At 37.4% G+C, this 117,075-nt stretch overlaps 1 protein-coding gene and 2 long non-coding RNA genes across 3 annotated transcripts; 1 reads left to right on the plus strand and 2 right to left on the minus strand.

The window, feature by feature from the left end:
• Positions 1–6,759: 6,759 nt before the first annotated feature.
• Positions 6,760–71,950, plus strand: LOC140171936 (uncharacterized). The gene is made up of 3 exons (XR_011861661.1): positions 6,760–7,286; positions 67,066–67,223; positions 70,456–71,950. It is a non-coding gene; the product is annotated as an uncharacterized lncRNA (long non-coding RNA).
• Positions 45,742–57,196, minus strand: LOC140171935 (uncharacterized). Its single transcript, XR_011861660.1, has 3 exons — positions 56,979–57,196; positions 49,820–49,876; positions 45,742–46,776 (listed from the first exon to the last, which is right to left on the minus strand). It is a non-coding gene; the product is annotated as an uncharacterized lncRNA (long non-coding RNA).
• Positions 71,951–85,315: 13,365 nt separating the features above from the next.
• LOC140172021 (lactadherin-like) lies at positions 85,316–91,098 on the minus strand. The gene is made up of 5 exons (XM_072195369.1): positions 91,008–91,098; positions 90,558–90,841; positions 87,989–88,184; positions 86,829–87,082; positions 85,316–85,468 (listed from the first exon to the last, which is right to left on the minus strand). Exons 1-5 carry the CDS (start codon positions 91,096–91,098, stop codon positions 85,316–85,318), a joined length of 978 nt encoding a protein of 325 aa, XP_072051470.1.
• Between the last annotated feature and the right edge of the window lie 25,977 nt (positions 91,099–117,075).

Below are 117,075 nucleotides of genomic sequence, written 5' to 3' on the forward strand. Positions count from 1 at the left end.
AAGTAGCATCTGCGCCACTATTATGTGTTGCCTGGATTCGGCCGCATATATATATATAAACAAATATATCAAATAAAGAAGTAGAACTAACCCTGATAGCATCGAAGATGAAGTAGAACTACCTCTAATACCTCTGATACCACTGTGGATAAAGTAGAACCACCTCTGAAAGCACTGTGGATGAAGTAGAACTACCCCTGATAACATTGGATGAAGTAGACCTACTCCTGATAGTAGGCCTACTGTTGATGAAGTAGACCCCTGATATTACTATGGACGAAGTAGACCTACCTCTGATAGCATTGTGGATGAAGTGGATCTATCTCAGATAGCACTCTGGATTTTTCCGCATAATTATCGAACTTAACCCTGATAGCACTGTGGATGACGTAGAACTACCTCTGATAACACTGTGGATAAAGTAGAACTACCTCTGATAGCACTGTGGATGAAGTAGAACTACCTCTGATAGCACTGTGGATGAAGTAGAACTACCTCTGATAGCACTGTGGATGAAGTAGACCTACCCCTGATTGTATTGTGGATGAAGTAGAACTATATACCTCTGATAGCACTGTAGATGAGATAGAACTACCTCTGATAGCACTGTTGATGAAGTAGAACAACCTATGATAGTATCGTGGTGGTGGTGGAAGCTACCTCTGATTGCATTATGGATGACCATGATAGCACTGCTAATGAAGTAGTTATACCTCTGATAGCACTGTGGATGAAGTAGAGCAGAGCTATCTTAGATAGTACTGTAGATGAAGTACAACTACCTCTGTGGATGAAGTATACCTACCCCTGATAATATTGTGGTTGATGAAGTAGACCTACCTCTGATTGCATTGTGGATAGAAATTTGGATTTGTCTTCATAATGGAACTTAACCTCTAATAGTACTGTGGATGCCGTAAAACTACCTCTAATAGCACTGTGGATGAAATAGACCTACTTCTGATTGTATTATGGCTGATATAGAACAACCTATGGCGGAAATAGAACTACCGCTGATTGCACAATGGGTGAAGTAGAACTACCTCTGATAGCACTGTGGATGAAGTAAAACAACCTATGATAGCATTGTGGATGAAGTAGAACTACCTCTGATAGCACTGTAGCTAAAGTAGAACTACCTCTGATAGCACTGTGGATGAAGTAGACCTACCCCTGATTGTATTGTGGATGAAGTAAACTACCTAATAGCAGTGTAGAAGTAGAACTACCTCTGATAGCACTGTAGAAGTAGAACTACCTCTGATAGCAATGTGGATGAAGTAGAACTACCTCTGATAGCACTATGGATGAAATAGAACTACCTCTAACAGCACTGTGGATGAAATAGACCTACCCCTGATAACATGGTGGATGAAGTAGAACTACTCCTGATAGTACTGTGGATGAAGTAGAACTACTTCTGACAGCACTGTAGATGAAATAGAACTACCTCTAATAGCACTGTGGATGAAAAAGACCTACCCCTGATAGCATTGTGGATGAAGTAGAACTACTCCTGATAGTACTGTGGATGAAGTAGAACTACCTCTGACAGCACTGTAGATGAAGTAGAACTACCTCTAATAGCACTGTGGATGAAAAAGACCTACCCCTGATAGCATTGTGGATGAAGTAACACTACCTCTGACAGCACTGTAGATAAAGTAGAACTACCTCTGATAGCACTGTGGATGAAGTATATAGAACTACCACTGATAGCACTGTGGATGAAGTAGTTCTACCTCTGATAGCACTGTGGATGAAGTAGACCTACTCCTGATTGTATTGTGGATGAAATAAACTACCTTTGATAGCACTGTAGAGGAAGTAAAACTACCTCTGATAGCACTGTAGATGAAGTAGAACTACCTCTGATAGCACTGTGGATGAAGTATATAGAACTACCACTGATAGCACTGTGAATGAAGTAGAACTACCTCTGATAATACTGTGGATGAAGTAGAACAACCTATGATATAAACATTGTGGCGGAAATGGGACTACCTCTGATTGTACTATGGATCGATGAAGTAGAACTACATAACACTGTGGATGAGGTATAACTACCTCTAATAGCACTGTGGATGAAAAAGACCTACCCCTGATAGCATTGTGGATGAAGTAGAACTCCACCTGATAGCATTGTATATGAAGTAGAACTACCTCTGATAGCACTGTGGATGAAGTAGAACAACCTATGATAGTATTGTGGAAATAGAACTGTGGATGAAGTAGAACTACCTCTGATAGCATTGTATATGAAGTTGAACTACCTCTGATAGCACTGTGGATGAAGTACAACAACCTATGATAGTATTGTGGTGGAAATAGAACTGTGGATGAAGTAGACCTACCCCTGATTGTATTGTGGATGAAGTAGAACTACCTCTGATAGCACTGTAGATGAAGTAGAACTACCTCTGATAGCACTGTGGATGAAGTAGAACTACCTCTGATAGCACTTTCGATGAAGTAGAACAACCTCTGATAGCACCGTGGATGAAGTAGAACTACCTCTGATTGTACTATGGATGACGTAGAACTACCTCTGATATAGCACTATCAATGAAGTATACATATCTCTGATAGCATTGTTGAAGAAGTAGAATTACCTCAGAAGGCACTGTGGATAGAATTTTGGATTTGTCTTCATCATGGAACTTAACCATTAATAGCACTGTGGATGAAGTAGAACTACCCTGATGGCACTGTGGACGAAGAAGACCTACCCCTGATTGTATTGTGGATGAAGTAGAACTACCTCTGATAGCACTGTGGATGAAGTAGAACTACCACAGATAGAACTGCCTCTGTTAGATCTGTGGAAGAAGTAGACCTACCCCTGAAAGCACTGTGAATGAAGTAGAACTGCCTCTAATAGTACTGTGGATGAAGTAGAACTACCTCTGATAGCATTGTGCATGAAGTGGAACAACTTTAGTAGAACTACCTCTGATGGCACTATGGATGAAGTAGGACTACCCCTGATAGCACTGTGGATTAAGTATACCTACCCCTGATATAACTGTGGATGAAGTAGACCTACCTCTGATGGCATTGTGAATGGAGTAGAACTACCTCAGGTAGTAGATAGGATGAAGTAGAACTACACCTGAATGGGCCCTGGTAGTATTGTGGATTAAATAGAACTACCTCTGATAGCACTGTGGATGAAGTAGAACTATCTCTGATAGCATTGTGGATGAAGTAGAGAAACTACCTCTGACAGCACTGTGGATGAAGTAGAACAACCTTGGATATCACTGTAGATAGCATTGTAGTGATTTTTCCAAATTTGCCGTTTCACATAAAGGTTTAGATCTAGCTGTATCATAAATAGTTATTCCTTTTTAACTATTTAAGGTGCCGTTTAATACAGACTTGACATTACATTAAATATGGGATATTTATTCATGAAGTGCCAAGACTGAAAGATGTTTGCATAAACCGCACGGGTTAAATATTTATTGCGGTGTGTCGGGAGATGATGTCAAATGATTTGATAGAAAATGTGCTTTCCATTAGCCTAAAATGGCGGATTTAAGGAGACTGAATTTGAGTTTTGTGGGTAGTAAAATATCTGAATTTCTGAACATTGTTCTGATTTTATCAAATTTATTGCAGTTTGAGGTGATATGTACTGAACCACATATGATAGTAATGCAATTGTAATGTACCAATTTTGAATATGGGAGGAGCATTTGAAAAACAAATGGCTCTTAAAAGTGATACGTACTCAGAAAGTTTGAATGGCCCCCTGGGGCTAAAGTGTTATAAATTTAATATGCACAAATAACCAGAGTGAGTTCATTGGTCAACCAGTATTGAAAATCCGCACAGTTGTTTTTGTACATAAGTTTATAACATTTGACGCTAGTTGGGGCCATTCAAACTTTCTGAATACGTACCATTTTTAAGAGCAATATTTTAAGCTCCTCCCATTTGCAAAAAATGGTACATTGCAAGTGCATTTCAGCTCTGACGAATATCAATTGCTGACGAGGTTTAGGACATATCATATCAAATCCCAATAAATTTGATAATAACAGAACAATGTCCCGAAACTGTGCCTCCTTATAATTATGTGGTGGATGAAGTATACCAGCCCCGATAGTATAGTGGATGACGTAGAAATACCTCTGATAGCACTGTGGATAAAGTAGAATTATCCCTGATAGCACTGTGGATTAAGTAGACCTACCTCTTATAAGATAGCACTGTGAATGAAGTAGTACTACCTCTGATAGCACTATGGATGAAGTAGAACTACCCATGATAGCACTGTTAATGAAGTAGAACTATACATCTGATAGCACTGTGGATGAAGTAGAGCAGAGCTATCTTAGATAGCACTGTAGATGAAGTATAACTACAGGGTGAGTCAAAAAAAGTGCAATAGAGAAAAGAATCCCTTTTTACTTAAGAACCAAGTTGAACTTTTTAGGTTTGAAAACATTTTATATATGGTATATCCATCAGTGACCTTGTGTGAAAAAATTAAGGAATTAGCATTTACCGTTTTGTTTTTATGACACATTTTTACAGCGCTACCCAATGTTAATGTTTGTCCAAGAGACATCTAAAATTTGAATGTCAGCCCACTCTGTGTAAGGTAGTTTTGGAACAACTGCCATTTTCTTAACCTCATTGGCATTAAAATAAAATGGAGCATCCAGAGTGATATTGCCCGTGGTCTTGTTTAAGGAGAAAAAACATCATTTTACCTTTACTTTTAAAGATGTTTATTCTCTATCAAAAACATACCAATTTGCAGGCGGGTTTTTCAAATGTCAAAATGAAATGCGCGCAAATTGAAATGGAGTGAATTACAAAATATCCAGTAAGTTGTACATATTGGGATTAAAAAAACTGGAGTTGGAGTCGAGTGAGGTATGAAGGACTTAAAGTAATGTTAGAAAGTTTGTTTGAACAGAAAAAAGAAATTAAATTAACGCAAAAATCAACCTTATTTAAGTTAAAGTCAGTTTTAGATGGTGCCTTTACCGCGCACTGTGTGCTCTCATTCAAAATACATGGTACCTCGTGGACAAATAACGAAATTGGGTATCGCAACGAAAGGACTCATCAAAATTAAACGGTAGTTGCGATTCACTTCATATTTTCACAGAAGGTAGCCATTGAGTGTAGCATTTATAGAATATTTCAATATTGTGAAAGTTCGATTTGGTTCTTTCATAAATATCGATTCTTTGCTCTATTGCAGTTTTTTTGACTCACCCTGTACTTCTGTTAGCTCTGTGGAGTATACCTATCCCTGATAGTACTGTGTATGATGAAGTAGCCATACCTCTAATAGCATTGTGGATGATGTAGAACTACCTCTTATAGCACTGTGGATGAAGCAGAACTATCCCTGATAGCACTGTGGATGAAGTAGACCTACCTCTGATAACACTGTGGATGAAGTAGAACTACCCCTGACAGCACTGTGGGTGAAGTATAAAAAAAGGAAGGTTTTTATTTCAAACTCTAATGGTGACCCGCAGGTCAAATTGCTAGAATTGTACATTAAACACAACTAAACAGACACAATGCAATTTGCAGGCAGCAGCTTAATCAGCGCCAATATTGCAACATTGAAACAAACAACTATACAAACATCCAATCCAACCCAACCCCCAAGTAGGCAATGAGGATAAAGTGCCTTGCCCAAGGACACAACACGTTGGTTCGAGCGGGGCTCGAACTCACAACCTATGTATTATGAGTCGGGCGCCTTATCCACTCGGCCACACGTGCTCCCACAAGAAATGCCTCTAATAGCACTGTGGATGATGTAGAACGACCTCTGATAGCACTGTGGATGAAGCAGAACTATCCCTGATAGCACTGTAGATGAAGTAGACCTATCTCTGATAACACTGTGGATGAAGTAGAACTACCCCTGACAGCACTGTGGATGAAGTAGAAATGCCTCTAATAGCACTGTGGATGATGTAGAACGACCTCTGATAGCCCTGTGGATGAAGCAGAACTATCCCTGATAGCATTGTGGATGAAGTAGAACTATCCCTGATAACACTGTGGATGAAGTAGAACTACCCCTGACAGCACTGTGGATGAATTAGACCTACATTCTGTGGATGAAGTAGAAATGCCTCTAATAGTACTGTGGATGAAGTAGAACTACCTCTGATAGTAATGATGATAGCACTATTTACTACAGAGAAAACAATTTCTCGTCTAGAGAAAACATTAAAAAAATATTTGGATCTGCTATTTAAAGACAGCCCATTCCTATATTTTAAATAAGTAAAAAAGGAGAAACTAGAAAGGATTGATAACGTTAATATTATTAATTTTTGTCGATGACACTCATTGCTTTTATTATTTATAGTACAAATTTGGGAGAAAATATCACATCATCTTCTTTATTATTTCGGCTTTAGATGTCTTTCTGTAGTTAAAAAAGTTTTAAAAATTCCCTTCGATATTTTTGTTTATATTTTTGTTTATTTGACCAGTGATAAAGTATCACCAAATAAATTCAATAATGATAACAGTGGAAATGTAATAAAATATCTCATGTCTTTGTTTATGTAACTAAATTTATAATTAACGAAATTATTGATTGATCTCTGACCCTGCTGCTCATAATTATTAGTTACTGTTATATCGATAACTATTAATAATTGGTCGAGACTCAAGATCTGAGCTCTCTATGTATAGGGAGCTCGGTATTGCCTGCAGTTTTAATTAACAAGTTGTCAAGTATGATCGATAAGCTTAATGAATTTGCACTTTGCAGACACTCGTTTTATTTCACCGTGGTCGAGTTGCTTTATTCTCACATTCATCACCATAATAAAGGTCTATCGCATGTATTATAGAGTTAATACTGAACATGTTTGTTTGTATTGAAATTTTCACATACAATTCATTTGAAAAAATGTGACATTTCTATCTTAAAAAGTAGCAGAATTTGCGAATAATTATTTTGCACCTGTCGCAATCGGGGACATCCGCTGATAGGAATTCAACGGATATTTCGTCAGTGAACAACCGCTTGAAACATATATGACTCTTGAAACCACAATAACAGGCGAACGAATAAAGCTATTACATTATTCGAATGTGTAGGCCTATACACAGTCTAGACGAATGCCAGTCCAAGATTCACTGAACTATTGCTGAGGGATGTTTGTACTTGAGTAGCACTGTTTAACGCACAGATATGGATATTGCAGCTGTGTTATATCTACTAATGATGAACTACTTGGTAGTCTTGTTGACTTGTGTTTTAACATGTTACGCCAACATAAACGGTAAGTGAGATTGAGTTTCTATATCGAAATGCTGCTTCAAAAATCGTTGGTTAACTCATATTTCCCAACATTGGTAAAACGCCTACTAACGTTGGTCGATTTTAATTTCATTGGTTAAAATTTAACCAACAGTTGGTTAAAATTTATCCAACAGTTGATTAAATTTTATCCAACAGTTGGTTAAATTTGATCCAACAGCTGGTTATAATGTAACCAATCCCAGCAAACACAAAACGTCTTCGACATCATTCGATAAAGGTTATAAAAGGTTGTCAGAAAACGTTTAAATGTCGGGTTATATAAAGGGTATATTAAGAGTATAAAACGTTTTCATAACCTTAAAAACATTTTTTGATAATCTACTGCTCAGCAAACAAAAATATTTTACAGAAAACGTTTAAATGTCGGGTTATATAAATGGTATAAAAACGTTTCAATAACATTCCAAAAACATTCTTGAAAACTTGATACAAAACATTCTAAACAGAATGTTATTTTGGGGTTGAAAAAATATTTTGCGAAAAATGTTTGCCCAAAATATTTTCAATAACGTTTTAAAAACGTTTTCATGACCTTTTATAACCCGACATTTAAATGTTATTAAAAGGTTTTGAAAAAACATTTTAAGAACATTTCTGTGTTTGCTGGGTTCAAACATTTTAACATAATGTTATTTAAGTATTGACACAATATTTGGCAAAATGTTTGTAAAATAGTTTACAATAACATTTTTGAAAACATTAAAAAATATTGTTGTAGTGTGTTTTCATACAAAACATTTTAAAACGTTATCATGACCTTTATATAACCCGACATTTTAATGTTATTAAAACGTTTTTACCTAAACCAAAAGCCAAAATATAACTTATTTAAAACGTTATTAAAACGTTTTTGTGTTTGCTGGGATATTGGGTGAGATTATTTTAACAGACCACTCTGTTGTTCACCTGTTAACCAACAATTGGTTAGAAAAAGACCTTATTATGAACGAAGTTGAAATGTGCTCATATTGGTTACCAAGTAAACAACACAATGTTCTGTTAATATGGTTTGTAAATGTTTTCTCCCAAATTGGGTTATTCCATTTAAAATCCACACTACCCCTGTGGAAGATTTTTAAAATATCTTCCGCATGGGGAGTATGAATTATGAACACATTAGGCAGGTCTGTTTGAATCGCATACATCCTCTGAGAAAGATTCAACCTGAATAATCCACAGAGGGATGTATGAAATTCAACTGGAACTGCCTAATGTGCTCATTCCATTTGAAATTCATACTTCCCTGTGGAAGATATGAACAAAATCTTCCACAGGGGTAGTGTGGATTTAAATGGAATTGCCCAATGTTGGTTACATTTTAGCCAACTGTTGTTTAAATGTTACTCAACCAAAGTAAATTTAACTGACGTTGGATCAAAATCTTTTAACCAACGAATTTTTAACCAGCGTTTTGTCCGACTAATGCAGACTTACCAAACTCCGGAGTTACTCGCAAAAAGGGTCTCATTCCCTCTCTCTATTCCTCTTTTTCTCTGTCTGTCTCTCTCCTTGGTCTTAACATTGTACGTTGATAGAACTTTCTCCTTTTCTGAGTTATTATGTACATGCAATTGTATATTGAAGTACAAAAATTAAACTATTAATAATTAATTAATTAACTAATTTATGATCAACGTTTATTGCAATGCCTCAAAAACTAACGATCTTTGTACTTTTTTTAGTAGATTTTACATTGAGCAAATCAATAAGGTTGCTGTAGTTTATTAATGGAAATACTAGTATAGTTATTTACTATACTTTTTTTTAAAATTATTGTGAATATTGTGTAATGATGACGATATTACAATGTAAATGACATGTCTTTTACTTTGTTAAATGTCACCTCATTAAACTGAAGCTTTTAAACAGAGTGCATGCATGCACGCATATATTTTAGCGTTGTATTAAAGCCCTTTGCATTTTTTCACCTGTCTTGAGCAAACAATACTTGGGTTTCTAGTCCGATCCATCAATTTATTGTAGCCAGCCAATATGGCGGATACGCACCATGGCAACAGGACGCCTGCTGCATTATCATCATCACAATTGCTGTAACCTTGTCACTTCTGATACTCTTCAGTGATATGCTCATCAGGATCGTAAAAAAAAATCAAATTTTGGCATCTTTGTTAGTGCCATAGATGTGTTAACTTAGCCTGGTATAGTGGTTAAACCAATAGCTATGTATTTTAATATTGTTTAGTCACTTGTAAAGTATACTTGTTATTTTAATAGCTATGTATTTGGTCTTCAAAAAGACAAAAAATAAAATAAAATAAATAAAAATGAGACATTTTACATGAATCTGTAATTTCTCTACTTAAGGGGAGGCGATCCTTTGTGCGTAATTATAGAGGGCCAGGGGATTCACTCTATCATTATAAGAAAATATTTGAAGAAATCAAAGAGCCCCAGGAATAAAAATTGTGGTGTAATTCACGCCAGACACAATTTTCTTAATGACAAAAATGAATTTTTGTAATCGATTAAAAACCAAACGTTTTATACCGATTGTGACGTGTCATGTCAAAAGGAGACACTATTTTGGGCAGGTTATCAATTTTGAGGTTTTTACAAATGTTAAACATAGAGATATTTTGCTCCACAACACCGTTTTCCCCAATGAAATCGGACATTCCTAAGCGAAGATATTGAATTCGTAAGTTATGGTATTATAAAATTGTAAATTGAGATATCGGCCTTCGAAAATATTATTGACAATGTTGAGAGTAGGAATTACCTTGGAAAATGTCTCAAAAAATACCAGATGCCAGTTACATTCCGGTTTGATACTATCAGACAATATTTTAAACATTAATAACATCACAAATTCGCAACAAACCCAACTTGTGAAAAAACGACCAGATTTTTGGCTATTTCTCCATTAACGACCCTGCCCAAAAGTGTCTCCTTTTGACATGACACATCACAATTTTGAATTTAGCCTGAATCCGTAATCTGTTTTGACCATTATGCAGCGAACCATTGTTGAAGCTATTTCACATACATGTTCAAAATTTATGATCGCATTCCGAAATGAGTAACTTGTCGGTAAATCGTGTATCGTATCCTTAAAAGGGCATTTCGTGATCCACAGCCTCATCCCATTGAAATTTTTATATCACTGAAATACTCTGGCTACATAATGTTTATTTACAAAATATTTCTTGCAGATTAATTCGGTAACCAAAGATATCGCGAAATTTGAATTTCGTTCTGGTGCACCAGAACGAAATTACAACGTATTGTCTATGGAGCAGTGTAATACACATAATCATGCATAACTCGCAAACGCAAAATCGGAATCTACTGAAATTTTGGGAATATGCTTTTTTCGTGGATATGTACTGAAAAATGTCATAAAAAGAGGATCCTAGGATCACGAAATACTCCTTTAAGTAGAGAAATTAGCTACATATGTATTTGAACAGGACTTTGTCAATACTGCTGTTTAAATTCATCGGTTTTTTTGGGGGGCAAATTTTTTCATTTCAAAAATACCAAATGACAATTTTAATGACATATCCTTCTTTTAGGAAATTTATACACAATTCTATTTTAGTACACATTCGCTGGGATCACTGAATAGGCCTTTTTACGCCTTGTAAATGAAATCAGGAGATTGTGTTATTGTTTTACTGCGATATTTATGTGTCTGTTCAAATCTAAACAAAAAAGTGGAGTAATTATCTTGAATAAGAGAGACCTATAATCATGATAATACCAATTGACAAACAGTATACATGCAAGTGTTTTTTTGTGGTGCATGGTGCAAGGGGTGGTGCAAAAATTATGTGTTAAATTATAGAGAGGGGGGAGCAACGATATATTGGCAGGCCAATAAGGGGTGGGGACAAGCGTGACAAAGATATTAGGTGTATTAGAAAAACGTTAAAGTGTGTAAAATTTTCTCCTCGCTGCACTCGCATCACATGATTAGACAATTTCAGGTTTTTGATTTTGGCTCCCAAATCTGGCATGGTGTTTAAAGGGGTGGTGACAAAGATTTATTGGCATGCAAGGGGGTGGGGGAGAAGATTGTTTGGCAAGGCCATATTTCTAAACACATATTTTATATGATACACATCGACGACGCCTGGGAAATAATTATTTTGTACAGACAAGGAAACTAAATCAATACCCGGGATCAATACACGTGTAACACAGTGAAACGGTATTGGTAAATCAAGCCAAAACATAATATTATATTAGGGTAATTGTCTTTTCATTTTCCTATCCCCAAATCGCGTGTATCCCTTGAAATTGGATTTCTTGTACGGAGAAATGAACCCGTATGTATGGGCGCTCTGCGCATGTTCGGTTCAATTAGTTATCACCCGGCTGCGCATATTCGGTTCAATTAATGATCTCCGTCAGCCATTCAGCGCGGCGTACGTATTCAATCAATTATCTCCGTATCCAATCAGAGCGCGCGATGGCTGGGCTCTGCCAGTCTTCCTCGTGGTAATCTTTCTTTTACTCGTTGGACCCGTTTGTGAGGGTGCTAGCTGAGTAGTATGACCGAAGCCATTGTAGGAGTGGGATGCATTGTATAGGGGTGTGACTGAATCCTGTATGTTGTAGTCTGGAGTTACGTAAATAAAATATTGTTGAAGATAATGAAGACAAATACTACGTGATATTATTTAGATGCACTTCTGCTTGTAAAAGATATCAAAGGTGGGGTTCTGCCCCCACGACTTGCCCTAGTCTCATGCAAAACTTTTCGTGTTCCTATTAAGGGACTGGTGTCAACCCGGCCACCTGACTTTCATAATCAAATTACAGTCTGACCAGGTCTTATGTTTATATACACATCGAGACAGTTCAACTAGAACAAAGGTTCGTCTTGTTCCTTGGCAATCGGCCGTCCCGCCACAACAGTTTTACTGCTATATTCATACGATAAATCTTTGGATACCGGGTAGAAGATGATGAATATCTCCCGTAATTTTTTGTTTCTAAAGAAGCTTATTTTAAGGCTTGCACTTGAAGAAGGCAGAGTGTGTTATACGGAGTAGAGCGTTGGAAGGTAGAGCTGCCGAATTAGATAATGAAGCAGCTAAGGTCGAGAGGCGACGGGAGAAGTTTAAGGCAGAGAAAGGGGTTTGTGAACAGGTTTTCCGAGGGAGACAGACAGATTTAACGGAATGGGAGGCAGAGTTGAAGGAAAGGGAGAGGAGACTGAGTGAGTTAGAGGGCCAAATAGAGGAGAGAAGCAAGTCGATGCAGGAGCATGAGGTAACACTTGAGGGAATTAATGCTGCTCGTAGTGAGGTGGTATTGCAAGAACAGGGGAGATGTGGATGAGGAGTATGACAATAGGCCAGAGAAAAGTCCGTTAGAGTTTGATGGTGTCGGGTGGAAAGACTTTCATTTACATTTCACTGCATGCAAGGAGTATAACAGAATAAGGTGGATGAAAAGGGTGAAGAATAGACAGAGGAGGGAAAAGGGAAGGAATCAGTAGGACAAAGGAAGGAGATGGAGACTGCAGGAGAAGAAGGGATTGTTTGTCAACATAATGCCGGAGACTAAGAACAGAAATGACCCATAAATGATGATCTTTGGCTTGTATAATAATTATGTGCATAATCATACGAAAGTGGCATTTTATCATAGGCCTATGTAATTTGCATAGTTCGCATTATATTATATAGACCATTTTAGACGGTTTACAAATTGTGTGAACGCACATCGTCACACACCAATTTTGCAAGAAAAATGAGAGTATCTTCTATCATGCACGATAAGTTGACGAAAAAAGATACCCTGTTCTACGTCGGTCGGCCTTTTTTTTCTTCTTTTTTTTTTTTTTTTCCCAAAAATCACCAACATTTTTAAATAATTTGCAATTTGAGAAAATACAAATAAAAACTTTTGTTCCTGAAATTTCCGAAATTTGGGTCGGCATTCATTTGTACAGGTAAAATTGTTTTCCCAATTTGTTCAAACTCTGGGTCGGTCGGGCCCGTAGAACAGGGTTTTCTTTTTTCGTTGCCTAAAAACAAAAACAAAATTGCTCCTTTCAGACTCAAATCAAAATGGGTACCATTAGACTCTGAAAACCAAAAATGAAATTTGTCATCTAAGATTCACGTCACATGACCACAACCAAATCTTGCAACAAAAGAAAGAAATGCTCTTTACAATAAACTCTATAACATCCACGATATAGTCAGCAAAACCCCCCAAAAATGCATGATAAAGCTCAACATGTACATAGATATGTACAACTCCAAATATATCAAGGGAGATGGGGCCTTTCTTGACACATATAAAGGTGGGCGTACACGAGGCAATTTCCATTGCAAGGCCCATTACTTAGAGGGTGAGATTATGTGCTCACTGACCATGAAGCTAAGCAATTGAGCAAAATGCACGAAGCAATGTATGGCCTTGCAATTCCTTGAGCGTGCTCATAGATTTTGGGATATACTCAAAACATAGGCCTATAGTGGTTAATGATTTTCATAATCATATCAAAATGGCACCTGTGCTGTCTAGACAGCAAAAGATCGCCGTCCTGTGTATGTCTATACAACTTATCTTTTTGGGCCATATGTGTTGCTTTGGCCATGTTTTATTTGACTAGCAAGAATTTGACAGTAACAACCCAGGGGTAACAACAGCATAGGCCTACAATGTAGCATACCATGTGCACACATGCATTACAATGTTGGTGAATCAAGTTGGTCCCTACATTTCCCAAATGAATGCAGCGACCAGCTAGTGTTCATTCAGCTGATTGGCTGGAGGAGGTTAGATTGCATGCAAAAACCTTGAAAGTAGAGCATGTCTCTACCTTTTTGCCTGTTGCTCGGGGGATTAATTTGCCTGATGCTTGGGGGATTAATTCCTTGCAAATCCAAAATACACGGAGCAATCTTTTTCCAAGGTCTGTGCAACAGGCAATTGCTTGAAAAATTGCATCGTGTATGCCGGCCTTTACAAACTACACATGCCTTTTACCAGAAGTCCATAAACCACCTCCAGATAACTTACTCTTCCATGCACATCCTATTATATAGGCCTACTAATTATTAGTCCATATACCTGATTATTGTAGGCCTATCTGCAGGTATGGACCATTATGATAAGGATAATGAACTGAGTGCAATGCATTCGTCAAGATAATCGCACGCGCCGTGGAGTTATTGCATTTAGCTTGAGAGCCGATAGGCTCGAAAGCTAAATGCAATAACTCCATGGCACGTGCAATTATCTTGACGAATGCATTACTACGAGTACATTATCCGTCATACACTGAGTGTAGGCCTATTAAAACAATAGGCAATATTAATTGCTGCATTCATTATATTAGTTTTAATATTAGGAAAATATCTTACATTTTAAAAACACCGTCAGGACATTGACCAGCTACGTAGCATTTAACTGGTAAAGAAAATCAATCCCTGTAATCAATGGTATCGATTGCGCCATACGTCATACTTAGGTAACTTATTCACGCATGGTTTAATTGACTTGACTTTATGTTGTGATCATTTAATATTGTGGTTTCGAACACAGAGAGTACTGAACCAGTTGGAAACGATCGATTTAGATGTCAGACTAGTACTACGGTGAATATCAACTGGACTTTATAGCTCTATAATTTGAACTACTTATATTAAAACACACGACATTGGGATTTAACAATTTGTTCAGTATTATCATAGGCCTTCAAACACATGTGTTTGAAGGCCTATAATATATAAAGCATGATCATGATATTATGCGCTAGTGTGTGTTTCCCAGGCCCGGCTATGTTATTTTAGATATAGGCCTACATGTATTTCATTTGTAAAATGCTGAATATTTTGCAATGGTGTCATCTTGTATAATTATGATCCACCTGTTTTTGGCCCTTTTTAATTAATAGAAGCTCGATTATTCTCATTTGATGTTTGATTTATTTGAGGTCATTAATCATAATTTATGACAATGATATTTGCAAGGGTGCAACTCTACTAGTCTTATTACAAGACTGCCCTATCCCGACCCTAAACCCTAATCCTAAACTCCGTAAACAAGGACTGGACTCAAGTCTAGCGAGTTGCACCTTATTCGGTAATTGTACACTATTATAGAACACCGTTTGTAACTATACCATTTTAACACCACAGAATGTATATTTGTACTTTTTTGTTGGTATATATATCGAACAGACAATTATATAGTTATGTGATCTCTGTGTCTAAAGCGCCACCTAACTCTACTTTATGGTTATGTGAAAGTAGTATTTCTAGTATTTGAGCGTGCACGTATTATCTAGAATCTATTGTTTAGCGTGCAGGTTTTAGATAATGCATTGTTTAGCGTGCAGGTTTATATAATTTGGGCTGTGAAGGGTAGTTCGCGAAAATAATGCACGGGAGAAGAATACATAACGATGAATAGAAACGGGCACTAGAAGTGTATTATGAAATACATAAAGCCGTCAGTGGTGATCGAAGCAATGAGGGAGGGGGTACATTCCGAAAAGAAATCAACCGAAAAGAAACAACCAGAATTGCCGTGTACATCTTCTTTTTAACCCAATAAATGTGTTTTGCGCTAAAATAAAAATGCACAATTTTGCGAGCTTCGTACGCATTGGCCAGGTAATACCAATATTCCAAATTTTGGGGCGAATTTACACTGAGAGAATTAATGATTTCCTCACAGATACGATTCTTACTAATTTGGGGCAATTTTTAAATTTGCCGATGAACATGTTTTCCGACCATTTATTTTACCGATGGACATCCTAACGGTTTTAATAAAACGAATCATTAAATTGACTTCTAGCAAAAGGCGCTGGTTCCCGTACCTCGGAGTTAGCGACTTTGGTGGGCTATTTTGAAACAGTCATGGTTGCACATGCAGGTACCTCTTTTGAAAGTCCTAAACAAGGCATAGCAGTCGCTGATATGGTATGCAGCTTATCACACCACTCCACGCCATACATAAATTCTCCCAGTCACATTTCCCCAATATGGAATTTAAAAAAAGTTAAATTTTAATTTTACTTCTTTTAAAGTTTGGCAGAGGCGGGGTTCGAACTCACGGCGCACCACGCCGCTTTGGATATGCTCTATGAGCCTAGCGCCTTAGACCACTCGGCCACTTGTCTTGATGGAATCCATTTGAAACTTATTTGAAGATATAATCGCAACTTCAATATAGGCCTACCACGTGACAAGCAAAAGCAGAAAATGTACCATATTTTGGAATTGTATTTGCCTAAAACATTAATGTGTATTAATAATAATAGCGCTCAATTGTTGTTAATCCGACAATAAACATGATAAATGCGTGTCTATATGGACAATACATTATATCGATTTTGACATATGCTCGCACGGTGTCAGTACATTTCCATGGTCAGTAAAATACTATAGAGGAAGCTACCAATAATATAGCATTAAAAATTTTCTTATTCTAACAGCAAGCGTTTCTAGAATGCAGTATGGCGAAATGTGGTGTAGCAGCTTATAGAACATGGATAACATCTATTGTCCTTACTATGGCCAATTTCAGCATTAAAATTGCCAAATTTGTGCGCTCTCAGCTCATTTGTCCAGGTAAAGTCATTTTAGCAGCGGGACGAGTGGGAAATTTTGCACCTCTGGCTCGGTGCGCCCTGTCCAGCAAACACAAAACGTTTTCGACATCATTCGCAAAAGGTTATAAAAGGTTGTCAGAAAACGTTTAAATGTCGGGTTATATAAAGGGTATATTAAGAGTATAAAACGTTTTCATAACCTTAAAATACATTTTTTGATGATCTACTGCTCAGCAAACAAAAATGTTTTACAGAAAACGTTTAAATGTCGGGTTATATAAAGGGTATAAAAACGTTTTAATAACATTCCAAAAACATTCTTGAAAACTTGATACAAAACATTCTAAACAGAATGTTATTTTGGAGTTGAAAAAATATTTTGCGAAAAATGTTTGCCCAAAATATTCTCAATAACGTTTTAAAAACGTTTTCATGACCTTTATATAACCCGACATTTAAATGTTATTAAAAGGTTTTGAAAAAAACATTTTAAGAACATTTCTGTGTTTGCTGGGTTCAAATATGTTAACATAATGTTATTTAAGTATTGACACAATATTTGGCAAAAATGTTTGTAAAAATAGTTTACAATAACATTTTTTGAAAACATTTAAAAATATTGTTGTAGTGTGTTTTCATACAAAACGTTTTAAAACGTTATCATGACCTTTATAAAACCCGACATTTTAATGTTATTAAAACGTTTTTACCTAAACCAAAAGCCAAAATATAACTTATTTAAAACAAAGTAGGTAATGGTGAATCCAACGGACGAGGACACAAAACACATCAAGGATCAATAAATGATACAAGAGGATACCTTGAATATATGAACAACTGGAAAGAAAAAAAGCAAGGTACACCAACTTGACGTGGGGAACAAGTAAAATACAGACTAGGCAGTACGAAGTGGGGGAACAAAATAGGCATTAGAAGAAAAAGTGTACTAGAACAAGTGATGAAAATCATTGAGCACATAAGTAGACAAAAACCAAACAACCAATATAGGCCTAAAAACAGGCAAAGTTCGGTGCCGAGTGCCAAAGTTATATGGCCAAAAATCGCCAATTCCAGAACCCACGGAGGTGTCAGGAAAACAGTACAAAAGTACACTGGAGTGATGAAAATCACTGTGTACAAAGTAGACAAACAAAACCTAACAGACAAAAAAATCAACCGACGTTTCGAGCAGATAAACTGCTCTTCTTCAGGGACAGACGACAAAATATTAAATTAAACAACGAAAACTACATGGTGTAGTTTACAACCAAATACAAGACAGAAACTGAAGGCAAGTGAAAGGTAGCAAACAAGACAAGCCCAGCGCAACCAGCAAGTCCAGCAACTATAAGCTATGTCTTTACTGTAAGAGAGCATGTTCACTACTGAGCAGTGTTGCCAAAACTTTTCAGCGTCAAGGCGCGGCGCATTGACTCGCCAGGCCGCGGTAAACGATTCTCAAGTAGCCCAATTTTTAAGCTTCCAAAAAAGCGCCCAATACCGGATATTTGGGCGGATTTACCCGAACTTAGAACGCAAAACACCCAATTGGGCGGAAAAGCACTTGACTTTAAAACTTCCGGTAGGCTACTTACTGGGAAATTACTGACCGATCAATAAATGGTCACAAAACCCATTCAAATTGCAATTTGAAGCTTCAAAGACTCAAAGCCTTTATAAATCGGCTAAATTGAAAGGAAATTACATCAAATTATTGCCGCGGCTTGAGATTGGCAAAAGTAGCCCAATTTTAGGCAAGTAGCGGCATGCTTTTTTGAGTAGCGGCAAGTGATCGCCAAGTAGCCCAATTGTGCGCCTAAGGCGCGGCGTTGGCATCACTGCTACTGAGTGCTGTGAAGCAATATGCAAATTGACAACTCCAGAGGACAATAGGGTATTGTCCTTATTGACAGGATGTAAATGTCAAGAGGGGTCGCAATCAATAGAAGAGAAATAGATTGAAAAGAGGATCATTGGACTAAATAGGAAAAAAGTATCACTCAAACAATTAATAAGAAACCGCATCATCAGGTCCTATCCTGAGGCGCTTCAGAAGAGAAAAGATGACGCGGATTCAACATGGTTAAGACAAGACGGATTTGGGGATATAGACGAGAGACAAACAAGGGGGTCCTAGGTCCGGAACCATGACGGCTGCAGGGGATCACCAGCAAAATCAGACAAAGTAGGTAATGGTGAATCCAACGGACGAGGACACAAAACACATCAAGGATCAATAAATGATACCTTGAATATATGAACAACTGGAAAGAAAAAAAGCAAGGTACACCAACTTGACGTGGGGGAACAAGTAAAATACAGACTAGGCAGTACGAAGTGGGGGAACAAAATAGGCATTAGAAGAAAAAGTGTACTAGAACAAGTGATGAAAATCATTGAGCACATAAGTAGACAAAAACCAAACAACCAATATAGGCCGTTGTCTGATTTTGCTGGTGATCCCCTGCAGCCGTCATGGTTCCGGACCTAGGACCCCCCTTGTTTGTCTCTCGTCTATATCCCCAAATCCGTCCTGTCTTAACCATGTTGAATCCGCGTCATCTTTTCTCTTCTGAAGCGCCTCAGGATAGGACCTGATGATGCGGTTTCTTATTAATTGTTTGAGTGATACTTTTTTCCTATTTAGTCCAATGATCCTCTTTTCAATCTATTTCTCTTCTATTGATTGCGACCCCTCTTGACATTTACATCCTGTCAATAAGGACAATACTCTATTGTCCTCTGGAGTTGTCAATTTGCATATTGCTTCACAGCACTCAGTAGTGAACATGCTCTCTTACAGTAAAGACATAGCTTATAGTTGCTGGTTGCTCTGGGCTTGTCTTGTTTGCTACCTTTCACTTGCCTTCAGTTTCTGTCTTGTATTTGGTTGTAAACTACACCATGTAGTTTTAGGTTTTGTTTGTCTACTTTGTACACAGTGATTTTCATCACTCCAGTGTACTTTTGTACTGTTTTCCTGACACCTCCGTGGGTTCTGGAATTGGCAATTTTTGGCCATATAACTTTGGCACTCGGCACCGAACTTTGCCTGTTTTAGGCCTATATTGGTTGTTTGGTTTTGTCTACTTATGTGCTCAATGATTTTCATCACTTGTTCTAGTACACTTTTTCTTCTAATGCCTATTTTGTTCCCCCACTTCGTACTGCCTAGTCTGTATTTTACTTGTTCCCCCACGTCAAGTTGGTGTACCTTGCTTTTTTTCTTTCCAGTTATTTAAAACGTTTTTAAAACGTTTTTGTGTTTGCTGGGTGGGTACCATTCACGCAAACCAGAGTTCTACAAAAAATTCAATGGATATAAGACTGAATCTGAATTTCATATTGCTAAATATTCAAAGGAATGATTAATATGACATGTATACAGTAAAAATATCAGTACAAAAGTAACCAGTGTAAACCGGTGTAAATAGGGCCAAAAAGTGCATGGGAACAAAAGTATTTAAAGATTTTCGGGGCTGTGGAATATTCATAAGCCCTGGTGGAAGGTAAACTGGGGGGGTGGGTGGCCAGCCGAAAGTGGGGGTGCAAGCAAGTTTGGTGAGTATCATTTGTTCGGGGGGGTTAGTAGGCCGTGAATGGGGGGTAATTTTTGGCAGGCCGAAGCAGGAGGGGCAAGCATTTGTTGGCACGCATTTTGGAAATTTTGTCCTCCCCAGGGGCTCATAATTATTACACAGCCCCTTAATATCTGCTGAACCATCTTCCAAACACCGATGGTTTGTTTTTCCAACTTTCTGTTTATTAAGTTTTAAAAATTGACCTCCAAAATAATGCAAACTTTTGTCCGTATTCATTTGTCCTAGTTTCACAGTCATTGATTTTAAGAACAATAAGAAGAAATCTGTTCATTATATTGTTATAATAATCCAATATGGGGATTCAATGACCCATTGAGATCGCGTGTGAGATACTATAGTATATCTCACGCGATACATATGACCTTAACCTATTTAATTTTGTACAAATGACTATATTTGGTTATATTTTATAGGAATTTTTAACGTGTTCCGATATAATGACACTAAAAACTCAAAAAGGTAATAATTTAAAAACACAGGAAATTTGAACCCTACAGAAATCATCATGTCATGAATACATTGTATTCGTACATCGCCTCTAAAACTAGTATCAAACTAATAAATAAATGAAAAAAAAATGAAATTCATAGCTTTTGATTGTGGTCAAAATAGACAAAAATACCATTAAAGAACGAATGCGTAATATTCCCTGGCCTGTCAGCAGGATCTGCCCCACGGTTTGAACGATAGTAACAAGACGTACATCCAATCGCCAAATCGTAGATACGCGATTGATTGGGAAGGTTGTTTTGAGACCCCGTTTTTAGCCACATGGAAATCTAAAAAGCGGAGACCTAAAACGGGAATCTCAAAGCAGCCATCCCCTATAAATAAAGGCCTACTAGTACGTTTAACATTATAACATGTTGATTTTGATTTAAATTTTTGATCCAAACACAAGGAATTAATTCCTACCTCGGAATTTTCAGATGGTACTCCATCTTTCATCAGCGAGTGAGTGACTGTATCAGGTCGTGATATTTTGACCTTTGACCTGATAACAGACTCGTAGACTCCTGAGAGTTTGAACCGGTCCCGCCTTTGTTGAGAGATGGTTGGTTGGCTTTGATGTGAACTGCTTCCTTGACTCCACGTGTGAACCACCTACTGTCCCTGTCGAGTATGTGAACTTTATCTGAGTCTACGAAATGTCCAAGAGACTCGATGTGGATATGGGTTGAGACCTCTGATGCTGTACTACTGGGCCTCCTATGTTCCTGAAACCGTGTTTTCAAGGAGCGTTCAGTTTCACCAATAAGCTTCTTTGCACTGTCCGTCCGGTTACAGTTTTTGCCCTGGCAAGGGATGCGATATACCGCGCCGGACCTGTAATGTCCTTCTTTTCTGTCTTGTCCTTGGGTGACACAAGGATTTGTCTTAGTGTGCGGGTTGGTTTAAAGAACACACTAACACCATAATTGCTAAGGTCTTTTTAATGGCTTCAGAGGTACCTTTGATGGAGGGTAGCACTACGTGACCTTTATTTGGGAGTTCATCGTCCACTCGCTCGTTTTGTGAGTTTTTGGTCGATTAGCTTTATCCAGTGCCCATTTGGGATATCCACATTTCGCTATAGCGTTGTTCACATGAGATTTCTCGTCCTCGCGATCCTGGTGGTTGGTAACCCCGGGTTGGTGACTACGGTATCGGCCCTATGGTACAAAGTTCGGATGACTCCAAGTTTGTGATCAATAGGATGATTAGAGGCGAAATTTAGATATTGATCCGTGTGTGTGCTTTTGCGATGAATAGTGACTTTGGTGGGAGTATCTTCGGTGGTAAATTGAATGTCCTTATCAAGCGAATTGAGGTGGTCAGTAAACGCTTGAGAGTGACACTTCTTAAGTTTATAATGGGTGTCATCTACATAGCGAAACCACCGCAGAGGGGGCGGGGTGCTGTCTCAATAGCTCTCTGTTCAAGATCTTCCAAGTAAATGTCCCACAGTATCGGAGAAAGCGGAAGGCACATGGCCGCTTCGTGTAACTGTTCGTAGTACTCTCCATTGTAAACAAAATACTGTTTAAGACAAGCTTCACAGAGTCTAACTATCTGGTCAGGTGATCATTTAGTTCTTTCACCGACGGCGCCATCCTGTTCTAGCGAGAGCGTACAATCCGAAGTGCTTTGTCAACCGGGACGGATGTGAATAAAGCACTGACGTCATACGATCTTAACTCTTTATCCTCCTCCACTCTTTGATCTTTAATAAGTTCGACAAATTGCTGCGAATTGGAAATGTAGTGTTTGGTTTTTCCGACAAGAGGTGATAAAATGTCCGCAACTAATTTGGAACAATTATAGGTGATGGAGCCAATGCAGCTGACTATTGGGCGCAAAGGAGTGTTCGGTTTGTGCACCTTGGGTAGTCCATAAAACTTAGGGGAATTTTCAGAAGTTGAGTACAACTTCCGATACTCGACCCTGTTTATGGCACCTTCTTTTTCAATGTCCTGCAATACTGACACAAGAGTTTTCTGGTATCTGGAGGTAGGATCCCGTTTTCCTAACTTTTTGTATGTGTTGGTATCCCCAAGCAAAGCTTCACACTTTTGGTGATATTCAGTGGTGTACAAAATCACACAAAAACGGATTGACTGATCTTTCCTTAGGTCCTAAAGCGATTTCCTTTCGTCTTTACTAATGTTAGAATCAATTTTCTTGGGTTTACTTACGAGATTCACAACTTTGGAACGCAATTCATTCGCTTGAGTCTCGGGTAAATTCCGACATGCAGACTCTGTAGCTGTGATGAATTCCACTACCGAAACTTCCTCCTCAGTTCAAACCGCGAGCAAGAACATTGCGAACAGTTCAGAACCCATTTCGAGATGCAATCCGCGGCAATATTGTTATTAGATTTGCGTTTTTCCTGTTGTTCTTTCTTCTCCACGAGACGAACAAATTTACGTTGTTGACGTTGTTTACATGTATCGTGCTCTTTGACCTCTGATTTCGTAATATTGACTACTCTATTTGGTAATTTAGGATTAGTGTCTTTAAAGACACGTTTTGTTTGCAGTATAATCACTGACCTCTAGCGGGCGGTGACCGAAAAAGTGAAACCACTTGGCCGCCATATTGGTGAGGGCAAAAAAAATTTCACCTCACTGATGAGTAAAAAATAGTCTTCACCCAAGACACATTGGGCTATTCCAGATGTATTCCGCACCCCCTATGGAAGACATTAAAAAAAATACAATTCCAGCTGGAATTGAGATGTGTCTAGAATTCCAGCAGTCATTTTTAACACAGATTCCGGCTGGAGGGTATGGAAGACATTGAGACTAGGTGAAATTCCGGCTGCTAAAATTAACAAAAAACAAGAGTGGGGATTGTGAAAGGCCATGATGTGCCTATGGAAGACATTCATATTTCTTAATATTTCGGCTGGAAAATGGTCAAAAATGCTCCAATTCCGGTAGGATCTTCACTTATGGTCGCCATCTCGATTAACCTATGAATGACATTTACAATTTACTTGAATTCTGGCTGGAAACTGAAAAAATGTTCTAATTCCAGCTGGAACCCTATGGAAGACATTTACATTTACTTGAATTCCGGCTGGCCATATTACCACAATTCCGGCAGGGTCTTCCATGGGGTTTCCTGACATGTAATTCCGGCTGTCAATTTAGCCCCGAATTCCGGAAGTGTCTTCCAAGGGGGGGGGGTGCGGAATACATCTGGAATAGCCCATTTTGTGTGCAGTATAATCAATGATGTACAAAAGGCAATAACGCAAGAGTTGAGCGAAAAAGGACAATAAGACCAACATACATGTAGACCACCCTTTTCATTTAAACAAAATCCATTGAAAAATACAACTATTACAGATTATCACAAACCGTTTGCCCCTCTTGCACAGATTTCTGCCAACACAATTTGCAAACCGCCTGTTAAGTGGTCTAGATAATATTGATTTCCTTACATGCATTCTTTATTAGTCCTCGTCATTTTGTCACTTTCACAACTTTTCACATGCATACATATACGAGCCGTAATTACGGACAAGATCATCATTTATGGATCATTTCCATTCTCCATCATTATGTTAGCAAACAGTACCTTCTTCTTCAATCTCTGTCTCCTTACTTTGTCCTACTGCCTCTTTCACTTTTCCTTCCTGTCTTTTCTTCTCCCTCTTCACCAGCCTTATCCTCCCCCTTCTTTCTTCTTATCTCCTTTTTCCTTTCTGTTCTTCTAAATCGTGTCATCTTTTTATGTACACGTATGCCCTGGGACACGGACCTAGTGGGACATGGACCTGCTGGGACATGGCCCTAGTGGGCATGGACCTAGTGGGACACGGACCTAGTGGGACATGGACCTGCTGGGACATGGCCCTAGTGGGCATGGACCTAGTGGGACATGGCCCTAGTGGGACATGGAGCAACATACTGCAGTTACTCTCCGTTTTCCTATACACAATACACAGTGCTCTCACCATTGAGCTGTGACCTGTACAAATCGTGTCATGTTAGAAGAATAGGCATTTGTCTAGTTAACGTCAATGTGTGAAAAATAACCGGCCAATATTAAAAGTACTCTCAAAAACTTCTAGCAAATATATTCCTCTAACATGACCTAAAATTACAGCTAGGTTAGATGCTCAGAAATATTCGTACTTTGGTAAAATAGTGAGTGAGGGCAAGACATAGCTAGCCAACGTCCCGTGTTAATTGAATGGAGAATTGACCGAAAATTTTGGTAAACGGACCGCTCACTTCTGAAGAATGCCACACGAAAACGGTACAAGCTACATTTAAAGTACTCTCTGTTCGATCATCATGATGAGTTTCTTACATAGTATGCCGAAATTGGGTACTGTAGGTGGTTGACAAAGGGTCGTACTTCGCTGATGAGTAAGTGACAGTGAACAAGAAATTCAGCGCCCATAACCCAAGTTAGTAGCTAGTTAGTGGAGGCCGTCACGGGACTGATTATTGATTATTGAAGTGCCTTATTAATAGATACGCACGATTTAGGGCAAGAAAAAACCCGGGACACTTTTGGAGACATCATCATCATCATCATCATCATCATCATCATCATCATCATCACTTTCTACATTTTTTCTAAACAACATACTGTTTTAATAAGATTTTTTTCTTAAAATGCCTTTAACTATAATTATTGTTTAGAGCGTGGTGAAATAAAACATCACGATTTTCATCACAAAACAAATATAATGCATAAGAAATCGTTTGTTTTAGAGCGTGATGATGAAATAAAACATCACGGTTTTCATCACGAAACAAAGTAATACATAAGGCTGAGTTCACATAGAAGTATACGGTATACGGTATTCGCTATACGAAATACGCTCATTCGATCAGGCTGAGTTCATATAGGGTATACTATGTGAACTCAGCCTGATCGAATAAAACGTTTTCATATAGCGAATAGCGAGTATCAGTTACCCATTTTCTTCGTCTTATCAAATGCTTGTAACTTTACTTTTTGAGGTCACATTGCATTCAATGAGGTGTCATAATGTGCAGAATTAGATAGTGCATCTATTAAAAAAATGAATTTGCCCACAATATGGTTTAGGTTTTTAAATTTGGACGGTATACGCTGCACTAAAATCGAACACGCGCGATTCCCACTATACTATACTATACGCAGGTATACGGCCTTTTCGAATAGCTCTTATGTGACCCGGTACTATGAAATTACCTTGCTCGATTTAATCTATACGCGTGCACCTGTGAAACGTGCACCGTATACCCGAATAGTATACTTCTATGTGAACGCAGCCTAAGAAATCAATTTTTCGTGAGTGATGAAATAAAACATCATGATTTTCATCACGAAACAAAGTAATACATAAGAAATCGTTTGTTTTAGAGCGTGATGAAATAAAACATCACGATTTTCATCACAAAACAAAGTAATAGGCCTACAAAAGAAATACTTTTTTCGAGAATGATTAAATAAAACATCACGATTTTCATCACGGAACAAAGTAATACATAAGACATCGTTTGTTTGATTGCAATCAACCGCGACAGTTCGTCTCACACACATAACAATGCACTGCGATCAAATAGGTTCATGACAACATTTGATTGAATGGACTGCACTGCGACATGATTACGGTGCACCGGTTCAAATCCTTTGTTTGCAGCCAATCAATAATTTCACGTACAGCCTCTATGCAAATTAGAGTTTACACACGCTGCAGCTGGGGTAATCGACCGAAGCTGGTTGTCGTCAGTGATCGAATGCATGAGCTTATTTGCTTTACTGAATCGATTTACTGGATTAATATCCTGTTAACTGGGTTTAATGCCACAAAGGTCGAATCGGGCTTGCCATGGACCATAAGTGCATCATGAGTGGGACATGACCCTAGTGGGATTAGACCAAATGGGATTGGACCAAATGGGATTGGACCAAGTGGGAATCAAATAGTCACTATGATTGAAAACCGAATTAAAAAGATTAGTTTGCGGTAGGGCAAAGGCGTGACGTGATTGGTTGCTGACCTGCGCAGTACAGCATTTTTTGGTCTGGTTGACAGGACGTCATACGCAAACTAGTCTTTTTTTAAATCGGTCTTCAATTATAGCGACGCCAATTATGTCATAAACATCATAAATACGATGAATTAGAATCGGATATATTCATGTACAAATGATAATATCTTTGTAAAGCAATCCAATATTCGTAGCCCCAAATAAGTACTTCATAATTAATGCAAGGATAAGAGTACAGTATAAGCGTATGCAAAACGCCCTCAGGCATGACACATTTTGAGTTAAATTTGTCCGTTATATGGTTTTAGTTATTCCGCGTGATTTGTTCATAAGATTTTCATAGTTACTTTCAAGAATTTTGTCACAGTTATGTCAGTTTGTGTCATCGCAAAATAAAAACCTCATAAAAACCCCACGCAGCCGTTAACGTCTATAGCTTCAGAACTACTAATCGCATTCACAAATTTTTAACATAGAGCGACAGATGGTTTATGTACACACAATTTGATACCCAATTCGTCCAATTTCAGTCAATATTAACAACACAGCAGTATTTGTAGGGACAAAACCCCGAATTTAAAAGTTGCACTTACAGCAAGCATTATGGTATGTAAAACCTGCCATTATCTTCGCGCTGGATTCAAATCAATAGAGAGATTGCGATTTCCAAACGTAGGATCGAACGTACGTGGAATCTATTCAAAATCCCGTCACAGGAGAGTGATTTTGAATAGAATCCACGTACGTTCAATACGTACGTTTGGAAATCGTAATTTCTCTAATACAATGTATTGTATCTTTTAAATTCATGTTTTTTTTTCGTTTTTTCTTTAAAAATACTGCTGTGTTGTTAGGCATAATATTGAACGAAATTTTGCGAATGGGGTATCAATACGCATGTTAAAATAAACATCTAAAAAAAAAGTATCTATCCCCCTTAAATAATAGCCATTATTCAAAAAGGGGCTATTGTATTACAAATCCGTAAAATTCGTTGGAAGCAGAATTTATTTCTGCCCATTTTGACACCTCATTTGATACGATAGCCCAGAAAACAATAAAACACCGGTCAATTTAATGTAGCGAGGTCCAGATTTGAAAGTTGCACTTACATACAATACAAAAACACTCAGATATCATTACACAGATTTCCTTCCATTATACTGAATACAAAATCAATACAATTTACTGCAACTTTCAAATCGTGGGTTACATTGATTTAAATGTACGCTGTGACGCCAATATTTAGTCAATTTCTACAAATTCTGCTTCCAACGCATTTTACAGATTTGTAATACAATCGCCCGTTTTTGAATAATGGTCATTATCTCGTGGGAGATGAACTTCTCACCAGGGCAGCGAAAAATAATTTTCTTTCTGGGAACGTAAACTGTTGTTTGAAATATGTTCTGCGAGCGTGGAGCCGGAGCGCGAGTATGAACACAATTATTGAACAGGTGGGGTCCATGGGCGAAGCCGCAGCGCAGTCTTGGAATTAATTTGCGCGAAGCGCACAAAAAATGGCACTTTTTATTTTAAAATGACCAAATATGGGGTTAATTTTGGATAGAAACCCATATACAGGCGTCAATTTTGAGGGGATGGTTGTATGGACCATCCCCTAACAATATATTGGGGGGATTTATCCCCCACGCCGGATCTACCCCTATGTCATTAACTCATTAGCTAAATTACCAATTGGAGTTATTACTCATTGGAGTCGTAGTGTTACATCCAATGGCCAAATTGTAAAGTTCGCACATTTTGTTGATTTGTAGCTTGAGATTACAAAATTGAATACTTAACATTCGTGCGCGCGGAGCGTGCAAAATTTTTGGAATGCACATGCCTTCTTGTATTTTACCCTCGAATTTTTTTGATCCCCCCCCTCTATTAAGGACTGATTTTTTTATCCCCCCTTTTTAGGACCCAAAATCCTAGTTATTGAACATTAAATTAGTTCCAAGATATGAACAGTTGAAGTTTTTTCAAAACAATATGCAACAAAAGAAATGATTTCCCTTGGCAATTTAATGAAAAACCTGCTTTTCTGGGGGAACGAATCCTACTTTATATCCTGCTATATTCATTCCTGTCACTGGCGTTTAGTTTTATTTATCAGTTATCGTCGCAGAAAGTTCGCAGAAAATATTTCACGAGTGATCGTGTTCACAGAATATTTTCAGAGCTTCAGAAAAATGATATTAAAGATTATTTTTCCCGTCTTGATTTTTCTGCGACTCTGAATTTTTTTTCTGGGAACGCCGCGGCGTTACCACGATAGCGGGGATTTCGTAGCCCTGCTCCTCACCATCGTCGATCAAAATCCCTACTAAATCTTCCGCAAGATCTTTTGAGTTCATGACATGATGTTCAGATTGTCCTACAAGAGGACCTAGTATTTCAGCAAGTGCTTTTGAAGTCTCATACATAATTGACCCACAATAGTCTACGATTGGTCTTAAAGGAGTGCCGGCTTTGTGAATTTTTGGAGTACAATAGATTCTGGGTGTGTTTTCAACCGTTGGGTAAAGTTTCCAGTCCTGTTGAACTGTGATTTTGCCATCATTCTTTAACCTAGTAAGTAAGCTTATAAGTTTTCTCTTGTACCGAGCAGTTGGGTCATACTTAAGCTTCGCATAAGTTTTGTCATCATTTAACATGGTGTTTACTCGTTCTTCGTAATCATCTTTGTCTAACACTACCGTCGCTTTCCCTTTATCTGCCGGCAGAATCAGAATTGTGTCTTCCTTTTTCAGATCTTTTAGCGCATTTTTCTCCTCTTTTTCCTACCCCACATTTACGAACAATTACTCCACTCCAAAACGCCACCAACGTTGAGTTCCAGCAGGAAACAGACGAGAAGTGTGAGAATTGATCAGTCAATTTGAGAAAGTACTACGGTGTAGTACGAAACGTCATTGAGGTATGTTTAAGATCATTATACCGAAATACTTTTGGATTTGTACAAAAGAACATTTGCAAAATATGAATTATGAACAATCCTGATGAATTTATTTGCGGACAATAATTAATAGTTCCGAAGCTATAGACGTGTTTGTAACGGCTGTGTTACTTTTTGTGAAATCGTTATAACGAATGTGACCCGTTCTGACAAAACCAGGAACAAGTCGCATTTTTATCATTTCATTTGAATACAAATGTAAGCATGGGACAATAAGCTTTAAAATGATACCAAAATTATATACACAGCATAAATACTTTTCAAGTTATGGATAATTTTGTAACTGATAACTTGATATTTTTACTAAATTCCTATTTTGATTAACGGGCTAATTAGTTTCCTGCTTTACACAGGATTGAATAGGGATTATCATAGTTCAACTGTCAATTATTGATTAAATAAACCTCTTTTTGAAAAGTACTTTCAAGGATTTGAAAGTCCATTTAGTCCCAAGGTCAAATACCGTGAAATTAAGAATTCCAAAATTTGATGTTTGATGGGCTTATAACTCAAAAAAACATGCCTGGCGACTTGTTCCGGGTTTTGTTGGAGCTGGTCACAAATAGTATAATATTTCCGTATGCTTTACAATCATCCGAGTTTACTATCGAAGTCATTTTATATAGGGCCAGAATCATGTAATTTAAAATATTTACAGTTTGTTTGCTTTAATGTCACCACTTGCGTCAAACATTTTCGTATCATGAGCAAACAATACAAAGTCTATGGTGGAAGTATTTGTTATTATTATGTCATGTTCGATATATGTACCAGATATGTAAAGAGTAAAGACCATTGAGTCTACTACGAAAATTATAATTTTTAGACCGGACTTTTTATCATTGAAATTCACATATTGTTTTCTTAAAGATAAGCACTTGCACCAATCATAAACAACTATCCCTTTGAATCCGTATTGTTATATCTTATGAAGTATAGAACACATGATCAATTCAAACTGTGTCAAATGCTTTGGATAAGTCTAGATAGAGTCCTATAGTAGTTTCATTATTTTTCTATTGTTTTGAACGCAAATTAAAAGGATAAGTTAGGGTCAAATAACTGTTGATGAAGAACATCCAGTCCAAACATGAGCTTATTGAACCGTACCAATATAGGAGTCCGAAAATACTAGTTTTGAGAAACTCTGTTTTTAGATTTTGCAAATTGTTTTAAAACAACATTTTCAATGCTGAATTTAGAAACAACGTGATATTATAATCAATAAAAAAATATCCTTGAAAATCTGTCTGCTGTTATGTGATAAATTGAGAAATAGTTAAAATTCTTCGTCAGAAATATGCTGCGATGTTGCATAAATCCTAAGATAATTGACCTTGTGTCATGATCACCGTTTGCGTAAAATGTTCTTTTCTATAGAGTTATTAAGTACTACAGCAATCTATCGACTGCTTTAATTATGTTTATTCAAAAGTTATCCATCCCCAGGTAATAGTATACACCATAACCGCTGATGTACCTGAGATCGTCTGAGGTACATTGAAGTAGTATACACCATAACCGCTGATGTACCTGAGATCGTCTGAGGTACATTTCATTATTCCTCATTTTAGTATGTTTCGTTCTTCCTCATCCAATGCCTCTTTCATCTCTTCTTCCACACGGGATATCATTTCCAGTTCAGCCTTCGCGTCTCGTACTACAAATAATAATAATAATAATAATAATAATAATAATAATAATAATAATAATAATAATAATAATAATAATAATAATAATAATAATAATAATAATAATAATAATAATAATAATAATAATAATAATAATAAAAATAAAAATAATAATAACTAGTGGTCACCTGTGCTTCGCGGTCACAATCTTTCATGGTCACGGCCTTTCGGCGGTTCGTAAATAATTGTACTGATATGTAGGGTATGTAAATCCCAGAGGGGGCACTCGCATGTAAAGGTGCCCCCGAGGTGTAAATGTTCTATTTAATATGATTAGTTTCGTTAGTGAGATTATCATTTAGAAATACAATAGCAAGGTGGATTGTTTTAAAGTACACATCATGTAGCACTGTCAGTAGCAGAAAGTAGCAATCAAAATCTTCACAGGTGTAGATGACACTACTCATGAAAAGATGAAATTATGCATGAACAGTTTAAAGGGACGTCCTCAACAGCCCCAAGAATAATTCAGAAGTCAATATAATCATTGTCATCATGTAATTGATGGACATATAGATAATGACCACTGTGCGTTGCTGTGGAGCAAATCACACATTATGGCTCTAAATATTAAAAATAAAAAAATATCAATTTTGAATAAGTTGCCTTTCATTAAGGGGGGGGGGGAGGGGTAATTATTTGCTCTCTAAATGTAAAAGAGTGAAAAACCACTCTGAATTTCAGAGTGAATTTAAGTTAGCTGTAATAGAGTGGGTTTTAGCTCTAAAAGAGTGAAGACAGTACACATATTTCACTCGCGATTTCAAGTGAGCCTCACTCGCTCACAGAGTGGCTCAAAATCTCACTCTTTCTTGGAGTGAACTGTCAGCCAATCAGAAGCGCCGAAAATCGGCCGATATTTGTTGAACTTGTGTAAAAAGATGGCGAACAGTGTGTGAATGAATGGTGAAAAGAAAGCGGATTTGAGGAAGAAATAGACAGCATATGTTGCCGGTATACATGTACGCATATGTAGGTTACGCCGCTTCACGCTTCACGCTTCACCAGACTGTGGTCTGTAAACATGGTAAATGCCAAGTGTTATGTCCTACACCTTTGTACTCACCATTGAACAGTTTGAAAATAGCTTCACAAAATTCATAGTTTTCCATCATTCATCCCACACTGAATTCGACACATTGTGCATCATGTGCTTATAAGCTTTAGACCAGTTCAACATTCCTAGATCGGGCCCTACCCTAGCCTGGGGCCTAGCCTTACAACAATTTGAAGCACGTAGTAGCTGTTATGAACTGCTGTGATATTCTTGTATATAAAATAGGCCTAAATGAATAAATTAATAAATGTTCTTTTCTGATTCACTCTTTTCCGGAGTGAATTTTTTCACTGTTTTTTGAGAGCGAACTTCACTCTAAAAGATGGGTCTCCCTGGCGGCTCTTTTTTGGAGTGAGATTTCACTCTTTTAGAGTGGTTTTTCACTCTTTAACATTTAGAGAGTGATGTGTTCATATAATGCATGCATACCTTCTCTGCGAGCTGCATAACGTCTACGATCTCTTGACAGTTTTGAGTCAGCTCCGAAGATACCTGTACAAACATTGGGTATTAAGAACAAACAGTTGGTTCGTCTATATCTAAATACCTCACGAAAATAAAGTTACACTTTTAACACAAATAAAAATACATGTATCACGATTAACAATACGATACGCCGACAGAGGTTACATTTGTCATCTATTTGTTACCTCAAGGGCAAGGCCGTCAATCGGGAGGGGGCTGGGGGCTGGCTGGAGGATATATCCCCTCCACATTTTTGGATCGGGGCCGGGTGCACAATATCAAAATGTCAACATATGTTAAATCACTCTTAAATATACGGAGTATCTGCACAGACTAAATATAAATTGACCCCGTTTCATTACAAACAACCACTTTTGTAGTCAAATTTGACCCGCACGAGGCCAAAAAGAACCTCAAAAGGGTAATTTTTGACATTGCAAGCGACTGTCAATTATGCACCGACTAAAAGAGGGTCAAATTGACTCCATATTTTAAGTGTACTTTCCTGGTCTAAGTAGGCTTATTGTTAAAATACAGGCAATATTTAGGTCTTATAGGCCTACCTTTTTAGCTACATGTGACGCACCGTTCTGAAGTTGAAAGCAGAAAGGTCAAATGTCACATTTAGGACTCTACGCCCCACCTTCACAAATGGTCTAAATTGTTCGTCTTTTATAAGCCTTTATAAAGGGTAAATAACCATTGAATTCTAGAGACTTTGATATGCGATGTCACGCGTATAACGAAACATCCTGGATATGACAATTATGCAATAATATTTTGTTTGTTTGTTTGTTAATTAGTAGGGTACAGAATGGAAGTCCCGTTCTCGGGTTGAGTACAAGAAGTTTTGAAGGTGTTTCTTTGTAGATTTGAGGACGCTGAATAAAATGAGAGGGGTCTGCACCATCGAAAAGTGTGGAGAACTCTCGCTAGAGGGCGTTTTTCAAAATGGCCACCAAAATCCCTTAAAATCACCCTAACTTGGTCAGAGAAGCACCCAGCAGGACGATTCTATGTCTATACCCATGTTTTCAGGGTCAAGGAATCCAATAGAAACAACATTTATTTTCATTTTAGACTTTTTTATAGTCTATATTTTCTTCATTTCAGCTTAATTTAGCAGTTGTCATGGTTGTGTGCAAATTTCTATTACTATTAGATACGTTGTAATAAAACATGATTTTAAACATTTGTATATTACTTTTCTCTGAAGGCTTGCAGCAAAATTGATATTTTATTTTCCTTGGTATGGGTTTGTGGTTAGTAGTCCGGTAATGATGATGATATGATGATGATGACGACGACGACGATGATGATGATAATGATGACGATGACGACGATGATGATGATGATGATGATGATGATGATAATGATGATGATGAACAAATCAAATCAAATCAAATCAAAGATGATAATGATGACGATGACGATGATGATGATGATGATGATGATGATGATGATGATGATGATTAATACACAAACGAAAAAGAGGAACAAACATGCCTAGCATGTAATACTATTCTTAACATGGAAAAATTTGACCTCTTATCTACTCGCAAACTGAGATTATGCATATGTTATCTCTTCAATAAACATTGTAAAAGTCGATTTGGCCTTAAAAATATGTCACATGTTGTTCGGATTATAAAGACACAGTTTGTTGACCCTATAATGTTTGTGCACTCATAAATTGACCTCTGAGTGTATTTGGTATAAATGCATGATCTTCTATAACAACAGGTTAACTTTCTTGTTGAATGGAGGCCTCGAGGTCACTGAACTGTGTATTTGGAGATGATGTATTTTTTGGGTCATAGCACACGTGTTTTAACATGTTTTTTATACTGGGTACCAATTGCGTGACATGTGCATTTTTCAAGCAAATCACATGCTTTTACAGGTTTGGTGCTATAACTCAATAGGTGTACATGAGAACCCTATAAAAGTATATATATTCTGAGAGCATATACTCAAGCGATTTCAAAAATGATACAATGGGAGTCATTATACAGGGTGACTCATATAATATACAGGGTGTAACAAAAAAAATTAGGACAAAAATATTAATTCAGTTATGGGGGTCACCCCTGAACATACATTGATAATGTAAAGTTTTGACACATGTTTAATACATCTAACTCAATTGCCCACCCAGTCATATGGAACTTTTACCGTTCAAGTACTTTGATTGCGTATATACAGGGTGGTCAAAAATGTGTCGATAATTTACATGAAAAATCATGGTCAAATTAACAATTCTTTGATTTTGAATATTACTAAGTAAAGATTGGCAGAAAATCATTTGGATGAAGCTTTATGCATATTCAGATTCACAGCAACTGTATACTTTTCATATTAAACAAGAAATCTCACTTACAGGGTGGCCCAAACAACACATGTTGTATTGTTACCGTGTCTAAGGAATTAAGAGTTCTTATGGATCACTAGACATTGTACCTGTATTTTTGATTCACTAATCAAGCTAATTAGGTAATTTACATGTTTATAATATTCTTTCACCCCAGTGATACATAAACTTGTATATTTTTAAATGTATTATTTATTACTTTTGCTAATACACCAAAAATGTTTTTACATTTCTGTAGTATCTGTATGCTGCTGTGGTTTAATTTATTTATTTAATGATTCCATTAATTAATTTGATTTAATATATTATACTTCCAAAATATTATTTACTCATTGAACAATGTTTTAGTGTGCCACTTTAGGCTAATCATACCAATATATACTGTTCATTGTAAAATCAAACATCCAAACATCATCCTGCTCGTCTCTCCTGCTCCGCCACCTCCTGCTCCACCACCCCTGCCTAATTCCACTTAACGAGCTTTACTAATTAGTCAAAGTGAATTGTTTTAGTTTTTTCCTCTGATTCTTTTAGCCTGCTAAATTGCTTAAAAAATAAGACCAAAACCAGGTCTCTGTGATGTAGGACTATACTGTTCATTGTAAAATCAAACATCCAAACATCATCCTGCTCGACTCTCCTGCTCCGCCACCACCTGCTCCGCCACCACAACCACCCCTGCCTAATTCCACTTAAAGAGCTTTACTAATTAGTCAAAGTGAATTGTTTTAGTTTTTTCCTCTGATTCTTTTAGCCTGCTAAATTGCTTAAAAATAAGACCAAAACCAGGTCTCTGTGATGTAGGACTAGAAAAATATCAACATCTAAAGTGAGAAATTTTGTCTTGCATGTCACAAAACCACCATATTTGGGGTCCCAACATAAAAAACATGACCTTAAGCAAAAACATATATATGAGAAGTAAACAGGTTACATCTTCTCTGCTGTGACTGATACCATAGAAACGTACTCTTTGTTTAAACATTGCAAGTAACATGAGAGGCAAACATTAATGTTTCATATTGCTTGAAACCCCCCCCCCCCCCCCAAGCAATGTTGGAGCCAATACTAGACCAATTGTCCGTTCCTGTCTCAGTATCAAAACAACATTGACTGGTGGGTGCGGGAGGGGGTGAGAATTTCATACTAAATTAAATCCCTCATCACTGCCATCATCGTCACCATCACGACTCTAATAATCATCTGACATCAGTTGTATTATCCATCATCATCATCATCATCATCATCATCATCGTCATCATTATCATCATCATCGTCGTCGTCGTCGTCGTCGTCGTCGTCGTCGTCATCATCATATCATCATCATTACCTGACTACTAGCCACAAACCCATACCAAGGAAAATAAAATATCAATTTTGCTGCAAGCCCTCAGAGAAAAGTAATATACAAATGTTTAAAATCATGTTTTATTACAACGTATCTAATAGTAATAGGAATTTGCACACAACCATGACAACTGCTAAATTAAGCTGAAATGAAGAAAATATAGACTATAAAAAAGTCCAAAATGAAAATAAATGTTGTTTAGAGTCATTTACAACAGCCTAAGACCTATCATTCCAAGATGGCTGCCAAAATTTCAAAATGAATTTGGCTATATCTCGGGTGCAGAAAGTCCTAGAAGTATGATTCTGGTATACCCATGTTTACAGAGTCTAGAAATCCATTGGAATAATCTAGAACAGCACAGGACCATAAAATCCGAAGATGGCCGCCAAAATTTAAAAATAGCCCCCACTAAAATGCAGAGTTTTGCCTATATCTTATCTTATCAGTGGTTTAGACGGCCTTATCCGGGGTTTACGATCTTTACCTCGGGTTAAGATGCCTTAACATTAGCATAGCGCAGTCTAAACCCCAGATAAGGTATCTAAACCCCAGATAAGGGGTCGTAAACCCAGATTAAGGGACGTAGAACTTAGATAAAGCAGTCCAAACCCCAAATAAGGCGCCTTAACCCTAAATAAGGAACATAAACACCATATAAGGCATGCAAACCCTACGTAAGGTGCCTTAACTCTACATAAGGCAGCTAAACCCCAGATAAGGCGCCTTAACCCCAGATAAGAGACGTACACCCCAGATAAGAGACGTAAACCCCAGATAAGCAGTCTAAACCCCAGCGCCTTAACTTCAGAGGAGGGTTATAACATAGGATAATACAGTCTAAACCCCAGATAAGGCATTTAAAACCCATATAAGGCGCCTTAACCCCAAATAAGGGATGTTAAGCCTAGATAACGCAGGCTTAATTGCAGAACTCGAATCTGTTGTCTACCAACTAATATTTTGAGACCGTGACCTTCTAAAAGACCCCAAAGTGACCCCACAGGATCGGATATGGGGCAAAAATGATTTTTTATTCCAATAACACTTTCAAACATGTCAAATTATTCGTCTGGCCCCATAAATCACAGATATGTAATGTTTGCGCATGTACGATCTATCGTTAAGAAGTTATGGGGCACATAAGGTCACAGGTCGATTTCCTTTTATGTATGGGTCAAAAGTCAAAGTTGCTTTCGTAAAATTTGAGACAAATTGTTCTCCTAGCTAAGAGTTTTCAGAAAAAGAATAGTTTGCACTATCTGCGATGTCTAGTTAGCATGTTACACAGCAAAGAGTCAAAAGATATGTAGGATTACACAGGATGCAATGGAATTTGTATTTATATATCATCTTCCGAACTTGATATCGCTGATAGTAAAAACTATTCTTTTCCAGAATCCCTTGAACGTGAGGAGTAGTTTGCATCCATTTTTACGAAAATCGGAGCAACTTTAGTGTTTCACCCCTGTATAACATGCAAATTGACCTTGGACTTGTTCAGCCTCTTAATTTGGTAACTAGTATTATGTCCAACGCTTTGCATCCATTTTTACGAAAATCGGAGCAACTATATGTACAACTACATGTACAATAACCCTTCTGTTGGGCAGATTGTTGTCAAAATCAGTGTTTCATTACGGATCTCTTTCTTCTGTGCAAAAACTTGACCAAGAGTTCAGATACAAAATTCGACACGTCAAAGCTGCTTTGTTTAAAAAAAATTAATATTGATAATTTAATACGAAGAAATGTCAAAATAAAAGTATTTCGATAATTAAAGATGAATAGTGTATTCATTAAAATAGAATATTAAAAAAGTGATGAACACACAAGATTATGTGAACAAAAAGAAATTAATTGCAATATTTATTACAAAACTGGCAAAAGGCAGCACTGGGATATAATTCCTCCAACCAAATCCGAACTGTTTTGCTTGGTCATATTTAGGTACTTCAAGGTTGTGACGTCTGTTGTGCAGAGAACAATAGGCTATCGTAGAACACCGTTATGAACTGAATACCACTAGAAATGGCACAGCCAAACAACAAGACGAACTAGAGACTAAAACATTAAGTATGGAATATTTTTTTATCCCAAAATATGGTGTTTTGAAGCCAAAAAGGAAAATAAAGGCTGAATTGAAAAATGTGTGCTAAATAGGTTTACATTTAATTCATACTTGTAACAAAAGGCTCAATAGAAATCACATTCTCCGAGTTATACAAAAATATAACAATCTACATTCGCTTATTAGACATTTTTCTGTGAAAAATATGTGACTGGTTGAAAAATCAGTGAAAAATCTGTGTTGGATCTTAGATCTCATGGATTTTTCAACCGATTACAGATTTTTGTCTCCTAGTGATTCAGACAACCTTAAGAATGTTTGCTGCTCAAGGGGTTTCATATCAACCAAGTTTCATGAAAATCCAACTATCTATTATCAGTAACTGCTAACATTGATATGACCTTGATGGTTTTGATGCTTAGGGCCTAATTGTGATTACATGCACCACGTTTTATGACAATCCGACTATCAATGCGCAGTTGACATCAAATGCGCTTGACACCACTTCGAACATTCTGACAATCCAACAATAATATTTAGTCGACCTCAAATGACCTTTAATAATTTTGGCGCAGAATTGTGATCCACAATCTATACTCAATTCACCTCGGATGACCTTGACCTGACCGTCAACATTTCCCGCTTACACCCATCATGTGCATAACAATCTAACTCCTTCAAATTCCTCTCAACTCTCTCATTCATAACTCCAAACTTCTGTCTTTTTACCTTTTCTGTGTTTTACCATTTACCAATATTTAGTAAACAATCCATTAAAAGCATGGCAGTTTATTTGAGATAAATTTATTCGCAATGTATAGTTTACTGATAGTTGCAAGCACATTATCAAAAAAAACACCTGATTACTCAATCCCGGGTCAATCCAATCTTTATTTTCTTAGGCTAGTGTTAAGGGCTGGGGTATGAACGTTTGGACAGTATTTATTTTGGGACATTAGAGCACATCAGACATATCGAATTGCATTCTGAATACGAAGAATGTCATTCTGATATCAAATAATTTTGGTTTTTGAAATTCGCAATTTAATACACATTTTATGGCAAATCATTAAAATTGATATTTTTGATATTTAACAGTACTCGAAGTAAACTTTATAAATCTGATGATTTATACTTAACGTGTATGTAGGTGGGATGAAATGCCGACGATCAATTGAAAAGTTTGACCTTTCGTATTGAAGATATGGATTTTTTTCCCAAAACACCAAAAAAAATTAGGTCTTTTTGGGAAAAAAATCTATATTTTCAATATGAAAGGTCAAAATTTTCAATTGACCGTCGGCTTTTCCTCCCTGCTACATACACTTTAAGAATATATCATTAGATTTATATAATTTACTTCGAGGACTGTTATATATCAAACATTTGAAAAATATCAAATTTTTATAATTTGTCATAAAATTTGTATTATATTGTGATTTTCAAAAATGAAAATTATTTGATATCAGAAAGACATGCTTCGTATTCAGAATGCAATTCGATAGGTCTGAGGTGCTCTCATGTCCCAAAAAATACTGTCGAAACGCAATAAACGCTCATTTTAGATCCCTTAACCCGCATCCCCCACTAATGTCACTCCCAACCCACACATCAATTAGTAATGGTCAGTAGGGCCCCTGTACTCAGCGCTCGAAATAAGGCACGTCCTTGTGTCAAATACCCATGAAAGTAAGCGCGGACCCGCAGATTTCCTTCGGTACCGGTCCGCATGACCCGCAAAAATTGAACCAAGCAAAGAGCAGAAAATCCTTGTTTTGTTGTTCTCATTCTTAATCTTATTCTTAAAATTCCTATTGCCAAATTCGTTAAATGTATACTCGTAGCCCAATCTTGTAGCACCCAGTATTGGTTTTGGGTTTCAAAATATTGCAATTAAACATTGGTTCTTTCAATTTTCTTTCAAAACCCCAAATCTAGTACAAACAATCATTACATTTATAAAGATATAGCAAACTTTCCATGGTAGAGATTGGACGAAGACAGAGTACACCTAAATTAAGTGTAAATTCGGGGTTAACCCGCCCATTGAGGAAAAATTCAATTTGTTTTAAATTAGCATGAAAGTTCATCTGTATTGCTAAACTTCATAATTGGTAAATTAAACTTATGATCTCAACACAAAATTACCTCAAACCACGTACCTCAAATTTTCGGTCACAACTTTGACCTTCATCTGCAGACTGGCAACTCAAGTTTGGGATCAGTGACCTTTTGGACACTTGACCCCAAAACCCGGTCGTACACTCTTGGTAACCCCCGTCGCGGTTGAGAGTTGGTTGGTTGACGCTGATGTAAATTGACTCCTTCACACCCCTTTTAAGGTATCTAGCGTTCCGGTCAAGGATTTTGACTTCATCCAAATCAACTTGGTGGCCGGGGATTCAATGTGGATGTGCTGGGAGACTTCTGACGAGGTAGTGCTCGGACGACGGTGTCGTGAGAATCTGGTTTTCAATGATCTTTCAGTCTCACCAATGTAGGATTCGGAACGGTTTTTATCTTTAGGCGAGACAAGTAGCTGTCTCAGAGTTTGAAATCACTCCGATAGTTTGTCATTTTTTTATTTAAATGTGCAGGCTGGGTTTTCAATGAGCAGACGGCTGAAGCTTGCCATATTCTTTCAACACATAATTCAAGTGCAAATCTGTCAATAGGTTTTTATAGAAACCAAAAATAACGCGAGATATCCATGATTTTGTTCAGATGCAGATATTTAAATATAAGTATGAATATCAAAAGCATATGACACCACCATACGCCATGCATAACTCGGTTAGCCCAATTCAGACCCACTGATAGTACAACGCCGCAACATGTTTCTCTTTTTCCAATTATAGCTATGAATAAAATTATCTCAAGTGGGGGTCATTTCAAATCATCTCATTACAACTCATTTATAAGCTCTTGTATGTTTTGTATGTATGCAACTACATGTATGTGGTCTAATAGGAAAGCGCTTATCACTGAGGCTGTCAATTCTACAGACACAGTAAGACAGCACAAGCTTCAAAGTGTCCCCGTCAACAATAGCATTTTGACTCTGTTATATGGAATTGGAAAGACATCCATATAGCTGAATTTATACTAAATTTACATCACTGAGTGATAACGATTGTTTTTTAGCCAATGAGGTTATTATTATAACTTTTTTTGTTGCATTGGAAAAAGCGAGCTACCTTATTGGTCAAATACCAATCGCTCGTCGCTCAGCGGCGGAGTATAAATTCAGTTTATTTTGTAAGTGGAGCTAACAGCGGCTGGCGGTGTAATTGCACAGCCACGTGCTTTGCTGCAGTGTGTATTTCTATTGGTTAGTCTCCTTCTGTACAAAAATAAATTCTTTACCTGGGAATGACGACGCCGTGTGTTAGATGTTCTTAATTCGTTGTCAATGTCAGGAGTGAAGTTGGGTACATTATTTTATCTACCATGACCAGTGATGATTAAAATCTTAGATTGTTTATCACATATTCCTAGAATGAATGTTTAGAATACTAGCAATATTGGGAATGAAGAACCCTGAGAAATTGAGTAAAGTTGATTTTGGACTACCCTGTGGCACCGGATGCAGAGTGCCCCGGGGGTCATGCAGTTCTCAATATGTGCGTTTTTTAAACAAGATTTTATTCTTCTATAAATATTTTATGTTTTGTTGACCAATCCTCAAGTATAAGAAAGTGTATTTCACCAGATTACTAAAATTGACAAAACGACTGTTAAACCAATATTTTCAATCTCTTTATCTCGACAAATTTGGTTTTAATTGAGTTTTATTTTCATACCCAAAACAGTCACACATTACAAAATATGATTATTTGCAGAAAATTCTTTACACTTAAAAACATAAGCGATTTCTTAAAGACACTGAACCTAAATAACCCGTGGTCAATAGATGGCGATATCTGTTCTGCGTATTTTGATACCTTATATGACACGTTTCGACTTTACTTTCTCAAGTTATAAAAATGTGGATGGATCAAAGCAAGAGAGCATTTTGAAATTGGTGCGGGCAAAAAAAATTTCACCCCACTGATGAGTAAAAAAAAGTCCCCACCCAAGACACGTTTTGTGTGCAGTATAATGAATGATGTACAAAAGACAATTACGAAAGAGTTGGGCGATATGGGACAATAAGACCAACATAGACTACCCCTTTCATTGAAATAAAATAAATTGCTAAATATAACTATTACAGATTATCACGCAAGAATATAAATAGTTTCCAAGAGTTAATTAAAAATTAATAAGATTAAATGCAGTTTATATTTGATGCAAAAGTGTTTGATTGAATTGGCTACTTTGAATTTATAGTTATATTAACCCTAACCCCCACCGGGCTTTTTCGCGACGGGAAGGGAAAGAAGGAAGGAATAAAGAGAAAAAAGAAAGAAAGAAGTTGTTTGCTCTGGGCGGGATTCGAACCCGAGACCCCTCGCATGCCAAGCACTGGGTCGGCGACACCTTGCCACGGGTCTTGGGCTTTGCTGGCCAGCGAAACCGTGCCTATAGACGAATCCAAATTCACGCATTCCTACACCTGACTAGCAGCCTTTAGTTGGGTCCCCGTCGGCTACAATGCACCCAAAATGTGAAATGATTCGGCCTTGGTGGACATTTTAAACTGCATTCCATCACCCGTTTTACACCTTCCGTGAAAACACAGGTAGACAAAAGAATGATTAAAGTTTACAACACAATGCAGTTCCCTTCGGCAAAACACACAGCTTCTACATGGTCTATTCGCTGTTGAAGTGACGTAATAATCGGATTAACTACACGCGGTATCTATGCATTGAACCATATCATTCGCTACAAATGGATGTACTTGCGAACACAAGGACTATGTATGAATAGATGCGACGGGATTACCTGCGGAATTATCTCTATTGTATATATTATTTTCTATTAACCCTCCTCGTCCTTGCATCTTCTCTAGGTGTTAGGCGGCTTTTATTTGCACAATTGAGCGCTCAAAACACCAGGTGGTGCTAGCGGGGACCCGAAAATGGCCGACCAAATCCTGACCATGACTTGGCTCGTTGGATTCGTCTATATCACTTAGGGCGATTGCGTCATCACACCACGTGGGATGCACGCACGAGTAGTATTTTGTAGTACTTGGTCCTGTTAGGGTTAAAGCAGCCTATACTGAGTTTCGATAGTGGTAACCTAACCCTAACCCCACCGGGCCTTTTCGCGACGGGAAGGGAAAGAAGGAAGGAATAAAGAGAGAAAAGAAAGAAACAAGTTGTTTGCTCTGGGTGGGATTCGAACCCGAGACCCCTCGCATGCCAAGCACTGGGTCGGCGACATCTTGCCACCGGTCTTGGGCTTCGCTGGCCAGCGAAACCGTGCCTATATATCACTTAGGGCGATTGCCTCATCACACCACGTGGGATGCACGCACGAACAGCGCATATATCAAGTAGTGTTTTGTAGTACTTGGTCCTGTTAGGTTTAAGGTTATACTAAGAAACGTATAAAAAACGTATAAAAGACGTATAAAGTTGTTCTCTGACACAGAGTTTTCTCAGTAAAATAAATTTGAAAATCATTCGTTTAAAGCCTTTTTTCGCACCACTTTTTTTTTCTTCAACTTACGTCCCTCTGGAATCAAGTCTTGAAAATCCATTGTATTTAACCTTAAGGGAGTTTCACAACAATGGGCCGGTAGTCCTAATTGAATGATCAGTGAAGAACTTCTTGTTTGATTATTGGCCCTACTTAAAGTTGTGTCTTGTGTGATATATATCTACAAATATCGGACCGTTTTACAAAGAAATGATTGAATGAGCATATTTTAACAAAAATATATAGTTGTACATGAATATATCCAGTTCTAATTTATCGTATTTATGAAATAGTGGCCCAGAATGGCGTCGATAGTGACTAGTTGATATGGTTATCATGGTTGTCATTGCCTATTTTTGTAGCAAATGCAATTTTCCCGGGATTTGTTTCAAAATATGTTTTATTGTGTTCCGCAAAATAAGTACTCCATAATTAATGCAAGGATAAGAATACAGTAAAGCGTATGCAAAACGCGCACAGGCATGACACATTTTGAGTCAATTTTCCGTTAAATGGTTTTAGATATTCCATATGATTTTTTTTCATAAGATTTTCATAGTTACACTCAAGAATGTCATCCCAGTTATGTGTCATATAAAATATAACAAATAATATAATTTTCCGTATGCTGTGGAATTATTTTTCTATCGAAGTCATTCTAGAGGCCACAATCATGTAATTAGTTTCATTAAACGTTTACAGTTTGTTTGATTTAAAGGTGGGTAACCTGATTGACAGCCTCATCCCCAACTTAACCATATCAAAATGCAGATTTTGATATCAGGTGAACGCTCATATTTTTCTCAAAAACATATTGAAATTTGGGGTTCCAAATCGGTATATTTCCGAAGAAATCGTCAAAAATAGTTTCGAATTAGTATACCACGTTTTCGACTAATTCAACAGTTTTTTGATGATATCTTCCAAAACACACCGATTTGGAAATCCTAATTTCAGTATGTTAATGAGCAAAATAGGATCGTTCATTTGGTATCAATTTATTACATGATCTTGATTATTATCATTAATAAAAACACTGTAGACACCAGTTTTACGCTGCATTAAATGTCAGTAATTCCATAAAGAATTAGTCGTATTTACAAGGAACATTTACATGATCTTTTTGCATGAATGCTTGAAGGGGACAGCATTTTATGTTATACATAAGTTTTTGATTTTCCAAATATATCAGGTCACCTTCCTTTAAATCATGCAGTTGTTTATTTCGGATAGTGTTTTATTATTAACTCTTCTTGATTTACAATGTCATTACTTGCGTATACCATTTTCGTATCATCAGCAAACAATATACAGTCTAATATTATGGTATTCGTTATATCATGGTCAATATATGTACCGTATAATATAAGGCAGTAAAGGGCATTTAATCTTGTAAGACTCCGAAATTATACTTCTCAAACTTTTTATCATTAAAATTCACAGTGTTTTCTTAAAGAGGAGCGCTTGAAGCAGTCATGAACTATCCCTCTGAATCCGTATTGTTATACTTATGAAGTAGAACACGTGTTCAATTCAAATTGTGTCAAAGGCTTTGGAAAAGTCCAGATACAATGTAACAAAGTCTAATAACTGTTGACAAAGAACATCCAGTCCAAACGTGAGCTTCATATTGAGTCCTATTAATATAGAAGTCCGAGTCACTAGTTTTGAGAAACTCTGTTTTTAGATTTTGCAAGTTGTTTTGAAACAACATTTTCAATGCTGAATTTTGAAACGACGTGATTTTTTATAATCATTAAGAAATATCCCGGAAAAACTAACAGGTCTTATGTGATAAATTGAGAAACAGTTAAAATCCCTCATCAGAAATATACGATGCTGCATTACGTCGTTGGGCAGGAAAAGCCTCCCATGTGATTGTGGCCCCTGAACATTTTTAAAACAAAATTGGCGAAGGTTACATAAGAAGTTTTGCTTTAAACATGTTCAGGGGCACAGATTGTAAAATAATTGTCTTTTTACTTCTTTGTTATTGTGTCATGATCATTGCGTGAAATGTTCTTTTCCATAGAATTACCAAGTACTACAGCAATCTATTGACTACTTTTATCATGTTTATTCAAAAGTTATCCACCGCCGGAAGTAGTATACACCATAACCGCTGATGTACCTGAGATCGTCTGAGGCACATTTCATTATTCCTTATTTTAGTATGTTTTGTTCTTCCTCCTCCAAAGCCACATTCATCTCTTCCGCACGGGATATCTTTTCCATATCAGCCCTCACGTCTCGTACTATAGATAATAATAATAATAATAATAATAATAATAATAATAATAATAATAACAACAACAACAACAACAACAACAACAACAACAACAACAACAACAACAACAACAACAACAACAACAACAACAACAACAACAACAACAACAACAACAACAACAACAACAACAACAACAACAACAACAACAACAACAACAACAACAACAACAACAACAACAACAACAACAACAATGATAATGATAATGATAATGATGATGATGATGATGTATTTGCAATTATTGCAAAGCATATCATACACCGAGTTACGCTGCATATTCACCTCATTTTTACAATCTTAGCGATTAAAGTCCAAAACTGTGCAAAAACAGGGCTCCTATTATCCAGGGTCCCGATAATACTCTACGGTTACTAAGCTTTCGCGTATATCTTAGGCAACACTGTTTGCGGTTGTCTGTTTGCGCGTGTATTGTTGCATTGGTTTTCTTGCGAATTTACGCGATGGTCTGCATTGAGCATGCGTGAGAATAACGATATGCACACAGTTTATACGTCACTGATTCAATGATACATGTACACATGAGCTCATATTCACGAGACGCATTTGCCCTCATTCGGAATAAAACTGGAGATCTCTGGATATTATATAAAAACTTAAATTTGAATTTGTACCTAGCGGGGGGGGTGGTTACACTGCCCGCCTAGGTACTGAAACGGTCTTTGATTCCGCTTCTTTGTCTGGCAACAAATTGAAAATGCTATACGTCCAACGTAAGGTGGCATAATGTCCTTTATCATGGAAGCATATGGTCAGAACAGAGATCAAAAGTAGAATCAGACTTGCTCAGGCGATGTCACACACCGACATCGCCTGGCTAATAATTATTTGGTGCAGCAGAGACATTAAAATGAATACACGGGATCCATACACGTGAATTGCTATGCACGATTTTGATATCAGACGAAAATCTTCGGATACTGGGTTAAAAAATGATGAATATCTCCCGTAAATGAATTTTTCTCAAGAAACCAGATGTGGTCTCATACACTTGAAAATACGTGTTGAACAGATATTATAGTCGTTAGCGTGCGCTTTGAAAATTGGCCGTGCGCTTTGAACTAAAAATTGCCCAAAACTCTCAATTTTATATTGCCTTGGTCCTATATGGACTACAGCGCGCAGCAGGCTATAGGCCTACCGCACTCACTCAAGTGGAGAGAGTATAACCATTGACCGCAATGTCGTATACAAGCTTGCTCACAGAGCGAGAAATCAATTACCCCGTCTATTCAGTAGCCTTAGTCAGGTCACTTCGCTAATAATATGCATCTCATAAGGTCCGAATAAAATGGTCATGGGTGGCTGTGGATTCACCCTACCATGGCGATTTCTACTATGAAGACATCGGGGCGATGTCACTGTGTGTCAGTCACTACTCCGATTTCACCATGCAGAAGGCCACTGTTGTTGTGGATATTATAACGTGCAGTTGATGAACATGATTTTTACCTAGCTGGTGGGTTTACAACCTCCCAAGCTAGATCCTGTTTTTCTATCCGATTCTTCTTTCTTCTGTCAACAAATTTCAAAATGCTTCTCCTTCTATTATGTTATACCCTAAAATTACGTAATTACGTAACTTGCACAAATGTATCGGCTATATTCAGTGCCCATAGGGTCTAAACAGAATTGGGGCGAAAGATCATTAAAGGGGCATTTCTGGTATTTAACCAAATACCTTCAAAATGCTTCTTCTGTCACATATTAAATACCACAATGACGTCATTTACACATATGCATCGGCTATATCACACGCCTATAAGTTGTACACAGAATTGGGGTCAAAGGTCATTAAGGGGGTAAAATCTTACAATTGCATTATCTGGACATCTGGTAGGGGTATGATGGGGCTCAAACTCGGTTACAATAAATCTCATGACCAGAGGAACATTTTGCGGGGGTCGGGTCAAAGGTCATGCAGAGGTCAAATTTTAGAAATGCATTTCCTGGACATCTGTAAGGGGTACGGGGCTCAAACTTGATGACAACAAACTTAATGATCAGGGGAACATGTTGGAATACTTTGCAGGAGTCAGGTCATAGGTTATCTGGGGTCAAATCTTATAAATCATTTTCTGGGGTATGGGGCTCATTAAGGGGTATGGGGCTCAAACTCAGTGACAACAAATCTCATGACCACATGACCAGGGGAACAATTTGCAGAGGTCATGTCAAAGGTCATATAGTGGCCAAATTTTCTAAATGCATTTTCTGGACATTTGTAAGGGGTACGGGCCTCAAACTCCGTAACAACAAACTTACTGACCAGGGGAACATTTTGGAACACTGTGCAAGGGTCATGTCAAAGGTAATCTGGGGTCAAATCGTAGAATTTCATTTTCTGGATATCTGTAAGAGGTACGGGGCTCAAACCCGATGACAACAAACCTCAAGACCAGGAGAACATTATGGAACATCATGCAGGGGTCAGGTCAAAGGTCATCTGGGGTCAAATCTTAGAATTGCATTTTTTGGACATCTGTAAGGAGTACGGGACTCAAACTGCATGACCAGGGGAGCATTTGTAGAGGTCAGATACCTCCACAACAACTAACATGCCCCAGCTAGGTTTGTGGTCTATGACCACCATTTGCCACTAGTTAAATTTCACTTCAGGCTTAGTCTTTCACGTGGTATTTTTGTACACCATTGGAAAAGTTGAGAGCGTCGCTGTGGAGCAAATCACACATGGTTTTAAATGTTAAAAAATATAAATTTATAATAATTTGCCATAGAATTTGTATTATATTAAATTTATTTGATATCAGAAGGACATTCCCCGTATTCAGTATGCAATTTGCCGTGTCTGATGTGCTCAATGGACCAAAAAAATGTGCAATGATGGGTGCTGACACCTTTTACGCAGAAATTAATTCTGCTTTGAATGCATATCCCAAGTTTAGCATAAGAATAGCCGTTTGGGAATAATGGTCTTTTATTAATGGGGGAGGGGGTTGTTTTGATGTGCTTAATTATATATAACGCATGCATACCTTCTCTGCGACCTACATCACGTCTACGGAGTCGTTGGGAGTCAGCTCCAAAGATACCTGTATAAACATTGGGTATTAAGAACAAACAGTTGGTTCGTTTATTTAAATACCTCACGAAAATAAAGTCACACTTTTAACACAAATACGAAATCATGTATCGCGATTAACAATACGATACGCCGACAGAGGTTGCTCTTGTCATCCTTTCCCCTCCACATTTTGGGATGGGGGATGTACAATATCAAATGTCACCCCCCTGTTTCGGTAAATACACTCTAAAAATTACGGGGTCAAATATGCAACGACTAAATATAAATTGACCCCGTTTCATTGCAAACACTTTTGTAGTTAAATTTGACCCCGAACGGGACCAAAAAGAACCAGGAAAGGGTCATTCTTTTGACCCTGCAAGCAACTGTTAATTATGCACCCTCTAAAAAGGTCAAATTGACCCCATCATTTTAAGTGTACTTTCCTGGTCTAAGTAGGCTTACTGTTAAAATACAGGCAATATATCGGTTTTAGCTATCGGTGACGCACCGTTGAAAGCAGAAAGGTCAAATGTCACATTTAGGACTCTAAGCTCCCACCCGCACAAATGGTCTAAATTGTTCGTCTTTTATATAAAATAAACAGTTTTAGATATTTTGTTTTAGTAACTTGGTGAAAAGGGTAAACCATTGAATTCTAGAGACTTAATTTGATCTGCGATGTCACGCGTATAACGAAACATCCTGGATATGACAAAATATATACAATACTTGCTTTTTTTGTTTTGTTTTTTCTGAATACTAGTTTATAGAAGACAATCAATTGAGACTATTGTGCTGACAATCATAGTAATGTTGGTCGATTACTACTTTTTAAAGTGCTTAAAAGCACTTCGCCCAGTTTCCATTTGGTTCAATAGGTAGTTGGTCCAATCCTTCTTAGTCCAATCTCACTTAAGCCAATTCCCAATTCGACCAAACGGGAATTGGCCAAAACGTTAACGGGAATTGAAGGCATTTTGAATTGGACCAAGTGCCTATTGCACTAAGTGGGAATTACCCTAATTACACAAAGTACCTATAATAGGGCTAAGTAGGAACTGGGATAAGTGAGAATTGGCCGGAATGGGAATTGGACAAAGTAGAAATTAGACCAAGTGGGTATTAGATCAGGGAATTTGAATTAAAAAAGAATTGTGAATTGGACCAAGTGCCTATTGGACTAAGTGGGAATTACACAAAGTACCTATAATAGGGCTAAGTAGGAACTGGGATAAGTGAGAATTGGCCGGAATGGGAATTGGACAAAGTAGAAATTAGACCAAGTGGGTATTAGATCACGGAATTTGAATTAAAAAAGAATTGTGAATTGGACCAAGTGCCTATTGGACTAAGTGGGAATTACACAAAGTACCTATAATAGGGCTAAGTAGGAACTGGGATAAGTGAGAATTGGCCGGAATGGGAATTGGACAAAGTAGAAATTAGACCAAGTGGGTATTAGATCACGGAATTTAAATTAAAAAAAGAATTGTGAATTGAACCAAGTGCCTATTGGACGAAGTGGGAATTACACTAAGTACCTATAATAGGGCTAAGTATAATGATAGACAAAGATAAAAAGACTAGTTTGCGTCTGACGTCATCTGTCAATCAAACTCCGAGCACGGTTTGTTTACAAGTGTCGTGATGATATGAGTTGCTGAACACGGCGGTAAAACCGGACGCCTTATTGTTAATTTTGCACCTTTTAACATACAAACCATCTCAAAAGTTAGGTCTTAATAGTAGGAAACTTTTTTTGGCGAAGGCACCATGTCCACAATGCCTAGAAAAGTTGCTTTTTGCCTTGTAAGAGTACGTATTTTTCGCCATTCACTGCTATTTCTTTTCTCCGATCGGCACCAGCTAGATGAATCGACCTTCCTTATACGCGCTATTAGCCAATCAAGAATCGTAGAGAATTTGATTGACAGTGACGTCAGACGCAAACTAGTCTTCTTATCTTTGTCTTTCATTATAGGAACTGGAATAAGTGAGAATTGGCCGGAATGGGAATTGGACAAAGTAGAAATTAGACGAAATTGGAATTGGACTAATTGTGAATTTGATGAAAAGGGAAATGGACGAAATGGAAATTAGACCAAATGCCTATTGGACTTAATAAGAATTGGACTAAACAAGAATTGGACAAATTGGGATTGGACCAAGTGAATATTGGCCCACGTGGGATTGAACCAAGTGGGAAGTCCCTGTAGTTACGATATTATGGGGCTCAAAATGTCCAAGGTCAATCTACAACATTATCTTTGATTTGTTTTTAATTTCTTGAAAGTACGACATATACCAATATGGTTATCAAGTGATGTCATCATATGAGTCATTAGCATACGTAATTGATTTATTATACTTTTATCCAATCAGATATCGCCATGATTGAAAAGATTGCGTTCGGCCGAATTTTCTTTTTTATCTTGGTACCCCGGCTTGGAACCAACGACACTAATCCATCTTTAAATCCATCTTTAAATCTGTAACATTTGTGACCCCTCGGCACAACTGAGCCCGGATGTCGCCAGTGCCACTATTGAGATATGCTTCATCGAACTTAACAATAAACAATAGGAAACAAAGGATTTATTGACTGTTTTATTGATTTTCACTACTTAAATGTCAAGTACTATAGACATGATATACATCATTTTAAAGCTAATTTCAAGCAGAATATTTTGGTTGAATATCTCAAAAATGATGATTGGCGACTTCAGGGCTCAGTTGTGCCGAGGGGTCACATTTAGTAAAGAAATACGGAGCTCCAAATATCTAGTTAGGTCAAAAACTTCAATTTGGTGACCACTCTCTGGCTAGCTAGTAAGGTTTGCCGATTGATTCGACTTCTATGGACCATTTAGAAAAAAAATAGCCTCCATGTCCCTCGCGAAAATCCCGACATTTTTTGCTAGAGGCCAAAATCCAAAATGGCCGCCGCCACCATTTTGAAAATTTAAGTTTTGAACCAGAGCACCTATAATCATGCACAAAGACACTTTTTCGGATATGTCGAGTACAAGGATTCCAATTCTGACATTAGTTTGACATTACGGCATCATTTTCACCCAGAAATCCAGGATGGTGGCCAGCACCATCTTGAAAAATTAAGTTTTGAACCAGAGGACTTAAAATCGTGTACAAAGTCACTTTTTTGGATAAGTCTACCACAAGGATTTCAAATTTGACATTACTTTGACATTACGACCTCATTTTTACCCAGAAATCCAAGATGGTGGCCGTCGGCGCCATCTTGAAAAAATAAGTTTTGAACCAGAGTACCTACAATCGTGTACAAAGACACTTTTTCCGGTAAGTCGACCCCAAGAAATCCGAATCTGACATTAATTTGACGTTATAACATAATTTTTGCCCACAAATCCAAGATGGCCCCCATTTGGTAGAGCGTAAATGTGATTTTTGAATGAGAGCAGAAGCATAAGTGTGTCATTTCCGCCTTATCTGGGGTTTCTGTCCCTTATATGGGGTTTAAACTGCCTTATCTTGTGTTTAGATCCCTTATCTAGGGATAAGGCGCCTTATCTATGGTTTAGACGGCCTTATCCTGGGTTTACGTTCCTTACCTGTGGCTAAGATGCATTAACCTTAGCATATCGCAGTCTAAACCCAGATAAGGCATCTAAACCCCAGATAATGCGCCGTAGCCCCAGATAAGGGACGTAGACCCCCGATAAAGCAGTCCAACCCCCAAATAAGGCGCCTTAACCGTTAACCCTAAACCCCACATAAGGTGCCTTAACTCTAGATAAGGGTCGTTAACCCCAGATAAGGGTCGTAAACCTCAGATAAGGCATCTAAACCCAAGATAAGGCGCCTTAACCCCAGATAAGAGACGTAAACTCAGATATGGCAGTCTAAACCCCAGATAAGGCGCCGTAACCCCAGATAAGGGACGTACACCTCAGATAAAGCAATCCCAAACCCAAATAAGGCGCCTTAACCCTAAATAAGGAACATAAACCTAAGATAAGAGAAGTAAACCCCAGACGGCGCCTTATCTGTTTACGTGTCTTATCTGGGATTAAGGCGCCTTATCTTGGGTTTAGATGCCTTATCTGGGGTTTATGTTCCTTATTTAGGGTTAAGGCGCCTTATTTGGGGTATGGCCTGCTTTATCGGGGGTCTCCCTGATCTGGGGTTGCGGCGCATTAGCTGGGGTTTAGATGCCTTATCTGGGTTTTGACTGCGATATGCTAAGGTTAAGGCATCTTAGCCGCAGGTAAGGAACGTAAACCCAGGATAAGGCCGTCTAAACCACAGATAAGGCGCCTTATCCCTAGATAAGGGATGTAAACACAAGATAAGGCAGTTTAAACCCCCATATAAGGGACATGAACCCCAGAAAAGGCGGAAATGACACACTTATGCTTCTGCTCTCATTCAAAAATCACATTTACGCTCTACCAAATGAGGGCCATCATGGATTTCTGGGCAAAAAGTATGTTATAACGTCAAATTAATGTCATATTCGGATTTTTTGGCGGTCGACTTACCGGAAAAAGTGTTTTTGCACACGATTTTAGGTACTCTGGTTCTAAACTTATTTTTTCAAGATGGCGCCGGCGGCCACCATCTTGGATTTCTGGGTAAAAATGAGATCGTAATGTCAAAGTAATATCAAATTTGAAATCCTTGTGGTCGACTTATCCATAAAAGTGTCTTTGTACACGATTTTAGGTCCTTTAGTTCAAAACTAAATTTTTCAAGATGGTGCCGGCCACCATCTTGGATTTCTGGTGAAAATGATGCCGTAATGTCAAACTAATGTCAGAATCGGAATCCTTGTACTCGACATATCCGAAAAAGTGTCTTTGTGCATGATTATAGGTGCTCTGGTTCAAAACTTAAAATTTCAAAATGGTGGCGGCGGCCATTTTGGATTTTGGCCTCTAGCGAAAAATGCCGGGATTTTTGCGAGGGACACTTTACTAGCCAGAGAGTGGTCACCAAATTGAAGTTTTTGACCTACATGTAACTAATCATGTGTTTTATGACTGATCAATGGTGTCATAAATGAAGCTTGCTGAATATGCTGCACGAAGGAAAATCAGACATTGCTTAGTCAATCCTCGGTGGCTCTTGACCCAAAGACTGACAGTCAGTTTCAGTTGATTGTTGGGAGTGGCATTCTTTTTCTTGGTCTTTGAATCAGGCGTTCCAATGTTTCTATTTTGGAAAAATCTCGTTCCTAGCGGCAAGTTTGCTTAAAAGTTGGCAACCTGCTTATTTTTTTATTAATTTGGGTATGCTGAACTCGAATCTGTTGTCTGCCAAGCAAGACCTTGATCCTCTAAAAGACCCCAAAGTGACCCCATAGGATCACATATGGGGCAATTTTTTTAAAATTCCAATAACACTTTCAAACATGTCAAATTATTCGTCTAGCCCCACGAATCACAGATATGTAATGTTTGCGCGTGTACGACCTATCGTTAAGAAGTTATGGGGCACATAAGGTCACAGGTCAAAGTCAAAGTTGTTCAAATTTTTGTAAAAGTTGTGGAAAATTGTTCTTCTAGCTAAGAGTTTTCAGAAAAAAAAAATACTTTGCACTATCTGCGATGTCTAGTTTAGCATGTTACACAGCAAACAGTCAAAAGATATGTAGGATTCCACAGGATTTAACGGAATTTGTATTAATCATCATCTGAACTTGATATTGCAGATATACAGTGCACAACTTATAAGTTCCCCCTAATGCTTTTTAAAATAAATCGAAAATTATTTAACGAAATGTAAAATTGTAAAAAGTTATGAGTAACCTTATTTGTTTTACAAATCTGGGCCAATTTGTAGTGTCACAATGGTTCATTATGTAAAAAAGAGGAGTTTTAAAAGTTGCACCCGAGTCCATAGGAGTCAATTGTCAAACAATACAGTATGTTAGGCCTGTCCATGTTTTTGTAATGGAAATGAAACTTAAAGTCTAGATGTTTAGTAGGGGATGTGTCCTCCTGCACTGTTGACAAGTGCATTGCAATGTCGCCGCATGCTGTTTATTAAATTCCGGACCCGTTGCTGGTCCATGCTGTTCCATACATGTTGGATTGCTCGGGTTAGCTCTTGCAGTGTTGTCTTTTCATTGATAAGGTGGTCAACCTCATTTTTAACATGGTCCCAACTGAAATTTTGTCTCACTTTTCGAATTGCATTAGGCGCAACTCCCATACGACGAGCAATTTCTTTCACCGGTACATTTTCATACAGCAAACCTATTGCTCTACCGCGAAGAAATTCGGGCAACCGCGGCATTATTAAAATGTGACTTTTCACATGTGATGAACTACTGGCGATGTGGTCTATTCTCACTGCAGTACATATCCCTTGTTTGAGAATTGAGTCCTATGGACTCAGATGCAACTTTAACACTGTTTAAAACGGTCTCCTTTTTTACATAATGAACCATTGTGACTGATCGCAATGACGTGTGACGCTAAAATTTGGTCCACATGTGTAAAACAAATAAGGCTACCCATATCAGTTTACAGGTTTGCATTTTGTCAAATAGTTTTCGATTTATTAAAAAAAATATATAGGGGGGAACTTATAAGTTGTGCACCCTATAGTAAAAACTATTCTTTTCCAGAATCCCTTAACCTTGAGGAACAATGTGTATTCATTTTAAATAATCCGAGCAACTTTAGTTTTTCATCCCTGTATAACATGCAAATTGACCTTGAACCTGTTGAGCCTCATAATTTGGTAACTATAATTATGTCCAACGCGCAAATATGTTATGTTTTATGATCCTTTTTTGTGACAATAACGAATTCGAAAAATCCGAAAAGTAATAACACTTATTCATTATTCATAATACGCCTCTTGCAAATTGGAAGGCGTATGTGGAAAATTGAGTGGGAATATTTTTCTGCCCTGTTTTCTCCCTCCGTTTTCCTTACTTTTTAAGACAAAACCCCAAAATTACCAAATTGCCTGCCCCGCCCCCAATTCAGTTTGCCAAAATTCCTGGTGCCGCCACTAGTCCTCATAAGAGCCACGATCCAATGAATATGAATGAACAGCTAGCTTGCACTTGGCGATTCATATTGTGTTAATACATACATAGATATTGTTGATATCAGACACCACATGATACTTACCGGCTAATACCAGCATTACCACGAAAACAATAGCAACCTTCTTCATCGTCTCCTGAAAGTTTCCTCTGCGAGAATGAAATGTTTCAGTGACTTGAACTTGACAATTTAGCGTACTTTTGCTGTACTGGTTAGTTGTGCGTGTAAATTACACGTGTGTAACATGTACAATAACCCTTCTGTTGGGCAGAGTGTTGTCAAAATCAGTGATTCATGACGGATCTTTTCTTCTGTTCAAAAACTTGACCAAGAGTTCAGATACAAAATTCAACACGTCAAAGCTGCTTTGTTTAAAAAAAAATTAATATTGATAATTTAATACGAAGAAATGTCAAAATAAGTGTATTTCGATAATTAAAGATGAATAGTGTATTCATTAAAATAGAATATTAAAAAAGTAATGAACACACAAGATTATGTGAACAAAAAGAAATTAATTGCAATATTTATTACAAAACTGGCAAAAGGCAGCACTGGGATATAATTCCTCCAACCAAAACCGAACTGTTTTGCTTGGTCATATTTATAGGTCTGTCACACTACGACGGACTGGATCAACGTACATCACCGAATACAAAAATATTTTATTCGGTGGAAAAATCACCAGTCCGGCAAAAGATTCGGTGGGATTTTGGGTCCGATTCCCGTTCGTCTCTCTATGCGTTGTGGCCGCTAATAATCCTGCAGGCGTCTTATATCCGATCGTTCAACGTCCGTCAAATGACCGGATTTTGGGGTCCGATTCCCGTTCGTTTCTCTATGCGTTGTGGCCGCTAATAATCCTGCAGGCGTCTTATATTCGATCGTTCAACGTCCGACAAATGACCGGATTTGGGGTCAACGTCCGACAAATGACCGGATTTAGGGTCCGATTCCCGTTCGTCTCTCTATGCGTTGTGGCCGCTAATAATCCTGCAGGCGTCTTATATTCAATCGTTCAACGTCCGACTAATGACCGGCGAATCCGTCGCATGTGGCACCAACAGGGACGTCCACCCTATCAGAAAAGTGGGGGAGGAGAGGGTGTTTGAGAGGGTTTTGGACCCCTTAGAGGCAGTGACGTAGCAAGCACTTTTTCAGAGGGTGAACAAAGTGGGGAAAGACAACTTTTAAGGGGGAAAACTTTGACGAAAATGGTCAAATATTGGCTAATAAGTACAAAAGGGCTACAAATCTTATATATATATCAGGGCAACCAGCGTCCCGGGGCAATAGAGGTGAGAAACCTTTGGACAATGAAGGCCCAATTGAAGCCATTTGTCATTTTTTAGCACTATATTATTGGGTACTATTTTAGTTTGAAACAGCCGCAAATTGGTGAAACGAAAGCCTAATTGAAGCCATTGAAAAGTTTCACCATTATTGTATAATATAAACAATATTGTTTTAAAAATAACACGTGGATATCCATAGCAGAAGCAAAAAGGAAGACATGTCCATTTTTCAAAATGAAGGTCCAATTGAAGCCATTTGCATGGGGACTGTAGGGCCTATTTACATTATTAGGCCTAGGCCTATTGTGTAAAAATGTAGTTTTAAAAATGGAAAATTTGGAAAATTGTTTTTGGTGCATCATTTTTACACTATTATTGCCTTAAACATGTTAAACAAAAAACAAAGAAGGCCCGAACTGAATTTGCAAAATTTAAAATGTTACACTGGTCCACTGACCAGTAGCGTAGCCAGCGGGGGGGCAGGTGGGGCAGAGTGCCCCCCTGACAAAAAAAAAAAAAAAAAAGTGCCCCTCTGACAAAAAAATGAAAGAGAAAATCAGGAGGGCAAAGGAAAAGAAAAGGGCAAGGAGCCCTTTTCTAGCAAAATTCAGGGCCAAAATAGTGTAAAATACAACATTTTTCCGCGCTACGCGCGCACATTGTAACAATAAAGCCCTTTTTTAGCCGGATAATGGGCGAAAATAGTGTAAAATACCATTTTTTCGCGCTACGCGCGCACATCATCCCAATAAGGCCCTTTTCGGGAAGCTCGAAGACATACTGTCTCTATGTATTGTATGATGCAACTGCAATTTTTTCGTCTGTGCCCCCCAAATTTTATTTTGCCCCCCCTGACCAAGAAAGCTGGCTACGCCCCTGCCACTGACACTTAGATATAAGACTTCAGACTCGTAATTTCAGGTAAAGCATGCATGGATTAATATGTTAAAGTCAGTAATAGACCTAAGTCCGTCTTAAATACTGACTTTGGTGACAAAATGTCACGGGCCCTACATATCGACGGACCGGCAGTAATTTTCACAGGCTTTTGGACCAAGGACCCACCTTTAAGCACTGCCTATAATAATCACAGGCCTATACTTAGGCTTACTGCTATCCTGGGCCTACTCAATAACGTACAATGTAACCTTTTCCTTTTCTCTTCTTTTTGCTTTCTTGTCAATCACTAAAACTGGTAGGAATTTGATATCGCGTCCTCTACCCTTCAGAAAGTACCCCTCCCCCCATACTACTTACATGCATGGACCTACTTATTACGTGCAATTTAAATTTTTCTCTTCTCTGTTCAATTTTTCTCACTTTCTTTTCTTTTTTTCTCTCCTTTCCCCTTTTTTCTACTTGTCAGTCACTACTAAAACTACTGCGGGGATTTGATATTGCGTCCCACACCCTTCAGAAAGAGCCCCCTCCCCCATGATCGATGCACATGTTCGCCATAGGCCTACATCCGGCACAAAAACCTGCGAAACCTCCCAAACACCTGCGGTATATAAACGAAAGAATAACGAACAAACCAATCGAATATATATATACAGGATCGCACGAACACACATCGGACAACTTCCGAACATGTGTATCCAGCACACTCCGTTTCAAGTTTTGTGCATGCACAAAACTTGAAACGGAGTGTCGACGGACTACAAAAACATCACCTAACACGAAACGCATTTGGCGGATAATAGCAGGACATATGAAGAACATAAAACGAACATTGACGAACACTAACGGATTTTCTAAAATACCGTCCGTTTCTTGTACGGAAGACCGATCCGGTGTAGTGTGACACTAAGACGGACTGGGTCAACGTACATCACACCGAATATTCGGGGGGTGAAGGCCTCACAGGAACGTGTTTGCAACGAACACGGGCCGAGTGCAACGAACAAAGAACGAACATGAACGAAAGGAGAGCGAACTAGAGCTAATTGCGCATACACATATACGCGACCTTAGCAATAGCTAATTAACTAGGCCTATGGCTAGCTATCTAGCATGCATGGATGTATTAAGGCATAAACAGCCAGCAGTAGTATAATATGCTGATTTTACTGAGAGGTCTTTTTTGAAATGCACTGTAATTTGAAATTGACCATAGGGACAATGGGAGCAAGGTTAATTTGTTAGCTCACCTATAGCATATCAGATATGTGAGTTCAAAAGGTCCAGCAGTTTGGTGTAATTCATTGAAATATACATGTATAACTACAACAGAAGTTTGTAGTATCATATAATTAGACCAAGTAAAATAAAAAACATGTTTCAAGTCCGGGTTTTTGTAAAAAAGGAGGAAGAGGGGGCTTTTTATTTTATATTTTCATGGCAAAATCGGTGTGAATACCCATAATTTGAGCTGTTTTAGCATACACAATAATGCCTGGAAAAAGGAGGAGGCCTCTTTTTATTTTTGTTCTGAGGATATAGGCCGTCTCCTCTAATTTTCATAAAACCTTCCAAAGTGTTTCTTGTATATTAGCAAGGCTATAGAAATATTTCTGCTTCCTAGATATATTTTTTGAAAAGTTATAACTGAATAAATATATAATTGAAGAAACCTCAAAAAAGGAAGCGGGAGGGTACATGAAACATGTTAATTTTTTTATTTGGCCTTATAATTATTAATTATATTTATACATAATTATTTTCCATAGTTGTGAAATCATTTTGTTAACCAAAATTATTCAATATTCATGTAAATATTTCTGTGCAACTTTGGTCATGCGCTATTAGAGTGCGACTATTTTACTACATACCGGAAGTAATATCTGCATGACCTTTGACCCCAATGACCTTTGACCCCAATGGATGAATACAATGTGTAATGTTATCATGCTATATTATAATTTGTGGAATGACTTAGCATTTTTAGTAACAGAACAGAAAATCACATCAGCCATAATGACCTTCGTATGACCTTTGACCTCAAGGCTAATGCATGTGTCAAGTGACATCATCTTGCTGTGTAATTCGTGTAAGGAGTAGCAGTTTTAGTAAAAATAACGGGAATAACATTTTCGGCCATAATGACCTTTCCATAACCTTTGACCTTGAGTCGGTCACGTGACATTTGTGCCACCAGCTATTGGTCCTGATGACCAAGTAACATTGTTGTACCATATATATTTGCGACAGCAGCAACATTTTAGGGTATTTGGTCATATACCGGAAGTATCCCTTAATGACCTTTGACCCCAATTCTGGACAATAACTTTTAGACACTGGGTATAGCTGATGCATGTACCCAAGTGCCATCATCGTGCTGTATAATTTGTGGAAGAAGTAGCATTTTAGTGAAATCACGTTTTGGCCATTGACCGGAAGTGGATGACCTTTGACCTGAAGTTGACCATGTTTCATTTGTCCTCCCACCTAATGGTCCTAATGACCAACTATGGTCAACATGGCTCAAAGCATATGGCTACGGTGGCTCATTATAAGATTGACAGAAAGAAAGAAAGAAAGAAAGAAACAAAGAACTTGACAGAAACAGACCTTAGCAATTTTGCAAATTGCTAAGGAACAAACTCCGGCAATATGCAGCACCATACGAACACACATCGGATAAATACCGAACATGTGTATTCGGTACACTCCGTTTCAAGTTTTGTGCATGCATAAACTTGCCGACGGACTTAACGAACATCACCTAACACGAAACGCATTTGGCGGATGATAGCAGGAAATAAAAAGAACATAAAACGATCATTGACGAACAACAACGGATTTACTAAAATACCATCCGTTTCTTGTACGGAAGACCTATTCGGTGTAGTGTGACAGACCTATTAGGTACTTCAAGGTTGTGACGTCTGTTGTGCAGAGAACAATAGGCTATCGTAGAACACCGTTATGAACTGAATACCACTAGAAATGGCACAGCCAAACAACAAGACGAACTAGAGACTAAAACATTAAGTATGGAATATTTTTTATCCCAAAATATGGTGTTTTGAAGCCAAAAAGGAAAATAAAGGCTCCATTGAGTGTAGCTTTCATGCATTATAATGTCATTTGGTGTAAAGGGGGTCATTGGGTGGCAGATTTGCAGAAAAAGGGATCTATTGGCAGTGAAATTAAACAACAAACATTTTGCATTGCAAGTACTTGGAATGCTATATAGTAATTTTATGTATTTAGCACAACTAACCGGGTGAGAAATATTGGTATTTATTGGTAAATACCACCAATGACATACTAGGAAATACTCAAGAATTTTCATGTTGAAAGCTGAATTGAAAAATGTGGGCTAAATAGGTCTACATTTAACAAAAGGCTCAATAGAAATCACATTCTCCGAGTTATACAAAAATCTAACAATCTACATTCGCTAGGAGACATTTTTCTGTGAAAAATATGTGACTGGTTGAAAAATCCGTGAAAAATCTGTGTTGGATCTTAGATCTCATGGATTTTTCAACCGATCACAGATTTTTGTCTCCTAGTGATTCAGACAACCTTAAGAATATTTGCTGCTCAAGGGATTTCATATCAACCAAGTTTCATGAAAATCCAACTATCTATTATCAGTAACTGCTAACATTGATATGACCTTGTTGGTTTTGATGCTTAGGGCCTAATTGTGATTACATGCACCACGTTTTATGACAATCCGACTATCAATGCTCAGTTGACATCAAATGCGCTTGACACCACTTCGAACATTCTGACAATCCAACAATAATATTTAGTCGACCTCAAATGACCTTTAATAATTTTGGCGCAGAACTGTGATCCACAATCTGACAATCTATACTCAATTCACCTCGGATGACCTTGACCTGACCGTCAACATTTCCCGTTTACACCCATCATGTGCATAACAATCTAACTCCTTCAAATTCCTCGCAACTCTCTCATTCATAACTCCAAACTTCTGTCTTTTTACCTTTTCTGTGTTTTACCATTTACCAATATTTAGTACACAATCCATTAAAAGCATGGCAGTTTATTTGAGATAAATTTATTCGCAATGTATAGTTTACTGATAGTTGCAAGCACATTATAATAAAAAAACGGATTACTCAATCCCGGGTCAATCCAATCTTTATTTTCTTAGGCTAGTGTTAACCCGCATCCCCCACTAATGTCACTCCCAACTCACACATCAATTAGTAATGGTCAGTAGGGCCCCTGTACTCAGCGCTCGAAATAAGGCCACGGGGACCCATTTCTGCAACGAATACAAGCCAACTCCGGTAGAAACTGACACATCGTTCCTCCCATGACCTACCCCACAACTCCGTTGTATGATGGAGATTTTAACAGCAGAAACACCGCTTGGACCCCAAAATAAAAAAGAATGGGAAAAGCATCTTTGAATGGCTTGAAGCGCAAGGACTAGAGGTTATCTATAAAAGCAGAGACCTTCCACCTTCTACTCAGAGACCTTCCACCTGTCCTGTTTTGTCGCTAGTCTCGTGAAACATCAGGCACTCCTGCACACGAAGTGTCTGGTCACTGCTCTATCAGAACAGTGATGTCAGGCTGGAAAATTATGCTAAATAGGTTCCAGAATGTGAACATGGTGAATGAGTCTTATTCTGCTTTCTGCTCGATGCTAAACCAGGTGGCGAAGCATTCAATACCAATGGGTAGGAGAAACCTACACATACCATGTTGGGACAAATAGTGCGATGTGCCGTAATAGACCTACATTGAGTCTATGACCAATGAAGATAGAGAAGTAGCTGGCAACGACCTGTTGGAGCTATATACTAGATGAGAAGAGACGTGTCAGATGGGAAGAAGAAGTTTCTATAATAGATTAATATCACCCACTCTACTCGCAAGACATGGTCTACCATCTACACGCGCTCACTGGTGGTAGAAATTATATCAATTTGAATGGAAAAAGGCAGCAATTCAAAAGTGTCACATTTGGGATATTTCTTCCTTCAGGGCGATTGCACCGGCTTTTGTAACGGGTTCATTACAGCGTGACAAATCAACACACACTGGCTGTGCTTGTATTAGCGTGTTTCGAGAAAAATAGTCTATATTAATCTTTGTCACTTTTGAAATGCTCTCGTTTTGTTCATTCCAATTATTGGTGCGAGTTGGGAAAATCAAATCAAATGAATGTCGAGCTTGGACAACTTTGTGCAGTTTTGTATAATTTTGCGTTATTTTGGTCAGTTCTGACAATTTTAAAAGGGGATATATCCGACTCTGAAAACTAATATTTTGTGGGAAAATAAACCAAGTATATTTCTTAGAAGATCTGGCTATAAACCTGGACAGTTGGCTACAAACAGACACATTCATACTCGACTTCCAAAAAGCATTTGATACTGTCCCTCATCAAAGACTGATCCGGAAATTGGCATAAAAGGACCCATTTTGGATTGGATTGATTGCTGGATAATATCTAGAACACAAAGGGTCGTCGTGGAGAGGAAAACACCTGAACCAGTTCATGCAAAGTCTTGAGTTCCACATGGATGAGTAATTGGGGCCACTCATGTTTTTATTATAAGCCTATATTAACAACATTGCCGACAATATTCACAGTGAAACAAAAATAAGGCTATTTGCTGATGATTGCCTTCTCCACCGAGTTATCAAATTACCTATATGTGTACATCCATATCAAAACAATGCACTTGTCGGCTGCTACATGTATCTCATTTCACATAATAGCTAGGTATAAATACCAGACTCATCTCAAATGGAGGTCACTTCAAATCATCCCAAAGTCATATGGTTAAGGAATGTTCTCTATATTCCTAAAATCATGTGACTTGGGGATATGACTTGAAGTGACCTCCACTTGAGATGAGTTTGGTATTATGTAAAAAGAGATACATGTAGCAGCTGACAAGTGCATCGTTTTGATATGGATGTACACATATGGATACTGAAACTCTTCAGTCTGACCTAAATACCGTGGACTGGTCAAACATGAAGCAAATGCCTCATTTCAAATATATAGTTTTAGTTTTGGTTTTGGTTTTGGTCACGTGGTTTCCTATTGTCCTGCCTAACCACTTGAATCACAAGATATCGAACTCTTTGTTTCTACCTTTTGTTTAAAACTAAACATTTGTGACAGGTAGTTTCGGTTTTGGTTTCAGTTTCTTATAAGTGGTGTGACGAATAAAATTACAGGATTTTCGAGTTACCTGATCTAAGTATACAAAAGAAATGTTTAAATTTCGCAGTGCAATATTCACGAGCAGAGAAGTCGAACAAAACAGTCTACATTTGAAAGCATTGATTTAGTTTGAAAGCATTGGCTTGAGACTACGAAATAGCCTAAGCTGATTTCACTGTGAAAATATATAGACCATCGAAATATTTGCATTCGATATTACAAAAGGGGCCACTACTGTAATTGTATAGGTGCTATAAACAAAATCGATTCATGTCCTTAATCCCATGTACCAGAATCGATGGAAGGCCATTATATGACCTCTAATAACCTAATGACTTTTACTGAAGCAATTTTACTGCAAAAGTAGAAGATAGAGGGAGAAGATTGGTGTGTGTGTGTGTGGGGGGGGGGGGCAAGGGGATATGGGCCGGGAGAGAGAGAAACATATGAGAGAGAGCATTGGAAGTGAAAGAGAAGGGGAGGAGAGCTCGAGATGAAGATATCGAATGTAGGGGAGGAGGGGAAAGGGGTAATTTAGGAAAGAGGTGGTTATATAGGGAGGGAGCCCCCTCTTAAAGAGGTATGGGTTGTGCTTCCTGGGGATAATAAACTAATTCATATAATCAAATCATCTCCATGCATCGTTTATGTTTCATACAAACAAACAAATTCCCCCACCCCACCCCATCCTTCAGTATACGCGCATGTATATGATTTCTAGGCCTAGAACTCGTGAGTGTAATATGCCACCTATACCTTCGACAGAGAGCATCAACTGTCGTCTGCGGGATAGATTTCCGATATCAATCATGATAATAATTATGTTAGCACAATAGGCTATTGTATACTTCTGGTTATATACCCTATACTGTGTCCTCCCAGCATAATAGTGTTATGATTGCAGATCAGATCAGCTCTACTTTTTAATCCCTTGATTTTTGGTTTCTGAACAAAAGAGAAACCAAAACTATATATTTGAAATGAGGGAATGTCATTCTGACTTGATTGAGAGCTATCTCCATTTATTAACGTTGATGTTGATGATGATAACGTTGATGTTATCAAAGTTTGTCAAAACATTGGGGGGGGGGAATTATTTTGTTCAATGCAGTGCGAGACACCCTCCATTCTAAGTTTTGTTGGCAAAATGTGACCATTTGATTGTCAGCAAATTACAAAGAGTAATATATAAAAATTGATCCGCAACCCCCTCCACCTTTTAGATTTTTAAGCGCCCTGATGAAAAAAAAAATTATTTGGCAAAAATATTTCCATCGGCAAAGTATGCTGTACACCCTCCAGTGCGACTGGTCTAGCGACTCCCCGGACTTAATGGTTGTTTTTAATATTATCCTTATATGACTCTTATACCAATTGGATGTCGTGGCCCAATGTCACTCTGTATTTGCTTCTTGTTTTGTTGTGGTTTTGTTTTATTTGTACACCGTAAAAACTCGATAAGTTAGCATATGAGCAATTTTGAAAACATGAAGTTGTACCAAAATCCGGCGCTTTACCAACTAAGCAAATGAGGTTGATACACACATTTTAAGGTTTACTTGTTCGTATAACTATGTGTATCGATGATTTGCTCAAAACCCTTTACACTTTTATTGATGGGGCTCTTCATATTCGCATGTTTTAAAAGCGTTTTTTACGGTATTTTAATACATCTTTTGTTCATGTTATATATTAATCTTCTGGATTAATCCAAAACAAATAATTCTATACTTCTAACAATATCTTTTTGTCTTTTTCCTAATAGTCGCTGTCAATTCAACTACCTTGGATCAACTGGATGGTCGTTGGTGCTATGACTGCATAGAGAAATTTAAATACGTGTACCGACCCGCTGAATGCATTGCTAACGTTACCGGCGCATTTAAGATAAGAAGATGCCAAGATCATGAACAATTTTGCAAAGTAAGTTGTTACTCTGTGTGCCAAATGGGGGGTGGGGTGGGGGGGGGGGTTGGCGTGGGGGTATGCGGGTATGGGGAGGCTTTGTATTGGGTCAGGATCAATGCAATGCGGAAAATGATTCAAGTGATCATAACTAGACATTGTGCTCACAGAGCACGGCCCTTGGCCAGTGAGGTTGATCTTTTTATGACCTTTGACCTAGAGTTGTTCATGTGGCATTTGTACCACCAGCCTATGGTTCATGGTGGTGACAATATTGTAGGCCTACTATGTAATTTACGGGAGTAGCAGCATTTTGAAAGTATATATTTGATAAAGAAAGAAAGAAGAATCGGATAGAAAAACAGGACTTAGCTCAGCTAGGTAAATACACAGATGTCCTTGCAAGACATTGTAAAGATTGTTTACCTATTCTTACTATAATGTATACTTTAAAGTACACATAATGTGAAATAATCAGCCCAATTATTATTATACATGGCTCATTGAACCACAATATGCACAATTTAAACATGTTGTGCAGAGTTAGAAGGGAATCTACAGAAACCAACAATAGATCTGCAACAATATAGGAGACAACAAAGCTATTTAGCCTATGAATATCAACCAAATAAGAGTAGCCTCATCATGTATTACTAAACTAAAAGAAACTTATAATTTTTTACAAGATCATTCTTGAAATCCTGTGTATCAAATTCTACCAAAATTACACAGGTTTACTTCAATACTCTACTCTTAACACATGTCAGTAACCAAGCAGTTATCCAACTGACACAACAGCAAAATACACCGACATGGAACAGCTTCCTGGAACACATTCACAGCCCAGCCCTGTTTCATGAAAAAAGTGTATGAAAAGCAGAAAGCAGCACCGTTTTATCATCTGTGCAAGGATCTTGTGTGCATTCTCACAGATTTTTTGTGCTAGGTGCAAAATGTTGAACTGTGAAAGTGGAGGAAGTCCAGGAAGCTGTCCCATGACAGTGCATTTTGCTGCTGTGTCAGTTGGACAACTACTTGGCTACTGACATGTGTTTTGAGTAGAGTATTAAAGTAATCCTGTGTGTAATCCTGTGTGTAATTTTGGTTCATTTTGATTGACAGTATTTTAAGATATGACCTTGTGATTCACGCGTTGTAAAAAATTATAAGTTTCTTTTTGAGCTCAGTTTATTTTATTTTAATGCTTGAGTGGCAAATAATGTACTTAAACAGTGCTGAATAGAGCTTATCTCAACAAAACTAACATAAAGCTAGTATATGCACATCCACAGTAGCAGTCTTCCAGCTACTGACAACCCTATTGTGTTCACCTCTCAGAAAGTATCCTGGTCTGATACTTTCATCAGTGCACATTCAGATGATTGTAAATCATAACCAGTCAGATTTTGATACCTTAAACATAGCCTGTTAGTGGTTCAGCTAAAAGCAGTGTATAAAGTCAAAATAAGGCATTTACATGAATCTGTACTACAGTATATAAATTTAATAGCTGCATAAATTTGAATGGGGCTTCAACTTCGTCAATACTGCAGTTTTCTTTATTTTTGGCAAATTTGTCATTTCAAAAATACCAAATGACAATTTGATCCTATCCTTCACTTTTTAAAGCAATAAAAAAAATTATTTTCACTTGCGTTGGGATCACTGAATGGGTCTTTAAGTGTGCATAATTAACTATGGCCACTTCCAAGGCTTTAACCGAAAATAGTCATGTGAAATATGTGGCATCACCCAATGGTCTTAGTGCATAAATGAAATGACCCCTAAATGACCTTTGACCTCAATTCATTTCATGTCACAATGCTATGTAATATGTGGGAGTAATAGCATTTTTAGTAAAAATCACGTTTTGGGCCATTGACCGGAAGTGGATGACCTTTGACCGGAAATGATCACGTGACATTTGTGACCCAATGGTCCTAGTGACCAACTATGGTCAACATGGCTGAAAGCATATGTCTACGATGGCTGATTTAAGGTATTTACTTACATAAAAGAAATGACCCTAAATGACCTTTGACCCCAATTCTTTTTACAACTTTTAGACACTGGCTATAGACGATGCATGTGTGCAAGTGACGTCATGCTGCTATTTAATATGAGGAAGGCGAAGAATTTTGAGTGAAAAACACGTTTGTAGCCATAATGACCTTGACATTACCTTTGCGCCAGCCATTTTCACGTGACATTTGTGGTACCCCCAACGGTCCTAGTAACCAAATTTGGTCAAAATTGACAAAGGCATATGGTCACGATGGCTCATTATACGATTGACAGAAGAAAGAATCTGACAGAAAAAGGACCTTAGCCAAACGCTATTTGGCTACGGTAATAATACCAATAAAGGCCTCTTTGTATTAAATTCAGTGCAAAGCTGTTGCCATGGCCAATTGGACGGCACCTCAGTGAATCACGTGAAGTACCTCGATTGTTTTATAGGATTGTGATAATTTGGACTCGTCATTATGCAGGACCAGAAGACGGGGTTGAGTTGTGTAGCCAGCGGGGGCGAGAAAAGCAGTGTGTCCCCTTGACAAAACTATATATTTGAGTGCCCCAAAACTACCCGGTGTATTATCTTCTTTCCCGTTGTATGCAAATCATGGGTCAAACTCTACGTGCGAATATATTCACAATAAAGCCCTTTTTTGAAGTTGGAATTATAACGATACTCCAGACTGTGGCCTCCGCGCAGTATGCGTGTAACAGAAGTGTTATTGCGCCTATACAGCCTCACATATGCTATTAGATCAATCGGTTAGTAGACCAGTCATTTAGTAGACTGAATGCTTGTCAGACCAAATGGTTTTTAGACCACATGGGTATTAGACCAAGTGGTTATTAGACCAATTGTAAAACTAAATGGTTGTTATGGTTTTAGACTTATTAATTAGACTAAATGGTTATCGGACCAAATGGTTATAGGACCAAATGATTATTATACGTAGTGTTTAGACAAAATGGTTATTAGACGGAATGGCATTAGACCAAATGGCAAATCCCAGGAATCAGGGGGAGAACCGTCCTCCTCAACATGCTCAAGAAAAATAAAATAAAATATAATGTACTGCGGATACGGGGCTCGAATTGTCAGTGTTTCACCACCATTTACAAAATATTTTGGTGAGCGAAGGTAAAACTGGAAAAATACGGTTCCTGCCATTCCACTCGCATTAGAAGGCGAATTGAACTACTCACAATTTATCTTTCTTTATTTTGTTTCTCGCAGATCGAATACACCAAAGTGAATGGTATTTATACAGTGTTTGAAAGGAACTGTCAGTCCGACTGTGAAAGTTGGTGCAAAATTCGTGGTTACGGATTATGGGAAGAATCGTGTCGGTTTTGTTGCGATAAAAATGGGTGTAATACAACAGATTCTGCTGAAAAAATTGTGGCAAACAGATATTTTTATTTATTGGCCTTAATAACCTTGACTTTGGTAGAATTTCTATTACTCATATAGACTAGATGTACCATTGAATGGTACCGTATTTAACGTTAGCTTTGGACATTTAATTACCCGTGTAAGTCGGAAGGAAAATAAAGAAAATAATTAAAATATTCAAAGTTAACGCTAAATACGGCGCCTCCGCCTAATGCGGCTTGCAAAGGAGCGTGTTATGATCTGATTCAACCGAAACGTCCATGATCAAAGCAATATAATTGGCTTTAATACTCGAGTCGTTAAAACGCTTGAATTAACACATAGAACGCTACGCACAGGCACAACACCTAGACGTTGATTCAGAAGCCTCATCACATTTGACAGGTTTTGCCTGCATGGACTTTGCAGCTTAGGAGCACAGACTCTAGATATTCTACAATTGACATTCGCAACCAGGATCAGCTCCTCCAGTTTCATACTGGTTACAACGAGACAATTCACAGTAAGTTGCTTGTCCAGTGGGATGATTTCAACTCATTTTTTCCACGAGAGAGTACTAAACCACTGCTACTGTACGAACCCACAACCTCTCGCATCATAGTCGAACGCCTTAATCATCTGTAAACGCGCGAACTAACTCTGACAAAAGTACTGTCGAGGAAGGCAAACCGACCATTAAACATTCACTGTGGAAGAGTGTTTCAAAAGGTGTTTTGAGGTGTTCAGAGTCTAAATTATTGGGAGAAAATTAACGCTTATTTCCATTTATCTAGACTGCTGATATTTGAACCAATTATTTGCCCAATATTCTTTCAGTGTGGTCCTATCAGGACCAAAGTGTGCCTTTAAGCAGTGCTAACGTTTTAACAAACAAACAAATATATTTGCCGTAAATGGAGACGGGGTCGTGAACTCTCTATAAAAAGTAGTTTCAAATTTGTGACTCTTGACAAATTGTGAGGATGTGACTAACAGCTGTATCATACACAGTTTGTCTCTGGCGATATGTATACATTCTCTATTGCAGTGCTCTATAGATGAGGTGACTTCTGACGTCAATGCCTGGCAGTCTGCGCACGCATCATCACAATTTCCATTGTTTTTTGCCTGGCAGTATGCGCGCGCATCATGTTTTAAAAACATCCATGTTTGCATGGGGTTCACTTAAACATATCGATATACCAGTTCCTTGCCTTTGTTGATAAACATTGAGGTCACCTCATCTGTACAACAAGGATACCACCAGCGTCTATTTGATACACCCGCTAACATTACAGAAGAATGTTTTCCCGACATATACGGAACAAAACCAATTGTTTTATTATTTTTTATTATATGTGATGCATTCAAGTAAAATCAGTCGGAACTCAAACGAAATATTTCCTTTAGTTTCTTGTAGTTTTCTGCAAAATGCAGCTTTGTAAATGCTTTTTACTATGTTACAGAAAATTTCCGAGCCGACAGATTGTGCTTGATCGCATCACTTATTATACTATAATAATAGATTTTCATTTCTAAATATTATATTACCATTATAAATCGTCGGCTGTATTCCATAGTGGCTTATTGTGGGCACCGCGAATAAACAACCTTTCGAGAAAATTGGGTTTGAAGAAATGCCAATTTAAAATCGAGTTGTGTAAATCAGACATTCATCATATTTTGTAAATGATGTGAAATATCTGTAGTAATCTAAATAGATTTAATATTTATATATTTTTCAAAATAAATAAATACATAATATTACTGGCAAACTGAAAACAATATGTACAAAACTATACGTTAGTATGGACAACACGCAAAACGCAATACCCTAACCTAACGTTAACCTTACGCCACCTCGATCGCCGTGTAATCCCTAAGGCGTTACTTTAAATGTGTAAATCAAAACTTTTATACATAGGTAAATAGTTCATTAATTTGAATGTTAATAACACTCTCATAATCTCCTTTACTGATTGTATGTTGTGGCCTTTTGCGGAAATAAACCCTAACCATTTATGAATCTTAATGGTTAATATTTACTGATGTTTCTGGCAGAGAACAACAGCAGTTGTTTATATTTTGAGAGCTTGCACAGACGGAAGCGTGTTCTATTGGCTGATTCAATCGTCTCACAATCGTAACAACAGACCGATAATCTGATTTGCCGATTTAGTCGGCACAGAGCGGCACTCTTGAAGGTGACACAAAGCTCCTCGTATGTCGCTCACTTAACAAGGTGGTCACGCCAATCTGAGCAAGGGACTGCCGTTCTTCTTTGAAACAGAGTGTAGTACAAAGATCTCTAACAAACACAAGCGATTAATATTTATGCCACCGAATTATCTTAACATGGTCCAAGTATTTCCAATCTCACTGGACACATATGATTATGGCACCTGGTAGGAATCACTTTGATGTAGCTGGTTTTCACTGGCTCCTCAAAGAGAATAGTAACAGGTGTGTTCCCATCAGTATTGGCTGCATACTCCTGTGATAGAACATAACATTTCATAATTATTATTCATTAATTGATAAATGGGGATTTATAGAAACAGGTCGACGCCCTGCAAGCTCCTCCTCGGCAGATTTGGGCGGCAGGTAGTTATGTCGTTCCAGTAGCAAGAACATATTACGCTCTTGTTACTGGAACGACGTAACTTGTATTCTGCCAAATTGGCAGATATTTCGTCTTCAGTCTTCTAGTTACCGCCTAATTTCTAAATTAGAAAGAGATTCCTCATTGATGATATTGGTACACTTCCCCCCCCCCCCCAAGTATGAGGTCATTTTCCCGAAACATCGGTATATAGTTCTACAGACTTGACATTAAGTATGAAATGTTTTGGAAATTTCCAAGACTAATTTGAAAGGGGTCTGCATAAACATCACGGGCTAAGTATAAATAAATTGGTATGAATTTTTGATAGAAAATATGCTTTCCACGAGTTTACATTATGGTGCCCATAATAAAGCAATTTATCCTAAAATGGCGGATTTAAGGAGACTGAATTTGTGGTTTGTGGGGGTAAAATTTCTGAATTTGGGCAAAATTGTTCTGATATTATAAAGCTATATTTTACTGAACCTAAATTCCAATGTGTTCGTCAGAACTGAAATGCACTTGTCATGTTCCAGTTTTGAAATTAGGAAGAGCTTTAAAAATATGGCTCTTAATAGTGGTACGTATTCACAAAGTTTGAATCGCCCCCTGGGGCCAAATGTTATAAACTTAGTGTGCATAGGTACACAAAGAAACATCGTGAGTTTATTGGCAAACCAGGAATCCGCGCAGTTCATTTTGCACCATAAGTTAATAACATTTGACCCCACAAGGTCTATTTTAAAACTTTCTGTGTACGTACCACGTTTAAGACGCATATATTTAAGCTCCTCCCATTTATAAAAAAATGGTAAATTACAAGTAACAAGAGCATTTCAACTCTGGTGAATAGTAATTACTGGTGAAGTTTAGGAAATATAACCTCAAACCCAGATAAAGTGCGATATTGTGAACCCCACAAAAGCTCAAATACAGCCTCCTTAAATCTGCCATTTCAGGCAAATTCGCTATATTATGAACACCATAATGTAATAATAACAATAATAATAATAATTTATTCTTATATAGGGCAATACAAACAAATCTCAATGCGCTTTACAAAGCATACATAAAAGCATAAACACATGGCAACAATATTTAAATATACAGCATTAAGATACGAACTAACATTTTAAAATTAACAAAGAAAATAAGTTGATGTATATTGCACAGTTACGTCAGGGGCGAGCAAAGGGGGACAGTATCATGTGAAATATACAACAATAAACATGCAAAATCAAAGCCAAAAGAACAAAAGATGCATATTTCACACAAGGAGCAAATCAAAAGAAGGCACACGCAGAATCAGCAAAAAAATGGAAATGTGAAATAGGCACCAGTGCAAGAGGCAAGAAATTGGAAAAGCATATACAATGCATATTGCACAGAAATGGAGTGCTTTAAAGCACAAAAAGAACAAAACAACAAACGTGGAATACGCATCGTAGGTTTTGACAGAGGAAATTCACAAATTTAACCTATACAAAAAACAACAAAATCAACTGAATCATTAAAATTAATTACTTGCATGCAAAAACGTACATTATTAAAAGCTGGTTTTCATAGCGCTTTACAAAACAACATAAGAGCATAAACACATGGCAGCAATATCTAATATACATAATTAAAATACAAATCAGCTTTATAAAAATGACTGAGGTAAAAAGTTGATGTATATTGCACAGTTATATAAAGATGTGTGAAAGTCCACATCAGTGGCGAGCAAAATAAGGACAAATTAACATGTGAAATATACAGCAATGGAAATACAAAAACAATTATTTAGGTCCATGCCGCACAGTGTGTCGCGTGTGATCTTTAATGGATCACAAAAGTGAGCAAAAAACATAAACGACACACCAATGCAGAACGGGATTGCACAAAATTAATCTAAGCGGATAGTATCTACTATTTTCTTTTTCATTTGAATTAAATACAACAAATGGCATCAATAAATAACATCAAGAAAATTAAACTCATGGAAATCCATTTTCTATCAAACAATCATTCCATACCATCTCCCGACACGTCCCAATTAATATTTAGCCCGAGTGGTTTATGCAGACCCCTTCCAGACTGGTCTTGGAATTTTGCGAAAGAATATTCCATACTTAAAAGTCTATTTTCAGTTTTCTATTTTCAGTGTTGATGAATTCTTACCTGTTGTGGCCCGACCAGAGAACAGTTGTCCACCTCAATTGTGTAGCGTTTCATCCAGCTATTGTATCCCTGTATGACGATGCCAGAAATGTTAACTGGGTCGTTAAAAGACACTTTTATCCATGGTGAAGACGAAAGCTGGGCAGTCCAACGATTATTATTATGAAGCCTTGCAAAATTCTTGTTATTACCTTCCCCGGAGTTTGATTGGATGTTAGGGGACCCGGAGATCTGGTTATTCTTTATTTCTTTGCTTTCCATTCCGAGTGGCTTGACACAAGCTGTAAGGTTTAAGACGTAAAAACGACATGAATGATATTATACTGCTATTCATTCTTAAACACTTGAGAATGTTCTTGCAATCTTATTGGTTCTTACCCGTGTGATATGACACAATATCACATACCTTAGCGCGTGTGTGTCGACGCGATACTCGTACGTGCTATTTGAACCAATCGGAGGCGCATAGCAATGACGGGACTGATCGATTCTCAGCCCCAGGTAATTCCTTGTAAAATGTAGGATTTAGTTTGATTAAAATTTGGTATGCTAAGGCAATAGAAACAAATTAGTTCGATCTTTTGATCGACCATCGATGCTTGGTCGAACCTTATTATTTATGAAATCAATTAATTTACTATTGTTAATTGTGATAAAATAGTAATTTGTGCCTGTAGGGATATTGCCCAATATAAATTTAGCGTTAATTTTGATTAATTAGTTCATAGTTCATTAATAACAAGCATCGAAGCAGCATCGACGGTCGATCCAAAGATCGAACATATTTGTTTCTGGTGCCTAATGATTAAAATATTCATTTGAATTGAAGTGTTTAAGAATGAGAATAAAGGTATTGTTTTTAGCCGCTGTCGTGCATATATCGTCTCATATAACACGCGACATCATTATTTTTAGCGTAAAACAACTTGGCTTCGCCTCGTTGTTTTACTTAAAATAATGATGTCGCCCGTGTTATATGAGACGATAGAGGCACTCCAGCGGCTTAAAACAATACCTTTATTCTCTAATTATTTCATTATAAAAAGTCACCTTCTTCCACCGAGTTAGTGTTTTCATTAATAATGAGTTGTCACCACCTCGATTCACCATTATTTTATTAGTAGATTGCAACCAATTTGTAAGGGGCTGGTGAAATTTAACAGCCCAACGTTTCGTGCAATATTTGGTAACCCTCCTCGTGTTTGACACTCCACATGTACACGGTAATCCTAACTCTACTGCCATATCTATTTGTTGCTATAATCTTAGGGTTAGGGACTTAGGGTAAACGAATTGCGGCCCATTATGATTGCAAAAAATTAAATTCTAAACCCTAACACTAAGGGTATTGCGGTCTGTTATGGTTACAGAAAGGAATAAAGAATGCCGGACCCTAACTCTAATGAAATCCGGCCTTTGTTGTTAATTGGTTGTCGAAAAAACGGAATGTCGAACATGCGAGGGATTGCGCAATATTCTTTTAAAACTGTCGGTGTTATCATCCCTGTGCCATTTAATGACGCACATTTATAAGTTAATGGTTCTTTTTGAAAGCTGTGTGTCTGAAATTAAGATCAAGCCTCATATATAAATGTATAGTATAAATGATTCAGTCGGTTGCAAAAGTTACACTTTTACATGGCGGAACATAGTTATTGATCAGACAGTATATCGAATGGTACCTATGTTTAGATAATTATGACGGTTAAAAGACACATAAAATTACGCTTGCAAACTTGCATAAAACCGTAAAACATCTGCACTAATCTTCAATCTTAACACATTCCAGCAATTGTTTCAAACTGTCTGGGTCATCGTTGTTGACAAATATCAATGGTTCATCAGTATACAAATAATCTTCCCATCTCCCCATTGGTTTCGTATCAAGTCCTCCAAACAGTATCTTTGTACAGCTACACCTCTCATCGATAGTATACGGTAACACCCATCGAAGTTTGTTACCGTGGTTGGGATCTGGTTGTTGGCCTATGTAACACACAAATGCGTTGCATGTGTAGAGCACTAGACTAAATGCTGGGAAAAGGAAACAGTGTAACTGTTCAATATCAGTGAGTATTACAAAGACTTTTTTGGCTTAATTGTCAAAATAGCACCGATGGGTTCCCGGTTGCGTATTTATTTTCTGCAACCATAATGGGCCGCCATACGTTAACCCTCATCCTAAACTCTAACCTAACCCTAAACCCTAGCCCTAAACCCTAAAGGTTAGGTGTATTACGGCCCATTATGGTTGTAGAAAGAAATTAAACGTCCGAGCTGGCCAATATTCATTTGTGCCCAGTTTAACAGTACTGTAAAATACTTAAGGGGTACTACACCCCTCAATAAATTTGTGACTATTAACTATTAACTAATAACACCCTGGTAACAAAAGTTATGTATATTATAGGGGCAAGGACTCCAATTACTAGACTGGAATTTCAGTGACCCAAGACAAGCGGTTCGATACTTGTGATAGAAAATGAGGTACCACTCGGATGTACCTCATTTCCTATCATATTTACTGAACCGCTTGTCTTGATTCACTGAAATTTCAGTGTAGTAATTGGCTTCGTTGCGCCAATAATATACATAACTTTTGTTACCAGTGTGTAATTAATTTGTGAAAAAATGCAAAATAGTCACAAATTTACCACAGGTGTAGTACCTCCTTAATTCGTGTATGTTGGCGTCTAACAAACAGTGTGAAACACTGTCTACTGACTTGTATATTGTTTATTGATGACTTGTTAAGAACAAAATATAATTGATTAATGAATACTTTCTATATGAAAAAAGTTTTGAAATCATGCAAGCTTCTGTCACATATAAATATAATTAAATTGTGTACGTACCAATTATGGTGATAAAGGTAGTAAACGTTTGTCTACAAAACATATTGATTCGCTTTTGAACGTTTGTAGATTTAGATGATGCTGGGAGTTAAATAGAGACGTCAGGAACTCCAGATGTCATAGCCAGTTGATAATAGACAATGCTATGTTACAACATTGTTGGTTGCTTTGGTTAAGTAGTACCAAGATATTCAGCTTTAATCAGCTATACAAACAACTGCAACGTGACGTCAAATCGATCCCATGAATTATGAAACTGTTTGTAAAAATTCGCGACTCTCATGCAAGCTATATGTATAATGATAGTTGACACAGAACATCCACTTGCCAAAAGTGTGATTCATCCCAGAAGCAAAGGAATATGATGAAATGTGGTCGCCTTGTTTCTGTCAAATTTTTTGACCATGTTATGTAGTCTTTCCCGTAGAAACCAATGGATACGATACGAATTGGGCGTATTTTTAGACTTCAATTGTTTGTCAGCGACATGAAATGCTCGGTGTCAAATAAGGAATGTAATAGCTTTTAAAAGCATCTGACCTATTTTGTACCATTATACCTTCAATTGATTATTATGGGTGATTAATTTGAAGCATTGAAATGCCTTCAGAAATTACATGGTAATATGTAGGCTGAACCTGCAAATGTGACATTATGATGTATGACAGAAAATGCAACACCCACATGGACAAAACCCGTTGAAAATGTAAAGCTACCATTGCTTATTTTGCAGAAAATTTAATTTTGCACCATGTTCTGATAAAAATATAGCGTAAATTTCATCACATCCGTCATGACATGAGTATCCTTTGTATGGGATTGAAAGGTGATCGTTCACGTTGTGATGATAATAATATGTTTCAAACGTGAACTTGAAATTAAAATTGACCTACATTAGCAGCTATCAGGTCCGTACGTAGGATATATAGGCGGACTTTCCATAATGTGGACCTTTATCCCCACAACAATCGCTTAATATATGTGGACTTCACCTACCCTGAAACGTGGACCTTTTTGGGTGTTGCCGTACAACCTCCCCTCCACCCACTGACGGTTGTAGGTAATTGCTACATGAATAATCGTAAGTAACTGGTAGGAGCTAGCAATGAGTTTGTCTACACGGACACTACCTACATAGTCATAGTCTACTCGCGATATAGCATGGGAGCCTTGGAGGAGTCGGGAAGCAATGACACCGAATCTCGAAACGGCGAGTCGCGATCAAAACCTGTGAAGCTGGGCAGCCTAGAGCCATTAGCGATCCACACCGGGTGTAACGAAGCCGCGACAGCGAGCCACGAACACACAGAGCGCGTAAGTCGGCATTTTTGTCGGCAAGTGTCATTGGCTGGGACACATAACTACCCAATGCAAGGCAAACCAATCATATAAGCATCATTTAGTATTTCAAATGTTAAGAAATTTACCATGTAAAAATACTAACATAGGCAAAACACTGGTATTGAGAAAATATTCATGTATTTCTCTCACATACATGACGAGCTATAAGAGCCAACATTCGAATAATTATTTGACATGAACATGCACATATAGTTCTTGGGCACGGTCGAGAACCCCGGACCTCATTGGCAAGACGAGGGAACCACAGCGGCGTCAACTCGCTCCCCCAAATGTGATATCAAAATATCCATGTACACATAAAATTCTGTAATAACCAGCACGCGCGAGCCCAGGTGCTTTGGATACGAGGGGAAGGATGTTAGGGGTATGTAGGGGTGTGTATGTGGGAGGTGGGTATGTAGGGGTGGGGTGGGGCGTGTGCGTGGGGGTGGTGGTGGTAGGGGATTTGAGTGTACATGCGTACGATGATTTTGTTGACCAGCCGTCAAAGATGACAAGGAGGGGGGGGGGGAGGCCACCATTGGTTTCTACACTAAAATCAATGATTTGTATTTCATTCTTGCGAAATTATTCCAAGAGCTACTGATTTTTACTCGTTAGTTACGTAAAAGAGTAATTTCGATTTATATATATATATAGCATTTGTGTAAAATTCTTAGCCGATAATCAATTCTTGGCTATACTTTTGTACATAGCCAGAAATTTCCCAAATTTACATTGGCGCCCTCACATTATGACGTCATAGCGATATTATGTGGGGAATGTTTGTACTTATTTTACTATCACTGGGTAGAAGAGATCAATAGATATAAATGGTAACAAATATATTGGTATTTTTTGACGTTTATAATTGAAACATAATATGGCTCAGTAGTTCTAGGGTTAAGTTTCGTTTTTTGCCGGTGTGCTATGTATAAAAAACACTTCTAAAAGACATACTATTGTGATGTACCCTGTATAATTGTGTATCATGAAATAGGGGAAGTTACCTTTCTAATCATGCAATAGTTTGTTTATTATTACATCATGGGGGAAAACCCAGATGAATGCAATAACAACATCATTTGTCAAGACTATTTATGTCAAGGGGAAATCCCTGAGACTGTAAAGAAAGATGATGACATCATGGGAAACACCCACAGGAAGTGATGTAAGGCGAAATGTTAATGTCTATGATTAGAACATTGGGAAAATCCCAGATGGGGATAAAACACAATGTTAATAATAATTCTAGGCAGACCTGTGTCGATGTGATTGTAATATGTGGTTGGTGTAGTTATCTCTCAAAAGAGATCAATAATAATTAAGCTGGGTACTCAGAGAGTATTACAAAGTGTGGCCATGGAGGATTCCTACAGCGCTACAAGTTCAGCCTTGACTGAAATTATGATTATTATTTCGGAGCTACAAAAATGGACCAAAGTAAGACATCAGGGTCTACTGCGGATTGTAGAGGCGACTTTATGAAATTTTGTTACAATTATTATCATCTGGATACAGATCTGACAGGCTGCAATAGCCTTTATTATTGTCACAGTTGATAGTGTTGATCTGGGCTATGCTTACAGTCCAATTCCTTGAAAGAAAGGAAATTACAAACCAGAAATATTTTATGTAGTCAAAGTACTACTATTTACCAGTGTTGTCGGAGAAGATCTAGAATACGTCAAAGAACGTTATTCTTCCAAGAAAGGAAATATATTCTTCTGTCGACTTGCTGAAGTCTGGTGTTTTGATTCAACGCAACTGTCAAAATAAGTGGGGACAACTGCTTCGCAGTCCTGCTTCCTGAAGATATTGTGTGAAAGGTGGAAATAGCACCAAGTTTGGAGAAAGCAGCGCAAGGAGTTAAATTTGGAGAACTGCGCAAGGAGTTTAGCATAGGAGAACGGCGCAAGGAGTTTAGCATAGGAGAACGGCGCAAGGAGTTTAGCATAGGAGGACGGCGCAAGGAGTTTAGTATGGGATAATTGCGCAAGGAGTTGTAAACGTGTTTGGAGAACACCATTTTCGTGTAAGGATTTTATACGCAAGGAGTTATCAATGCAAGTGTACAAAGGACTTCGCTGATTGTCGCAGGACAAGTGAATAGGGATATATTACATCAGTCGTCCAGAACATTACAAGAACTTTATGATCACCAAGAAGAAGAATGCTGGCTAAGTACAAAATAGATAAAGAGTGATTATATTTGATTAATGTATATGTGCATTTGTAGTCATTATATTGTACCAAACGAAACTTGCTTTCAATTAAAGACTTAGATTTTGTTAGCTTAAACGAACAGTGTATTTGTGTTGTGCATTCGTGTGAGTTCGGGTAAAAGGTGATTTTGGCCTTGAGTCAAGTACGACTCGTAACACTATATACACATCAATTTTGTTCCTCAAAAGAGGATATTTTGACTGTATACACAGGTCCCCGGCCCCAAAATACATTCATAAAAAAATAATAATAATTTATTACAATTCATTAAAATATTTATCTCTTTTCGTGCAGGCGAGTAACAGAAATGTTCCTAGATTATTTAAAATGTGCTTTTTTGTAGCTTACATTACTGAGTATGCAACATTTAAAAACTGCTAGCGTGAAATTTATTATTGATAGGATGAACAAATTTTAATCTTTCCCCAGAGCAGCCAGCTCAAGTAAACGTTGAAAAAAGCCACAGAGACACGCTGGAGATTAGCCGAAGCTACACCTAGGGTTCATTATCATTGAGGTATAGGACTTTTTATTTTTTCGGAGAAGAGCAGGTAGGGCAACTACTTGATTATATTTCTACATGTTCATACTACATACTCTGAAAATTTTAGAAAACTCGCACGAGTCAGTTTTGTTTTAAATCACATTTTTGTTCCTAAAATAGGGGTTATAGCGCCCTCAACGGACACTCTCTCCATAGGGCTATATGTAAAGACTAGTTATAGACAAATGGCCCTAAAATAAAACGTACTCGTTCAGTTTCCCTCAAATTTTGCATATGATGTAGATTTAACATCTGGAATGTAATGCAAGTGATGTCGTTGCTGCTCTTCTAAAATCATTTATAAAATGTCCGCCCCAGACCAAGGTGGAAGGTATAAACCTATAGGTATCAGTTGGCTAGAGCCAACGCACTGAAAGGTCTATTGTGCGCTGACATATTGGAAAATGTTGCCAATCAATATTCATGAGAGTGTACATTCAACTTCCAATTTTCGAAATTGGATGACTTGTGCTTGGTAGGGGTGAAGTACATCTGACTGGGCGTTTTAACTACGTAACGCATAATAGCATTGACATCATCGAATGGCTGCCTGTAGTGCTCTTAGTGTTAGGCCTATGTGGGGGGGGGGGGCTGTGTTTAGTTTCTATAATAATTATTACTAGGCCTACATTTATTTATCATCCCTTTCTTTTCCTTTCTCTGTACTTATTCTTTCCTGGCTAAAGTATCACCCCCTCTCCTTTTCTCCCTTCCCTTCTCCATACCCTCTCTTACTTTTTGTCCCCTCTCATTCCTATCATTTTCCTTATCTTTCTATTATTTTATTTATTTTTATTATTTTGTTCTCTTCATTTCTTCCTCTTTCTCTCTTCCTCCAGTCCCCCTCTCATTCTCCATATCCCCTCCTCCACCTCTTCCTCCCTCATCCCCTCCCAAGACCTCTCACAAAAGAGCTGCCCCCTTCGGTACGCCACTGGGTATGCCAATCTCCTTCTTTAAATAAAATTAAATGTCAATTTGTGAAACAACTTTTATATTGGCCTACCCAAGTACTTATAATATGTTACATGTATACGTAGCTAGTAGTACACACCATCATGCAGTACTAAAGACACGTGGACTTTGCAGCCTTAATTCTGATGTGCAATCGATTTAAATGAAGCACCTAAAGTCAGTGGCTGATAACGAACTGTACACCCACGGCTAATGATTGCCTTTTGTGCTTATACGGCTACTCAATTACACCCTTTGGATGTATGGGAACAAAAGGTACCTGTCGCTAGTGTAGGCGCTTTAACGTGACTTTCGTTTGATCACTTATTGACAGTAGTCTGCCTATTATAGCGTTAATACGCTGTCAGGACAGTTACCGATTTAATGGCGGAAGCCCTTTGTCTCGAACAAAAGGTACCTCTCGATGAATAGCGTTTCGGAAACTCAAATAGGCACAAAGGAACGATATGTGTTACGTAATTTATTTCCTCTCCTTTCTATCTAACCGCCTTAGCTAGAGCGTCTTCGCTTCAAATCCGGCCAGATGCTTTGGTGTTTTCAACGTTTATGTGCGCTGGCTGCTCAAAATGCTAGGGTGTTGGTGAAAATATTGTGGAATAAAAAGAAGTCGCAACAAACAGGTTACATACGAGTACAAAATAAAACTTATTTTAAACTAAACCCGAGTTGCAAAGTATTCAAAATCTTTTTTCCAGAGGTACAGCTTCGAACCTACCAAGCTCAATTTCTACATGCAATATGCCAAGACTTGATTTTGACAGAATTGTTTTTCACAAGCAATCTTCTTTAAATAATAGCAATCAATGTGCAAGAGGCAAATAAAACTGTATTTGCACCTGAATGCGTCAAATTATTCCAAGGGCAAGGCAAGCAAGGATCATGACTGAGACTGAAGAACCTATGCACCAACTGCTCACTCCGGCTGGTTACGATGTACAATACTAGATTAAACCATAAAATAGGTCTTATTATTTGAGTTCTCTTTCAAATATCATTCCAAATATCATACTTGATAGACCTACCGCTACGCAATAATTAAGGATGCATTTTAAGGACTTCTTTTCTATCAAAGTTGCAATCTTATCAATGGTGACCTCGTAATCGATGCCAATCCCCTTTTTTGTTAAATGTCTTGACATTCCACCATTTGCCATCTCTTTACAGGATGTCCAACTTACTCGGTCCTTCTCAAAATCCTTAAAGTCCACATCCGCATCTCCCTTTGCAAGCCCACTGTTACAATTCCTTTAACCATTGTTGATCATGTACACCAATTTTGGCTATTCCGGTTGAAATCCATACACCCTCTATGGAATACATGACCTTAATCTTCCACACAGGGGTGTGAATTTCAAATGGAGTTACCTGAATGGGTGATTCCATTTGAAATCTACATCCCCATGTGAGAGATTAAGGTCATGTCTTCCATATGCGTGTATGGATTTCAACTGGAATAGCCTAATAGTGGAAATAATTTAGTTGAAGTACCTTACTGATGAGACCGTTGAAATACCGATATGTTCCTTAAAGCGATGATTCTTGTTGTTCCTGTTTTCCTCGTGTTTCTTGTTCCATTTTCGTTCTCAATTTTTTATGTTTTTATCCCTGGCTATTAAAGGCAAAGCATCTTTGCACGTAATGTAATTTTGTCGTGTAATTTGTAGAAGGAGTACCATATTTAGTGAAAAATCACGTTTTTGGCCACGTAATTTTCACGTAAGATCTGTGGCTCCCCGACGGTCCTACTGACCAACTTTGGTAAAAATCCAACAAAAACATGGCTACGATGGCTCATTATGTGATTGACAGAATAAGAACTGCTCTGCCACAAAACAGACCCTTAGCAAACGTTCCGCATTGACTAAGGAAAAATATTATATTAACATTTTCAATATTCTATATTTACACACTTTACAGTATGTTGTATCATTTTTAAAATCCATTTTTATATTTACATAACCATCTAAAATAAATAGATAATTTTTCTAATTTTGTGAATTTAATGTGAAGGCAGAGTTATCCTGACATGCATGGTCGTAGTATTTCCATTCTCAATTTGCAATAGCCACCATGGCAAACAGTGGGTGTCACTTTGATGTAGCTGGTTTCCACTGGTTCCTCAAAGATAATGCTGACAGGTGTGTACCCATCAAAGTTGGCTTCAAATTCCTATATACAACAAACATGACAAGGAAAAAACCACGTAGCTTGTTAGTTTATAGTTATTATCTATTTACTCGATACACCCACTAGTATTAAGGCATCACGGTCTTGCTCTTACAAGACTGACTGATACTTGTTTTGTTCATTTCAAGAATAATGTGGGTTACTGATGATTTACTTGATACATGACTTTACTGATTATGTGTGCATATCGTTATGAAATTAACAAAGATGAATCGATATTTGGCACTTTGTCAAACTCATAAAGATATGTACTTTGGTTTTGACATGTTTAGACACATTTTAAACCAATTTTCAAAGCAATAATTATAATATGTGCTTTCAGGAGAGCTTTAAGCTTATAGGTGAGCGGTAATATGAGATTTTATTCAAAATGATTTTATTCAAAACTCATTCAAAGAGTCACTCCAGAATTTTACAACTTTCCTTCATAATGCTTTCGGCTGATAGAAAAAAGAACATTGAATTGAAAAAAGGTTGCGAATCTTCATTGCCTTTTGTTGTGCAAGTTAAAATCCATACCTGTTTGTCTAGTCGGTATACAATAATTTGCATTGGATTACCGGGCAACATTTAAAAGATGTGCTAAATTGCAACAACAACAAAGACCACACCCGGTGATTCGCTTCATTGCCGGGACAAATGCACGCGGTTGTAATGCTACATTTTGGCAAACGGAAGCTGCACATAACAATATTTGCATGATGTTTAGTCAATTTGTTCCGGTATTTCGAACCGGAGCAATTTACCCCTGCCATCAGCGGCGGCGAAACGATTTTTGAGGTCCATTTGGTGGACTATTTTGGTACTACTATTGTGTACAATTTTAGTTTGAAAAAGAAGAAAATTGGTGAAATTAAGCTATTAAAGCCATTCGTGTAAAAGTTCTTACCATTATCAACGGTATAAATTATTACTTTAAACATTAAGTGCCTGGTGTCTAAAGCAGAAACAAAAAGGGCGAAATCAGGTAGTGTCTGAGGGGAGCATGAAGTGAGAAACTTTTGCAAACTGAAGGCGCAATTGAAGCCATTTGGTGGACTATTCTGACACTATTATTGTGTACAATTTGATTGAAAAGAGGAATTTGTTTATCCATATACACTGTGTATTAACACAGGGGAGTTGGACAGTTTTGCAAAATGAAGGTCCAATTGAAACCATTTGGTGTATAATTTTTACACTTTCTTTAAGCATGTTAAGGGTCTAGACCCAGACATGTTACACACATCACATTATGGGTTTGATTAAAGTGGAGGGGGAGCAGGCTCTCGGTCAAAAAAGTGAAGGGGCCTCCAGTTCCGCTGCCGATGCTTACAGTCGGCATCCCTCTGCAATTTCCTACCTGTGATCCAGACATGGCGGAGGTATCCGCCTCTATAATGCAACGTTCTACCCACTGGTTACCGCTGCCTTGTATAATGATGCCAGAAATGTTGACTTTATGGTTTAAATTCACTTTTATCCAACTTGGAAGCGAGGCACTCCAAAATTTTACATCATACAGTCTTGCGTAATTCTTTTTCCCAACGTTAGAGGAGACGGAGATCTGTGCATCATCAATTTCGTGACTTTCCATTCCAAGTGGTTTGACACAACCTGTGAGGGAATATTCAAATTTTGGCACCATATTATACATCAGTACCCAAAAATGTTTTAAATGGTTGACCCAAAATTATTTTAACCAGGGCCGATTCAGCGCCCCTAAAATATCACCTCCTAACTACGTCACGCCAATGTGGCTTGAGCATCTCCTCATTCAAATCGGCATTTGTTGTTGTATGTATAGCGGGAAATGTTAGGCTTTTACCACTACGACGAAAAGCAGACCCACGTTAAGAGTGCTGTTGGGTGACTTGTCTGGTCTATATTTTGTGTGTTAAAGAAAGTAGAAGTTCTAAAGTATAGAACTTGAATCGATAATTCCTAATGCTCTTGGCGAGTTGTCACAAGACAATTCTCAAAATAAAATATTTTGATATCAATCCGCGATGTTATAAGGCCCGCCGAATACGAGCTGATCAAAGTATATGTGATTATAAATAACGATTTCTTGCTAACGACTATTGCTTAACGTGATATCGTTATTCGGTTAACAAACGCTTTGGTGTCGCGTGGTGATGTGCTACATTGACACCGAGGATACAGTGACTCTTGACAAGGAGGGAATGTCAATGGAACATGTGAGGCGTCAAGGAAGCTATCTGGAAAAGATTGGAGCAGCCATCACCAAACAAGAAAGGGGGACCGAGACACAACTTATCTTCATGGAACCTCTTTTGTATACATTATTTGTGTCTCCATTATGCATAATCTTACGCGTACCCGCACCAAGTTTTATTGTACTCAGCTGCTGAAACACTAGCGGTAAAGCAACTCAATTTCAATCGGGACTAGTCTTGTAAACCGCTGAAAAAACTTATCTGCATAGTGCATCCACATCCGAATCTTAACTAAACGTCGCAAATGTGAATTTCTGCATTGTTGGTTTCACGTATTACTTACCTATTTCTTGAGTATTCTCACAGCCCAGTATTTCCATTTTCATAGCACAGTCTGAGATCGTTATCTGAATACCAGTAGTCACGTTTTTTGTTATTTCCAAACAATCTTGCGGTTGTACACGTATAACACTTGTATTCACTGGTTTTTCAAACATGAGCGTCATGTGTAATTCAGGATCGTCAGTACAAGCAGTTGCCTACAGTGAGTAAAAAAAAGAGCCCATTTACTTCAGATGTTCATTGGATAATTTATTTCAAATGGCCTCATTCTGACGAACTGTGAATTTCTTTGCATACCTATTGCATTCATAATAAAATGAAGTACTACTTGTACGTTTTCTCTCATCATCGTAATAATAATATCGGTCAAAGTCATTCTTCCGGCAAGCTAAACAGACAAATACTTACACATTACTACAAAGAAAGATTAAACGAAACGATTATGGAGGGAATGACCGAAAGGCCAATAAGGCCAGCAATGACCACCCTTTTGTAAGACAGAAAAAAGCAAAGCAAAATGAGAGACTATCATACAAGACACATAAAATTGCTTCAAGAACTAATTGTAAGATGAGAAAAGATGCAATTTGTATTTTTTTCGAAAGCTTTCTTTGAAATTTTCGTTTAAGATTGGGCCTGTGGTCCGGACTGCGTGATCAGTTAAAAACCTTTTTATTTCTTGTTTGATTGAAACTGTTGCTGTTTCTTGTGTGATAGATATGGATATCAGATAGTTTTGTAAAGAAGTTATTAAACGAATTTGGTAATTGATTAAGACAATATTTATACATATAAACACCTAATACACCCAAAAAAAGTGATCCAGAATGCCTCCGATAGTGGCTATTGGATATGGTTCTCACAGCCCATTCGTAAAGGGTGTAAGATTATTATGCCTTATATGTTAGAAAATAATTATCAAGCACGAATCATATGGTTTTATTTAAAACAACTTCATATTGACCATAACAATGAATAAACAACAGCCGGCTCTCAACATGCGATATTCAAAATTCCCGCGCCGAAATTGTCCAGTGGTTATTAAGTTCTTTTAAAATTAAAATTATTGTCAGCCTTCATTGTATTACTGGGACCTCATTGCACTTGACAATCTCAGCGCCCGGGAATTTTGAATATTGAATGTTGAGAGACGGCTGTATTAATTCGTTTTGTGTGAGTTTGTTTAACTTACGAGCGTAAAACCACGTGATTCGTACTTTTTAACATAATGAGGCATAATGTTGTGATTGCCGGAGATATCCTTTAAAGCTTGTGTATTTTCTCAAATGTTTTACACCTTCATTCCCCCAAATGAGAATCCCGTAATTAATATAAGGCAGGACAAGAAAGACTTTGTCTTTTGTTCTTCCAATGACATTGTTGATTATTTCCAGGTTTGTCGCATGTTATTTTTTATGATTCAAACTTTTTAAATAAAAAGGCTTCCTTTGCCTTTCAATTTGTTTCTGAACGTTTTGACTTTTTCCCAGTTATTTTCGTTTGTACATATTAGATAATGTTTATGTAACTTGTTTTTTTGTGTCTTTAGACTATTGGAGAGACCTTTAATGATCCACGGAGACCGTGGATAACCTTTTGATTTATTCATACATTTTTAAGCTCTATACATATACACTCATCATAGAGGTCTTGAAAATATTTTACAAACTTATTGTAATCATCTTCCGCATTATTATTATCCAAGACTTTTCCCAGTTTACCTTAGACAATCGATTTGTAAACCTTGCTACATTTTCTTCATTACGAACTCTTCTGTAATAACACTTAGGCCTACTTTTGTTTTACTTTTATCACAGAAGAAGAAGAAGAAGAAGAAGAAGAACTAAATGGCACTGTTGTGTTTGAGCAAACACGAATATCTATGCCTGTGATTCCCACCCTTACCCCATGACCTTGACCATTTTTGGAACTCGATAGTGATCACATCCACCAAGTTTGGTGGCAATCCAACAATTTATACTTGGATGACCTTGGCATGACCTTGGCCATTTGCGGCACCCAATGGTGATCATATCCACAAACAATCTAACTAACTATATTCGGATGACCTTGACATGATCTTGACCCTTTTCGGCACTTGATGTTGATCACATCCACCGAGTGCAATGACAATTCAACAACCTATACATTGATGACCTTGATATGACCGTGACCATTTTCGGCACTCGATAGTGATAACATTCACTAAGTTTGATGACAATCCAACAATATATACTCTGATGACCTTGACATGACCTTGGTTATTATTATCACTAGATGGTGATCTCATCCACCAAGTTTGGTTGCAATCCAACAATTTTTACTCTGATGACTTGACACGACCTTGGCCATTATTGGCAGTCGATGGTGATCTCACCCCCAAGTTTGATAATAATCCAACAAATTATACTGTGATGACCTTGGGGGCCCGCGACCTTCGACTTTTGGGGCCAGGAAATTTCTAGGGGTCATGGACTATCAGAAGAAGAAGAAGTTTTTAGGTCCCCATCAATTTTCCCACACAAACTCACCAGGCTAGCATTGATGCTCTCGAAGTTGCGTCCGTTTACCTGCACTTTGATAAAGTCATGGCGTGTCCAAAGCTGCTTCAATCCTTGTATAATGATCCCTGACACTATCTTTCCTAAACCAAGGTACACCTGCACCCAAGGGCTGGGATCATCACTATCAGGCACCCAATATTTATTGTGGTTTAGCCTGACGAATTGTGCGCTCTTTTTAAGTTCAGTTGTGTTGGTATTCGAGTTGATGATATTATAAGTTCCACGAGATGAAATCACAATTCTTTTCTGAGGGATATCGAGGTTTTCCATTCCAAGCGCATGAGCACACCCTAGTTGAATGAAACAAAAATAGATGAACATTGACACGCAGCTTCAAATGAGTCAGAATATACCTTAATTTATTCTCAACCAACTATAAAACCGAAACTCAGAAGGTTCCACATTATATTTAGTACATGTTTTATAAAGTAAGGCATGATTTGTTGCTTTTCTCACCTCCGATTTGCTCACTAATACATGTGTGTTGTTGTTGTGTAACAGTCACTCTTTCAGTTATCCTTGAGTCGGATGTCTCGACTGCGGTCATAGTTGTAGTCGTAGGGATAGTTGCAGTCTTGGTGGTAGTATTAAGACTAGTTGCATCTGAAATTAAAATGTTTTACTTGTTAGAGTGTGAAAATATATATTTGTGTTTCCGTGTATGCTGACGAGTGCCAGATTACTAAAGCACATGTTACACATCCACATATTATCCGTAAGGTGCCTTACGCTATAGATGAATCCAAATTTACGCATTCCTGCACCTCAATGGTAGCCATAGCTGGGTCCCCGTCGGCTCCATCTCACCTAAAATGTGAAATGACGCGGCCTTGGAGGGTATTTTAAACTGCATTCTATCACCCGTGCTAAACGTAGACAAAACTATGATGACAGTTTACAACACAAAAGAATCTAACATCGAATATTAAGTGGCTTTAATCCACCCAATATTGGGCAGTCACAACACCAGTTAGGTGCTGCGAGGACCCAGTAATGGCCGACCAAATCCTGACTATGATTTGGCTCGTTGGATATACGCTGAGCGCGGGCTAAGACGCCTTTGCACTGTAAAAATCGATCATCTGATAAGCGCGGTATTACATTTTGAACGCTTATGATAGTAAACCTCGTATGAAATCACTGTATGCGTGGTTTCGACCGTGTCGCAGTTGGTTATCGCGCTGGAGATCTAACCCGGAGGTCGTGAGTTTGAGTCCCATCCACACGAAGTTCTCTTTTGTTGTTTTGTTATTACCAATTTCTTTCGACTATATATCGCAACACAGCGGCATATGCCATTGGCCAATTTTAATGTTAATTTATTGCACATGCTAAGAAAGCCTGATTACCTTTTTGAAATAGCCGAGTGGGCGGATTTTCAATAAAATATGTTTAGTGTAAAAACTGAAGCATCCTATGTATAAAACAATATATATGAATATTAGCTGCACATCATATAACGATTCGTGATACCCAATTGTGGTACAGTTGATGTCGTTTAAGAGACAGAGAATTTTATTTCAATTTTATATACGCCAACATTTATTTGAATTGAGTAAAAATGAAGACTGAAAAGATGGTAACTTAGGTGGCCGAACAGTTTAGCGCGCTTGAAGTATACTGGGGCCACGATAGGGGCAAGTTGCGGTGCGTATGTTCGAGGCCTAATTTCCTCTTTTTTGTTAAATTTTATATTAGGGAAATGGGACTGGGCGAATTTATGTATGGCGAAGGAAGGAGTGATATCGCAATACGCAATAATAGAAATACTCTTAGCTATTATGTTATGTCTTTTTTTAAGTAACAGTGGCGTAGCCAGTGGGGGCCGGGGCCGGTGCTCCTCCGTTTATCATGCATATTGAAAATACATTCTCATTTGTCTGTCGCACACTCCAGCGCTCAACTACGCACGGTACCTGACACTCAAAAATGCGTTCATACTGTGCAAAAACGGCCGTATCTTTCTTAAATCTTGAGGATATGTTAAGTCTATTCTTATATAATAACAATAATAATAATAATAAATCAATATTTCTACAGCACAATTTGCATCGCAGATGCCCATTGTGCTTTACAACTAAAAAAGGACACACATAAAATATACAATATGAAAATTACAAGATTGATGAAACTACACATTTAAAGTAATCTACAAACAAACAAAATATTGCAGCAATGAGGTTTAAAAAACAAATGCCTAAACATGTACATAATCAGTATTAACATGATAAAAAGATACACTAAGAATTAAAAAGATGCGCCTTGAGCTATGCCTTAAAACTGTCCACAGAGGGGGCTGGTTTGAGAGATAAAGGAATACTGTTCCATAGTGCAAGAGCAGCAACCGCGAAAGACCTTCGCCCGTATGACATTAAAATATAATAAACAATTAGATCAAGTAACTACTACTAAATTCCTAGGGATTCTAATTAATGATAACTTCAGTTGGAAGTCCCACACAACTCTGATGCGAGACCAAAAATACCAAGGTCATTTTGAGGTCATTCGGGGTCATTCGGGGTCAAACCGCCATAGATTGTCACAGGTTCATGAAATTTGCTGCGATTGACTACAGATGCGAGACCAAAAATGTCTTATTAACACCATTGACCAGGTAACTTACATATACACTTAGCGGGTGGATGTAACTCAAGAAACGACCACCGAAGCAAGACCAAAAAAAAAAAAATGTCAAAGTCATTTTGGGGTCATTCGTGTCATCCCGGGTTAAATTGCCATAGATTGATGCAGGTTCATGAAATTTGGATCGACCACGTATGCAAAAATGTCAAGAAAATTTCGGGGTCATTTGAGATAAAATCGCCATTATAGATTGTTGCAGGTTCGTGAAATTTGGTGGGAAAGACCACTGGAACGAGATTCTAATTTAAACTGACGGAAAACGTCCACAAACCAATAATTCTTCTGACCACCTGGTATAATGTTGATAATTTATCATCATTTAGGGGTTGCAAAAATAAAATTTCCATCGTGTTTTAGATCGTGTTTGGTACTCAGTGTGAGTTGACTGTATTTCGAAATGTATGCTTGTGTGTATGAACACTTTCCATTCACGGTGCGAGGGATGATTGCACGAAAGTATTACTGTTTTGTTTGTATACACAACTCTACACCACATTTCGTCATACTGCAAGAGTTTCTAGAATGCTGTTAAAATAAGAAATTTTTTAATGCTAATTTATTGCACATTCTAGGGAAGCGGGGTTACCTTTTTGAAATAAGCAAGTGAGAGGGTTTTCAAGAAAACATTTTTCCTGTCAAAACTGAAGCATCCTCTGTATAAAAGAAAATATGAATATTAACTGCACATCACAAGTCATATAACGATTCGTGATACCCAATTGTGGCACATTTGATGTCGTTTATGAAGCAGAGAATTTTATTTCAATTTTATATACGCCAAAAATTTGTTTTAATTGAGCAAGAATAAGGATAGAAAAAACGTTGAAAATTATATGTAAAAATTACATTAGACCCCGCCAAAGATTACTGTTTCGTTTTTATGGCAATCTAATTACTGACCATGGAAATGTACTGACACAGGAGCACGTGTCAAAATCGATATTATGTATTGTCCATATAGACGCCCATTTATCATGTTTATTGTCTGATTTATGCATGTAGAACACGCAGTTAACAACAATTGAGCGCTATTAATACACATTAATGTTTTTAGGCAAATAAAATTCCAAAATATGGTACGTTTTCTGTTTTTGCTTGTCACGTGGTAGGCCCATGTTGAAGTTGCGATTATATATATATTCAAGTAAGTTTCAAATGGATACCAACAAGACAAGTGGCCGAGTGGTCTAAGGCGATTTTCCAGAGATAAATTAGTAATAGCAATATGGGTATGAAGAGTCTCATTGATACGGTTACCATAGGAATCATGTTAAAATGTGGAATGAAGCATTTAAAATCATTGGCTTTGAGCTACTTTTAACAGAGTTAGATGCTGATTGCTTATTAATTTTTAATCTACATGAATGATTTAGTTCTTAATACGCGCATACCACTGTATCTCATTATCGTGAGCACGCGATTAATTATAACAAAATATAGGACTATAATATACCCACAGCCTTGATCGACTGTTTAAGATACCATGCGGAAAACGTTCATTTCTTTTGCATACGCCTCTCCGATAACATTATAGCCTAATTATTAATGATATTGGTATCGGGAAAAGTAGGACACTAAAGATATGTTACAGAATGAGGACACGGTGGCTCAGTGGTTACGGCCTTGGACTCATAATAATCTGAGAGCTTGTTCGAAATGTCTGGGTTCGAGTCCCTGTCCCACCACCGTGTTGCTCCCTTGGGTAAGGCGCTTTGCCTCGCTTGCCTCACCCCACCCAGGTGCAATGGGAAGCTGTTAGGGGTAGTCACAGTCGTTGTATTGAACTAGTTGCCATTTGTAAGCAGCAAACGTGTTTCCGACATATTCTAATGACGGCGAGTAATGTAAAGCGCTTTGAGGCGCTCTATAAATATCTACATTTATTTTTTTGACAGCTTGACTTAACCCTAAAACTACTGAGCCATTTTTTGTAACATGGCAACCTCCCTATTTTTCAAATATAAACGTCATTTACGGTTATATTTAGTACCAACTATAGCTATGGGTCTCCGCTAACCAGTGATACCAAAATAAGTACAAACATTCCCACAGCATATCGCTATGACGTCATACGTGAGTGTGATTGTGATCTTCGGCTAAAAATCTACGAACATGCGTTTTCACCGAATTTTCCTAATTATAAAAGGCAATGGCTATTTCAACCGAAAAAAGAAGTAAAAAGTCAGTTGCTCTTTGAATAATTTTACAGGAGCGAAATGACAAGCATGGATTTTACTATAGAAATAGGGGCCTCACCAACCCCTCTCTATGATATGAGCGAAAAGGACGGATCTACGATTAGCGTTTGGGCGTAAACACGCGCGTTTGTTATGACGGGTGGGGGTGGGTGGTACAATCCCCTTTGTAGTTAATTATTTTATTACAAAAGTATTGTTTAATTTTCTTACCACAATATGCAACGCGGTCCAAAAGTGTATCAAGTACATCCTTCTTCCAATTCCGTCGCTGAATAAGTTGACTTGGGTCGTCAAAAAAACCACAGCTCACCGCTTTTATATTCCTCCCTTCTTGGACATGACGTTAACATGTGTACAGGTCCTATTACCCGTTGACAGAAGCATATCTCTTTGTATGGTATAGACCATCTGAAGGCACCGCCTCTTGAAGGATCTGGCCTCTCTTTAAGAATGCAATAGTGACTTTCCACCACAGGTAGATGGGCTGTTTGAAAAGAAAATATAAATGTAAATCTAAAGTGATTAATGTGATTATATCATTGTTTCAAATGTATCCATGTTTTCATTTACGGGGCGATGACGCTACAGAGGTACGGTCTTCGATTCATGGTCGGAAGGTTACGCGTTCAAAACTCGGCTGTGCCATCGAGTCGCGAGATGTACTTAGACAAGGCACATTTTCTTTATATTACTATCTCTCTTCACCCAGGTGTATAAACGGGTACCGGCATAGTGTTTTTTTATGCGTGAAGAGTGGCGAACCCCTATATATAACAGGTTTAATACAGGGGAACAGTCTGGCCCAAACGCCAAGGGTATGCTCTTCGGAATGTGAGCATTGTTGTTTTTTACTTTGCACCCAGTATTGCAAACAAGTAGGATAAATAGTGTTTTTTTTCAAGTGATGGTATTCGTTTTACTCTGCAGTGTGTAAGTTTCTTTTGTCTTGACATGGAACATTTTATGTTGTCAAATAAACATATTCAGGATTCTATGCCAAAAATTCCATAGATTTGCCTCACATCACATAAAACAAAATAGGATTAGAAAACAAAAAACCTTTATAAATCTTTTAAAGCTGTAGATAATTATACTTTATCGACTTCACCAATCTACCAATTCGCCGTAGAAGTGACGTAATAATCGGATCAACTACCATAGCAATAGATGAATACAATTTTTGAATTGATCGCCCGCACTACAAGCAGATTGCACTATCACCTGTGTATGTCTGCGAACATAGATTGAATACAGTACCGCTCTTTTCAAAGATACTAATTTTACAGGTGCGAGTGCAAGCCTTTCTTGGTTCAATGCATAGGTACCGCGTGAACGATGTAGGGCAGGGCGATCTATTCAAAACTGTATTAGTCTATTGCTATAGTAGTTAATCCTCTTATTTACGTCAATTCTACGGCGAATACTGATCCAATGAAAACAAATATGAATACTAACCTGTGATAATGATGACAAAAATGAAAGAAACAACAAATTCCATTCCGATGTCTTAACACACTTCGATGTTTGTAGCAGTAAGTGTACTATTTTGATTTCGTCTGCCTACCAATACCATCTAAATTCCATTCTGATGTCCTACAAACTTCGATGTTTGTAGCCGTAAGTGTACTATTTGAATTCGCCTGTCTACCAATACCACCTAAATTCCATTCTGATGTCCTACAACCTTTGATGTTTGTAGTAGTAAGTGTACTATTTGAATTCGCCTGTCTACCAATACCACCTAAATTCAATTCTAATGTTCTTAGCAAAATTCGACGATGGTAACAGGAAATCGTTTTTAATATGAATGACTTTGGTATTACAAATGCCAAGGTGAAATAATTCTAGCTTGTCACATGAATGCCACGTGTCGATGATAATGGAATAACGGAGTACCTCGAGCTAAAAGTAGGTTAGGTCACATTGAGTGCGTTTCAAGAACATATCAATTTGTAAGCGCTCTTTAGCAAAGTCATAGTTCATTGAATATACAACCCTTTGACAAAACAGGCGAAAATAGTAACTTTTTGCCCAAGATTTGGAATTTAAAGATAATTGGATATTGCTCATTCTAGTGACGCTAGCATGGACAATATAAGTGTGCTTTTTCATTTAATGACACAAAATTTGAAAAAAATTGTAAGGAACACTTGAGGTTTTGACTTTTAAAATCAAATCTACATTTTGGTTAAAAAGTTTGCTTGAGTAGGTCGTTTTCAACAGATTTTTCACATTCGTGTTGCTATAACATTTTAATTGCGTTATCTGTTGACCTAATGACGAAGAGTGTTTTTAGGGGTAAGTGTTAGCTTTCGTTTGATCTAAAAAAATCTGATTGGATGAAGGGAACACTTGAGGTTTCGACAAAAACCAATCACAGAGACCCATTTTTCAGCTAGAAGCTCAACAGCTCTGGACATTTTCATGTCCAATCCAGGACACACCATCAGCTCTACTGATCTTCTGGCGGCAACAGTTCAGTGATCTGTGAAACGGATGTTGATGTATCACAGGTCACCGTGAACTTTTGCCTCAAGAAGATCAGGACCAAAGTGTCTCCGCACGGCAACCGTTTAAACAAACATCTGCTTAAATCAGCTTAATGTATAATGTAAATGACAAATTAATTTTATGAAATTTTAAATGCGTAAAGACAATGGAAAGTAGAATGCTTATTTTAAAAGACAACGGAAAGTAGAATGCTTATTTTAATTAAGTAAATGCAATCTATATTGAAACCGATAATAGACGCTATTGAAATTAATAATTAAGCTGTCTAGAAATACTTGACATTTGCAAGAGAACGTTTTTCTATATTCTAAGGTACTGAGACTTGGCCATATGTGAACATCTTTAAAAAAAATCACTTGTACTCTTTTTATTTTTCGCAGAGTCCTTGAGCAGTTCTTTTGTATTGAAACTGGCGCTTTATACATGTAAATGTTTTTAAGTTATTTATTTATTATTTATCTATTTATTTATTGATTTTTTTATCTATTTATTTATTTATTTATTTATTTATTTATTTATTTATTTATTTATTTATTTATTTATTTATTTATTTATTTATCGATTGATCGATTGATTGATTAACCCTAGTATATACTACGAAGTGGGAGGGCTACCTGTGTTTTATATTGGCCATTTTATTTTCGCAAACGCCATACACACCAGTGACTAACAATACAGAAAAATATCATATGTATAGTCCCTTCTAAATGCATTGCAATATTGTGTACTTCTTCCGTTAGCATTTTATGCAATTTTTATTACAAACTTGAATGGGTAATTTTCTAATGGAACTTTACATTTTACATGGAAATAATAAAGATTAGAGAAGGCTGGAAAGGACACTATAGCCTCATTTTAGGCCATTTAGGCAACTAAAAGCTCTCAAAAAGAACCCCATACAATTGTGTAACAAAATTCACATCGAATGCTACTTGAACAAGTACGAGTATGACTAAATACTTCTGAAGAGATGGCTTTAGCCAAAACAACAACAACAACAAAATCCTGTACCTAGTGGTTATGAAACAAAGGTGGGGTGTAGCTATGCATTGGTTCCAAATAGAACGGTATACCGTATGACATTTATTGTTGAAAATAAAGAAGGCGTTGCAACAACTGCTCATTAAGACGATTGTATGGGGGGGGGGTGAGCTGATTTTGAAAAAGTGGAAATTTTTCCAAAATGTTGACCTTTTGGACTAGGGAGGGCGTTTTTGAAAAAGTGGACTTTTTTTCAAAATTTTGAAGGCATGAAAAAAAACCCTACACTCGCAAATGGGACTTTTTGGGTCAAAAAGGGTCATTCTGGGCATGTGGCGTATGAGTGTGTGTGTGTGTGGGGGGGGGGGAGTCCGCCCAGCCCTCTGGATACCACCAGCGTCTACAATTGATACATCCGCTAACGACCGTTAACATTTATTTATTTATTTATTTATTTCTTATTTAACCTGGGGTGACGAATCAATACACTGGCACTGTTCTCCCTTGGTTCCCAGGTTACAGAGTAATGTTTCGCCGAAATATACGGCACAAAAACAAGAGTGTTTTACTCTTGAATATTATGAATGGTCCCGTGTCACAACCTGGGGTACCTTTGTGTTGAATAGTAGAAAAATGAAATGTTTCAAACATTTTACCTACACGTCTCATTTGAAGTGGTTCATCCTCCTGAGCATTTTGACACCTTTTTTTTTTAATGGAAATCGGTTAAAAAATGAGAGAGTGCGGGCAAAAACAATCACAAAGTAGTTGGGATTTAACCCCACCTCTTTTTTCCACATTTACAATCATTCTGAGCAAGTATTAGTCTTTTAAATGACCTTCGGTATTTATTTACTTGGTTTAGATGTCTGGGAGTTCATTTTGACATTTTTTTACTAGATTCAAATTTTTAATGGGGGTTTTAGATCAAATTTACGATACGAATCCCTCCCCCTAATCCTCATCCCCCTAATCCTCAACCACCCTTAGCACATTTCATGCCAAACGTCATAAGAAAATAATTAACAATTATTTTAAAACAGGTTAAAAACATGAGTAATATAGAATAAATTAGCCTCAATTTAAGACCTAATTGAATCTTCTAAGTGAAGGAATACTCAAGAGACAGTGTTTTGAAATCCAAGCTGCACATCAAAATATAACAAAATCACCTTTTTGGGTACCCCAGTATATGACACAGGATCGAATACTTTTATAACAGCTTTTCATTTTTTAATAATTATATTACCATCGTAAGTGTGTTGGCCTAAATCACAACTTTTGTACATGCTATATAGTTCATCATTTTGAGGGTTAGAGCCATATTATAACATTTCCATACAAAATAGATTAGTATTTCTTTTATCATCAGATATGCCCCCTTTTAATTTTGAGCCGAACAACTATGGTAAAGCAAAGAAAATTGGAATTTACTGACAGCGCTGATGTCGCCAATGTGTATCACTCCGTCGGTCGTGTAAGATACTATCCTTGATATACGTCCCGCACTCCATGCACGTACTGTGTTATGAACATCGTGTAAACATTCGACTAATATTTCCATCATAATAATAAAACGACGGTTCCTGCGTTTTATTAAACATTTCGCCTACAAATTTGTATGTTTTTGATAGAGAATAACATCTTTAAAGTAAAGGTAAAATGAAAATAACAACAAATAATGTTTCTTCTCCTTAAACTAGACCAAGGGCAATAACACTATGGGTGCTCCTTTTTATTTCAATGCCAATGAGGTTAAGAAAATGGCAGTTGTTCCAAATCTAGCTTACACAGAGTGGGCTGACATCAAATTTTAGATGTCTCTTGGACAAACATTAAAATTGGGTAACGCTATAAAACGTGTCATAAAATCAAAACGGTAAATGCTAACTCCTTGTTTTTTTCATACAAGGTCACTGATGGATATATCATATATAAAATGTTTTAAAACCTAAAAGATTCAACTCGGTTCTTAAATAAAAATGGATTATTTTCTCTATTGCACTCATAAGGATCATTATCTGCTACTATTTTAGTACTAACACCTCTGACAAAAACAAGAGATTAATTTATGCCACCGAATTATCTTAACAAGGTCCAAGTATTTCCATTCTCACTGGACAGTAATCATAATGGCACGCAGTAGGAATCAATTTGATGTAGCTGGTTTTCACTGGCTCCTCAAAAAGAATAGTAACAGGTGTGTTGGCATCAAAATTGGCTGCATACTCCTGTAATAGTACAGAACATTTCACATTATTCATTAGTGCAAAACACTAATTTAAGGCTACGCTATATTTTGGCAAACCCTGTCCTCAAATTTGATAAGCGTAGCCCATACAAAAACGAATTGGTTAAAATGTTTCTATTTTTAATGTTGAGATATATTTTGCATTTATAACTAGCAACTAATTATTTCACTGAAACCTAATTAAGCTAAAATTTTAGGTAAAAAAATTCCATGACCAAACTACAGTAATGTTGAAATATAACATTTCTCGTCACCTATACCTTCAGATTAGGTATTTTTCATAAGCTTCACTTTTTTGGTTTTATATTCTATTAGTTATACCATTGTTTGTGCAATCCATTTCAAATAGGCAAACTAAATTGAACTGACTGTTTACATCTCAAGGTATGATATTATATCCATCATCTAGATATGTATTCAGTAAAAGACAAACTTGACAAAATATCAAAATTTATGCCTCATTATGATATCACATATTGTTCAAAATGGATGCCTAAATTTAACCATAACCATGTGACCTATAACATGACCTATGATGACATAATAGCCTTAGAAGTCTCTTTTCAAAATAACACTGAACAACATAGTATTAAATTTGCTACCATACCTCGTCAAAGAGATTAATTTTAGCGTGTATGCCTAAGTACAACATATGGTATAATTCCATAATGACAGTAAACAAGAACTGTATACGGCAAAAAAGTATATACTAAGATGGTTTAAAAGTACTTTGTAGGTAGAGATATTTATAATTTGAGTCCTTCCTAAATTTGCAAGAAAAAAAAAGTAGAGAGATTTTATTGAAAATCATATCATTCCGTAACCTTGTTAAAGAGATTCCTCAATCAACATAATTATATAGAGCACGTTTTCCCCAAGTTAATTGATCTAACACATCGCTGTTGATGAATTCATACCTGTTGTGAACCGACCAGAGTAGAGTTTTCCACCTCAATTGTGCAGTGTTTCACCCAGCTAGCGAATCCCTGTATGATGATGCCAGAAATGTTAACTGGGTCGTTAAAATACACTTTTATCCATGTTGAAGACGAAAGCTTGGCAGTCCAACGATTCTTATTATGAAGCCTGGCAAAATTCTTGTTATTAGGCGTGCCTCCGTTGGAGTTTGATTGGGTGTTAAGCGGCACGAAGATCTGGCTGTCCTTAATGCCCTCGCTTTCCATTCCGAGTGGCTTGACACAAGCTGTAAGATTTCAGACATGAAACGACACGAATGATATTATACAAGTACTCATTATACACATTCATCTTCTCCACAGTTAAAGTCTTCATTAGGAATTAATTGTCACATCTTTAATTCACCATAATATATTATACAGAACCACAGACATTGCAGACATTGGTCGATTCACAAGAGGCAGTGCATCATGGGAAAATGTCAACATACATATGCCGCGTAACTTACGAGTACAACACAGGAACATTTATCATTGTTTTTAAATATAATATAATATAATATAATATAATATAATATAATATAATATAATATAATATAATATAATATAATAAAGGGTTCACAAAAAGTAACTCCCCCTAAAATTACAAAACATTTTTTTGCGTAACTTATGACATACATTTCGTTGATTTGAAAAATTTAAAAACCTGTGAATAAAGTAATCGTTTTTCTACCCTCTCAAAGTTCGTTCTTCTAAAAATCTTTTGGTTTTTACTAAAAATAATCACATTTTCCAAAAATGATGCTTTCAGAAAAAGTTGGACTTTTCAACATCCTCATTTATGTCAAAATTAGCTTCTACGAATCATTATTTTGCACAACATGATGGTTGCATGGGTGACTAAGGAATCAGAGACAGAAAGGTGAAGGAAAAAACCAAATTAAATCAATCATAACATTGATATCGAGAAAGTTTTGTACATTGCATGTATGGGATGTTAAAAACTGCAGGGTTTTTTTAAGCATAATTTTTGAAAAATGTGATTATTTTTTACCAAATCAAAAGGATTTTGTGAAGGGTTAACTTTGGTAGGGAAGCAAAAAGATGCCTTTATTCACAGGCTTTTAAATTTTTCAAATGAATAAAATGAATGTCAAGTTATGCAAGAAATGTTTTGTAACTCCTAAATTGATTTTACCACTTTTGAAACACCTGCTCAATAAAACCTTCTAGAAATACCCCGTACATGTCAATAAATCATTGTTTTATACTGCAAGATGATTGCATGAATAACTGGGTTATCGTATACATAAAAATAAAGTGCAACTTTTTCTGAAAGCATAATTTTTGAAAAGTGTCATTATTTTTGGCCAAAGCAAAGAGATTTTTCTAAAAAAGAACTTTGGGGAGGGTAGGAAAATGATTCCTTTATTTACAGGTTTTTAAATTTTTCAAATCAACGAAATGCATGTCAAGTTATGCAAAGAAATGTTTTGTAATTTTAAGGGGGGGGGGGTATTTTTTGTGAACCCTTTGTGAATATAATATAATATAATATAATATAATATAATATAATATAATATAATATAACATAATATAATATAACATTATTAGTTGTTATTCCCTGTTTGTTCATGCAATACGAAAAATATCACTGGTTTTGAGCACACGAGGCCGCAGTATTGCATATGAACAGAGAGGGGGTAACGAATTTATTATTCAGTAGACATGAATTTAACATAAATAAATAAATAAATAAATAAATAAATAAATAAATAAATAAATAAATAAATAAATAATACCACAATCATAAAACGATCAAGATATAGGCCTACTCCAAACTCTTCCATGCATGCTTTAAAGTTTTCTGTCATGCAACTACAGCCCGGCGCGCTAGGCCATGTAATACAGCGCGCCATTGCCAACGCGTGACGCACACTTAGCACGCGACGCGACGTAGCGCGTAATTACCGTCTCTACCGCATACGCGATCAGCACCATAGACATACCACCTAGACCTGTAACTGCCCATCCCTGACCGTGGAAGTAGGTGAAGCCACGTATCCAAGGTGATTTTGGTCGGGTGGTCGGACGCGGAGAAATAAGCGTTCATGTCTGGAGAGAAAGACGCGCTCGTTTGCGTGATTGTTGCGCCATTATCGCTCGCGTCAAATGCAACATGTTCCATAGACGCGATTATCTGCTTGCTTGCGTCCGGGTATGCGTCCTTGTCAAAGTCTTTGCTAAGCAGTGCCTCATTTCAAATATATAGTTTTAGTTTTGGTTTTGGTTTTGGTCACGTGTTTTCCTATTGTCCTGCCTAACCACTTGAATCATAAGATATCGAACTCATTGTTTCTACCTTTTGTTTAAAACCGAACATTTGTGACAGTCAGTTTCGGTTTTGGTTTCAGTTTCTTATAAGTGGTGTGGATCGTAAAATTATTTGATTTGAAGTTACCTACTCTAAGTATACAAAAGAAATGTTTAAATTTTGCAGTGCAATATTCACGAGCAGAGAAGTCGAACAAAGAAGTCTACATTTGAAAGCATTGATTTAGTTTGAAAGCATTGACTTGAGACTACGAATTAGCCTAAGCTGATTTCACTGTGAAAATATATAGACCATCAAAATATTTCCACAGACATTACAATAGGCACTTGACAGATTATGACTTCAGTGTTATAAACACTATTATACACAATTCTATTTATGTGCATGTCGCATGACGGAAGATCAATATCATAGAAAGCTGGTTTAAACTAACTTTTATTCAATGTATTTATTGGAGAATAGAGAGAGAGAGAGAGATAGAAGAGATCGCCAGGGAAAGAGGGGGGGTGTGTGTGTGTGGGGGGGAGGGGGTAAGGGTAAGGGAGAAAGAAAAACAGAGGGGAGAGAGCATTGGAAGTGGGAAGGGAAGGAGGGGGAGAGGGGGGCTCAAGAGTGGTGTGGAATAATAGGGAAGAGTCGATATCGAGTGTGGGGAGGGGAGGGAGGAGGATATATATAGGTGGCGGAGGGAACATAGGTAAGAGGTATGGGTTGTGCTTTCCGGGGAATAATCTAATTCATAATCAAATCATCTACATCATCATGCATCGTTTATATTTCAGACAAATAAACAAAACACCCCCCCCCCCTCAATATATGCACATGATTTCTACATGTAGGTCTAGGCCTCGTATATATCCATCTTTTATGTCTCAACGATGTCTATGCATAACTTATCGGAACTTGGGTGCAGAGAGCAGAAAGTCGCCGGCGTTGATAGATATCGATAATTCATATGTTAGCACAATAGGCTATTATATACGTATGGTTATAGGCCATTATACTTTTGATTATATATACCCTCTTGTGTCCTCCCAGCACAAAAGTGTTATGATTGCATACCAGTTCATCTCCACATTTTAATCCCTTGATTTTTGGTTTCTGAACAATAGAGAAACCAAAACTATATATTTGAAATGAGGGAGTGTCGGCTTCACTACGCGAACCAAAGTCATAGGTCTAGGTACTTGTTTGTCTGGGATCAGCACAGTGTACAATACAACGCGAGTATGCAGGCCCGTTAATTGCCGGTACTGATTAAGAGCTGAATAATACGGCACCAATCCGAGAAGCGTTTACTGTATTTGGCCCTCTATTGACGGCAACACAGGTGCACCAGAGCGGGAGATTTAATTCGTAATACGCATGATTGTGTATTGAATATCACTGTTGTGTAAAATTTCCGGGTACAATTCTGTATAGCACACAATAAATGATGGATGGAACCCCCGACCTCGGGACACCGCAGTTATACATCGGGGACACCGCAGTAATGGCGAAGTCGGATAGGTGAGTACGGTAATTTATGAACGCTGAACAATACGAAATTATATTATTTGGCTATTAACCAATGAAATGTCGTTATTCATGTCTACTGAATGATAAAATATAATATAAGAATATAATATAATATAATATAATATAATATAATATAATATAATATAATATAATATAATTATAATATAATATAATATAATATAATATAATATAATATAATATAATATAATATAATATCATATAATATAATATAATATAATATCATATAATATAATATAATATAATATAATATAATATAATATAATATAATATAATATAATATAATATAATGTTACACACGAATACACACTAAAACAGCAAATTACAATTATAGTACAGGGTGTCCCCAAAAAAGAGGCCCCTCATTGCGCCCTCTTTTCTCCTATTTTAGAAAAGTTGATCAAGTATATATTGGTATGTAAAGAAGCCTTTACCCGTTACCTTTAATAAACCGAAACAATTATTTCAATCGACTCATTACTTTTGAAGATATGCCCTTTTAAAGAAATGTATCCGTTTTTCAGTCTGTCCACGGAGGAGGTTTGGCTACTTCAAAGATTGAAAAGTGCATATACCATGCATGAATATAAAACATTCCTCGCGGATAACTTTATAAAATAACAACTTTATTTTAGGGAATGGGCTTTACCGTTGGGCTGATGGGATATGGATTTTGCGAAATTGATGTGGGATGGGACTTATTTTGCTATACTTGCAAAAACTTATGTTTTTCTCGGTTATTTTATGCTTTTTTGTTTTATTAGGTTTCTTACTTTCGTGCTTTATTGTTTCTTGCTTTCTTTTTATTGACAACATGAGTCATTTCTCTTTTTGGAATAAAAGGTAGCCCTGAAAAGGGCTGTTTAGTTTGTCTTTGGTTCTTTTGAAGTGAGTTTATTGTGCTGCTCTGCCCTCTACCTGGTTGCCTCCTTGACGAATACAGGTTTCAGACCTAGTCCTCATTGCATCAATTGCGGTGCGTACCAACCTTGTGCGCGGGAACCTTGCGAATATAGCAGTAATACGTTTGCAAAGATCTTGGATTTTGCCACAAATGAAGAAATCAAGTGGTGTGAGGTCTGGTGATCTTGCAGGCCACTCCACAGCATGACCAATCCCAACCACTCTGTTTGCTATCCGTGGACAGAGTGAAAAACGGGTACTTGTCTTTGAAAGGGCATATCTTCAAAAGTTGTTAGCCGATTGAAATAATTGTTTTGGTTTATTAAAGCTAACAATTAAAGGTTTCTTTACATACCAAAATATATTTGATCAACTTTTCAAAAATAGGCAAAAAAGAGGGCGCAATGAGGGGCCCTTTTTTTGGGACACCCTGTAGATCCAATTTCTATTGATCACACGGAATCCTTCGTGGAGATGTTTTCAACATTGTAATCACACTCGCGTGAAAAATTCAGTGGTGGCTATAACTGCGATGACGACACCGGAGGTCCAAAATTGGACTGGCAGAAGTGGCAAGAGCAACCACTGGCGGCTCATCGATTATGAATCACGAGAATGCAACTTTCCATTTCTGTCAGCTCACTGTTATTTTCTTACTACTGGCAATTTTTGATCCAGATGAATAAAATATATCCATGGGGGCAATTGGGCTATTCCAGTTGAAATCCATACACGTATACACCCACTATGAAAGGCATAATTATGCCCTTAATCTTCCATGTAGGGAGTATGAGTTTCAAATGAAGTTAACTGAAGAATGAGTGACTCGATTTTAAATATACACCCCCATTTGTGAGAGATTACGGTCATTTCTTTTGGTGTATGGATTTCAACTGGAATAGTCCAGTAATACAACTAGAATATCTTTCACGTTTAAAGGGGCGTTTAGCATCTTTAAATGATAACGAACGAGTTCGTTTTGATTGGCTAGCCGTTTCCCATGACGTCATCCAGCACGTGCTGCTCGCGTATGTGTTTATTCAGCCAGGAGTTTAACCCACGGGCAATCAAGTTCCCGGATGCATCGCTACTGATCAGGTTCTCATAGACTTTGCATTGTCGCCCTCTTAGCTAATCAGAAACGGCGTATACCCAGCAAACACAAAAACGTATTTAAAACGTTTTAAATAAGTTATATTTTGGTTTTTGGTTTAAGTAAAAACGTTTTAATAACATTAAAATGTCGGGTTATATAAAGGTCATGATAACGTTTTAAAACGTTTTGTATGAAAACACACTACAACAAAAAATGTTATTGTAAACTTTTTTTGCAAACATTTTTGCCAAATATTGTGTCAATACTTAAATAACATTTATATGTAAAAATATTTGAACCCAGCAAACACAGAAATGTTCTTAAAATGTTTTTTCAAAACCTTTTAATAACATTTAAATGCGGGTTATATAAAAGTCATGAAAACGTTTTTAAAACGTTATTGAAAATATTTTTCAACCCCAAATAACATTCTGTTTAGAATGTTTTGTATCAAGTTTTCAAGAATGTTTTTGGAATGCTATTAAAACGTTTTTATACCCTTTATATAACCCGACATTTAAACGTTTTCTGTGAAACATTTTTGTTTGCTGAGCAGTAGATTATCAAAAAATGTTTTTTAAGGTTATGAAAACGTTTTATACTCTTAATATACCCTTTATATAACCCGACATTTAAACGTTTCCTGACAACCTTTTATTACCTTTTGTGAATGATGTCGAAAACGTTTTGTGTTTGCTGGGTACGTGGTCATTGGCAGACTGTTTGGGTGGTGGGAGCGTAACCAAACTGGCTGCGTAGGAGACTAAGTCCGTGATGATGTTCTGCCAATCAGAATGGACGTACTATATATTAGGTTGTTGTCATACTGTTTGTTTAATGAAGAAACAGCACAAACCGTCTGGGACCAACACTATTGTTCTATTTACAGCCCGTGTGAGTATACAAGATCGGAGCACAGTGTCGACAGCGTCTAAATAAATACTTTTTCCCTGAAATGAATCACGACCTAATACTCCGTTGGTGAGCGACGGGCGATTGGTATTTCACTAATAAGACACCTCGCCTTTCCGAACGCAAGAAAAGGAGTCCTATCTGATTGGCTAGAAAGCAATCGCTCAGTGACGAGTGTACAAACTCATGTATTCAATTCCATTTAAATCAATTATCTATTATTGACGCAGATAAAAAAGTTTTATAGCTATTAACTGTGCTGTATTGTATTATAGATTTAATATTCTATAGCCAGTGTACAGCACCGTGGTCTTAGCTGAATGGGCTTTCATTTCGTTCTTTTCATAAATAATATTCTCAAACAGTTTAATATATCACAATTTTGATGCACGATTTAAAATCTTTACGCTGAAAATGCAGTAAATTAGGTCTACACCAAACAGCTATCCCCGCTTATTAGTGTATTGCATTTCCAGTTAGTGTATTGGAAAAAAATCCTGCGTTTTACCTGACAACAAATCAAATTTTCTTGTATTAGCAACACCATATGGGGTACTGAGCATACACAGATTGCATCAACGTGTATGAATGGAAACGCTGCAGCAGCAGTATCTCATATCGTGTAATTGATATGCTTAGTCTGAGTCGCTCGGCCTATCTCGAACAAAATTGCCATGCGTAGCTTTTGAAGAAAGAGTGGACTCGCCGTACTATCGCGACAATTTTTGGCACGAAGATATATGATGATGACGCTTGCGAGGAGTACACTCGGTCGATAGCGGGACAATTATCCTGTGACGTCATCTACACAGTATGTCTACATTTGAATCTTAATTAAACGCTGTATGTATGGGAATTCCTCGCTGGTTTCGCAAATTATACTTACCGCACTCCTGAATATTCTCACAGCCCAGTATTTCTATTCTCAGAGCGCAGTCTGAGATATGTATCTCATTACCATTAGCCAGGTTCTTAGTTGTTTCTGAACAATCTTGTGGTTGTACACGTATAACACTTGTAACCACTTGTTTCTCAAACATGAGCGTCGTGTGTGATGCGGGATCGTCAGTCCAAGCAGAGTCCTATAATGAGTAATACAAGAGTGCATTTACTTATGAGGTAGTCATAGGCCATCTGATATTGAAAAAGTCACATTCTTGGACAGTACATTCCTGTACACATCCTATAATAAAAAGAAGCACTACTGTGATGTTTTGTCAAGAATAATTATATCGGCAATTCGTTCCTATAATTAGTTATTAAAAAGAAGAACAACAACAAGGGTTTACTGTTTTAAGGCGGCTGTGTACTCTCAGACATGCATGTAGTAAAAGTGCAATAACTTTGTAATTATTCGCGCAAGACATATAAAAGTATACATTTTTATAAAGGCAAGACATCAATAAATCTTAATATAAATACAGATTTGGGGTAAAAACAACAATTATGAAGAAAATCACAAAAAAGTGAGTTTTTGGCAATATTTGTTAGGTACATCATAACAAAAAAACACTCTTTCCAAAATATTTTATTTTATTTTTAGCTCAATCTTGAGGCTTCATTCCAAAAACGGTTTTTTTATTTTTTTGATATTGGCCTTAGTTTTTGAGATATTGACCATATAAGCCATCAAATTGAACTATTTAAAATTCACAAACGCCTATTTGCACAAAATGATGCCTAAAATAGGAAATAGACCAAAATATAAAAAAATGAGAAAACTGTTTCTTGAGTCGATCATGCTTTTTACGATGATCATATTTGCTTACCTATATATGCTGTATTTATTGAGTTATCGTGTACCTAAATCGTCATTTTACCGAGAAAATGAACATTGAAATAATGGCCGTTGAAGTTTAAAGTGGTCACATTTTGCCCTTTCATCGAATCTCACAGGAGAATGCGGCAGTTTTCGTTTTTCTATCTTATATTACGTGAACATTGGGTAAATCCACAGCCCGTTGAGAAGTTTGAGCGAAATCCATTCATAACTTGATATTCAAATCGAGGCAAAGAACTTGAAAAAACCCACATTTTATCACCTAAAACGGAGCCATTTGACCACTTGAAATTAGTGTTTCCAAAGGATGCGCCACGCATGCAGATAAGCGTCGCGTATGCGTAGCGTATCTGTGCGTTAACAAATTGCGCGATACGCAGCGCGATGCGTTGTTGCGCGCGTGTACCTCGCTGATACAACAAAGATTTTCTCTCTTTTAAAATTGCAAACACGAATGAAATAGTGAAATAAAATCCATAAAATAGCGCAGTTGGAGTTTATAAATCTGGATTTTCTTTCCTTTTATTTATAAAAAACATAACAAAGTAACAAATATAAAAAACCCTCAATTTTGCGAAAGAAACAACATCTTGAGTACACAGCCGCGTTAAGTACGACAATAAAGAATGCTCACTGATAGCCAGAATGGAGTCAAGTGACTCTCAAAGTGGAGTAAACTAGCACTGACTCTCAAAAGGAGTCGCCTAACTGTAGGCTAACTTGGTTTTTAGCTGGATTCCGCAGATGAATTTTAACCTGACCTAGTATTAAACCATTTTAATTTAACTAGAACATCTATCTAAAATCAATAGAATGCTTCACCTAACCAACCAATACTAGTGTCGGACTAAATACCATACTCACATCGAATTACATTAAAATAAAATAAAGTTGTGAATAAATAACCTAAGAATAAATAATGGAAATTTATATCTTGATATACATATAAGTGTAATATTATTGTAGTAGTGACTCTGTAATGCAGCCATGGTGACTCTATAAATGGAGTCTGTGTATACTATGACTCCCCTGGGTATGACTCCCAATATCGAGTGATTTTAGACATAGAGCCGCAGAGTGGTTGGACTCTGTTTTAGAGTCACTATGACTCAAGTTTGGCTTTCAGTGTTCGTTAATAGGCAATCCTTCAGAAAATACCATTGTATGGCAAGCCACATACTGGTCGAGATTCATGCTATACTAGTCAAGAAGCACGCTATACTAGTCGAGAAGCACGATATACTGGTCAAGAAGCACGCTATACTGGTCGAGTTTCACCACGCCGAACGGCGAGTTTCACAACGCCGAACGGCGAGTTTTATCACGTCGAACGGCGAGTTTCACTACGCCGAACGGCGAGTTCTTCTGACGTCGATCTAAAATATTCACGTAGTATAATAATAATAGGCCTACACGTAGTATAATAATGTTTAAAAACAATTTTGCAATATGAAGGCAATATCCTGTTTTACAACCCGCTGTTTTTGGCTCCAAAGTTGGACTCACTAGCTTACTGAAAATGACAGGCCCTACATGTATATATCAGGTGTTGCCCTTTGAAAATGTGACTGAAGTTCTGTTTAATGTGTAAAAATGGAAAATAAATTGGAAATATCACAAATGAAATTAAAGAAAAATTGTGCTGTGTTTTATTTTAAAGGTTCTGATCTCTTTTCTTTTTCGTATTAGGCCTATAAATTAACGTAAACATGTTCTTTTCTAGTTACCGGTATTTTTTTTTATTTATGTGTCCCTTTAAGTATTTCTTTATTATGGTTTTAAGTGTAGGCCTATATAACATCATATAATATCATCATATACATTTCACTTTTTTTTTAATGATTTTTCATTATTTTATTTTTAATTCTTAATTGTGGGCATCCTCTCTGATATGGTCTAAATGTTTATTACACAGTCAATAAAAAGTGCTTGTCAGGAATGTGCTTTGAATTATTGAAGGAAAACAATTTTTGGGGGAAAACTGGATTTTTCTTTTTGAAAAGAAAAATAGACTCTTTTAATTTTTGGATTAAAAAAATAGGCGTAATATGCCTACATATTGCACATTAGGATCGGTCGGTGGAGTAGGCCCTACAAGTAGCCTACAACCAAACATTCTTTTGTGGTCTTTGAATGCGGCTTACCTTGTAATACTGCAGTACTATCCGGGGAAATAAAGTAGGAAAATGTATGAGACTAAAACCCATTGAGACTAAAACCATGGGCGGCACATCCCCGTATACATGTGAATACCGGGGGTGTTTAAAGGGCAAAAGAGTGCGTACGAAAAATGAACAAATATCAGAGAATACCGGTTGACACTTAACCCGATCTTCAATAAATAACATTAATAAATAACCTGACTGATTGAATTTGCAACTAACATTGAATTAGGGGTTCATTCATAGGATTTCGGGCATGATCGCTCAAACACTCGTATAAATCAACGATATGCCCGAAATCCTATGAATGAACCCCGTTCATACATACCCAACATTCTGAACATTGTTCAAGTAGCAATTCAATACAAATAATACCTAGCGGGGGTGCAACACCCCCCCCCCCCGCTAGGTAATTTAAATGATAAGGGTTTACAAGTTTAAATAACATTTCAATATCATTTTCCTTCAAAAATTGGGAGAAAATGAATAGGCCAACTCAGCTCGGCCCATGAGGTCAACGGCCGGGAGTCAACGCGTTCATCTCATCTTTGCGCTTCGCGAGAGACGGGCGCGGTGACATGCGCGTGTAGGCCTACGCAAAACTAGCAAATCGTGGATCGCGTTAATTGGGTTCAAACTCTGCGTAACGCAGTTTGTTTAAATTCCCTGTGTAGGCTACTGGTCAACGGCTTAAGTCCAATCAGAAACGAGAGCAAGAGAACCCCGCTTTTAAAACTTCCGGGCACATTGATTCGTTTTATAGAGATACCGAAAAAACTAGATAAAAGACCCACCCGCGAAAAAAGTTTACCAAAATTGTTTTTAAACATTATTATAATCCTACATGTAGTATTTTTTCGTGAACTATAAGTTCGCCGTTCGGCGTTGTGAAAACTCGCCGTTCGGCGTTGTGAAACTCGCCGTTTGGCGTGGTGAAACTCGACCAGGATAGCGTGCTTCTCGACCAGTATAGCGTGCCGCTCGACCAATATAGCGTGCTTCTCGACTAGTATAGCGGGCTTCTCGACCAGTATAGCGGGCTTCTCGACCAGTATAGCGGGCTTCTCGACCAGTATAGCGGGCTTCTTGACCAGTATAGCTGGCAAAACTCGCATTTATGAACGATGTGGCTTGCCATACCATTGCTCTGCAGAGCGCGCTCTCCTGAAAAACCCCATCTCGACAATATTGAAAAGCCTAGCCTAATTCATTTTATAATCATGCTCTATTCCATATATTTGATTCCCGGTGGAGCGAATCTGAGGTAGAAAAGAATTGGAGCAACGAATCCTTAAAATATGGAGCCCCACTAGACACCCCATACTAACTTACCAGAATAGCATTTATGCTCTCAAAGATACGTCCGTCAACCTGCACTTTGATAAAGTCATGGCGTGTCCAGTGTTGCTTAAATCCTTGTATTATGATCCCTGACACAATCTTCCCTAAACCAACATACACCTGCACCCAAGGATTGGGATCGTCATTACGAGGCGCCCAATATAGAAGATGGTCTATTCTGGCTCTTTGTGCGCTGTCATACTGTTTATTAACGCCGCTAGAGTAGGAGATACTATAAGTTCCACGAGATGAAACAACAATTCTTCTGTCAGTGATATTGTGGGTATACATTCCTAGGGCATGCGGAGTTGTGCAGGCTAGAAGGAAACGAAAACAATATTTAGAAAAAATTATTCTCAACTAAATTTAGCTTTGGAACCGAATATAAATGTTTTATAAAGAATGCATGGATTTGTTATTTTTCTCACCTGTGACCTGCTCACTAGTACATCTAGAGTGTTGATGTGTAACAGTCATATCTTCAGTTATCGTTGAGTCAGATTTCTCGACTACGGTCATGGTGGTAGTCTTAGGGCTAGTTTGTGTTATAGTGGTAGTCTTGGCGCTAGTTGCGGTGTTAGTGGTAGTCTTAGGGCTAGTTGCGGTGTTAGTGGTAGTCTTAGGGCTAGTTGCGGTCATTGTGGCAGTCTTAGTGGTAGTTGCGGTCTTAGTGGTAGTCCTAGGGCTAGTTGCGGTCAAGGGTGCAGTCTTATGGCTAGTTGTGGTCTTAGTGGTAGTCTTAGTGGTAGTTGCGGTCTTAGTGGTAGTCCTAGGGCTAGTGGCGGTCAAGGTGGTAGTCTTAGAGCTAGTTGCATCTGAAATTAAATATTAGATAACACTTGTTAAAATGTTTTCTTGATGGGGGGGCAAGATAAAATTTCGAGGGCACAGACGAAAAAAATGCCCCCCCCCTGGCTACGCTACTGATTGCACTGTATAAATAGGGGCGGACTAGCCTTTTGAGTCAGACGTGGCGAATTGTACTACTAAAACGGCCCTTCATCCTATTAGCCATTTACCATCCTCTGCACGTTAATCTACTCTTCGTCTTTGGCTGTCGATGGTTGCATTATACTGGCATCATTTTAGGGAAAATGCCATCGAAGGCCTATTATGCCTCGACAGTCAATTCAGTACAACATAGCCCATTTCTTACATTTATATCTAATAATTGTAACAATATGAATTTGTATTTGTAACAATATGAATTTATATTTATTCGTACCACAAAATGAGAAAGTATCATATTGTACAGGCAAGATGTGCCGATACATTAAGCAAGAGAATAAAATAAAACAGGCGAGTAATATACAATGCGTTCCATGAGTGTTCGAAATTACGCATATGCCAATTTGGAATACTGATTTTTTACTTGTGATTAAGGCCAATAATAATAATTTAGCGGTTTAAACCTTTGATCACAAGGTTTAAACCGCTAAATTATGTTTAGTAAATTATGTTTACTACCAACACAGATGAACTTTTATGCCAATAATAATGTATATCAAAATGAAGGTTTTGTGTATTTTTCCAGAAGAAAATTATGCACAAGGGCGAATGACACCCCGTATATCTAGCCTTGGGATCTCCACTATAGAACCCATACCATTCCTCTTGTGTGTCAGCTTTATTTGTCTCATATTTTGAGTTCAATCATAGCTAGGTCGTACTTCCCTCCAAAGTTACCGTGCACAAAGTTACTGAACTCAATTAGAAACGTTAAGAAGCAAATTCATGTCGACGCGTAGCGTCTAACATTGAATTAAACATAATGTAAAAAACACTTAGACTTTACGGAAACAAATCTCAAACAATCACGATTTTAACCTTGTAACTTAAAGGAGGATTTCGTGATCCTAGCATCCTCTTTTTATGACATTTTTCAGTAGATATCTACGAAAAAAGCTTATTACCAAAATTTCAGTTGATTCCGATTTTGCGTTTGTGATTTATACATGATTATGTGTATTACACTGCTCCATATAGCCACTGTTATAATTTCGTATACCAGAACGAAAGTTAAATTTGACGATATCTTTGCTAAACGAATTAACCTGCAAGAAATTTTTGTACATAAACATTATGTAGACAGAGGTTTCCAGTGGTATAAAAAATCTAAATTTTTAAAGAATTGTGGGGGAGGGGAGGCTGTTGATCACGAAATGCCCTTCTAAGTAAAAATGAAGAATTGCAAAACAAATACGATTATAAATAATTTTAAACTTAGATAAAGCTGGAAAGTGCAATAAAACTTACTTTTATCTTTACAACCCAATAATTGTCTTAAAATGTCTGGTTCATCATTGTTGACGAATTGCAATGGATTATCGGTATAGAAACGCTTTTCCAATCTCTCCTGTGATATGGTATTTATTCCCCCAAACCGTATCTTGGTACACGTACACCGGTCAACGCCGGTGTCCGCTAAGAACCACCGCAGCTTGTTGCCTTGATTGGGATCTGGTTGTTGGCTGATGTAGCACACAATTGCGTTACATGTATAGAGCGATAAACTAAACACTGGAAAAAAAAGAAAGAAAAATGCACTATTCCAAAAAAGAAGAAGCTAACAACAAACCACAACAATACCAAACAACAAATTGTGATTTGTAATTACAACTTGGACTTTATTTTATATCGTCAGCCTGCGATGCTAATTGCCTAAGTCATTTTTTTGTAATTTTGAGAACAAAGAACAAAATGTGGTTCAAGCATGCATCAGTATACGTAACCACCCTAATTATTACGGATTATTCCCTTTCATTTGTATCATTATCACCTGTTTTTGTGCAAAGATTGGTGAATAAATATGTTTAAATGCATGCTTGAACCATATTTTGCAGTTTGTTCTTAAAATTACAAAAAATTACTTGGGCAATTAGCGTAGCAGTCTGACGATATTTTGTTGTTGTACACCCTCTCAGAACACCCGAGCTGCAGCTTGCTACTGTTGCATAA

The sequence above is a fragment of the Amphiura filiformis genome, chromosome 15 (genome assembly GCF_039555335.1).
Source record: "Amphiura filiformis chromosome 15, Afil_fr2py, whole genome shotgun sequence".
Taxonomy (NCBI): Eukaryota; Metazoa; Echinodermata; class Ophiuroidea; order Amphilepidida; family Amphiuridae; genus Amphiura; species Amphiura filiformis.

Bases quoted from the DNA above. Each gene is read 5' to 3' on its own strand.
- LOC140172021 (XM_072195369.1), bottom strand. From the start codon at position 91,098: ATGACCGCAGTCGAGACATCCGACTCAAGGATAACTGAAAGAGTGACT. The intron at 88,185-90,557 runs GTAAACGGACGC...TACTCACTGTAG, and splicing joins ATGACTTTATCAAAGTGCAG to GCAACTGCTTGTACTGACGA. The intron at 85,469-86,828 runs GTAGGAAATTGC...TGTTGTATATAG, and splicing joins CCGCCATGTCTGGATCACAG to GAATTTGAAGCCAACTTTGA.